General features: G+C 44.9%; 1 protein-coding gene and 1 non-coding gene across 2 annotated transcripts; both read left to right on the top strand.

The window, feature by feature from the left end:
• Positions 1–14940: 14940 nt before the first annotated feature.
• Positions 14941–15132, top strand: LOC116983602. Its single transcript, XR_004414757.1, has one exon. It is a non-coding gene; the product is annotated as a U2 spliceosomal RNA (small nuclear RNA).
• Positions 15133–74248: 59116 nt separating this feature from the next.
• Positions 74249–141253, top strand: LOC116983517 (NUAK family SNF1-like kinase 1). The gene is made up of 7 exons (XM_033037329.1): positions 74249–74912; positions 106787–106907; positions 114383–114534; positions 120804–120869; positions 132193–132312; positions 135291–135423; positions 139828–141253. Exons 1-7 carry the CDS (start codon positions 74532–74534, stop codon positions 140868–140870), a joined length of 2016 nt encoding a protein of 671 aa, XP_032893220.1. The 5' UTR covers positions 74249–74531; the 3' UTR covers positions 140871–141253.
• Positions 141254–144179: the final 2926 nt, after the last annotated feature.

Below are 144179 nucleotides of genomic sequence, written 5' to 3'. Positions count from 1 at the left end.
CGAGCAGAAGCTGCGGCAGAGGTATTAGAGTGCGGGATCGCCTCTGGCCACCGTGTGAAACAATTCACGATAGTAAGCAGGTGCATGGCACCACGGGATGTGGCAAGGGACCTACAAGGTCGACATGCATGTGCAGGAACCTACCCTCGGGGAGTACGAACTCCTGCTTTGGGAGCCGCACGTGTAGCTGGACCTTGGAGGTATGACAAGGGACACAGGCGCGGGGCCAGGCAGCCACCTGCTTATGGAGCCCGTGCAGGTGAACATGGTCGCTACCAGAGCGGATGTTGCCTGAATGGACGAGTGAGCCAGGCCATGAACGGCATCGAAGACCCGCCATCTCCAACTAACGGGGACGATTGGGCGGGCGCGACCAGTGGAGACGTCGCACAGGGCCATGGCGCCTGCCGCTCCGCAAGGCACTTCGCCCGGCCGAAGGCCAGAAACCGCGGTGCGGTAGGCTTCCATATCTGCGTCGGCCCGCTGCGCTGCTGCCAGCTCACTGTAGTCGACACCGTGGTCGAGGGCCCGAAACAGATGGGATCGCGGGGCAGGACAAGGCATCGGCAACGACGTTTTGGCTTCCCCGCGACGTGGCGAACATCGGTCGTAAATTCCGAAATATAGGCCAGGTGCCGCTGCTGGAGGGCGGGCCACAGGTCGGCGATCTTACCCAGAGTGAAAGTAAGGGGCTTGTGGTCCGTAAACGCGGTAAACGCCCGGCCCTCGAGGAAATACCTGAAATGCCTGATGGCCAGGTACAGCGCCAGAAGCACGCGGTTGAAAGCGCTGTAGTTGCATTCTGGAGGCCGCAGCTAACGACTGAAAAAGGCCAACGGCTGCCGGCGGCCGTCAACGTGCTGCTCCAGAACACCCCCTACAGCGGCATCCGAGGTGTTGACAGTGAGCGCGGTAGGGGCGGAAGCACGCTGGTACACCAACATGGTAGCGTTGCCCAGGGCTGCCTTGGCACCCTCGATAGCCGCGTCCGCCACCTCGGACCACACGAGGTCCCGCGGTTTACCCGCCAAGCACCGGAACAGGGGACGCATGATGGCAGCAGCTGCAGGCACAAAACGGTGATAAAAATTCACCATGCCGACAAACTCCTGTAGTCCCTTCACAGTGAGTGGACTTGGGAACTGCCGGATGACCTCGACCTTCGCAGGGAGCAGGGTAGCGCCTTGCGGGGTCACGCAGTGCCCCAGGAAGGAAATGGATTGGAGGCCAAACTTGCATTTTGCAGGGTTAATGACCAGGCCGTGTTCGCGGAGGGGCTGAAACAATGAACGGAGGTGGGTGACATGCTCCGCTTGCGAGGCGCTGGCGACTAGAATGTTGTCCAAATAAATGAAGATGAAAGGCAGACCCCGTCCGACGTGGTCCATCAGCCGCTCGAATGCCTGTGCAGCATTCTTTAATCCAAAAGGCACTCACAGCCCTTCGAAGAGCCCAAACGGGGTGATCGTAGCGGTTTTCGGGACATCGTCGGGGTGCACGGGGCTTTGATTGTAACCCCGGACGAGGTCAACCTTGGAAAAGAACGCGGCGCCTTCGAGGTGCACGGAGAAGTCCTGAATATGGGGCAACGGGTAGCGGTCCGCTATGGTTATTGCGTTCAGGCGCCGGTAATCCCTGCATGGCCTCCACCCCCCAGATGCTTTTGGGACCATGTGCAGTGGGGAGGCCCATGGGCTGTCGGACCGCCGGACAATCCCCATCAGTTGAAATTCATCCCGGGTGATGCATAATTTGTCCGGCGGGAGGCGGCGCGCGGGCATGCACCGGAGGGCCCTCGGTGGGGATATGCTGCACGGCCCCGTGCTTAGTAGTGCCCTGCTGAAACGGGGTGTAAGGAGTCCAGGGCGGCGAAAGAACCAACGACTTCGGCGATGGTGTTGAGCTGCTGGTCGGGTGGGGGCGGAGCCCATGGCGTGGATGAACTAATGACCGATCGCGGAGTCATGCAACCGCCCCGTAAATCCACCATGAGGGAGAAAGCACGGAAAAGGTCGGCTCACAAAAGTGGCTGAGCAACGTCCGCCACGATAAACGTCCACTTGTACGGGCGGGAGTCGAAGGTAAGTGCAAGGGTCCATGTACCGTATGTTCGAATGGTGCTCCCGTTAATGGCACTGAGCACAGGTCCCCTCTTACCAGCAGAAATGTCGCGCCCAGTCGGGGGGAGGATGCTGAAGGTTGCACCGGAGTCCACTAGGAAGCGGCGGCTGGATTGACGGTCGCAGACATAGAGGCTGTTGTTTGGGCCGATCGTGATCACCTCTACAAACAATTGGCTGAGGCATTTCCCTGAAATATACAGGGTGGACGGCAGCATCGAGCCTCCGCGCCGTAATGGAGGTGATAGTAATACCAACGGTGCCTACCGCGGTCCTGGGTCGCTGCTGTGGCTCACTGCTGGGGTTCATGGGCGGGACTTCATTGTTTTCCTGCTGAGGCGAAGGGCGTGCTGGTGCGGACACATGGTTAATGGCGCTGCCATCTTGATGTTTCATCAGCCCTTGTTCGTGGGCCCGTTTGGCGAGCTGTAGAGGATCGGCGAAATCCGCACCAGTGAGCATGAGGCGGCATCATCCGGCATTTGTTCAAAGAATGCCTGCTCGAATAGCAGGCATGGTCAGTGGCCGTCCATCAACGCGAGCATCTCGGCCATGGGGTCCGACGACTTGCGGTCTCCCAAACCGTCCATGTGTAGAATGCGAGCGGCGCGGTCCCGGCGGCTGAGTCCGAAAGTATGTAGTAGGAGGGGCTTGAGGCCGTCGTACTTGGCGGTCATGGGTTGGTTCTGCAGAAACGGCAGCAGACGGGAGGCTGACTCCTGCGTCAGGGCTCCCACCACATGAAAGTACTTTGTCTCATCCGTGACAATGCGGCGCAGGTAGAACTACACGTGCACCCCTTACACCCCGCTTCAGACCAAAACACCGGCAGCTTGAGGCTCTGATGGGTGTCGGGAACGGCGACGGGAGCTAAATCGTCCTGCATCTCGGCGTCCAATTTCCAATTGGGCGCGTCGGGGTCACCAATTTAGCGAGTCGAGATGTCAGTTGTTTTCACAAACGAGCTTTATTGTCAAAGCAGTGAACACGACAAGGATCAAACGACAGCTAATACAAAAACGATCTTACCACAACGGTGGTCGAAGTAATGAATGGGTCTAGCACCGAAAATGTGCGAAAACAAAACCCCTTCCACAGTCACATGACCAAGGTAATCGACCGCAGTGTTCGACTACCTACCGGCACCAGCAGGTGCCACTACTATCTATTCCTTTTCTCCAGAGATGCTATCTTCTTCATCTTCTGCTTCTTCCTCTTCTTGCGCATGCCGTGCACAGCCTAAAGTTATCGACACCAAAACACTACATCTATTTGTTTATGCACGTCGGGTTGATTGCATTAATTGAAACAGGGTGGACCACGTGAAGGTTGTAATCTCCCCAGGTTGCAATGCTGTCCGACCCACTGCTACTCTAGCTTTTTGTGTCAATCTTCGGTTTAAATCAGCATCTGCAGTTCCTTCCTACATAAAAGAGTTTATTCAGGCCAATTTCAGATGGATGGACTTTGATCAGAAAAAGTCCAGGCTTTAATCAATCCCAGTCCTGATGAAAGGCCATCATTTGGAAATAATAACTCCATCCTGTTTTACAGCAATTCCTTTCCTTTAATTATGTATCTTCTGCCCCGACCCGAGCATGAGTCATTTGGAAATGCTCATTAGTTTATTTACAAAATCATTGCCAAAGGCTCTCCCTATTAGTCATAGAAAAATTTGCTGGAGCATGTTAAATAGTACAATATCAGGCAATTACTGTCTCGAAAGAGTGGTTTAATTATCATGAACATTGTAAATGCACCATTTGTAATCCTTGGAACTCGGGGTTGACTCCAGCCAGATATTGGACAAAGTTTTGATTGTGTTAATATTGATTCAGGCTAATGTGGCTCTGTGCCTACCTTTACAGCTAATAGTGGGCACAGAAACTTGGACAAAATTGTCAAATATAGAGTCATACAGCATGGAAACATGCCCTTTGGCCCAACCCGTCCATGCTGACCAAGATGCCCCATCTAAGTTGCTCTTTTAAGTCACTGTCCCACATTTGGCCCATTACCATCTAAACCTTTCCTATCCACGTACCTGTCCAATTGTCTATTAAATGCTGTCTTTCTCTCTTTGAGAAAGGCAGAAGGGAAAATAATTTATAAAAATGGATATTCTAGGTATAACTCTGCCATAATGGGGCGGCGTGGTGGCACAGCATGGTGGCGCAGCGGTAGAGTTGCTGCCTTACAGCGCTTTCAGTGCCAGAGACGCGGGTTCGATCCCGACTACGGGTGCTTGTCTGTATGGAGTTTGTACGTTCTCCCCATGACCTGCGTGGGTTTTCTCTGAGATCTTCGGTTTTCCTCCCACACTCCAGACGTACAGGTTTGTAGGTTAATTGGCTTTGTATAAATGTAAATTATCCCTAGTGTGTGTAGGATAGAGTTAATGTGTGGGGTAGAGTTAATCGTTGGTCGGTGCGGACTCGGTGAGCCGAAGGGCCTGTTTCTGTGCTGTATCTCTAAACTAAAAACGGACGTAAAATGTCATTGCTGAGGTAGAGAAAAGGGAAACATGCTTTATGCCTGCACTTCTTCTGGGCATGTTTGCTGCAAATGGGTCGCTGCGTTATTCATTGAATAGCCACTGAATCCTGATGATAACAAACTACAAGAACCATTCAAATGAAATCTATCCATTATGATAATCTGCACAAATGCACACTTCTTTAATTACATATTTTGTTTGATCAATTTTATGTTCCGTTCGGATATTATTTCACACCAAGAACGTGCTTATCAAAGGTAAGCTATAATATTGGAACAGTTTCTCTCTTTTATATGATTGTATTTCATCATTAATACAACTGGTTACCATGGCTTCAGATTCCATATCTCACATACGGATTTTACTTCGGAGTCACGTGAGTGACTACGTGAAGAACCCGCTCAGTGCGCAGGCGCGGCATTACGCTAGCAGTGCAACAGCGGCCTGCAACAGGAGTTAGGCTCTCCCGCTACAGAATGAACCGGACCGTCAGGTGAGTACCCTGAGGTCGGGTTTTCTTTTACAGGTGAGCCTTTTTCTGCTTGTGTTTTTTACAGGCAGAGAAAAAGGCTCTGGAACAAAACTGTCCCCCGTTCAAGGAGGAACGTTTTCCCGTTTGGGAGGGGGGCAGCAACAGGCGGTAGGAGCGTTACCCGGTGTTCCGTAATTCCCCGACACCGTGCCGAGGCCAGCCCGCTAGTACCTGAGCAGCGGGCTGGATGCATAGCCACTCGAGAGGCATCCGGCAGGTGTTCCCGATGTCGGACGGGACGTCTCTCCACCCGCACGGGGGGAGAGAGAGCCGCCTGAGCCGCTGGAGCGGCTCACGGAGCAGGTGCCTGCGAGACGCGCTGCTTGAGGGGCGCTCTCGCTACTACAAGGCACAAAAGCTCCAGAAGAAGGCGGTAGGAACAATTACCGGGCGCTCCGCTATCCCCATCACCGCGCCGAGCCCAGTCCCGCTAGTGCCTGAGCTGCGGGCTGGATGTTCAGCCATCCGAAGAGGCATCCGGCCGGTGGCTTCCGACTTGTCGGAGGGGACGTCTCTCCACCCGCATTGGAGAGAGACAGCCGCCTGAGCCGCTGGAGCGGCTCCTGGAGCAGGAGCTCCTGCGAGACACGCTACGTGAGGGGCAGTCTCGCTGGAGGGTTCAGGCATACCCTCCACAGTGCCTAGGCACTGCCCATCGCTTCCTCCTTAGTGTGGTTAGCTTTGGGGTGACCAGTGGCTGGGCTGGTCATGAAGAGGGGTCACTGGCTGAACAATATCGGGAGTATGCTTGAGGTACAGGATCAGGAAGAGCTGCTGGGTGTGGCCGCTATGTGGCTCCACCACTAGCGAGATGGCTTTTCAGTCTCAACTGATGGCCAGCTTACTACCTGTCTTTTCCAAAAAACCTCTCCAAGACAGGTAAACATAGAAACATAGAAATTAGGTGCAGGAGTAGGCCATTCGGCCCTTCGAGCCTGCACCGCCATTCAATATGATCATGGCTGATCATCCAACTCAGTATCCCGTACCTGCCTTCTCTCCATACCCTCTGATCCCCTTAGCCACAAGGCCACATCTAACTCCCTCTTAAATATAGCCAATGAACTGGCCTCGACTACCCTCTGTGGCAGGGAGTTCCAGAGATTCACCACTCTCTGTGTGAAAAAAGTTCTTCTCATCTCTGTGGACGCAGTCGGGAGACCAGGATGGTGGTCTGCCTCCCTGGTGCCAAGGTCTCGGACGTGTCTCAACGCATCCAAGATATCCTGAAATCAGAGGGAGAGGAGCCTGAGGTCGTGGTACATATTGGTACAAATGACATAGGTAAAAAAAGTGAAGAGGTCTTGAAGGGAGGATTTAGGGTGTTGGGAGGAGAGTTAAGGAAAAGGACCAAAAAGGTAACAATCTCAGGATTGCTGCCTGTACCACGCGACAGTGAGAGTAAGAATGGAGCGAGGTGGAGGATAAATGCGTGGCTGAAAGACTGGTGCAGAGGGCAGGGATTCAAGTTTCTGGATCATTGGGACTTCTTTTGGGGAAGGTGGGACCTGTATAGAAAGGATGGGTTGCACTTGAACCCGAGGGGGACCAACATCCTGGCGGGGAAATTTGCAAAGGTCACTGGGGAGACTTTAAACTAGAATGGTTGGGGCGAGGGACTCAAATAGAGAAAGCTAGTAGACCGAATGGGAGGCAGGAAGCAGAAAAGGGAAGCACTCGGACACAAGAGGAGAAAGAAAAAAAAGGAAATAAACAGAGAAGAAGAGACGGGGGGTTTCTTAAATGTGCATATTTTAATGCTAGGAGCATTGTAAGAAAGGTGGATGAGCTTAGAGTCTGGATAGACACCTGGAAGTATGATGTTGTGGCGATCAGTGAAACATGGTTGCAGGAGGGCTGTGATTGGAAACTAAATATTCCAGGATTTCGTTGCTTCAGGTGTGATAGAATTGGAGGGGCAAGAGGTGGTGGTGTTGCATTGCTAGTCAGGGAAGATATTACAGCAGTGCTTTGGAAGGATAGATTGGAGGGCTCATCTAGGGAGGCTATTTGGGTGGAACTGAGAAGTGGGAAAGGTGTAGCAACACTTATAGGAGTGTATTATAGACCGCCAAATGGGGAACGAGAATTGGAAGAGCAAATATGTAAGGAGATAGCAGATATTAGTAGTAAGCACAAGGTAGTGATTGTGGGAGATTTCAACTTTCCACACATAGACTGGGAAACACATTCTGTAAATGGGCTGGATGGTTTGGAGTTTGTAAAATGTGTGCAGGATACTTTTTTGCAACAATACATAGAGGTACCTACTAGAGGAGGGGCAGTGCTGGACCTCCTGTTAGGAAATGAGACGGGACAGGTGGCAGAGGTATGCGTTGGGGAACACTTCGGGTCCAGTGATCACAATACCATTAGTTTCAATATAATTATGGAGAAGGTCAGAACTGGACATAGGGTTGAGATTTTTGATTGGAGAAAGGCTAACTTTGATGAGATGCGAGATGATTTAAAAGGAGTGGACTGGGACTTTTGTTTTATGGGAAAGATGTAGAAGAGAAATGGTGGACATTTAAAGGGGAAATTTTAAGAGTACAGAATCTTTATGTTCCTGTTCGGTTGAAAGGAAACAGTAAAAATTGGAAAGAGCCCTGGTTTTCAAGGGAAATTGGACATCTTGTTCGGAAAAAGAGGGAGATCTACAAGAGTTATAGGCAGCATGGAGTAAATGAGGTGCTTGAGGAGTATAAAGAATGTAAAAAGAATCTTAAGAAATAAATTAGAAAAGCTAAAAGAAGTTATGAGGTTGCTTTGGCAAGTAAGGTGAAAGTAAATCCAAAGGTTTCTACAGCTATATTAATAGAAAAAGGATAACGAGGGATAAAATTGGTCCATTGGAGAAACAGAGTGGGCAGCTATCTGCAGAGCCAAAAGAGATGGGGGAGATATTGAACAATTTCTTTTCTTCGGTATTCACCAAGGAGAAGGATATTGAATTATGTGAGGTAAGGGAAACTAGTAGAGTAGCTATGGATACTATGAGATTCAAAGAAAAAGAAGTACTGACACTTTTGAAAAATATAAAAGTGGATAAGTCTCCAGGTCCTGACAGGATATTCCCTAGGACATTGAGGGAAGTTAGTGTAGAAATAGCCGGGGCTATGACAGAAATATTTCAAATGTCATTAGAAACGGGAATAGTCCCCGAGGATTGGCGTACTGCGCATGTTGTTCCATTGTTTAAAAAGGGTTCTAAGAGTAAACGTAGCAATTATAGACCTGTTAGTTTGACTTCAGTGGTGGGCAAATTAATGGAAAAGATACTTAAAGATAATATATATAAGCATCTGGATAATCAGGGTCTGATTAGGAACAGTCAACATGGATTTGTGCCTGGAAGGTCATGTTTGACTAATCTTCTTGAATTTTTTGAAGAGGTTACTAGGGAAATTGATTAGGGTAAAGCAGTGGATGTTGTCTATATGGACTTTAGTAAGGCCTTTGACAAGGTTCCTCATGGAAGGTTGGTTAAGAAGGTTAAAGTGTTGGGTATAAGAGAGTAATGGTGGATGGCTGTTTGTCGGGTTGGAGGCCAGTGACGAGTGGGGTGCCTCAGGGATCTGTGTTGGGTCCTTTGTTGTTTGTCATGTACATCAATGATCTGGATGAAGGGGTGGTAAATTGGATTAGTAAGTATGCAGATGATACCAAGATAGGGGGTGTTGTGGATAATGAAGAGGATTTCCAAAGTCTACAGAGTGATTTAGGCCATTTGGAAAAATGGGCTGAAAGATGGCAGATGGAGTTTAATGCTGATAAGTGTGAGGTGTTACACCTTGGCAGAACAAATCAAAATAGGACGTACATGATAAATGGTAGGGAATTGAAGAATACAGTTGAACAGAGGGATCTGGGAATAACCGTGCATAGTTCCTTGAAGGTGGAATCTCATATAGATAGGGTGGTAAAGAAAGCTTTTGGTATGCTAGCCTTTATAAATCAGAGCATTGAGTATAGAAGCTGGGATGTAATGTTAAAATTGTACAAGGCATTGGTGAGACCTAATCTGGAGTATGGTGTACAATTTTGGTCGCCCAATTATAGGAAGGATGTCAACAAAATAGAGAGAGTACAGAGGAGATTTACTAGAATGTTGCCTGGGTTTCAACAACTAAGTTACAGAGATAGGTTGAATAAGTTAGGTCTTTATTCTCTGGAGCGCAGAAGGTTAAGGGGGGACTTGATAGAGGTCTTTAAAATGATGAGAGGGATAGACAGAGTTGATGTGATCAAGCTTTTCCCTTTGAGAATAGGGAAGATTCAAACCAGAGGACATGACTTCAGAATTAAGGGACAGAAGTTTAGGGGTAACATGAGGGGGAACTTCTTTACTCAGAGAGTGGTAGCGGTGTGGAATGAGCTTCCAGTGGAAGTGGTGGCGGCAGGTTCGTTGGTATCATTAAGAATAAATTGGATAGGCATATGGATGAGAAGGGAATGGAGGGTTATGGTATGAGTGCAGGCAGGTGGGACTAAGGGAAAAAAAAAATTGTTCGGCGCGGACTTGTAGGGCCGAGATGGCCTGTTTCCGTGCTGTAATTGTTATATGGTTATATGGTTATATCTCGGTTTTAAAGGATTTCCCCCTTATCCTTAAGCCGTGACCCCTTGTCCTGGACTTCCCCAACCATATAACCATATAACCATATAACAATTACAGCACGGAAACAGGCCATCTCGACCCCTCTAGTCCGTGCCAAACACATAATCTCCCCTAGTCCCATATACCTGCGCTCAGACCATAACCCTCCATTCCTTTCCCATCCATATAACTATCCAATTTATTTTTAAATGATAAAAACGAACCTGCCTCCACCACCTTCACTGGAAGCTCATTCCACACAGCTACCACTCTCTGAGTAAAGAAGTTCCCCCTCATGTTACCCCTAAACTTCAGTCCCTTAATTCTCAAGTCATGTCCCCTTGTTTGAATCTTCCCTACTCTCAGTGGGAAAAGCTTTTCCACGTCAACTCTGTCTATCCCTCTCATCATTTTAAAAACCTCTATCAAGTCCCCCCTTAACCTTCTGCGCTCCAAAGAATAAAGCCCTAACTTGTTCAACCTTTCTCTGTAACTTAGTTGCTGAAACCCAGGCAACATTCTAGTAAATCTCCTCTGTACTCTCTCTATTTTGTTGACATCCTTCCTATAATTAGGCGACCAAAATTGTACACCATACTCCAGAATTGGCCTCACCAATGCCTTGTACAATTTTAACATTACATCCCAACTTCTATACTCAATGCTCTGATTTATAAAGGCCAGCACACCAAAAGCTTTCTTTACCACCCTATCTACATGAGATTCCACTTTCATGGAACTGTGCACAGTTATTCCCAGATCCCTCTGTTCACCTACATTCTTCAATTCCCTACCATTTACCATGTACGTCCTATTTTGATTTGTCCTGCCAAGATGTAGCACCTCACACTTATCAGCATTAAACTCCATCTGCCATCTTTCAGCCCACTCTTCCAACTGGCATAAATCTCTCTGTAGACTTTGAAACTCTACTTCATTACCCGCAACCCCACCTATCTTAGTATCATCTGCATACTTACTAATCCAATTTACCACACCATCGTCCAGATCATTGATGTACATGACAAACAACAGTGGACCCAACACAGATCCCTGTGGCACCCCACTCGTCACTGGCCTCCAACCTGACAAACAACCATCCACCATTACTCTCTGGCATCTCCCATTCAGCCACTGTTGAATCCATCTTGCTACTCCACCATTAATACCCAACCATTGAACCTTCTTAACCAACCTTCCATGAGGAACCTTGTCAAAGGCCTTACTGAAGTCCATATACATAACATCCACTGCTTTACCCTCATCAATTTCCCGAGTAACATCTTCAAAAAATTCAAGAAGATTAGTTAAACATGACCTTCCAGGCACAAATCCATGTTGACTGTTCCTAATCAGACCCTGTTTATCCAGATGCTTATATATATTATCTCTAAGTATTCTTTCCATTAATTTGCCCACCACTGACGTCAAACTAACAGGTCTATAATTGCTAGGTTTACTCTTAGACCCCTTTTTAAACAATGGAACAACATGCGCAGTACGCCAATCCTCCGGCACTATTCCCGTTTCTAATGACATTTGAAATATTTCTGCCATAGCCCCTGCTATTTCTACACTAACTTCCCTCAATGTCCTAGGGAATATCCTGTCCGGACCTGGAGACTTATCCACTTTTATATTTCTCAAAAGTGTCAGTACTTCCTCTTCTTTGATCCTCATAGTTTCCATAGCTACTCTACTTGTTTCCCTTACCTCACATAATTCAATATCCTTCTCCTTGGTGAATACCGAAGAAAAGAAACTGTTCAATAGCTCCCCCATCTCTTTTGGCTCTGCAGATAGTTGGCCACTCTGACTCTCTAATGGACCAATTTTATCCCTCGTTATCCTTTTGCTATTAATATAGCGGTAGAAACCATTCGGATTTACTTTTACCTTACTTGCCAAAGCAACCTCATATCTTCTTTTAGCTTTTCTAATTTCTTTCTTAAGATTCTTTTTACATTCTTTATACTCCTCAAGGACCTCATTTACTCCATGCTGCCTATAACTCTTGTAGATCTCCCTCTTTTTCCGAACCAAGTGTCTAATTTCCCTTGAAAACCATGGCTCTTTACAATTTTTACGATTTCCTTTCAACCGAACAGGGACATAAAGATTCTGTACTCTTAAAACTTCACCTTTAAATGTACTCCATTTCTCTTCCACATCTTTGCCATAAAACAAACTGTCCCAATTTACTCCTTTTAAATCCTTTCGCATCTCCTCAAAGTTAGCCTTTCTCCAATCAAAAATCTCAACCCTAGGTCCAGTTTTGTCCCTCTCCATAATTATATTGAAACTAATGGTATTGTGATCACTGGACCCGAACTGTTCCCCAACGCATACCTCTGCCACCTGACCCATCTCATTTCCTAACAGGTCCAGTACCGCCCCTTCTCTAGTAGGTACTTCTATGTATTGTTGCAAAAAACTATCCTGCACACATTTTACAAACTCCAACCCATCCAGCCCATTTACAGAATGTGTTTCCCAGTCTATGTGTGGAAAATTGAAATCTCCCACAATCACTACCTTGTGCTTACTACTAATATCTGCAATCTCCTTACATATTTGCTCTTCCAATTCTCGCTCCCCATTTGGCGGTCTATAATACACCCCTATAAGTGTTGCTACCCCTTTCCCATTTCTCAGTTCCACCCAAATAGCCTCCCTAGACGAGCCCTCTAATCTATCCTGCCAAAGCACTGCTGTAATATCTTCCCTGATAAGCAATGCAACACCTCCACCTCTTGCCCCTCCAATTCTATCACACCTGAAGCAACGAAATCCTGGAATATTTAGTTTCCAATCACAGCCCTCCTGCAACCATGTTTCACTAATCGCCACAACATCATACTTCCAGGTGTCAATCCAGGCTCTAAGTTCATCCACTTTTCTTACAATGCTCCTAGCATTAAAATATACACATTTAAGAAACCCACCCTCTCTTATTCTCTGATTATTTTCTTTTTCTTCTCTCTCCCCTACATTTTGGGTCAGAGTGCTACCATTCTCTGCCCCCTGCTTCACACACTGACTGCTAGCTTTCCCAATTTGAGTCCCTCCCCCCAACCATACTAGTTTAAAGTCTCCCCAGTAGCCTTTGCAAATCTCCCGCCAGGATATTGGTCCCCCTTGAGTTCAAGTGCAACCCGTCCTTTCTGTACAGGTCGCACCTTCCCCAAAAGAGGTCCCAATTATCCAGAAACTTGAATCCATACCCACTGCACCAGTCCCTCATCCACTCATTTATCCTCCACCTCGCTCCATTCCTATTATCCTCCACCTCGCTCCATTCCTACATCGGGAGCAATCTTCCTGCATCTAGCCTGTCCAGCCCCTTAAGAATTTTGTAAGTTTCTATAAGATCCCCTCTCAATCTCCTAAATTCTAGAGAGTATAAACCAAGTCTATCCAGTCTTTCTTCATAAGACAGTCCTGACATCCCAGGAATCAGTCTGGTGAACCTTCTCTGCACTCCCTCTATGGCAATAATGTCCTTCCTCAGATTTGGAGACCAAAACTGTACGCAATACTCCAGGTGTGGTCTCACCAAGACCCTGTACAACTGCAGTAGAACCTCCCTGCTCCTATACTCAAATCCTTTTGCTATGAAAGCTAACATACCATTCGCTTTCTTCACTGCCTGCTGCACCTGCATGCCCACTTTCAATGACTGGTGTACCATGACACCCAGGTCTCGCTGCATCTCCCCTTTTCCTAGTCGGCCACCATTTAGATAATAGTCTGCTTTCCTGTTTTTACCACCAAAATGGAGAACCTCACATTTATCCACATTATACTGCATCTGCCAAACATTTGCCCACTCACCCAGCCTATCCAAGTCACCTTGCAGTCTCCTAGCATCCTCCTCACAGCTAACACTGCCCCCCAGCTTAGTGTCATCTGCAAACTTGGAGATATTGCCTTCAATTCCCTCATCCAGATTATTAATATATATTGTAAATAGCTGGGGTCCCAGCACTGAGCCTTGCGGTACCCCACTAGTCACTGCCTGCCATTGTGAAAAGGACCCGTTTACTCCTACTCTTTGCTTCCTGTTTGCCAGCCAGTTCTCTATCCACAGGTAGCCATGAGGCGTTGGTTTTATCACGCCTCCCCTAAATTGCATTTACTCATAGTGCCCGCCATTATTGGGGGATACATTGAGCAGCGCATTTAACCTAAATATTTTTAAAATGCATTTGGTACCCTGACGTCGGCTATCATGTCCACCTGCTCATTCCAGAAGGGCAGGGTAGTATGGCAAAACATCTGACCCTACTGTTCAACGGTATACCTCATAACTTCTCAAATGAACTCACAAACCTGCCCTCAATCTATGAAATTACAGGACTATGAGAACGCCGACCTCACAAGCACAGATCCTGCTACCTGGCACTTACCAAACCAGTCCTAAAAAACTGGACGAAGTGTTCAAACTATTCGGCACAAGAGGGCAGAGTCTGGAATGAGCACCACACTAAACCAGACAGCAGTACCTCTACGTGTCCACCAGGTGCGTCTACCTCATGGTACTGGTGAAAGCTCGGGGCCTGCATGCCAAACCCGTAGCATTTTAGGCCACGGCCCAGAGCAGGCCCCAGGGAAAATGCGCCACCCCCCCAACAAACATCGTCCCTACAAGAACAAGGAACCAGAAACCGAAGAAAACAACAATGAAGACAGATAAGTATGGTTCCTACCATCACATAAAGGTTAAGGGTTGTACTAACAAGGGGTGGGTGAATCACGCCTGGTTAGGAAGCTATCACTCTTGGTAGTTATATACCAAAAAATAAATACAAGGGGAATAGAATTAATATCTTGCCAGCAATTCAGCAAGCACCCCAGGGGGTCTACCCTCCCACGATGGTGAATGTCGCACCATCGTTGATAAACCACTTGAGTATTGCACCAGGTATACCCATTCATGGGATTTGTAACTACTACCATGGATCCAAGGATACTTTATGGTAGACATCGACCTTGAAGATGCACACTATTCAGTACCTTCTCATATAAGTTTCGGATATACCGCAATTACCTGGATGGTGTAACCATGATGAGCGTTGCGGCATTTAAGTCAAAGTTATCCAGAATCAACTAGCCCTGACACTTAGAAACATTCCGTCATGGCATGTCTATATATTAACGACAAACTATCCTTGGATACAGCTTTAGCTGCATCGCTTCTCGGCCTTTTGGCTAAGATCAAGTGTAGTATCTGTTCTTATCAGTTTAATAATCTGATACCTCCGTTATCTAGGGACCATATATTAAATTGAATTTTGGAACAGGGAGATGGAATAGGGGCTTGCTCCGTCCACTCCACGCATCGACCCAGTATTGCAGTGCCTCTGGGAACTGTGCACAAAATATATATCCAGATATTTACGTTGACCATCCACAACTTTGTTATCTGGTATTCATTAAGACTATCTGTCATGGTGCATTAACCACCAATCAACTACGTGGCAAAGTAATTGGGATATAGCAGCATTACCAGCTACTGAACTTTGTACCTTTCCTATGAGCTGAGATACTAGTGTTCAAAACTATCTCCATACCTGTAATATGGGGGCAAATGGATTAATCTGTAGTGTTATCATGGAATTTATCGGCAGGAAGGATTATGGTTGTACACTTCCACCTGTTTTGAGTAACATCTTATGTGTCCTGATGTGTTACTGAGCTTGTAATACATAATGCCAATATGAATTGACTTAAACATGTTATATATTAACTTACTTAATTCTAGTGAAGCATTTGCTCAGTAATCCACCAAATTTGCATGTTCGTTTATAAGATAACAACATCACAGTGGTGGCATATACCAAACCACTTGGGCGGAGAACATCGATATTAGGTGACAATTTATTAACAATTGGAAACCGTATGTCGTCAAACATGTTTGACCATCAGTAACTCACCTATCAGGTGAGCTAAATACTGTAAACATACATTTAAACCAAAAATATTTGCTGAAATTACTAAGCAATATGGACACCAGATATCGATTCCTTATATCCAATTAAATCACCACGTACTAACTTACGTCACATGAAACCAATCTCAAGGCAGCGGCAATGGAGACATTCCCGCGTATTGAGGGGTGGGGGGAACCTAATCTCTATGTTTCCTTTCCTTCTACCTCTTCAATAGGTACTACGGCTTCATCAGTCGGGTACTACGCAAATTACAGTGGACCAAGTCCACAAGCATGGTTCCCAGTGATCCTCGACATGGTCTTTAAAAGAATTGCAGAATTGGGAAGACCATTGCTGTGCTTGGATCAGCAGCACTATCAACCTGATGACAGCATTCCGTCGCATATCCTAGGGAACATACCTGAGGAGCATCAAGAAATGGTACACTGTTTTCCAAAACAGGAATTACACATTCAACTATAACAAAAAACTGTACTGGAGCTCCTGGCAGGTCTTCACCACAATGAAGGACATGTTCTGTTAGCCTACTCAACTTGGGTACCGCTCACTGGTGATCAGATACAGGAGAGATATATCAATCCATTCCCCAGAAATAGGTACACCCAAATTGGGATGTCAGTGAAATCCTGACATACCTTGGGGGATGATCACCAGCCAGGTCACTCACCCTGGAACAGCCTACCCTGAAGATGGACATGCTGGTGGCCTTACATCAACACAAAGAGCCAGCTCTCCCATCTACTGCGATGGGACAACATGGTTATAACACCAGATAGTGTCACATGCCCATTCAAGGGTTGGCCAAACAGAACAGACCAGGAACAGCAGGTCCAGTCATGAAATTCCGGGCATACCCACCTGAACCACGTTTTATGTGTCATGACCCACTTAGAGATCGACACAATAAGGAATACCGAGGGAGAGGAAAAAGCCTTATGGGTCAGCCACAGGAAACCTCATGGTCGGGTGATGAGCTAAACTATCTCTAGTGGCTCAAGCAGGTACTGGGAGTTGCTGGAGTAAATACTAACGTGTATAAAATCTTATTCCACCAGGACAGCTTCCACGTCAGTAACTAAGAGGATGGACGAGCCTATGGACCACATCCTGGCTACTGCAGGGTGGTCTAGGGAGTATACGTTCCAAACTTTTATAACAAACCACTGACAGAACCTGTATCGTTTGCAGAAAAAGAATCTGCAAAAAATATATAATTTAAGCCCGGGGGAGCAATTGGTCTTGTTGTTGTTAATAACACCATTATTGTTTTTACAAACAGATTCATGGTTGATTACGATAACATACTTCCTCCCTCGAATGACTTCGGCAGCGAGTGAAGTATGAACTGTTACACGGTTTGAAATCACAGAGCTTTGAAGTCTTCACGTAGTCACTCACGTGACTCCGAAGTAAAATAGTAAGATTAAACGAGAACTTACCAGTTTGAAGTTTGATCTGTATTTTATGAGGAGTTACGATGAGGGATTACGTGCTCTCCGCTCCCACCCTCATTATATGGGTCAAACTGATAAATTGATGTCTCCTTATCTTTACTATGTTTACTTCAAATAACTGTGTCTATCTGTGATTCCACACCGCTGCTTGGAAGTATGCCGCGCCTGCGCACTGAGCGGGTTCTTCACGTAATCCCTCATCATAACTCCTCATAAAATACAGATCAAACTTCAAACTGGTAAGTTCTCGTTTAATCTTACTATTAAATAGCATGTTACCAAATTCCATCCACTATATTAACATTCAAGAATAAATTTATGACTTGAAAATTATGGGAACACTCAGCAGGTCTGGAAGCTGAACCTGTGCAGACTTTCGAGAATTTTCCATTTTTATTTCAGATTTCCAGCTTCTGCACTTTTTTAATGTTGATGTTTAAAATAATCTACAGATGGTTTTGTGATTTGTAGCATTATTTTGCATTAATATCCAGTCAAAAAATCACCCTTCATGGATGTCACAATGGGTGCCAGTGACTTGATAGTGTTTATCCGATATCTACGAGAGGACAGTAAATAGAGTATTGAAGATAGACACAAAAAGCTGGAGTAACTCAGCGGGACAGGCAGCATCTCTGGAGAGAAGTAATAGGTGACGTTTCGTGTCGACACCCTTCTTCAGACGGGTTATTGAACATTGAATATACAGACAATATTGAATATACCAAACCGAGTGATCAAAAAGGTTGTCAAATTGAGGATCAAACAATTGCGAGAGCTGTTTACACCCAATACTACTCCACATTATGAATGGCAACAAACCAAATGTTGGTGGAATTTTCCAATTTGAATATGTGGCATAAATGCAATTTGGTGAAACGTACAACATAGAATATAGAATAATGCAGTGCAGGAACAATGTTTGTGCCGAACATGATGCCAAGTTAAATTGATCTCACCAGCCAGTAGATGATCCATATCCCTCTATTCCCTGCACTTCCATGTGCCCATCTAAAGGTCTTTCCAAAGCCACCATCATATCTGCCTCCTCCACCACCACCACCCCTGGTAATACGTTCCAAGCTCCTACCATTCTCTGTGTAAAATACTTGCCCCGCACATCTCCATTAAACTTTCTCCCTCTCAAATTAAATCTATGCTCTCCAGTGTTGGGCATTTACACCCTGGCAAAAAGGTTCTGTGACTAACCTATCTATGTCTTCAATGCATTTTTCAAAAATGTGTTCATGTTGTTATCAATTTGATGAGGATCAATTTAGAAATTGATGAATTATGAAGCATTGATTTTCAGATTACAGTCTGCCCACTGGTTAACAAATAAGTCATGTTTTCACAAAAAAGTTGTATTTGTCCATGTTAGAAAATCTACAAAAATCGATGAATTAACCATACCTTTGGTATACAAAACATAAGAATGAAAAACTTCCAAAAGTGGTGAGAGGGAGGAAACTAATTTTGCTATTTACTGGAATGAGTGCTTTATATACATTGGCTTTTGAAGCTAAAAATATTATTGGAGCTTGCTTGTATGTACAGATGGTGCATGGGTGTCGATAAGTCATAACATGGGCTTGTCTGCACCAAATTCAGTCAAAGAAACTGAGGTGAAACCAGATCAATGGGTGGTGTGATAAATGCTTTACATAATTTGACTGAAAAACTTTCTCCCATTCTGTAATTTGCAGTGGATAATGCTATGTGTTTATATTCCAGCAAAACTATTAAGCTTTCTAAAAGATACCACAATTTAATTCTTGAGAACACAATAATTTAAGCATGACAAACTGAAGCTATTTAAAGATTAGCAAGTAACAACCAGGCGATAATTATTAGGTTGAAAAATTATTAACCAATTGGAAATTAAACTGGAACAGTCGCGGTGGTTGGAAAGATGCAGTGAAATGCTGAGAATGGACCCTGTGGAAAAATGGTCCATTTATAAAAGTGTGCCCTTTCCTCATTACATTCTAGATATGTATAACCAAATGTTTAATCAAAGAGGATTGGTTCTTAAAATGGCTTAATAATACTTTTTAAACAAAAGTAAACCCAGTGATCTCTGCACTGAACCCTTCCTCTACCCCCCCCCCCCCCCCCCCCCCCACCACTCCCCCACTGATAGCACGTAACAGATTATCTTGTTTCAGCAACCACTCCACCAAAATGAGAAGGAGGAATCTGCAGATACTGGTTTACACCGAAGATAGGCACAAAATGCTGGAGGAACTCAGCAGACACTAGACAATAGGTGCAGGAATAGGCCCTTTGGCCCTTCAAGCCAGCACCGTTCAACGTGATCATGGCTGATCATCCACAATCAGTACCCCTTTCCTGCCCTCTTCCCATATTCCCTGACTCCACTATCTTCAAGAGCCCTATCTAGCTCTTCTTGAAAGTATCCAGAGAACCGGCCTCCACCACCTTACATCTTTCTGCGTGAAAAGGTGTTTCCTCATCTCCATTCTAAATGGCTTATCCCTTACTCTTAAACTGTGACCACTGGTTCTGGACTCCCCCAACATCGGGAACATGTTTCCTGCCTCTAGCGTGTCCAAATCCTTAATAATCTAAAGTTTCAATAAGATACCCTCTCATCCTTCTAAATTCCAGAATATACAAGCCGGGCAGGCGGTATCGCTGGATAGAAGGAATGGGTGATGTTTTGGGTCAAGACTGCAGTCTGAAGAAGGGTCTCAACCTGAAAAGTCAACCATTCCTTCTCTCCAGTGATGCTGCCTTTCCCGCTGAGTTACTCCAGCATTTTGTGTCTATCCACCAAAATGAGATGCAGACCATGAGCAAATGAGTTTTATTTTTCAATTGATGAGGACAGCATGGAAACAGGTCCTTCGGCCCGCCGAGGTCACAGCGACCATCGATCACTCGTTCACACTAGTTCTATGATATCCCACTTTCACATCCAGCCTCTACACACTAGGGGCAATTTACAAAAGCCAATTAACCTACAAACCTTCACATCTTTGGGATGTGGAAGGAAACTAGAGCACCTGAAGGCAACCAATGCAGTCACAGGGAGAAGGTGCAAACTCCACACAGACTGCACCTGGGGTTAGGATCAAACCCGGGTCTGTGGAGCTATGAAGCAGTGGTTCTACCAGCTGCCGCACTGTGCCATCCCATATAAATGGAAGATATATGAAGAAATTTCATACAGTCAGAATGCAGTTGAAATTGTATATTCCAGGCAGCATTTGGCGGGTCATAACAAACCTTGTTAAATCTTCCAAGTTGGAGAAAGTACAGCTCTTTTGGCAAGTGCTTTGTTAATAAAAAGGAGAAATAGCTTTCAGACTGAATCCCAGAGTGTAAAGTAACCATGTCTGGGTGTAAGGCAAAAACATCAATGGAATATTGTAACCAGAAACCACAACAAGCGTAGTGTAAAGTTATACAAATGTCACGGGACTCTTGAAGACAGAACATAGGTCGGCTCTTCAAACATGCAACTCAACAAAATAATGTACAACTCGGGATCCCCTTGCTTTGGAGACCATAAACAGCTGTAGTAAAGAGAGCAACAGCACTCTAGAGCAGAGCACACAAGTGCTTAGTAATCCTAGTGTATACAGCGTACTGTGGGGAAATTATTCTCCCAATCCCTGAACAAAAGGGTCATTACATGTATGTAATTCTGTAACATTAAGTATTTAGAGGAATTGAATTGCTTGTACAGGTAGTGATATAGGGAAACATACGTATGTTACTGAAAACAGGTCAATTCTATTTATTTTGAAATGTGTGGGAAGGAACTGCAGATGCTGGTTTACACTGAAGATAGACACAACATTCTGTAGTAAATCAGTGGGACAGGCAGCAGTTCTGGAGAGAAGGAATGGGTGATATTTCAGGTCGAGACCCTTCTCGCCCCGAGATGTCACCTATTCCTTCTCTCCAGAGATGTGGCCTGTGCCTCTGAGCATTTTGTATCTGTCTTCTATTTTGAAGTTTCGAACAGATTTTCAGCCATGTGTAATATAATTCAGAGCCAGCAGAGGGAGGGCCGAGTCATTGAAAGACAAAGAAAGTGTGTGTAATCCAATGCAGAGTGGTAATAATTGGAGCCTTTTTCATGATAATTGGAAATTAAATTGCAGCATAGAAATACGGCTATATTTTACAGGTGTCCTACTCCTGAATTATGTTTAAACAAATGTATAATATCATTTTAATGATGTATCAGAGCCATTGTATTTTTACTTCAACAATGAACTGCAGATGCCGGTTTACAAAAAAAGACAGTGCAGGGTCAGGCAGCATCACTGGAGAACATGGATAGGTGATGTTTCGGATCGGAACCCTAAATGCCGCCTAACCCCCATGTTCTCGAGGGATACTGCCTGACTTGCAGAGTTACTCCAGCACTTGGTGTCTATTTTTATTTGTGCTGTTAACCACCAAACTGCTTGGTGGTTAACAGCTCCCACTTTTGCTATCATTCTCCGGGACCTACTGTAGGGTTCAGAGTGGCTCCACTGTCCTGACCATGAGGTGCCCACCTCTCTACGATTAGGGCATGATCCAGTGAGAAGAAATGTTGGGATGTTGAGCTCTCAGGGGTACGAGCTTTGCTATGTCATAGTCCTCAGGTGCTGTTCTGTGACATTCCATTTACACATTCTGTATCTCCTGTTGGTTCCCCAACATGTTTTCATTCTGCACCTTAGGAGTAAGAATTAATGAATTCTTAGTTTAGTTTAGAGATACGTCGTGGAAACTGGCCCTTCGGTCCACCAAATCTGCACCGATCAGCGATCCCCTCACATCAACACTATCATACACACACTACGGACAATTTACATTTATGCCAAGTCAATTAACCTACAAACGTGTACGTCTTTGGAGTGCGGGACTCGGGACGAAGCCGGAGCTCCTGAGCTCCTGGAGAAAACACACGGAGGTCACGGGGAGTATTACAAACTCTGTACAGGCAGCACCTGTAGTCAGGTTGGAACCCGGGTCTCTAGCGCTGTAAGGCAGCAACATCTACCGCTGCGCCACTGTGCTGCCATTATGCCGCTTAGTTTAGTTTAGTTTATTATCGTCACGTGTACCGAGGTACAGTGAAAAGCTATTGTTTTTGTGCTCTCCGGTCAAAGAAAAGACTATACATGAATACACTCAAGCTATCCAGAGCACAAATAAATATTAAACGTCACAATATTTAGTGCAAGGTAAAATCTGACAAATTCCGAATAAAGAGATTTCGAATGGCTCTGATAAGTAGATGGGAGGTCAGGACCATACTCTAGCTGGTGAGAGGGCGATTCAGTTTCATTTTGGACATTTTACTTTGTAAACGGTGCCAAAATATGGCGACTGCATTTGTGGTTGTGCAAAAGAATTTAATTGTGCTGTGGGTACGTGACAATAAAGAACCGTTGAACTGTCTTTTAGATGAGAAAGGAAACTGGCGCAGCTGGGGGGAAACCCATGAGGTCACAGGGAGAATGTGCAAACTGCACACAGGTACCATCAGAGGTCAGGATCGAACCCGGGTAACTGGCGCTGTGAGGCAGCAGCTCTACCAGCTGCACCAGTGCACCGCCCCAATGTGCCCAGGAGTGCTTCCGATGCTGCTGCACCCGCTGAGTTTCTCCAGCAATTTTGTGTACCTTCTTGCTTCCATCTTACTGTTTTTGCATTGCAGGGAGATATGCGGATGTGAACTGTACAAACCTTCCTTTTTTTTTTTTAAAGAGTACTCTGTGGCTTCAACTAACATACCAAACAAACAAAAACATTCAATATTGGCAGCTGAAATAAAGAGAAAGGGGTGGCAATACCATTCCCGCCAGCAGGTGTCAGTGGTGTGTAAAGAGTATTGTGGTGTATCTACTGTCGCTGTTTTCTCCTCAGCTGAGTCCTCTGTTTTGATCTTTCTGCAGGATTATCCACTTTACTCCTGTAATCATTATTGCAAGCAATTTTAACCAGTTTTGTTCAAATAGCAAAATAGCTTTTAAAGTAGAACTGAAATATAATAATTGTCATAACAGGCCATTTTCTGTAAAAATGTTAGATTTACAAATGTGGGATTTACAATAGAAGCCTTGAATTCAAGTTATTGTTCTTATACGTACTGCAAAATTGCACAGGCAGCACAGATAATACAGTTACTTCTCCGACATTTGTTGCTTTGGCGATGGGAAGATTATCAGTCAGAAGTTGTCTTTTTTGTAAGCATTTAAATTAAGGCTTTTAACCCAGTTTGTTTAATATTTGGCTACCTCACTTTCACTAAGCACTGAAATAATTAATTTGGCTTGAGTTCAGTTTGAGTTCAAGCTGAGCTTAGTTTATTGTCATGTGTACTGAGGTACAGTGAAAAGCTTTTGTTGCACGCTAACCAGTCAGCAGAAACATGATTACAATCGAGCCATTGGCAGTGTACAGGTTGCATTATAAAGGGAATAACGTGAATTAAGTTTAGTGCAAGATAAAGCCAGTAAGCTCCGATCAAAGATAGTTTGATGGTCACCAATGAGATAGATAGATAGTAGTTCAGGACTGCTTAGAGAGATACAGCATGGAAACAGGCCCTTTGGCCCATCATGTCCACGATCCCCGCTCATTAACACCACCCGCCACACACTAGGGACAATTTACAAGCCAATACACCAAGCCAATTAATCTACATACCTGTCTTTGGAATGTGGGACGAAACCTAAGATCTCGGAGAAAACCTATGCGTTTAAGGGGAGAACGTTCAAATTCCGTACAGACTGCACCCGTAGTCGGGATCGAACCCAGATCACCGGCGCTGCCACCGGGCGGTAGAAGGCTTTCCGATGGCTGTGGACTGGGAACGTGGCTGGAGGCCTTTATCGAGGCGCTGCGGTCTCAATGCCTTCCGGATCGCCGCATAGAAGCCCGGGTCAGGGCCCGGCCAAGGCCTCGCTTGTTGGACGGAGGAGCCGGGCCTCGCGGGTCGGCAGAACAACTGACAGAGCCCGCGGCTGGAGCCCAGGTCGGCACTACGGAGGCGTGAAGTGGGGCGTGGACAGTGGTGAGGCCTCGCGACGATGGGGCCTCGGCAGCGGGTCGGCCGACGGTCGATGAGAGCATGGAGGACCACTGTGAGGGAGGGGGTGAACCTCTGTGCGGGGACGGGGGGAAGAACAAAAATAGGAGCCGGCGTACTTTGTAACTTTGTCTGTGCCGTGGATGGCCAGTATTTGTTTACATTGGGTATGCAGCACAGAATTTCACTGTGCCTAGTCACATGTGACAAGAAAGCATTCCATTCCAAGGCAGCAACTCTACCACTGCACCACCATGACAGACTGCTCTCTAATTGTTGGTAGAATGGTTCAGTTGCCTGATAACAACTGTCCCTGAATCTGGTTATCAGGTTTCAGGGTATCCAGTCAGATATGGAAGTCTAGGTGAGCTAACCCAGTAGCAGAGAGATCAGTGTTGTGGTATTACTAACTTGCATGTATCAGGCATAATCCCAATTTAACACGTGTGTGGTAAACATGAGAATGACTGTGATACATCTGAACAGAACGGACAAGTTGCAGAAAAGATTCTCAAATAAGTTGCCGAGACTGAAGAGCTTGAACTGTACAAAATTTTTAGGTAGACTGGCACTGTTTTCCTTGGAGCGAAGGAGGCTGAAGGGCATAAATTTAAAATGAGAAAAGAAAGATGTAAAGGGGATTTGAGGGGCAAGATCTCATCTAGAATGTGGTGGATATACAGTATGGAGCGAGGTGCCGGAGGAAATAATAGAGGTAGGTACAACTATAATATTTTAAATTGACACAAAATGCTGGAGTAACTCAGCGGGACAGGCAGCATCTCTGGAGAGAAGGAATGGATGAAGGGTTGTAAGTTGTTTTGAAAGCAGTGTTCAAAATCTGGAAGTGTCTAGGGAAAGAGAAACTGTTCTGATCAGTGGAAGGCCAGCAAACCCACAGGACGCAGATTTAGAAAGATATGCAGAAGAATTAAAGGTGACAAGAGAAAAAGACATCTTCACTTAGTGAGCGGTTGGTAATGACAGTTTATAGTGAGGAATCATGTAAGCATTGAAAGGGCAAAATTGTCGAGTGGCAATAGTCCGGGCAAGGGCCTAAATCGGTCATGGGGAGAACGTACAAACCCTGAAGAGTCAGCAACCATAGTCGGGATCGAACCCGGAACTCTGGCGCTGTAAGGCAGCAACTCTACCGCAGCGCCACCGTGCCAACCCAATCAATGTTTACATTTTCTCCATGTCCACCATAGATACTGCCTTACTGGCTGATATACTAGACTAAGTTGACTCGTTGGGTCCCAGTCACCACATGTGTGGTGGGGGGGGGGGGGGGGGGGGGGGGAAGTTTGTTTGTGGGCGGGAGTGGTTTGCGACGGAGGGGTGTGTGGGAGGCGGGTATGTGGGGGGGAGGGAGGGGGTGTGGGGGGAGAGGCGCGTGGGGGGAGGGGGGTATGTGTGGGCGGGGTGTGTGTGGACGGGATGTGGGGGGGAGGGAGGATGTGGCGGGGGTAGGGGTGTGTGTGGCCGGGTGGGGTGTGGGCAGAGGGGGGTAGTGGGCAGGGGGTCTAGTGGAGGAGGGGTTTGTGGGTGGGGGAGGGGGAGTTGTGGGGTGGAGGGGGGAGGTTGTGTGGGGAGAGGGGTATGTAGGGGTAGGGGTGTGTGGGCGGGGGAGGGTGTGGGGGGATGGGGCTGTGTGGAGAGGGGTGTGTGTGGGCAGGGAGTGGTTGTGGGGGGAGGGGTGTGTGGGAGGGAGGGGTGTATGGTAGGTGGGTATGTGTGGGCAGAGGGGTGAGCGGGGAGGGTAAGTGTGGGCGGGGAGGTTGTGGAGGAGAGGGGTGGGGGGGGGGTTTGGGGGAAAGGGGTGTGTGGGAGAGGGGTGTGTGTGGGCAGGGGGAAGGTTTTGAGGGGTGTGTGTAGGTATGTTACAAAACTTACCTTCAGCGGTGCTGCAGTTCTGCCACTGGCCGTGTGCGCGACATTGGCGCCTTTGAGAGGGGGGCGGGTTTAACATGCCGTTTTCTCCAGGCTGTTGAAATCGATCTTTGTCAGGCTGTTTAGCTGCTGCAGAGAAATCGCTCCGACATTCGTTTTATCACGTTTTTTAAAAACCGCTGGATAATAGCAGGAGTAAATTAAAAATAAAATAAAAATCGTCTTCTTAAGCCGTCAACACCGACAACGGGACAGGTCTCACGTACGGGACAAAACATAAGGTAGGCCGTTTATTTTTACATATAAACGTGCTTCTTAGGATGCCTTTAATCAAAATTTCACATTGCAAAAAGGTGACTTAGGCCCCATACAAACCGGCAATATTTTTCCTGCTGATATGAGGTTTAAATTCACCGCAAATGCAACGTTCCAATCGATCACGTTCCACAAAATCCCACTCGCAAGATGATTTAAATGGCCATTAATTTACGGGAATTAAACACTAAATTCCTTCCATTTGGCCTATAAATTCATGACAATGAGATTTAAAAATCATGTTATATTGAGAATTCTTGTGTGAATGTTATTTGGACACTTAGGGTATTTAAAAATGTTAACCTTTTCTTAAAAATGGATAGATGTTTAGATCTAGTAATTGAATTTTGTAATTAGCTATAATTAGGTAACTAACTAATTATATGCTTTAATTTCAGGTCATCCAAGTGAGATTGTTTCATATTTGTTTCAGAATGCTTCAATCTACAATAACGGAAAATTTCATTCAGTTCTCTTAATTTTTAAGAAAGGTATGGGCTTTTGACTGTCCTTGAACCCAGCTTTTGAGTTAAGTCAATGGAAAAGCAATATGGAACTAACTAGATGCTAATTTCCGAGTATGAAAATGGCCATAACGTTTTTAATACTGAAGATATGAAAGTGAATTAGGTGTCAAATTAAACTTATTTTTATGCTTTATCTGAAGGGATAAATTGCAGGCTTGATTTTTTTAATCTCAAAATGTTGTAACATTGCTAGTATGTGGAAGGGAAGGGTGTGTGGGGGGGGGGGTGGAGTTATGGGGGGAGGGGTGTTGGGGCAGGGGGGAGATTTCTCAGATAAAATACGGGGGAAGAGCCATGGGAGAGAGTGCGGTATCACGGGGGAGGGGGCAGGAGCCAGTGAGGGGGACCAGAGGGGAAAAGGCTGGCGGTGCGATGGGGACTCACAGCGGGCACTGGTCACTGGTCGCTGGTCGTTCTCCTCCACCGGGATCAGAGTCTCTGCTCTCCGTTTGGCGACATCGGCGCCATCTCCGACTCAGTGCTGGCTGGTTTGGGTCGGGCTGGGTTGGGCCGTTTCCGGCAGGCTATGTTCCAGGTCAGCAATCTTTAGTACAGTATAGTTTAGTTCATTGTTGTCAAGTGTACCAAGGTACAGTGAAAAGCTTTTTGTTGCGTGCTATCCAGTCAGCAAAAAGACTATATGTGATTACAACCAAGCCATCCACAATGTACAGATACAGGATAAAGGGCATAACCTTTAGTGCAAAATAACATCCTGTAAAGATTTGAATTTTTTGAAGAGGTTACTTGGGAAATTGATGAGGGTAAAGCAGTGGATGTTGTCAATATGGACTTCAGTAAGGCCTTTGACAAGGTTCCTCATGAAAGGTTGGTTAAGAAGGTTCAATTGTTGGGTATTAATGGTGGAGTAGCAAGATAGATTCAACAGTGGCTGAATGGGAGATGCCAGAGAGTAATGTGGGATGGCTGTTTGTCAGGTTGGAGGCCAGTGACTAGTGGGGTGCCACAGGGATCTGTGTTGGGTCCACTGTTGTTTGTCATATACATCAATGATCTGGATGATGGTGTGGTAAATTGGATTAGTATGTATGCAGATGATACGAAGATAGGTGGAGTTGTGGATATTGAAGTAGATTTTCAAATTCTACAGAGAGATTTAGGCCATTTGGAAGAGTGGGCTGAAAGATGGCAGATGGAGTTTAATGCTGATAAGTGTGAGGTGCTACAGCTTGGCAGGACAAATCAAAATAGGACGTACATGGTAACTGGTTGCGAATTGAGGAATGAAGTTGAACAGAGGGATCTAGGAATAACTGTGCATAGTTCCCTGAAAGTGGAATCTCATGTAGATACGGTGGTAAAGAAAGGTTTTGGTGTGCTGGCCTATATAAATCAGAGCATTGAGTATAGAAGTTTGGGATGGAATGTTAAAATTGTACAAGGCATTGGTGAAGCCAATTCTGGAGTATGGTGTACAATTTTGGTCGCCTAATTATAGGAAGGATGTTAACAAAATAGACAGAGTACAGAGGAGATTTACTAGAATGTTGCCTGGGTAACTAAGTTACAGAGAAAGGTTGAACAAGTTAGGCCTTTATTCTTTGGAGCGCAGAAGGTTAAGGGGGGACTTGATAGAGATCTTTAAAATGATGAGAGGGATAGACAGAGTTGATGTGGACAAGCTTTTCCCATTGAGAGTACGGAAGATTCAAACAAGAGGACATGACTTCAGAATTAAAGGACAGAAGTTTAGGGGTAACATGAGGGGGAACTTCTTTACTCAGAGAGTGGTAGCTGTGTGGAATAAGCTTCCAGTGGAAGTGGTGGAGGCAGGTTCGATTTTATCATTTAAAAATAAATTGGATAGGTATATGGATGGGAAAGGAATGGAGGGTTATGGTCTGAGTGCAGGTAGATGGGACTAGGGGAGAATAAGTGTTCGGCACGGACAGGAAGGGCCGAGATGGCCTGTTTCCGTGCTGTAATTGTTATATTGTTATATGGTTATATGGTAAAGTCCAATTAAAGATTAGTTTGAAGATCCACATTAAGCTAGATGGGAGGATTAGGACCACTCTCTAGTTGTTAAGAAGATACGGCAGTTGTAACAGCTGGTGATTTTTTCAGATCAGTATCCTTCTTCAGACTGAAGGGTCTCGACCCAAAACATCACCTATTCCTTTTCTCCAGAGATACTGACTGACCCGCTGAGTTATTGCAACTTTTTGTGTCTATCTTCGGTTTAAACCAACATCTGCAGTTTTGACCACTGATGCTGCCTGATCTGCTGAGTTTAGTTTAGAGATGCCGCGCGGAAACAGGTCCTTCAGCCCACCGAGTCCGTGCCAGCCAGAGATTGCCGCACACTTACACTATCCTACACACTAGGGACGATTCACAATTCTACCAAACCAATTGGCTTACAAACCTGTATGTCTTTTGTAGTGTGGGAGGAAACCCACACAGGTCATCGGGAGAGCGTATAAACTTTGTACAGACAGCACCCGTAGTCAGGAATGAACCCGGGACCCTGGCGCGGTAAGGCAGCAACTCTACCATTGCGTTACTCCAGCACGTGCTGCCTGCCCCGCTGAGTTACTCCAGCATTTTGTGTCTATCTTCAGTTTAGACCAGCATCTGGATAATGTGGATAAATGTGAGGTTATCCACTTTGGTGGCAAAAACAGAAAAGTAGACTATTATCTGAATATAACCATATAACCATATAACAATTACAGCACGGAAACAGGCCATCTCGACCCTTCTAGTCCGTGCCGAACACGTATTCTCCCCTAGTCCCATATACCTGCGCTCAGACCATAACCCTCCATTCCTTTCCCGTCCATATAACTATCCAATTTATTTTTAAATGATAAAAACTAACCTGCCTCCACCACTTCCACTGGAAGCTCATTCCACACAGCCACCACTCTCTGAGTAAAGAAGTTCCCCCTCATGTTACCCCTAAACTTCTGTCCTTTAATTCTCAAGTCATGTCCCCTTGTTTGAATCTTCCCTACTCTCAGTGGGAAAAGCTTATCCACGTCAACTCTGTCTACCCCTCTCATCATTTTAAAGACCTCTATCAAGTCCATGAATGGTGGCCGATTAGGAAAAGGGGAGATGCAATGAGACCTGGGTGTCATGGTACACCAGTCATTGAAAGTAGGAATGCAGGTGCAGCAGGCAGTGAAGAAAGCAAATGGTATGTTAGCATTCATAGCAAAAGGATTTGAGTATAAGAGCAGGGAGGTTCTACTGCAGTTGTACAGGGTCTTGGTGAGACCACACCTGGAGTATTGCGTACAGTTTTGGTCTCCTAATCTGAGGAAAGACATTCTTGCCATAGAGGGAGTACAGAGAAGGTTCACCAGACTGATTCCTGGGATGGCAGGACTTTCATATGAAGAAAGACTGGATAGACTCGGCTTGTACACGCTAGAATTCAGAAGATTGAGGGGGGATCTTATGGAAACTTACCAAATTATTAAGGGGTTGGACAGGCTAGATGCAGGAAGATTGTTCCCGATGTTGGGGAAGTCCAGAACTAGGGGTCACAGTTTAAGGATAAGAGGGAAGTCTTTTAAGACCGAGATGAGAAAATCATTTTTTACACAGAGTGGTGAATCTGTGGAATTCTCTGCCACAGAAGGTAGTTGAGGCCAGTTCATTGGCTATATTTAAGAGGGAGTTAGTGAACCGGATGTGGCGGCGCTGTGATACTGCTGCGGCTCGCCTGCAGTCTGTCTGTTTTTACTTTTTTGTGTTGTTTTTTTTGTCTAGTTTAGCAATTTTTTTGGTTATTAGGTGGTGTTATGTGTGTGTGGAGAGGGTGAAACAGGGCTTTCTGTCTCTCCCTTCGGGGGAATGCGACTTTTTTGTCGTATCCCCCTTCTCTTCCCCCGTCTGCGCTGAGGCCTAATGGCGGAGCTGGCGGCCTCCAACCTGCGACCGACCTCGAGGGTCCGGAGGTAGAGCCTGCCAGGACTCACCAACGCGAGGCTGGCCGTCTTCGAGCTGTGGCGACGTCCGGGTAGCGGCACGACTCGGCGCTCCAGTGAGGGCGGACGGCGCGGGGCTGAGACACTCCCGTGCGGGCGGCACGGCTACCGGCTGGAAGGCACTCCCGTGTGAGCAGCCCGGTGCGGGGCTGAGACGCTGCCGTGTGGGTGGCCTGGCTACCGGCTGGAAGGCGCTCCGGTGAGGGCGGACCGGCTCCCGGCTGGAAGGTGCTCCCGTGTGGGCAGCCCGGTGCGGGGCTGAGACGCTGCCGTGTGGGCGGCCCGGTGCGGGGCGGAGACGGTGCTCCGGCGGCTGAGGCGGCGTTCTCGCGGCGGCGACCTGGATCCGGGGCTTGGCCGCGGGCCAGTGGACGACATCGTCGGGAGCTCGCAGGTCACAGGCTGGTGCCTGTTTTCCCGAGCTCCCGTGGCAACAGCTGTGTCCGCTGGACTGGAGGGCGGCAGCTTCGACCACTCCTGGGCCGCGGAGCTTGAACCGCGGGACTGACTTACCATCGCCCGGTGGGGTATTGCCTCGGCGCAGAGGGAGAAGAGGAGGGAAGAGACAGTAACTCTAAGACCTTTGCCTCCATCACAGTGAGGAGGTGTTTGGTGAACTCACTGTGGTGGATGTTAATTTGTGTTTATTGTGTTTTGTTATTATTACATGTATGGCTGCAGGCAACGACATTTCGTTCAGACTGAAAGGTCTGAATGACAAATAAAGGATTAAATTCAATCAATAAAGGATTCAATGTGGCCCTTGTGGCTAAAGGGATCAGGGGGTATGGAGAGAAGGCAGGGATGGGATACTGAGTTGGATGATCAGCCATGATCATATTGAATGGCGGTGCAGGCTTGAAGGGCCGAATGGCCTACTCCTGCACCTATTTTCTATGTTTCTATCTGCAGTTCCTTCCTGCACATTGTGTTTTGAGTCGGTTTTACTGAGTCGTCTCAGAAACATGACCCTCCTGACAAGTTGCTGCAACGCGGAAACTTTGTGATAGCATTTAACAATTCCTTTAACCCATTTGACACATCCGAGTCACGCCTTCGAGTTTGATACCCTATTAAAGCAAGATGTCTTCTCTCACCACTGCCAATTACAGAAGTAACAAGCAGACCCAATGACACAGCGCACAAAAATGATGAGCAGATAAACTGACACAACACACAGGAATTATGAGCAGCCACAGACACATCTCACAAGTAGACACACTGACACAGAAGCTAAAAATAACATCCAAATGCACTGAAACAGAACATAGAAATAACAAGCTGACTCAGAAACACAGAACATAGCTACACCAAGTGTCTGCACTGTTACATATGTCCCTCATATCTGTTATCTACCTTTTCATACCTCTAGTTTCCCTCTCCCCTGACTCTCAGTCTCTCTGTGACCCAAAACGTCATCTATTCCTTATCTCCACAGATGCTGCCTGACCTGCTGAGTTACTCCAGCTGTTTGTGTCTATCTCCTCTCTGGGTTTTGTATCAATGAGTCCACCTGCATTGGAATCTTTAACTGTTTCAGCAGAGGAGAAAGAGAAGCCTTTATTTTAATATTGTTTCTTCAGAGTTTAACAAACAAGACTTTATAATTTGACTTTGAAGCACAAGAAGGTTAAACAATCATTCTGTTCGTATACATTGTTTACATGAACCAAACTCCCCCTGTTGACTCAATCCCCCTGTAGACTCACTCTGCCTTGGGAAAGCAGCCAACATAATCAAGGACCTTCTTCCCTGCCCCCTTCCACTGATACCCTCTGTTATCAGACTTCTGATGTGTCCACCCATTTACCAGGGTGTAGTCCCAACCTTCCACCCTAGCTCACTGCAGTCATTTTGAAGAATCAAGAGTGTTTTATTGTCATAAGTCCCAGAATAATTAAATTCTCACTTGCAGCAGCACCACAGAATGTGTAAACAATACAATAAACAAGGAGGCTCGCACACCTTCCTCCCGGTGGCAGGAGTGAAATGAGTGTGTGGCCAGGGTGGTGTGTGGCTCTGATGATGCTGGCTGCCTTTTTGAGGCAGCGACTCCTCTAAATCCCGTCAATGGTGGGGAGATCAGAACCTGTGATGGACTGGGCAGTGTTCACCACTTTTGCAATCTTCTCCGCTCCTGGGAGTTCAAGTTGTCGAACCAGGCCGTGATGCGACCAGTCAATATGCGCTCTACTGTACACCTGTAGAAGTTCAAGAGAGTATGATATACTGAACCTCCACAATCTTCTCAGGAAGTAGAGGCGTTGATGGGCTTTCTTAATAATTGCATCGGTGTTCCAGGTCCAGGAAAGATCTTCAGACATATGCATACCCAGGAATTTGAAGCTATAGACTCTCTCCACCATCATCCCATCTATATAGACAGGTCTCTGGCTCCTTTTCATTGTGTCATTGGACCTTTTCTCTGGAACTGTAACGTTACTATGTTGAAGAACTACTTTCAGCATTCTGATATTTTACATTTTGCTCTACCTGCTGTATTGATGTATAGCCTGATGTATTCATGTCTAGTATTATCTGATTTTATTGAAGAGCATGCAAACAAAATATTTTCATTGTATTGTGGCGGCCCCTGGTAGTTAGCCACTCATGTTGCGAACCCTCGGCTCTGGGGGTTGGGTCACATGACTTGGTTTGGCGGGAAGAGCAGGTCACGGCTTTCCCCTGGGGTATATATACTGCTGGTAACACCCTTGTCCCATTGTTATTCTGAGAGCTGTTCTGTGTTAATCTAATAAAGATCACTTGTTTGACAAGACGTGTCTCGCTATATTGGTGACCCCGACGGTCCAAAATAGTCATTTTGGATCTCAAATATGGACGCTGCCAACGCTCAACCCGCCGTTGCTGCTGATCCAGCCCAACAAAACATTGTCACACATAAGCTGCCGGTTTTCTGGACCTCGCAGCCCCAGGTGTGGTTCCAGCAGGCCGAGGCCCAGTTCCACTGCCGAAGACACCTGCTACTATTACGTGGTCGGTGCGCTCGATCAGGAGACGGCCAGTCGCTTGGATCCTTACTTACACTAGCCACCAGCTGCCGATAAGTATGAGGGCCTCAAGGCGCTGCTTCTCCGCACCTTTGGGCTCAGCCACCTGGATCGAGTGGTGCGGCTCCTCCACATGGGCACAGGGTCGGAAGTCAGCATTTTGTCCCCATTGTAGGTGGACACTCATTCTGGGAAGCGGGGGTCTTTTTTAACTGCCGCGTATAGCAGCACCTTGTGGGTTTACGGCATCCACACAATCCCGCTCATCTTTGGCACTTGCCATTTTACCTGGCCGTTCACCATTGCCGATGTGTCCCAGCCATTGCTGGGCGCCGATTTCCTGCGGGCTCGATCACTGTTAGTGGATGTGAGGGGGCAACGCCTCGTTCCTCTTCCCTTTTGGTTCCGTGCTTCTGATTCTGGGGGGTGGGGGGGGGTCCTGTGGCGGCCTCTAGTGGTTAACCACTCGTGGTGCGAACCCTCGGCTCTGGGGATTGGGTCATGTGACTTGGTTTGGCGGGTAGAGTGGGTCACGGGTCTCCCCTGGCGTATATATACTGCTGGTAACACCCTTGCCCCTTGTTGTGGTTCTGAGAGCTGTTCTGTGTTAATCTAATAAAGATCATTTTGTTTGACAACACGTGTCTCGCTGTTGTATGTCAATAGGCATGACAACAATAAACCAACAGCCAACACTAATATTGTCACAGTATATTAGGAATATTGTGTCAGTATATATTAGGGATATCGTTGAATTGGTTCTAAACCACAATCTTGTAATCCTGGTTTTAGGAATAATTTAATTATTCATGTGCTCCACAAAAGACGATGTTGGATTTCTCACCCTGGGTAATCTAGAACAGAAGACTGTGTAGGAAGGAACTGCAAATGTACATTACCCTTCCTTATCTCTGTGTCTCCCTCTCCCCTGTCTCTCAGTCTGAAAAAAGGTCTCAACCTGAAACATCACTCATGTCCCGCTGAGTTACTCCGGCATTTTGTGTCCATCTAGACAGAGGACGATGGATTTAATTTAGGAATTGTTTTTTTTCTGTTGTGCAGTGATAGGGCTGTGTCTTTTAATTTGCTTTTAAAGGCTTTGCTGTGTTGTTATTTTTCTGCTTCATTGCAGTGGGCTTCTGGCAGCTTACCTGTCAAGTTCTGACAATTGGATCTTCGTGTTGACGGTTGCTAGGAGACCCAGGTGGGACCAGCAGCTCGGATAATAGAGAAGGCTGTGGGAGAGTGGAAAAACAAAATGTCAAATTAACCAGTTATTATCTGAGAATGAAAGCTGAATTAAAAAAGGCGGAAGTAAACTTATCTCACTGGCAGGGGGTGGTGGGGAGGGGGGGGGGGGAATCAATGGAGCGGGGAATGAGTGGCAGAAAAATGGGGGGGGGGGGGGGGGAGGACTGAGGACTGGTGCACAACTGAGACTGAAGAAGAGTCTCAACCCGAAACGTCACCCGTTCCTTCTATCCAGAGATGCTGCCCGTCCCGCTGAGTTACTCCAGCATTTTGATCTATCTTTGATGTAATCCACCAGCTTCACAGCAGCAAGCAGGACAACTAGGGATATTATTCAAAGGAAACAACCCTGCCGCTTTTACAGCATTTTATTGTACACTGTCTCAATGTTGATTGTAGTTATTTAGGACCTTTATTACAGGTCATGGGGCCATACCTTAGTTTATTATTGTTACATGGAGCGCAGAAGGTTAAGGGGGGACTTGATAGAGGTCTTTAAAATGATGAGAGGGATAGACAGAGTTGATGTGATCAAGCTTTTCCCTTTGCGAATAGGGAAGATTCAAACAAGAGGACATGACTTCAGAATTAAGGGACAGAAGTTTAGGGGTAACATGAGGGGGAACTTCTTTACTCAGAGAGTGGTAGCGGTGTGGAATGAGCTTCCAGTGGAAGTGGTGGCGGCAGGTTCGTTGGTATCATTTAAGAATAAATTGGATAGGCATATGGATGAGAAGGGAATGGAGGGTTATGGTATGAGTGCAGGCAGGTGGGACTAAGGGAAAAAAATTGTTCGGCGCGGACTTGTAGGGCCGAGATGGCCTGTTTCCGTGCTGTAATTGTTATATGGTTATATGGTTATATGTACCGAGGTACAGTCAAAAGCCTTTGGTTGGGTGCTATCCAGTTTAAAAAAAAACTATAGATGATCACAATGAAGCCGTCCACAGTGTAGAGATAAAGAGTACTACATATAGTGCAAGATACAGTCCAATTAAAGATAGTTTAAAGTTTTCTAATGAGGTAGATGGGAGGTCAGGACTGCACTCTGACTGATGAGAGAACCATTCAGTTGCCTGATAACAGCTGAGAAGAAACTGTCCCTGAATCTGGGAGGGCCATACAGCACAGAAACAGGCCATTCGGTCTAACTCGCCCATGCCGACCAAGATGACCCATCTAAATTATTCCCATTTGCCTCAGTTTGTCTCATATCCCTCGATACCTATCCTATCCATGTACCTGTCCAAGTGTCAATGCTGTTACCTGTGTCATCTACCTCTTCCGGTAGTTTGTTCCACGTACCCACCACTCTCTGAGTGAAAAAGGTTGCCCCTCAGGTTCCTATTATTTCTTGCCCCTCTCACCTTAAATATATATCCCCCTGGTTCTTGATTCCCCTACCATGGGTAAAAGACTGAATTCACTCTATCTATTCCCCTCATGATTTTATACATCTCTATAAGATCACCTCTCAGCTTCCAGCACTCCAAGGAATAATGTTCTACTCTGCCCAACCTCTACCTATAGTTCAGGCCCTTGAGTCCTGGATACGTCCTTGTTGATCTCCCCTTCTCAAATTATTTCTCAGTATGTCCTGTGAAATATGATGCACTTTTCTTTCCATTCTTCTTACTTCTCCACCGAAGGATCTCGATCCGAAACATCACCTATCCATGTTCGCCAGAGATTATGCATAATCTGCTGAGTTTCTCCAGCAATTTGAGTTCTTATTTCTCCTCTGAGTTGTCTCTCAACGCTTTAATTTTTAGCACAGAAGATGTTCTTCATTTCCCTAATTCCTTAATTCCTGAGTACAGGGCCGCCACCAATTTTCCAGCCCTTCAATTTGGACAAAATTGGAGATCGCACTTGAAATCCCCCCTGGATGACCCTCTGAAAATGTGCCTAGGCTGGGTGAAGTAGCCAATCTCAACCTCATCAGGACTTCCGTGACGATCAGCAGGTCGGATTTGCCCCCTGCGGCTGGGGCTCTGGAACTCCGGCCAGGCTAGAGCCAGCAGATCCGTTCCCATAGCCGATTTCCCAGGGGTGACTTTGCGGGCTGCTATCTGGGCCCCTGGGTGGTTGAGGCGGACTGTTCTGGCACTGCTGGACTCCGCTTAGGCTGTGACCTCTATTAGTCCAACACAATGGATAATCCAGAAAGGCTCTGGAACCAAGGGTGCCGGAAAAATCGGTGGTGGACGATGTTTCAGATGACAATCAACCCAACTTTCTAACGAGTTCTGTGTAGGAAGGAACCACAGATGCTGGCTTAAACCAAAGATAGACACAAAATGCTGGAGTAACTCTGGAGAGAAGGAATGGGTGACGTTTCGGGTCGAGACCCTTCCTCAGGTCTCTTCTAATTCTCAACTAACTAGTTCCCATCTTTTGAAGCAGAGTACAGATCACCATACTAATAGTTACATTCCTTTTGCCCTAAATGTAGTTATGATTAGTGAGTGTTTGTGTAGAGAATAGATGAATAACCACATACCAGCATTACAGCTATGATCTAAGTTCAAACTACTTGAATAATTGTAAAGTAAAGGGGGGAAATTTGACATGAGAAATGGTGCAATATGAAAACAAGCATTTCCTTTTCCTTTTGCCTGAGACTGTGAAGGATGCAGTAACTCATCCATTTTATTATTGGTACATCCAGCTTAACATCCAAAATTGTGTCACATCCTTCTACAAGTAATGTTTTATAAACAGCTTTTTCCTGTTCAAACTATTCAAGATTTTTTGTGAATGAATGGTATGTTTAGTGAGGTAGGATCTGTGTCATTCTTTTAAAATTATACAGAACCATCCGCAACTTGTCTTGCAATAAGATGCTCATTGCGTTTCGCATTCACCTTCCAAAACATCTTCAGGCTTTTGAAATATAGCAAATTCCACATGCAAAACCTGAACTATGCTGACTAAAGCAATCAATCAAAATTATTTACACTTAAGCAATTTAGAGGAAGGAGTAATTTACAGCAATAGTTATTAGGAAAATGTTATACTGCATAAATGATCATTTAACACAAGTATAATTAATTTCCATTTGAAAAGCCAGTTAAGAAGGGAACATTTGATTCATTGCCTAGAAATGTCACTTTCCTTATTTTAAACCTTATCTACTTTAGACTTTAGAGATAAAGCGCAGAAACAGGCCCTTCAGCCCACGGAGTCCACGGAGACCAGTGGGCCCCATACACTAGCACTATCCCACACACTAGGAACAATTTACAATTTTATTAAAGATTGTGGGAGAAATCTGGAGCGCCTGGAGAAAATCCACACGGTCGCAGGGAAAACGTACAAACTCTGTACAGACAACACCCATAGTCAGGATCGAACCCGGGTCTCTGGCGCTGTAAGGCAGCAACTCTACTGCTGCGCCACCTGGCACTACTATTTTGATTCTGATTAATTTCCCTGTTACTATCGCAGGCAAAACTTTTGCTACCTCTGAACTAATATCAAGATCCTTATGCGAGATTGATTATATTGTGTATGAAACAACAATGTTGAGCAATGAAGCCTTTTAATCAAGGATTAAACAGAAACAAAATCCAATATTTTAGCAATGCCCATCCTTCCCAAAGTCAGTGGGCATTCTGAGAGATCACATGATTCATACTTACAACTACCAATTACAGTGAAGCTCTGAATATCTGGTGGATGCTTATGGGGCAAATTATTGCGAACATTGGATATTTCTCTGGAAAATATTTTTCTCTGAATCTTTGATGACATTTTTACTGCAAATTTCTTTTCTACAGAAACATGTCAGAGCTCATAAGAATGTGGTTACAAATTCACAAGGTGCTTGGTAATGTCCAGTTGACGACAGAAGGGACTGTGATTGTTCTATTGCATGATGCTATCATATAGTTAGAGGCTGGGTTAGTTAGTTAGTGTGCCACAAGGCAACACAGTGGTGCAGCGGTAAAGATGCTGGCTTACAGTGCCAGAGACCCGGATACGATCTTGACTACAGGTGCTGTGTGTATGGAGTTTGTACGTTGTCCTGCATGGGTTTCCTCTGGGTGCTCCTGTTTTCTCTCACATCTCAAAGACGTGTGGGTTTGTAGGTTAATTGGTCTCTGTAAATTGCCCCACGTGTGAAGGATAGAGCTAGTGCATAGCTACTTGTTGGTCGGCGCAGAGCCGGTGGGTCATAGGGCCTGTTTCCATTATGTATCACTAAACTAAACCAAACTCAGCAGGACAAGTAGCATTTTTAGTTTAGTTTAGTTTAGTTTAGTTTAGTTTAGAGACACAGCGAGGAACCAGGCCCTTCGGCCCACTGGGCCCGCAACAACCAGCAATGCCCGCGCATTAACACTATCCTGCACTAAGGACAATGTTTACAGTTAGCAAGTCAATTAACCTACAAACCTGTACATATTTCGTGTGGGAGGAAACCGAAGATCTCGGAGAAAACCCACACAGGTCACTGGGAGAATGTACAAACTCCGTAGAGACAGTACCCATAGTCAGGCTCAAACCCGGGTCTCCAGTACTGCATTCGCTGTAAGACAGCAACTCTACCGCTGCGCCACCATGCCTCCTGGGGAGAAGGAATGGGTGGGTGACTTCTGTCTTACAGTCTGGAAGTTGGGCCTAACATCGTGGAGCCAGCGGCCTCTAACTGGAATCGACCTGGGGCTCCAGTCGCGGAGCCTGCGGACTCACCATCACGGAGCTGGCCGACTTCCGAGTGCGGAGCGCTGTGGTGGCGTGCGGCTGCGACACGACTTCGGAGCTCGGAGGCTTCGGCTGCAGGCTCTGTGGACGGTAACATCGGGAGCTCGCAGGTCCCTGGTGGGAGACCGCTTTTCGGAGCTCCCGCAATGGTAAACTTCGCCCGCCCGAATCGAGGGGTCCAAATCGACCCAGAGCGGGGCCTTACATCGCCCGGCGTGGCTTCAACGGCTGCGGGACTTACCATCGCCCGCCAGGGCTTTCTTGACTCCATCTACATAATGCCCCTCCTCACCTGGGTCCACCTATAACTTGCTAACTCTTGGCCCACCCCTCGTCCTCACCTCTGTATACTGGCCACCTCCCCTCTACTCTTTCACTCTAGAAAAGGCATCCCGACCTAAAACGTCAAGACAGTCAAGAGTGTTTAATTGTCATCAGTACTGACAACAAAATAACAGGCCTGTAACACAATGCACATACATAATATATAATAAATAAAATAATAAATTAATAAGTCAAATATTATTGCAAATAAACCTTCAAGTCCTTAATGCAAGTCCGGGTGTCGCGGGGTGACACCAGGGGGCAGGTCGCCAGGGGGTCACCTGCATGGTCGTGAGAGGTCTCCTCAGTCACCCAAAGAGTCGTAGCGTCTTTCTGATCGCCGCTGAATTTTCAACAGGTTGAAATTTTTCGGCGATGGACTCCGGGTGCCGGCAGTCGCCGAAAAGGTTGCGTAAGTGGGACAGGCCCTTAAGACAATCCACAATTAATCAATCGGTGTTATGTACTGTTCAAGAGCCTGATGGTTGTTGGGAAGGAACAATTCTTGAACCAGGTGGTCAAGGTTTTCAGACATCAATACCTTCTTCCCAATGGTTGATGTGCAATGAGAACGTGGCGATGGTGGTGTGGGATATTGATGATGCTGCCTGCCTTTTTGAGGCAGCACCATTCCCTTCCACAGATGCTGCTGGACCTAGTGAGTTCCTCCATAAGAATGTTTGCTACTCTAAAAAAAAATGTTCATGCAGCATGCCTGACCTTCCAAGTGTTTCTTTTAGTTTAGTTTAGAGATACAGCGCGGAAACAGGCCCTTCAGCCCACCGAGTCTGCACCAACCAGCGATCCCCGCAAATTAACACTATCCTACACACGCTACGGATGATTTAGATTTATACCAAGCCAATTAACCTGAAAACCTGTACGTCTTTGGAGTGTGGGAGGAAACCAAAGATCCAGAGAAACCCCACTCAGTCACGGGGAGAAGGTACAAACTCCATACAGACGGCTTGTGTAGTTGGGATGGAACCCGGATCTCTGGGGCTGCGAGCACTGTAAGGCAGCAACTCTACTGCTGTGCCACCGTGCTGCCCCAATTTGTTTCTTGTGTGTGATTAATTTTTTCAGCTACTGCAATACTTTGCTTTTTGTCTTTTTTTCCCCCATCTTAAAGATCTGCGTCTAAACAGTGCATATTCATGAGTGCCTGAAGTCACGGGGCCGAGTGGAGGAAGGGGTGAGCACAAAGACATTATTACAGCAGATGAAGTAGGCTGCAAGAGGAAGGGTAGTGCCAACCACATTCTTCCTGTCAGGCCTTTCATAAGAACACTATAACACAGAACCGTACGTGCTTCAACCTTGCCATAAATCTAAAACAGAGAGCTTCTCAGCTGTCACTTGGCAGCTGTGTGACGTCAGCAGAAGATATTATTAGAAATAGCACGTAACCTTTGCTGTCATCACACATTTCAGTTCACAGGATTCTTCGAATGTTTAAAATGACTGGTTCATATTTTGTTCACACTATTTTGATGCATTTAGAATCGGGCCTCGTCCTTATATGTACAATAAAATCGAATGGATGGTAAAAAAAATCCAGATCCAGATAAAATTAGCAATATAAACGGATGACAGAGTGAGGGAAATAAGATTTGTGCAATAATTCAGGGTCCATTCAACTCAAACCCCTGTGGCAGAAATAAGTGAACAGTAGGTAAACCAGATTTAAAAGTAATGGTCCAAAAAGGCACTGCCATGGTTACTTGCAACATGCTTTGCTTGGGGAATGTTATGATTAGTTTCAGGTACATTTATATGTTACAGGCGTCTGAAATACCTGAGGCTCCTATCATATGGTACAGTGAACAGTGTGCAATCTACCAAGAGCACTGGCAACATTATCATGCCAAAGGGAGATATGTGCAATCAATAGTGAGAGACAAGAGTGCTTAATTGTCACATGCAGCGGGACCAGAACGATGAAATTCTTACTAGTTGCGGCTTTTCATGCACTTTAAACACAATGCACGACAAATAAACATATAATAAACAGCAATACTATAGATTATCAGTAATACTAGGTAAACAGACTATAATAGTGCAAGCCATTGTGCATGGTGCAACCTTATATACATCTATGGTATTTCTGTGCTGTGGTTGGGGTTGTGTTTCCAGAACCTGTGCAGGAAGGAACTGCAGATGCTGGTTTAAACCAAAGACTCCTGTAACGCCTTCTTCGTGACAATAGTAATGAGATGAGAGCATGGCCAGGTGGATTTAGCTGCCTTCTTGAGGCAGTGCTACCTGTAGATCCCTTCAATTACTTCACTTTAGACTTTAGAGATACAGTGCAGAAACAGGCCTTTGGCCCACCGAGTCCACGCTGACCAACGATCACCCCATGCACTAGCACTATCTTATGCACCAGGGACAAATTAAAATTTTTGTTAACCAAACCCAATTAACCTACAAACCTGTACATCTTTGGAGTGTGGGAGTAAACTGAAGCACCCAGAGAAAACGGGGTGAATGTACAAGCTCTGTACAGATAGCAATCATGGTCAGGATTGAGTCCAGATCTCTGGTGATGTAAGGCAGCAACTCTATCGCTGCGCCACCATGCCACCCAAGAGAGGTCTCGTCCTTCTTGTCACCAATATGAGGGAATTGCAAAGACTACGTTCCAAGCTACTGTGATGTCGACAACAATATAGCAGTCTTCATATTTTGTGGGAAGGGACTGCAGATGCTGGTACCGACGTCTGAAGAAGGGTCTCGACCTGAAATGTCACCCATTGCTTCTCTCTAGAGATGCTGCCAGTCCCGCTGAGTTACTCCAGCATTTTGTGTCTATCTTTAGCAGTCTTCATATAATGGAAGTCAAATGTTTCCTTTTAGTTTTCAAAAACAGCATGTATTCATAAACAAGCTTGTGCTACCAATCAAAAATCGTTAGAATTGTTAAGCGAGCACTTTTAAGGAGTTTCACCGGAGAAGAATTAGGATTGAACAATTTTTGGTGGTTCTATATTGAAATATATTACTCTTAAAAGGAAATCACATTTTGGAATAATTTTAATTTATCCATGTTGACCGGTGAATAACTGCCTCTGCCCAAAACAGATTTTTTTCTTTACTTGACCTATTATCCCTGGATTAAATGGTGCATTGTACCATTGTCTAATACATCAGGATAGGCTTAATTGTATAATCTTGCCCAATAAATTTTGAATTAGGCGATCTGTAATTATATTGTGTCTTTGAGCCATTCATAAATTATGAACCATAATGGTGCTTTGTGCCATTCATAAATCAATAGCAATAATAGGTACATTGTGAGTCAGTTACAAAGTAAGGCATAGTTTTGTGAGTAAACTGGTATATTGTGTTTCAATGCCCCTTTATAAGCTGTTTTTTTGTAATTCATTAAACTGGTATATTGTGCCTGGGTATCATGTGACAAGTGAATTGACGTTAGTCAGTGAATTTGCATCACAGTATGGTTTGGGAACAGATCTAACCAAGATCGTAAGAAATTGCAGAAAATTGTGGACGCAGCCCAGACGATCACATAAACCAACTTCCATTCCACTGACCATTGACACCTCACGCTGCCTCGGCAAGGCCAGCAGCATCATCAAGGATGAGTCGCACCCTGGCCACTCCCTCTTCTCCCCAATCCCATTGGGTAAAAGGTATAGGTATGAAAACGCACATCACCAGATTCAGGGATAGTTTCTTCCCAGCTGTTATCAGGCAACTAAGCCATCTTACCAACAACTAGAGAACAGTCCTGAGCTACTATCTATCTAATTTGAAACCCTCAGACTATCTTTGATTGGACTTTACTGGACTTTATTTTGCACAAAACATTATCCATGTTATTCCCTTTATCATGTATCTATACACTGTGGATGGCTCGATTGTAATCATGCATAGTCTTTCCACTGACTGGTTAGCACGCAACAAAAGCTTTCACTGTATGTCAGTGCATGTGACAACAAACTAAATTAAACTAACCAATGTTGGGGGAAGTCCAGAACCAGGGGCCACAGATTAAGAATAAGAACGGAGACGAGGAAACACTTTTTCTCACAGAGAGTGGGGGGTGAGTGTGGAATTCTCTGCCTCAGAGGGCGGTGGAGGCAGGTTCTCTGGATGCTTTCAAGAGATAGGGCTCTTAAAAATAGCGGAGTCAAGGGATATGGGGAGAAGGCAGGAACGGGGTACTGATTGGGGATTGGGGATGATCAGCCATGATCACATTGAATGGTGGTGCTGGCTCGAAGGGCCGAATGGCCCACTCCTGCATCTATTGTTTATTGTTTAGAAACTGAACTAAACTAAACTAAACTAAACTTAGCAAATTTACAACAGGGGAGGGGCTGTTTAGTATTCATGCAGGTTGAAGAGGAGTTCTTCAGCCTCATCCTATCATCCAGCACACTCCTGCAGATAGAAACTCTTATAGTAATTATCCGTGAGTTGTGGGCTTTGCCAGATTAAAGCCAATCCCATTGCAGTTTCTCATGTCACATATAACCAAGATTGGACAATGATGACCAATTATCTTCCCTTTACATTTTTTTTAGTTTAGTTACTGTGCGGAAATAGGCCGTTCGGCCCAACAAGTCCGTGCCGACCATCGATCCCCGTACACTAGCACTATCCTACACACGAGGAACAATCTACAATTTTTACCGAAGCCAATTAAACAACAAACCTGTACGTCTTTGGAGTGTGGGAGAAAACTGGTCACGGGGAGAATGTACAAACTCCATACAGACAGCACCCACAGTCAGGATGGAACCCGGGTCTCTGGCGCTGTAAAGCAGCAACTCTACCGCTGAGCCACGGTGCAACCCCAATTTGCTACCTGATTTTCTCCACAATCTAAATGATTGTTTGTTTGGGATTTAAACGCTATCCTCCAGCCCAGAAGTCTAGACTTCTGAACGAATAATGTAACCATTACCTTTTCAAGGAACTATTAGATTCATCTGTTTGCAGTTGTGCTGCAGTGCTGATCCATTGGGAACCCTTTGTTGAGTGACGCCTGTCAGGGTAAGACACAAAAATATTTCACAGCAAAAAAAGAGTAACTGCCGGAGTAACATGGATAGGGAAGTTTTGGCTCAGACTTAACCCAAAACGATGCCTGTCCACTTTCTCCAGAGATGCAGCCTGACCTGCTGGGTTACTCCAGCACACTGTGTTTTTCCCTACAAGATTCCAGCATCTGCAGTGCCTTGTGTCTAAAATATCTAACACCCCACCAGATGAACACATGATTAGGAAAGCAAATAGCCAACATTTACAGGAAGTGGAAGGAGGGAGGGGTACTGGAGCATTCAAGTCTGGAGGTGACAAGGGATTTGGCAAGATCCGGGATCAAGTAGGCAAATAATTTTTAACATTAAATGGACTATAGTCAGAGAAAGATTCAGCCAGAAAACAGGCCCTTTGGCCCACTGAGCCCATGCTGTCCATTAATCACTCATTTGCACTAATCTTTCATGAATCCCATTTTTTAATTATGGCAAGATGCTTAATGGCTGAAGCTCAAATGGGTTCTTGTCTTATTCCCATTGACTCTCCCCCCCCAGAATCTACAACTACCAGCACACTAGGCACAATTCACAGTTGCCAAAGAGGCCAACTAACCTAACAACCTGCATGTGTTTGGGGTGTGAGAGGAAACTAGCGCACCTGGAGGAAACCCACACAGTTACAGGGCGAATGCAGAAACTCCACACAGTAGTATCTGAGCTCAGGATTGAACCCGGGTCTGTGCCGCTGTGAGGCACTGGCTCTGCTGGCTGCACCATTGCACGGCACAATGGGTGGTATGGTGGCGCAGCAGTAGAGTTGCTGCCTTACAGCGCCAGAGTCCCGGCATCCAATCCCGACAACAGGTGCTGTGTGTATAGACTGTACATTCTCCCCCGTGACTGCGTGCGTTTTCTCCGGGTGCTCTGGTTTCCTCCCACACTTCAAAGACGTACAGGTTTGGAGGTTAATTGGCTTGTAAATTGTCCCTAGTGCATAGGATAGTACTAGTGCGTGGGGATCGCTGGTCGGCGCGGACTCGGTGGACCGAAGTGTCTGCTTCCACGCTGTATCTCCAAACTAAACCAAAATGTTTCAGACTCACAGAATAACTGTGTTTAAGAAGGAACTGCAGATGCTGGAAAATCGAAGGTACACAAAAAAGCTGGAGAAACTCAGCGGGTGCAGCAGCATCTATGGAGCGAAGGAAATAGGCAACGGTTCGGGCCGAAAGGTTGCCTATTTCCTTCGCACCATAGATGCTGCTGCACCCGCTGAGTTTCTCCAGCTTTTTTGTGTACATTCACAGAATAACTGAGCTCCTGCAGTAAAATGGAATTTATTGAGACTGAAGTTTGAGGAAATTGGTAAGTGATAGTAAGCAAAAGTAAATCCAAATTCCAAGTGCAAGTCTGCAGGAAAATAATTGGGCTACTTGGCATCTGCCCTGTATTTGTTGGCTGCTAACAACGTATGTGAGTGAAGGTGGGCAGGTATCTCTCAACAGCACAATCCCCAGGGGCCTACGTTGCAGCCCAGCCGCACACAGATGAATGAGATAGTTACTGTCAGTATGTGAGACAACCATAAGCTGCATGCAATGTTGCAGCAGATGGCATGGCTCTGTGACAGGCTTTTATTGTCTGTTTTCTCTGAGATACCAGCTTCTTCAGATACAGCTGGATGCTTCTTGTCGAGTGGAGTAACAGGCCGTGCACTGATGATTATGCTGCTGTAGCCATGAAAGTATGGCTAGTGGGAAGGAAGTAGGGTGACGCAGTGGTAGAGCTGCTGCCCCACAGCTCCAGAGGCCCGTGTTCGATCCTGACCTCGGGTGCTGCCTGTGTGGAGTTTGCACATTCTCCCTGTGACTGTGTGGGTTTCATCCGGGTGCTCTGGTTCTTCCCACAGATCAAAGACGTATGGGTTTGAATTTTAATCAGCAAATGTGCATTGCCCCTGGTGTGTAGTGTGCGGATGTGACAGTGGGATAACATAGAACTATTGTGAACTAGTGATCAATGGTCAGCATGGACTCGATGGGCCGAAGGGCCTGTTTTCATGCTCAACCTTTCAATTAGTTAATTTCCAAGGAAGTATTTAATGTCACAGAATTGTCAGGAATAGACAAATCAAAGTGCATCAGAAATGGTAAACCTTAAGACATACGTTCAAGATGGCGGAGGCAGCGGGCAGAAGAAAAGATGGATGCTGGTGAACGGGCTGTGGGCTCACCTCCCGTGCTATGTGAACAGACTCAGTGTGGTCCCTTATCATACACTCTTATACATAGTACGATTGTGCCTAAAGTATGGTAGGATTGTCACTGAACTGTATGTACAAAAATAATTTACGATACGATACTTTATTTATCCCAGGAGGTGAAATTGATCAAATTTCACTATACATAGGTACACCTGACAATAAAGTGCCATTGAACCATTGAAAACCTGAACGTGAGGAGCTCAGTGGAAGGGCACAGAAAATCTGCCATACTGCGCGGCCTGCCTGCCTTTAGTTAGCCAGAGGTCTATATCTTCCCCCAAACAGATGGAGGGATTCCCACTGGGAGATCTCTGGTAACAGATTTACACAGATAGTCATTTAAGGTACATGTCCTTAAATATCAGCAGAAGGAGAATAAAATCTAATTTGCCAAATTGCTAAAAAGTGACTTTAATTATTAAGGAAAATGAGGAACTGCAGGTGCTCATTTCCAGAAAAGGCACAAAGTGCTGGAGTAACTCAGTGTGTCAGGCCTCATCTCTGGAGAACTTGGATAGGTGACGTTTCAGGTCGGGTGCCTTCTGAAGAACTTGCAATGATTGAGATGATTACCATTGCTTTTTAATTAGTGTTGAGTCAATTCACGCTGGTATGGTTTGTGGTTCTGAAGGGGATTTTTGCCAATCAGGTAAGGAAATCCAGAGGTGTGGAGTTGTTCTAAGACTTGGATGTGCAAAGTGATAGATGATGTTGTACAGGATGGCTTCACTCCATCCATGGATTCCATGTGGAGTCCAATGTCACAGATGCTTGTCTTGCTGGGAGTCACCAGCATTAACCAGGCTGGTTGAGCCCAGAGTTTGCTGTGATTCCTTGATTGCAGATTAACTGAATAAAGTTAACCTATGTTATTTTTTGTAAAGTATTTTTGTTTTATTATAAATATAAATTAAAACAACACCCGTGAAAAGCAGATGCTATCTTGTAGTTCCGTAGAATGCAACCTGTGTCAAAGGTGAAGTTGATCACAGCCAAGTTGGTGAGAACATCCCTGATCCCCAGCTTGTCTGCACATGTGAGAGTTAGTAGATGATGAAGCAGAAATTCCTTAGGATATATTTCCCGTTCTTAACCAAGAAGTTCAAAAGTCTGTTGCAATGGACCAAAGGATTTTGCAATACTTAAAATTCCCAGGTTGCTGGGTGAATATTTGTGACTCATCAGACTTTATTTGTGTTGAATATTTGACTTGGTGAGCTTGGTACAATTCTGCACATAGACTGTGTTACAATGTTATCTCATTTGTCAGCTTACATGCGCGTTGTAATGTCTGATGAGAGTTTTAATGCTTTACAGTGTTGTACTTCTTAATAAACACAGACTTGCTCAGCCAGAATAATTTATTCGTCTCTCTCACACACAGTCTCCCGGGAATGAGACTGAACCTTGTTCATTATCACATTGAAAAGCTCAGAGTTCTGTTTGCTGTTCAAGACAATTATCCACTCGTAAAATCAACTGCACCCAACCAGCCATCGCTTACAGTATAACATAGACGTCTCCTCAAATAGGGTGGACTTCACTTTGCTCACAGCTATTTGTTTCTCAAGGATTAAAGGCTTTGCATAAAGTAAGGATGTATACAACATTTCTGTGATGCCTTTTACATCCACAAACACCACATGCCCCTTACAGCAAAGGACACAAAGTGCTGGAGTAACTAATTAACCAGTTTTGTAATTTACCCTGACTTAAACACAAAGTGCTGTGTCAAAATCCAGCTGGTCAGGCAGCAGCATCTCTGGAGAAAAAGGAGAGGTGACGTTTTGGGTCGGGACACTTCTCCAGTCTGAGGAAGGGCCTCTACCTCAAACAACACAATCCTTGTCCTTTAGTGATGCTGCCTGACCCAGTGAATTTCTCCAGCACTTTGTGTCTTTCTTTGGTATAAACCAGCATCTACACTTCCTTCCTATTACATTGAAGTATACCCTCTCTTTTCGCAAGATAAATAAATAATTTTATTCAGAGAATGGATTAATATATTAATACGTGGACGTGGTTTTTTAAATGAGATCCAGGTTGTCAATGCTTGTGTGGCATAAAATAGAGTGATGTTCACGTTTAAGAAGGTCAAAGAGCCTTACACTTGCTAACCTCTATATGGTCATAATTTACACAACAATAAGAAATCTATAAGTAATAATAGTATGGAGTTGCTTTGTCAGAAATATTGATCCATATTTTCAACACTCTGGACCTGAAGAATGTACAGAACATCCAGGCATGTTTACATAAAGGGAATACAGAAAGGATGTAAGGAGAGGCAGGGAACTGCAGATGCTGGAATCTTGTGTAGAACCCAAAGTGCAGGAGTAACTCAGTAGGTCAGACATGGAAGGCATGGGTTGGCGATGTTTCAGGTCGACACCCTTTTTCAGACATATTGTAGTAGGAGGAAGAATGCTGGAAAATAGGTGGGGGTGGGACAGAGTCAAGGAAGTGATAGGTGGATACAGGTGAGGGGGGGGGGGGGTTGTTTGGTAGAAGGATGAATAAAGGCTAGAGATGAAAAAGGGACAAAAGGTTATAAAAGGAGACAAAACGGTGACAAGGGAACAATAGGGTGTCAGATAAGGAGAGAGGAGGAGTGACATGTAAAGCCAGAGGGAGGGATATTGATGGAAAGGGATGGAGAGAGGGGTTAAAAAGAGGCAGGATAGTGGGAGAAATGAGTGAGCACCAGGGAAGGGGGAATAGAGGGGGGAGAAGGAGCATGTTTAGCTATTTTGTGGATGGGGGAGGGAGTCTTTTAATTATTTATGAAGCCATTTCTGTACAGTGCATAAAGACTCAACACTTCAGCTGGTCTGGATGCTAAATGCAGAACTCTTGATCTATTATAGAATGGAAATATCTACATTTCATTCATTGTAACTCAAGACCAAGCTGATCTTAGCTTGATATATTATTTTTCAGGTGTAATCAATCACTGCTATAAGGCAAAATCTGAAGTACATTTACACGTGGCAGGTATTGGACAAACAGCAGTAACACAATTAACTACTCATTAATATCAATGGTTAAAAGGGAGATGTTAAGCAGGTCTAGGACTTAACATTTTGGACTTCAGATGGTACTATAGGATGTTCTACACCCTTCGAAATAGGTAGCTGAGTTCACGACTAAATAATCTCTTTTGAAACTCTGCCATCCTGCCTCCACCCACAGTCTTGCTTTGCAGTATCCGCTTAGATTAGGTGTTCAATGACTCAAGGGAAGTTTTCATTCTCTTATTAGTTAGAGTCGTACAGAACAGGCCAAGCTTAAAACTATAACTATAAACATACTATTTAAACGTGGAAAGTGCAGAATTTCCCTTTTACACAGCAAATTATTTTTTTAATTACTCTTTATGCACAATGGACTGGCAACCTCTATGGTTTAATGGGGTGCTTCTAAACTTAATTTGTGCATTTGGTGCAGAGGGAGGTTGTGACAAAATACTACCAAAAAACAATATAAATTAGCACTGTTTCGTAGATTTCATTGAAAAAAAGACATATTGATGGTAAGTCTGAGAAGTAGAATAAAAAACAGACGTACTCTCTATTAAAGACTGTGTTGGGGTAGAAAAGGGCAACATTCCATCAAACGTATCATAACTTGTTTTGGAAGTTGCCAACATTGATATAGGACAACAAAGTTGAGAACATATTCATTTCAGAACCGTCATTTGAACAGTCTCCAAATAATTCCCTCTAACACTAAAGATGCTCCCACATGTTTCTTGGAAATGTCCCAGATGTGCGAGGAACAACGTGCTGCAGTGAAATACAGCCAATGGCACAAACAAAATACATATAGATGAAGCACAATCTTTCATTATCTGCAAAAACAAGGGCTCAGACTGGGAACCACATGGACAGTATACTGTACATTTTGCTTGAATAACCTTTAAAAGAGCAAATGCTCGTAGTCTGTGTTGCATCAAACACTGTCATGATACCGAAGGCATCTGTGAATAAAAAGTACATATCAGGTGTTTCTCAGACATATTATGTGCCAATGTAAAACCTGGCCCTCTTGGCAAACTGACACCTCTATTAAATGAAGAGAGACATTGTGCACAATATAAATTAAATTAAAACAGCACGTACTTAATGAACATGGAGCCCTGCATTCTCCCTGGTGTTACATACTAATTTTCTCGTACCTACTCACTTCAACTCAAAATAAATAAATATTAGCCCTGCTATCATTTTTTTTTTCATGGTTATCTATTGAAGCTATATGTAACATTTTACAAAGCGAGTGGGTGTTTGAAGTCAGCCCCAATAATAGTGATCTTTTGCATGAGAACAAAAAAAACACAAAAACTATCCCTATTGAGTTCCATAAATGTAGATAAGTTCTTCAAAAGACATGCAAAGTAATTTCACCATTTCTACCTGTTGCAGTCTCAGAATTGCACAGGCCTGTCCCACAGGCGATTTTTTAGGCAACTGCAGGCGACTAGTTTGTCGCCACATGGTCACCTGTGGTCACTGGGAGTAGTCTCCTCAGTCGAGCAAAAAGTCGTAGCGTCTTTCAGTGGATTTGACGCCAATGAACATAGCTTGACTTCTCCTGACGTAGGTGCTGTCGTAGGTTGTCGCCAGGAAGGCGTAGGTTGTCGCCAGGAAGGCGTAGGTTGTCGCCAGGAAGGCGTAGGTTGTCGCCGGTTTTTCGGCGACCTGCTACGTCTATGAGAGTCGCTGGCAGTTGCCTAAAAAATCGCCAAGTGGGACAAGCCCATAACCCTGTGGAGCTGACTTAGTTTTAATTTTTGAAACACAGCACGGACAAACGGGTCCGTGCCAACCGGCGATCCCCGCATATTAACACTATCCTACACACACTAGAGACAATTTTCACATACCAAGTCAATTAATCTACATACCTGTACGTCTTTGAAGTGTGGGAGGAAACTGAAGGTCTCGGAGAAAACCCACGCAACCCACGGGGAGAACGTACAAACTCCGTACAGACAGTACCCGTAGTCGGGATCAAACCCGGGTCTCTGGCACTGTAAGTGTTGTAAGGCAGCGACTCTACCGCTGTACCAGCGTGCATATGTACGATTCTTGTCTCAACATATGTTCCACCCAGATTCAAAGAACATGACAGGTTCATTCGATATGAATTACTCTGTCCCTGAGGCACTCAGGCAAAAATGGTCAGTTTACCGTCCCCTCAATTATCCAGTCATGTGATTTGATTGAACATTAAATAGGCCAAGACCTAAACTGGCCACACTTCTTCCAGAAATGAAACTCCCAATTTGCAATCACTCAGGACTGCCCAAGAAGTACTAATTCCTAAAACATCTTCTAAACGATTGACTAGCTGCAGAGTGATGGAAGATAATTATTTCCGAGCATATTAGTTTCTTTAGTGATTGTGTATCTGTTCCAAATCAACTATATCGTTTGTTTATACAATTCATTCAGGAACAAAAGAATGCCATCGTAGAGGTCAGAGTGACTTTACCATCTTACTTGAAAAACTCCTATTCTTTTGCTGAGAAATGAGCAAATGCATAAGCAATGAATGTTATTTTAGCAAAGACTGATGCAACCTATAAACATCATAAATGGAATTTCATCACACCATGTTGAAGTACATTAATGATAAAAATCACCGTGATCCAATCCTTTCATTCTGAGGTGTAGTGTAGTCAATGTAACATAAGTAAATATAAATGTTAAATAGTGTTATCCCATGTAATACATAATTTAGTTTAGTTTACTGTCACGTGTACAGCAAAACGCTTTTTGTTGCATGCTATCCAGTCAGCGGAAAAGCTATATACGATTACAATCAAGCCATCCACAGTGTACAGCTACAGGATAAAGGGAATAACAATTAGTGCAAGATAAACTCCAGTAACCAGATAACCAGCTCTGATAATGGTGGTTGAGGAAAACTTTGGGGAAAGCCCCTGCTCTTTGAGAATAAAATTAAGACCTGCTTAGATTTCGGCCATGGCGCAATAAGTAGCATTGGCCACTTTAAGTCAGAGATAACTGATCACAAAGGACCCCGACTGGCACATAGTGTGGTACTGAGAGTGAATTGCACAACTCAAGATATCACCTTTGAGATGAGACATCAAACTGAAGGCTTGTTTACTGTCTCACATGGATGTAACAAAATTCCCCGACAGTATTTCAAAGGACAGCAGGTGAGTTATCATCACATCCTGTTCAACCTTCATTCATCAGCTGAATCACAAAAACATGTTGTTTGCTCGCTGTATCATTGTAGATTATGGGAGCTTGTTCAGAACTAATTTGTTTTAAATTTACTAAACTACACAGTCTGTACTCTAAAAGTTGTCTGTTCAGACATTTGGGACATTCAAAGTCACAAAATAAGCTAAATAAATAATTTCTTTCCTCAGATTTAACACACCTTTACTCCCCAGAATGTATCTTTACATGATCAATATCTCCGTTACTGTAGTCAGGTTACCTAACCAATGTGAAGAAGTGTCTCGACCCGAAACGTCACCCATTTCTGCTCTCCAGAGATGCTGCCTGTCCTGCTGAGTTACTCCAGCCTTTTGTGTCTATCTTTGGAGATCAAGTAAAGTAAGTAAAGTATCCTTTATTGTCAATCAAACTTTTAGTTTGAACAAAATTACATACCTTGCAGTCATGACAGAGAACAAAATGACAGAACACACACTTAACACAGTTTAACATCCACCACAGTGAGTCTACCAGGCACCTCCTCACTGTGAGGGAAGGCAAAAGTCTTAAAGTCCTTGTCTCTTTCTTCCTTTTTCTCCCTCTGCATTGAGGCGATCCAGGCTTTTGATGTTGGGCCCCCCGCCGGGTGATGGTGAGTCCCGCGGCCGAATCCGAGCTCCACGTACTGGCCGATTCAAACTCCGCGGCCTGGAGCGGATGAAGCTGCCACCCTCCAGTCCAGCAGACGAAGATGTTGTTGCGGGAGCTCCGGAGAATCGGTCACCAACCTGGGACCTGCGAGCTCCCGATGTTGTCGTCCACTGGGCCCACGGCCGAAGCCTCCGAGGCTCCGAAGTCGGGCCGCCGCCGCAGCGCCACCACAGCCCCGGTCGGCCAGCTTCGTGATGATGAGTCCTGGCTCTGCCTCCGGAGCCTCGAGGTCGGCCCTAGTTGGAGGCCGCCAGCTCTGCGATTAGGCCTCAGCGCAGACGGAGACGACAAATAAAAGGTCGCATCCCCCTGAAGGAAGAGACTAAAACAAGTTTCCCCCGCCCCCCACACATGCACAACCAAAAATAAACCAAAACAGGACAAAAGAAAACAAAAAAAAAGAAAAAGACAGACGGACTGCAGGCGAGCCGCAGCTGCTTGGGAATCTTCCGGAATCAAGTAGAACTCAGTGATCCTCATAACCCATCGGGTTTACTATTGCCTTAAGGGCCTGTCCCAATTTCATGACCTAAGTCACAACCTTTTTTACTCGTGCTAGAAAAACGCCCCGACCTACTTGATGCCACAGTACCTACGACTAGCATAACGACCTACCTACGACCTCCTACGACCTCCAACGACCTTGTGACGGCCATGCTGCGAGTATGAGTCAAGGGCAAACTCGGCAGAGGTCGTGAAAGTGGGACAGGCCGTTTACGGGGAAGGACATCTGCTGTCCAAACCCAATCTGCCTCTATCTCTGACTCCAGATCAACCAATGTGCTTAATGTTTCTCTGAAATACCCACAAGCCTATCAGTTTCTATTTGATTAATTGAATTACACAGCATGGAAACAAGCCCTTCAAATCCAAGCGACCATTGATCACCCACTCAGACCCCATTTACATCCACTCCCTACACATTTGGAGCAATTGACAGAGACCAGTTAAATTACAAACCTACACATCTTTGGGATGAGGGAGGAAACTGGAGCACCAGGCAACAACCCATGTAGTCACAGGGAGAACGTGCGAACTCCATACCAAACAGCACCCAAGGTCAGGATTGAACACGGGTCTCCAACGATCACAAAGTTTCAATAGCCTTGAATCACAACACGTTAAAAAAAATTACAATCTTTCAGACACTCCATTGTTCATTAAAGAAAGATTTCCATGAGGGTTGCAAAACATTACCAACATGAGCTGAATGAGCCTTTCTTTTTGTTATCTATGTAATTATCTAGCTCCGTCTTTTCCTTATCTACCTTCCAAACAACTATAATATCTCACAAACAACACAGCAGTAATCCTGAAACCCCACGGCAGCACACGTTCACTACAAACATTTTAGCAACATTTAATGCTCTCTGTGTACAAAGCATTCCCTGGTGCTCATTCCAACCTGCGGTAAGCGTCACCGTATGATCAAACTGAATAGTTTGCCATTACATTTGCACTTTTTACTTTAGGATATGTTACCTGCCTTGGATTGTATACACAACCTGTTAATGAAAGGATCTCTGGCATCTATTATTTGTAGTTTCATAAATTTGAATTCTTGTTAGACATTTTTGCAATATCACCATGAAAAACCTTGTCCACTGGCTATGCATTTTTCCAATTGATAAATGGAATTTGACAGGCAATGGGTTTGTAGATTTTTGTCCTATATGCTACTGGGCAAGGTTCCGTGCTAATTAATGCATCTTTTTTTTCCTCTTACCAAAGTCAAATAGTACAATTAAAAACAGTTATTTAACCCTCGCAATCCCCTTCACCCCCACCCCCACCATTTCCCAAGTCTTAGGCTCTTAGCAATTGACCCATACCTTCCCGAGGTCTCACTATCCAGAGTTCTCCGACCCTAACCCCAACCTTAACGCCTTTTGGCAAATACATGTGCTGAAAAATCTCAGCAGAGCCTGGATCGTTGCCAGTAGAGGATACTGACTGGCACCAGGAGATCCCTCTCCCCTAGTGGCCCAGTGAAGGACTGGCACTAGTGATTAGTGGGCAGTTTGTTGGAATCTCAGTCGGCGTTGTAAACATCCTGGTCGACATGGATGAATTAGGCCGAAGATTAGGCCTGTTTCCATTTCCATTCCACTCTGTGACCATTACTAAAAGGAACGTAAGAAGTAGAAATAGGAATAGGCCAGTCAGCCCTACCAGTCTGAAGAAAGGGTCTCGACCCGAAACGTCTGCCATTCCTTCTCTCCAGAGACGCTACCTGTCCCGCTGAGTTACTCCAGCTTTTTGTGTCTATCTTCAGTTTAAATCAGCATCTGCAGTTCCTACTGACACACTGCATATTTGAACCACTGTTCAATGAGATCAAGATTCTAATCTTTTACCTCAGAACCATTTTCTTGCAACTAAATCCATATACCTCAATATCTAAAAAATGTACCTCCCTCCATCTTGAATATATTCAGTGATTGATCGTCCACAAGTCTTGGGTAGAAAATTGTATTTCAATTTCTGGGGCAACTCCAGATCTACCAGCTAAACCCCCTTAAGAACTATGTATGTTTCAATGAGATCACCTCTTCTTTTAAAAAATGCCTCCTCAGATAACAAATCTGCCTCCCCAGGAGCCAATCAATTAAAGGAGAGCAGCACTTCCTTCATCAAAGGTATAACCTTTATTTGATGTGGAGACGAGAACTGTACACAACGTTCCAGAAACAGTCTTACTATGGCTCTGTATAATTGAAGCAAGATCTCTCTATTCTTGTACTCAAATCCCCTTCAAATAATGGCCAAGAAATCGCTTGTTTTCCCAAATGCCTATGTGTTCACTTTCAGTATTCTGTGCACAAGTACTCCCAGGTTCCTGTGAATACCAACACCTTTCAATCATTCACTGTTTAAAATTCTATGCCAATCTGTTTTTCTACCAAAAGTGCACAATTAAAATGGACATGAGCACAACACACTACAACCTGGTCTCATTCTATGTTTGGTGTGAAAATCCTCCTTGCCCCGAACTATAATTTTACACAGTTTTACTGTAAATCCTACATAGGACATCCTGCCTCAATTTCTCTGTTAGCTTGACAGAGAAATACTTCATTTAAACACATTGTCGGACTTCCTCAGGATGTCACAGAAAATTCTCGGATTCCCAGATACAATCTCAAGGATGATGACATAGGAGAGGAATCAATTGAAATCCTTGGGCAAACAGATTGCTGGTAATGTCCACAAGCAAACCCCCACCACAAGCCAGGAATCTCCACAACCAACCTCACTGCAGATGCAACAAAGCAGTAAATCCACGTTGAAATTCCTTCTCTCCAGAGATGCTGCCTGTCCCGCTGAGTTACTCCAGCATTTTGTGTCTATCTCCGGTTTAAACCAGCATCTGCAGTCCATTCCTACACATTTTATTTATATATCTGTTCACAAGAAAGTGGACACTGACAAACTTTATTGTATATCCCCAAATGCCTCCACTATTATGGCTTTTTTTTTTAATGTATTGAACTTCCTTTAATGTGGTGTTTACAGAGTAGGATAATTACATATCTGTTGTGATGCTGCAAGTAAGGATTTCATTATTTCATTTCAGGACATATGACAATAACACATTATTGACTCTTAATTCTTGACTCTTGACGGCCATTTTAAAAGGAGGTCAAACGTCAGCCTCAATATTGAGTTTTATGTCACGTATACTCCAGAGAGAGTCTGAATAACAGACTGCTTCCCTGGAAGGCATTTGACAGGCACATTTTTTATCAAGATTTAATTTCTTCCAACATCAAGGCTGGATTCAAATGCATGCCCACAGATTAGAATGTAGAAACAAAGAACTCCAGGTGCTGGTTTATACCAAAGATAGACACAAAGTGCTCGAGTAACTCAGTGGGTCAGGCAGCATCTCTGGAGAACATGAATGGCATCTTTTTTTTTCCAGAGATGCTGCCTGACCTGTTGAGTTACTACAGCGCTTTTTGTCTATCCATAGATTAGTAGCCCAGTTACCAATCCAATAATGCAATCACCATGTTATAATAGCCTTGGCTTTAATGGAAAATATATCATAACATTACAAAAGGAAGACTTGTGTTTATATAGTGCTTTCAAACATCTCGGAGCGTCCAAAGCTCTTTACCGCCAGTGAAGTACTTTTTGACATTAAATCACAGAGCGATGTAGAAAATACAGCACCCACTTGACACAAAGGAAGCTCCCACAAACAATATTCCAGCATCTGTAGTTACTTACATCTCTGTACATAAGTCCCTGAGTTCTTTCCAAAATAGAGATCACTTAAAAAAACTTGGCACTTTGCTCCAGTAGTGTGAATAGTTTTAAGGCGTGAAGAGACCCGACTAGAATTACGAAGGCCCGGAGGTCAACAATATTAAATCCTTTTAACCCACTTTCTAAAGGTTTCTAGTGCATGGAGGATGAAATTAAACACTGAAAAGCAAACTATTGCAGTTGTTGGAAATCTGAGCAGGAGATGTTGTTACCAATCTGCATTGATTGAGGTTTGCCGATGAGAAATACATCACATCTTGATTTGACAACAGCTCTAGCAGGGACAACAGGAAATTAGAGTTGTGGATGTAGCCCAGCCCACCACGCAAATCAGCCTCCTCACCCTTCGTCTCACTATGCCTTGGGACGGCAGCCAACATAATCAAGGACCATTTACACTCTGGTCATTCCCCCTTCTCCCCTCTTCCATCGGGAACATTATACAAAAGCTTGAAAGCATTTGTCACCTGACGCAGGAACAGCTTCTTCCCTGGTGTCATCAGACTGCTGAATGGTCCTTGCATAAGCTAATGGTGTGGCCTGATCTCCCAACCTACCTCATTGCGGCCCATGGATTGTTTTATATCTGCACACAAGCTATAAAGCTATTGCACAATATTCTGTATTCTAGTATTTTTCCCTTGGCACTACCTTTTTTCACACAGAGAGTGGTGAATCTCTGGAACTCTCTGCCACAGAGGGTAGTCGAGGCCAGTTCATTGGCTATATTTAAGAGGGAGTTAGATGTGGCCCTTGTGGCTAAGGGGATCAGAGGGTATGGAGAGAAGGCAGGTACGGGATACTGAGTTGGATGATCAGCCATGATCATATTGAATGGCGGTGCAGGCTCGAAGGGCCGAATGGCCTACTCCTGCACCTAATTTCTATGTTTCTACCTGTAATACTTGTGTATGACCTGATGTGTTCATTTATAGTAGAGTTTGACTAGAAAATACGCAATGTTTTTCACTGTATCCCAATACTTGTGACAATAATAGACAAAAAACAGTATTCAGTGACATGCTGAATCTCTTTAAATTATAAAGAAATACAGACACTGGCGCACTTTCTTTGTACTTACATCCATGTGCTAAGCCCAGGGCAGGTCATTGTTAATACTCAGGAATTTGGAGCAGTAAATTCTCTCCATTGCTGACCAATTAATGAAAACAGGCACGTGATCTCCCAAATTCTTCTTTCTGCTGTCAACGGTTAGTTGACTCGGCGATTAGTTGGTTGGTCTTGTTGACGTTGAGCGAGAGGTTATTGTTGCGGCACCACTCAACCCTATCCCATCTCTGTCCCGTACACGGACTCAGCACCACCTGTGATTCAACCTGCATCACCAATGGCATTGGCAAATGTATAGACGGCGTTGGAGCTGCAATTAGTCACACAGCCATGGGCGTTAAAAAGGCAGAGCAGGGGCTAAGCAAACAGCCTTGAGGTGCACCTGTGTTGATGGTTAGTGAGGAGGATGTTGTTACCGATCTGCACTGATTGAGGTCTGCCGACGAGGAAGTCATGCAAAGGGGGGTTCAGAGACCCAGGTCTTGAGGCCTGGCAATGAGTTTTCATTGTATTGAATGCCAAGGTATAGTCGATGAACAGCACCATGATGTATGTGTTAGTATTATCCAGATAGTCCAGAGCAGAGCAGAGAGCCAGTGAGATGGTATCTACTGTTGACCTGTTGTGGAGATAGGCAGGTCACTTATAAGGCAGGAGTTAGTGCCATGACCAACCTCAGAAAGCACTTAATTAGGGTGGATGTAAGTGCTGCTGGGCAGCATTCAAGGAAGGAGGGGATCACTGTGCACTTAATGGGCACCATTACTTTTGAAGTACTTGGAACTTCAGACTGCAGAAGCAAGAGGGTGAAGATGTCCTTGAATAATCCAGCCAGTTGGTTCACAGGGATCTTTAGCACTTACAGTACATTGAACAGTACAGCACAAGAACCGTACTTCAGCCCACAATGTCTGTGCCGTACATAATGCTAAGAGCAACTCTTATCTGCCTGCACATAATCCATATCCCCCCATTCACTACATATCCGTATGCCTCTTAAAGCAACTATCATTTTTTGCCTCAACCACCTTTCCTGGCAGCACGTTCCAAGCACTCATCATCTGCAGTGTAAAAATCTCGGCCCGAACATCCATATCACCGCATCATATCTATCTATTTATATTTAAAACTCTGTGTGTGTGTGGGTGTGTGTGTGGGTGTATGGCATTTTGCCTTTGAAACGTATCTCCTCGAAAACCAGACGCAAAAACGCGGAGATTTTTATAATTTCGGTAGAGATTTAACATTAGTTCAGAAATCCACTCCTTGGTCAGTTATTTCCCCAGATTTTGAATAAAATTGTTCACAAAACTCAAACTTACAAAATTCTTAAGGGGTTGGACAGGCTAGATGCAGGAAGATTGCTCCCGATGTTGGGGAAGTCCAGGACAAGGGGTCACAGCTTAAGGATAAGGGGGAAATCCTTTAAAACCGAGATGAGAAGAACTTTTTTCACACAGAGAGTGGTGAATCTCTGGAACTCCCTGCCACAGAGGGTAGTCGAGGCCAGTTCATTGGCTATATTTAAGAGGGAGTTAGATGTGGCCCTTGTGGCTAAGGGGATCAGAGGGTATGGAGAGAAGGCAGGTACGGGATACTGAGTTGGATGATCAGCCATGAAGGCTCGAAGGGCCGAAGGGCCGAATGGCCTACTCCTGCACCTAATTTCTATGTTTCTATGTTTCTAAACACAAATTTTTAAAATATAAACGCCGTTCATCAGCTACTGACGTCACAATGCCCACCAATCCAGGCCCACCTGCGTCCTGGCCCCGCCCCCCCCCCCCCCCCACCGCTGTGGATTAAAGGCGCAGAAATATCGAGAAAGTTCTGCAGAACAAAGATTCTACAGCTGCGTTCTACAGATCCCGGGGCAGCGACACCTCACGCGCTGAACTTCTCCTCATAAGTTCCGCTGAACTTTCTCCTCACAGCCGGCGCAGCTCGTGAAGCCCCTCCCCTCCCCTGCGCGCCCCTTCCCTCCCCTGCGCGCTCATTCCAACTGTGGGTTTCCAGCGAGTCAGAAGCCGGTGCTTCTTTGCTGTGAACGCTCGCTCGCTCCTGGGCGAACGCGTCATGCCTTAGCGGCTTTAAAGGGCTGTTGTCAGCTGGCAGTTATCCACGGCTGCGGGCGTCGCGAGGCCGAGATACGTCACCGCCCCCGACGCGCGCTGACATTTGGCTCACTGACTCCTCCCTGTTCTGTGTTCCTCTCTGTGGACGAGCAAGTTCTGCAGATCCGGATGTCAGGCGAGATCCTGGGGAAGTGAAGTGGGGGGATTGAGGGAGAGTAGGGAGGGAGAGGGGGGAATGGGGGAGGTGAGGAGGGAGAATGTGGGAATAGAGGGAGAGGAGTGGGGGTGATAAGGAATGGGGAATAGATGGACTGCCCCCACCCCTCTCCCCCTCTCTTCCCCCTCTCTCCCCTACCCCATATCCCCCTCTCTCCCCACTCTTCCCCCTCTCTCCCCCCTACCCCATATCCCCCTCCCTCCCCACTCTTCCCCCTCTCTCCCCCCTACCCCTCTCCCCCTCCCTCCACACTCTTCCCCCTCTCTCCCACATACCCCCTCCCCCCCCTCCACACTCTTCCCCCTCTCTCCCCTACCCCATCTCCCTCCTACCCTCTCTCCTCCCCTCCACCCCTCCCCTACCCCCTTCCCTCCACCCCTCCCCTACCCCCTTCCCTCCACCCCATCCCCTCACCACCCTCCCTCCCCCTCCCCCACACTTCCCCCCCCACCTCTCCCCCTCCCTCCCTAAAAGTAATGATTACATTTTTACATATTCTGATTGACATATTTCCCCTTGAGGCCGAGACCACCTTCACTGAACATTTTATGCTTTATTTCTCGACTTAAGTCAAGTCAAGAGAGTTTATTGTCATGTGTCCCAGATAGGACAATGAAATTCTTGCTTGCTGCAGCACAACAGAATATTGTAGGCATAAATACAGAACAGATCAGTGTGTCCATATACCATAGAATATATATATACGCACATAAATAAACAGATAAAGTGCAATAGGCTGTTATAGTTCAGAGTTTCTTTGAAGTTGTGTTTAATACTGATGGCTGTGGGGAAGCAGCTGTTCCTGAACCTGGATGTTGCAGATTTCAGGCTCCCGTACCTTCTACCTGATGGCAGCGGAGAGATGAGTGTGTGGCCAGGATGGCGTGGGTCCTTGATGATGCTGCCAGCCTTTTTGAGGCAGCGACTGCGATAGATCCCCTCGATGGTAGGGAGGACAGAGCCGATGATGGACTGGGCAGTGTTTACTACTTTTTGTAGTCTTTTCCTCTCCAGGGCGCTCAAATTGCCGAACCAAGCCACGATGCAACCGGTCAGTATACTCTCGACTGTGCACCTGTAGAAGTTAGAGAGAGTTTTCCTTGACAATCCGACTCTCCGTAATCTTCTCAGGAAGTAGAGGCGCTGATGAGCTTTTTTGATAATTGCGTAAGTGTTCTTGGACCAGAAAAGATCTTCAGAGCTCCCATTCCCAATCCGACCTCTCTGTCCTGGGTCTCCTCCATTGCCAGAGTGAGCAACAGCGGAAATTGGAGGAACAGCACCTCATATTCCGTCTGGGGACCTTGCGTCCTTATGGCATTAACCTTGAATTCTCCTAATTTGGCTAGCCCTTGCTGTCTCCTCCCCTTCCTTAACCCTCTAGCTGTCTCCTCCCACCCTCCCATCCGCCCGCCCTCGGGCTCCTCCTCCTCCTCCCCTTTTCCTTCTTTCTTTCCCCACCCCCCATCAGTCTGAAGAAGGGTTTCGGCCCGAAACGTCGCCTATTTCCTTCGCTCCATAGATGCTGCTGCACCCGCTGAGTTTCCCCAGCAATTTTGTGTACCTTCGATATTCCAGCATCTGCAGTTCCCTTTTGAACACAAGATCTTCAAAGATGTGCACGCCCAGGAATTTGAAGTTCTTGACCCTTTCAACCATCGACCCGTTGATATAAATGGGGCTGTGGGTCCCCCTCCTACTCCTTCCAAAGTCCACAATCAGTTTCTTGGTTTTGCTGGTGCTGTAATCAATGAATAACAGCCTGACATATGAGTTTTTGTTGTCTAAGTGGTCCAGTGCGGAGTGGAGGGCCAGCGAGATCGCATCCACCGTTGATCTGTTGTGGCGGTACGCGAACTGCAGTGGGTCCAGGTTTTTGTCGAGGTAGGAGTTGATTTGCTCCATGATCAACCTCTAAAAGCACTTCATCACCACCGGCGTTAGTGCCACTGGTCGATAGTCATTGAGGCACGTCACCTTACTCTTCTTGGGCACTGTATAATTGATGCCCTTTTAAAGCAGGTGGGGACCTCAGACCTCAGAAGTGAGAGGTTGAAAATGTCCGTAAAAACTCCCGCCAGTTGGTCCGCACAGGTTTTTAGAACACGACCGGGTATACCATCAGGACCAGGTGCTTTTCGGGGGTTCACCCCTCTGAAGGATTTCCTGACATCGGCCTCTGTGACTGAGACTGAAATGCCATCACAGTGAATGGGGGATCGGGAAGGCACATCAGTATTCTCCCTGTCAAAGCGTGCGTAAAACGCATTGAGCTCGTCAGGGAGTGATGTTACACCGACATTCGAGCTGCCTCCTGGTTTCGCCTTGTAGGAGGTGATTGCATTCAGACCCTGCCACAGCTGCTGAACATCTGTCTCGTCCTCCAGTTTGGAGCAGAAGTCCCTTTTGGCCTTTTTGATGGCCTTACCAAGGTCGTATCTGGTCTTCATGTAGACCACTGTATCATTGGAGGTGAATGCCCTGTGTCTGGACTTCAGGAGAGTGTGGATTTCAAAGTTCATCCAAGGTTTCTGATTGGGAAACACTCTGGAAGGTTTTTGTAGGGATGCAGTCCTCCACACATTTCTTTATGAAGTCTGTAACGACTGTGGCGTATTCGTTCAAGTCCATTGGCGAGTCCTTGAACATTGCCCAGTCTACAGACTCCAAACAGTCCTGGAGTTGTTCTTCTGCCCCCCCTTGCTCTGTGCTCTCCTCACTTCTGGGGGTGCGCTCTTCAATTGCTGCCTGTAGGTCGGACTTACCGAAATGAGGGCGAGGGATAGAACGATAGGCATTCTTAATGGTGGTGTAGCAGTGGTCGAGGGTGTTAGGTCCTCTGGTGCAGCAGGAGACATGTTGGTGGAAGTTGGGGAGTGATTTCTTGAGGTTCGCCTTATTGAAGTCCCCAGCAATGGTGGTAAATGCCTCGGGGTAAGACGTCTGGTGTTTGTTGACCACGGCGTGCAGCTCCTCCAGTGCCAGACGGACATCTGCCTGGGGTGGGATGTAGACCGCGGTCAGGATAACGGAGGTGAATTCTCTCAGGAGGTAGAAGGGACGGCACTTCACCGCCAGGTGTTCGAGGTGTGGAGAGCAGGAGTTGGACAGGACTGCCACGTCTGAACACCACGCAGAGTTGACCATGAGGCAGACGCCCCCTCCTCCCTTTCCCAGATGCCAGGGTACGGTCCATGCGGTGGATGGAGAACCCTTCAGGCTGGACCGCTGAGTCTGGGGAGCTGGCGGTGAGCCATGTCTCTGAAACAGAACACAGAGCATTCCCTCAGCTCCCTTTGATAAAGCAGTCTTGCCCTTGTCCTCCACTTTGTTTTCAAGGGACTGTACATTAGCCAGTAGGATAGTAGGGAGAGGGGGCCGAAGGCCCCTGCGCTTCATTCTGACCTGAAGTCCTGCCCGACGGCCACGTTTCCGGACACAATGGAGGCTTCCCCTTTGTTTCCAGGTACTGTACTTGCTGTACCTGCTGTTTCTGCGGACCTGCGCTGGAACGGGGATTCCCTCACAGACGGCAGCTCCGTAACGAACAGGGGTTCCCTCAAATTCGGCAGCTCCAGCTCCGTTATTCCTTGAAGATCAAGCCCGTCGGCTCTGGGGGTCATCCCGGGGTTTCAAGGTACAGTACCTGTGATCCACAGTCGGGTCGGGAGTTCCACAGCCAGCGTGGGAAAGTTTAAAGTCCGGGGTTCCCGCAGCTGCGGGAGACCGCGAAATTGCGAGAGCCTTGAGGTGCTCCAGCAGCTTGTCCGAAACGGCACCGATTTCTGCCGTTTTTCTGATCCAGGTAAGTTGTTGGAAGTTGTAGTTGAGCCTTTTCTTTTCCGGAGCTCCGCAAAAGTAGCCGCAGGCAGGCGCCATCTTTCTATTTTCTTCCAAACGCTTGGCCACAGCCTTCCCATTTTCACACATTCTACTCACATTTTCCCCGTCGAGGCGATAAACATCTTCCCGTTGCATTCCCACCTATATTTCCGAACTATTGAATTGTTTAAAGTTTTAAAAACAGCCCGAAAACTCACCCAATTCGGAAAAAACCCCAGAGTGATGTCACAATGCACTCGCAAGACAGGACAGGACAGGACACTCCGGGAAGGAGGGGCACTCCAGCGCTCACGTGGCGGTGGCTGCCAGCGTCTGACGCCCGGTGGGGAGTGTGGTGCTGGAGCTGGAGTGAGGGCCGAGTCCGGGGCTTGGGAGGCGGCTGTGACCGGGAAAAGAATCGCTGCTCGAACCAAGGAAGAGCCTGGGTCTGGGGTCAGGGACGAACCCGGAGATAAAGTCGGGGTCGACACTGGAGCCCAGGCAGCGGGCGAGCTGACTGCTGGAGTCCTCAGCCAGGGCAGGGCCGAATACAAGAACCAGTCTGATTTCCAGGCCCTGGCGCTGCTCTACGACCTGGGTAGGTCCTGGGGCAAGTAATGGGAGTGAGGGGAGGAGGATGAGAGAAATGAGGAGGAGGGAGATGGGGTGGGGGGTGGGGTGGTAGAGGGAGATGGAGGTGGTGGAGGAGGGAGATGGGGAGGGGTGGAGGAGAGAGATGCCCCTTCCCTATCTATCCTCACTCCCACCATCTCTACCCCCTCTGGCTCTACCCCCCTCCCTCTTCCTCTACCCCATCTCTCTCTCTCTACCCCCTCCCTCTCTGCTCCTCTCCAACTCTACCCCCTACCCCTCCCTCTATATAACCATATAACAATTACAGCACGGAAACAGGCCATCTCGACCCTTCTAGTCCGTGCCGAACACGTATTCTCCCCTAGTCCCATATACCTGCGCTCAGACCATAACCCTCCATTCCTTTCCCGTCCATATAACTATCCAATTTAATTTTTAAATGATAAAAACGAACCTGCCTCCACCACCTTCACTGGAAGCTCATTCCACACAGCCACCACTCTCTGAGTAAAGAAGTTCCCCCTCATGTTACCCCTAAACTTCTGTCCCTTAATTCTCAAGTCATGTCCCCTTGTTTGAATCTTCCCTACTCTCAGTGGGAAAATCTTATCCACGTCAACTCTGTCTATCCCTCTCATCATTTTAAAGACCTCTATCAAGTCCCCCCTTAACCTTCTGCGCTCCAAAGAATAAAGCCCTAACTTGTTCAACCTTTCTCTGTAACTTAGTTGCTGAAACCCAGGCAACATTCTAGTAAATCTCCTCTGTACTCTCTCTATTTTGTTGACATCCTTCCTATAATTAGGCGACCAAAATTGTACACCATACTCCAGAATTGGCCTCACCAATGCCTTGTGCAATTTTAACATTACATCCCAACTTCTATACTCAATGCTCTGATTTATAAAGGCCAGAACACCAAAAGCTTTCTTTACCACCCTATCTACATGAGATTCCACTTTCAGGGAACTGTGCACAGTTACTCCCAGATCCCTCTGTTCACCTGCATTCTTCAATTCCCTACCATTTACCATGTACGTCCTATTTTGATTTGTCCTGCCAAGATGTAGCACCTCACACTTATCAGCATTAAACTCCATCTGCCATCTTTCAGTCCACTCTTCCAACTGGCATAAATCTCTCTGTAGACTTTGAAAATCTACTTCATTATCCACAACCCCACCTATCTTAGTATCATCTGCATACTTACTAATCCAATTTACCACACCATCATCCAGATCATTGATGTACATGACAAACAACAGTGGACCCAACACAGATCCCTGTGGCACCTCACTAGTCACTGGCGTCCAACCTGACAAACAACCATCCACCATTACTCTCTGGCATCTCCCATTCAGCCACTGTTGAATCCATCTTGCTACTCCACCATTAATACCCAACCATTGAACCTTCTTAACCAACCTTCCATGAGGAACCTTGTCAAAGGCCTTACTGAAGTCCATATATACAACATCCACTGCTTTACCCTCATCAATTTCCCGAGTAACCTCTTCAAAAAATTCAAGAAGATTAGTCAAACATGACCTTCCAGGCACAAATCCATGTTGACTGTTCCTAATCAGACCCTGTTTATCCAGATGCTTATATATATTATCTCTAAGTATCCTTTCCATTAATTTGCCCACCACTGACGTCAAACTAACAGGTCTATAATTGCTAGGTTTACTCTTAGGCCCCTTTTTAAACAATGGAACAACATGCGCAGTACGCCAATCCTCCGGTACTATTCCCGTTTCTAATGACATTTGAAATATTTCTGTCATAGCCCCTGCTATTTCTACACTAACTTCCCTCAATGTCCTAGGGAATATCCTGTCCGGACCTGGAGACTTATCCACTTTTATATTTCTCAAAAGTGTCAGTACTTCCTCTTCTTTGAATCTCATAGTTTCCATAGCTACTCTATTTGTTTCCCTTACCTCACATAATTCAATATCCTTCTCCTTGGTGAATACCGAAGAAAGGAATTGTTCAATATCTCCCCCATCTCTTTTGGCTCTGCAGATAGCTGTCTACTCTGACTCTCTAATGGACCAATTTTATCCCTCGTTATCGTTTTGCTATTAATATAGCTGTAGAAACCCTTTGGATTTACTTTCACCTTACTTGCCAAAGCAACCTCATATCTTCTTTTAGCTTTTCTAATTTCTTTCTTAAGATTCTTTTTACATTCTTTATACTCCTCAAGCACCTCATTTACTCCATGCTGCCTATAATTATTGTAGATCTCCCTCTTTTTCCGAACCAAGTGTCCAATTTCCCTTGAAAACCATGGCTCTTTCCAATTTTTACTATTTCCTTTCAACCGAACAGGGACATAAAGATTCTGTACTCTTAAAATGTCACCTTTAAATGTACTCCATTTCTCTTCCACATCTTTCCCATAAAACAAAATGTCCCAATTTACTCCTTTTAAATCCTTTCGCATCTCCTCAAAGTTAGACTTTCTCCAATCAAAAATCTCAACCCTAGGTCCGGTTCTGACCCTCTCCATAATTATATTGAAACTAATGGTATTGTGATCACTGGTCCCGAACTGTTCCCCAACGCATACCTCTGCCACCTGACCCGTCTCATTTCCTAACAGGAGGTCCAGCACCGCCCCTTCTCTAGTAGGTACTTCTATGTATTGCTGCAAAAAACTATCCTGCACCCATTTTACAAACTCCAACCCATCCAGCCCATTTACAGAATGTGTTTCCCAGTCTATGTGTGGAAAATTGAAATCTCCCACAATCACTACCTTGTGCTTACTACTAATATCTGCAATCTCCTTATATATTTGCTCTTCCATTTCTCGCTCCCCATTTGGCGGTCTATAATACACCCCTATAAGTGTTGCTACCCCTTTCCCATTTCTCAGTTCCACCCAAATAGCCTCCCTAGACGAGCCCTCTAATCTATCCTGCCAAAGCACTGCTGTAATATCTTCCCTGATAAGCAATGCAACACCTCCACATCTTGCCCCTCCAATTCTATCACACCTGAAGCAACGAAATCCTGGAATATTTAGTTTCCAATCACAGCCCTCCTGCAATCATGTTTCACTGATCGCCACAACATCATACTTCCAGGTGTCAATCCAGGCTCTGAGTTCATCCACCTTTCTTACAATGCTCCTAGCATTAAAATATACACATTTAAGAAACCCACCCTCTCTTATTCTCTGTTTATTGTCTTTTTCTTCTCTCTCCCCTACATTTTGGGTCAGAGTGCTACCATTCTCTGCCTCCTGCCTCACACACTGACTGCTAGCTTTCCCAATTTGAGTCCCTCCCCCCAACCATACTAGTTTAAAGTCTCCCCAGTAGCCTTTGCAAATCTCCCCGCCAGGATATTGGTCCCCCTCGAGTTCAAGTGCAACCCGTCCTTTCTGTACAGGTCACACCTTCCCCAAAAGAGGTCCCAATTATCTAGAAACATGAATCCATACCCACTGCACCAGTCCCTCATCCACTCATTTATCCTCCACCTCGCTCCATTCCTACTCTCACTGTCACGTGGCACAGGCAGTAATCCTGAGATTGTTACCTTTGCAGTCCTTCTCCTTAACTCTCTACCTAACTCCCTAAATTCTTCTTTCAGGACCTCTTCTCTTTTTTTACCTATGTCGTTGGTACCTATATGTACCACAACCTCAGGCTCCTCTCCCTCCCATTTCAGGATTTCTTGGACACGTTCAGACACATCCCTGACCCTGGCACCAGGGAGGCAAACTACCATCCGGGTCTCCTGTCTGCGTCCACCGAATCGCCTATCCGACCCCCTGACTATAGAGTCCCCTATTACAATAGCCCTCCTCTTCTTTTCCTTACCCTTCTGAGCAACAAGACCGGTCTTTATGCCAGAGGCCCGGCCGCTGTCGCTGCCCCCAGGTAGGCTGTCTCCCCCACCTTTACTCAAACATGAGTACTTATTTTCAAGGTGTACAGCCACCGGGGTACTCACCAGTCCCTGCCTCTGCCCGTTGCCCTTCCTAACTGTGACCCAGTTTTCTGTCTCCCGTAGTCTTGGAGTGACCACCTCCCTGTAACTCCTATCTATGACCTCCTCGCTCTCCCTGAGCAGACAGAGGTCATCAAGTTGCTGTTCCAGGTTCCTAACACGGTCCCTTAGGAGCCCCATCTCGACGCACCTGGCGCAGATGTGGACGTCTGGTGGGCACTCAGACTCCATGACCTCCCACATCTGACATCCAGAACAGTAAACTGCCCTGGCCCTCATTCTCCCCCTTATCCAAATACAATAAAGCCTTACCCGGGATACAAGCCAATCAGATGCTTCCTCTAGTGAGTTCGACCAATCAGAGGCTTCCACCAGACTCCTTCTCTGGAAGTGAGATCTGCGAATGGAACGTTGCAGATTTTGGTCGCTCCTCCCTCTGTAACGGCTCCTGGGCCTCTGTTGAGACAAGCCCCGCGATGGGTTTTTTAACTCACCACACGGAGGTCGCTCCTCCCTCTGTAACGGCTCCCGGGCCTCTGTTGAGACAAGCCCCGCGATGGGTTTTTTAACTCACCACACGAAGGTCGCTCCTCCCTCTGTAACGGCTCCTGGGCCTCTGTTGAGACAAGCCCCGCGATGGGTTTTTTAACTCACCACACGGAGGTCGCTCCTCCCTCTGTAACGGCTCTTGGGCCTCTGTTGAGACAAGCCCCGCGATGGGTTTTTTAACTCACCACACGGAGGTCGCTCCTCCCTCTGTAACGGCTCTTGGGCCTCTGTTGAGACAAGCCCCGCGATGGGTTATTTAACTCACCACACGAAGGTCGCTCCTCCCTCTGTAACAGCTCCTGGGCCTCTGTTCCCTCTACTCCCCTCCCTCTCTACCACCCTCCCTCTCTACCCCCTTCCCTCTCCCTCTCTACCCCAATCCCCTCTCCCTTCCCTCCCTCTCTACCCCCATTCCTCTCTACCCAACAGGGGGCGCTGACCTGTGCGCGGCTGCCCAGCCTGCAGCTGTCTGTCTTTTCATCTTTTTTTTTATTTTTAGTTAGTTAAAGTGTTTTTGTTTCTGGAGTTCTATACTTTTTTATGTGGGGGGTGGGGGGGGGGGGGAAGGGGGAAACTACCTTTCAGGGTCCCTACCTGGTCGGAGAGGCAGCTTTTCTCCGGGCTGCAGCTTCGACCCGTCCTCGCGGCCTACCAGCGGGCCTGGAGTGGCGTTTCCTGTCGGGCACTGCCCAGAACCACGGCTTTGGCAGCGGCACAGCGCTGGAGCGCTATCGTGGAGCGGGCGATGCCTTGCCCGGGTCGCCGCGCTGGAGCTCCGGTGAGCTGAAGACCGCCGAGTAAAACATCGCGGAGCTGCGGGTTTGAGGAGCGGCCAGCTGCGGGCGGCGGCGCCGAACTGTACACCGGGAGCCTGGGATCTCTAGATGAGATCGCCAGTTGTGGAGCTCCAACCGGCGCGGCCTTGTTGGCTTCGGAAGCCGCGGCCTCCAGTACGGAAGCGGCCGTTCCAGGGTTCCCAGGCCGCTGCGAGGATTCTCCCGACGCCGGAGCAACATCACCCGGCGAGAACGGCCAGGAACATCGGGCCTCCGTAGAGGCAACTGTGGAGGCCTCAGTGGGCCCGACTATGGGTGAACTGGGGTTGGGGACTGGACTTTGTGCCTTCCCTCATGGTGGGAGCCATTGTGGGGGGATGTTCTTTATGTTTAAACCTCTTATTAATGTTATGTCTGTATTCTTTCTTTATGTGCTGCACTGGCAAGAAGCATTTCACTACACCTAGGTGTATGTGACTAATAAATAACCTTTGACCTTTGACCTACCCCCCTCTTTCTCTAGGGATTGAAGTGGGAGGGTGAAGAGGAAGAGGAGGGAGTGCTGGGGGGTGAGGAGAAATGTGCCGCGCCTGCGCATTTGGGGGCTATGCGTGAGTGGTGCAATATTGTGTTGGGGGAACGGGTGAGTGGTGTAATCTTGCGCTGGGGAACAGACCCAACAGGTCTGCACTTGGTCTAGTCTCTTTCAAACTTTGTCCCTCTCATTCTCTGTGTCACTATTTTCAAAGAGTGGATGAAAGGCATTGAGCACTCCTGGAAGTGATGCATGGCAGCCACATAAGCTACCTGGTTTCATCATGAAGGAAGTGAACACATGCAAGCCCTACCGCAGGTTTTAGTTTTAGAGATACAGCATGGAAACAGATCCTTCGTCCCACCAAGTCTGCACTGACCAGCGATCCCCGTACTCTAGTTCTATGCTAGTTTAGGGTCAATTTACAAAAGTCACTTAACCTACAAACCTGCTTGTCTTTGGAGCGCGGGAGGAAACCACCTGGAGAAAAGCCATGCAGTCACGGGGAGCACATACAAACTCCCTACAGACAGCATCTGTAGTCGGAATCGAACCCGGGTAGCTGGCACTGTAAGGCAACAACTTTACCCTACGCCACTGTGCTGTCCTAAGGTGTGGAGGATTGATTTACAGTTTAGTCCCGATTGTCTCTTTGCACTCAGGCTGTCCTTCTGGGGGTTCCACCTGGATTTCTTGTATGACGGGACAGCGAGTCTTGAAAGTTGTAGCCTTCAGCAGAGTACCAATCTCCTGGTTCAGCGAAGTGTCGTGGATGGGGATGACTGGTGTCCTTGTACATCAGTCACTTAAAGCATGCAGGTACAGTAGGCAGTGAAGAAAGCTAATGGCATGTTGGCCTTCATAACAAGAGGAGTTGAGTATAGGAGTAAAGAGGTTCTTCTCCAGTTGTATAGGGTCATGGTGAGACCACACCTGGAGTATTGTGTGCAGTTTTGGTCTCCAAATTTGAGGAAGGACGTTCTTGCTATTGCGGGAGTGCAGCGTAGTTAATTAATGAGGTTAATTCCTGGGATGGTTGGACTGTCATATGTTGAAAGAATGGAGCGGCTGGGCTTGTATACACTGGAATTTAGAAGGATGAGAGGGCATCTTATTGAAACATAAGATTATTAAGGATTGGACACGCTAGATTCTCTGGATGCTTTCAAGAGAGAGTTATAGAGCTCTTAAAGATAGTGGAGTCAAGGGATATGGGGAGAAGGCAGGAACGGGGTACTGATTGTGGATGGTGCACAAAAATGCTGGAGAAACTCAGCGGGTGCAGCAGCATCTATGGAGCGAAGGAAATAGGTGACGTTTCGGGCCAAAACCCTTCTTCAGACTGAAAACCCTTCTTCAGACCTCTTTACTCCTATACTCAACTCCTCTTGTTATGAAGGCCAACATGCCATTAGCTTTCTTCACTGCCTACTGTACCTGCATGCTTTAAGTGACTGATGTACAAGGACACCATGACTCTTCGATGAACCAGGAGATTGGTACTCTGCTGAAGGCTACAACTCAGTCTGAAGAAGGGTTTCCGCCCGAAACGTCACCTATTTCCTTCGCTCCATAGATGCTGCTGCACCCGCTGAGTTTCTCCAGCATTTTTGTGTACCTTCGATTTTCCAGCATCTGCAGTTCCTTCTTGAACACTGATTGTGGATGATCAGCCATGATCACAGTGAATGGCCCTAAGAGCCGAATGGCCGACTCCTGCACCTATTGCCTCGTGTCTATTGACACTATTGTCCCTCTCACGCTTGGAAGTAGATATGAAGGAAGTAAAGCCAGTCATCTCATCAGTAGCGGGAGATAAACCGCCGCACCGGCAGATTCAAGCAGCAATGGCAACACTCAGCTGCAAACAGATAGAGGAGGCGGGGACAAGAGATCATGAGGCAGATGTGGGCGAGATAAAGGGGCAGAGAAAGAGAGAGGGGGGGAGTGAGAGAGACGGCAGCGTGTGGCTTTGTCTGGCTGCTGGGAGAGGGCAGCGGGCAGCTTGTGCGGCTGGGTAAGTGGAATGCAGCAAGTGTCTGAGGACTGATTCATTGAAGTGCTGGCAGCCGCGGACGTGTCTGGGTGCTGATTCCCTTGCCGCCCGGAGATAAAGGGAGAGGTTGAAGCTGCAAGCAGCTTTTATTTCACAGCTGTCTCCGGAGCAACAGCGGAAGAGACCCGGGCTTCAGATAAGCGCATTTCACCCAAGCAGAACCTGTATATTTCCAGTTGAGATCAGACTTGATTGTATGAGGAGCAGCCTGGCTGTTAGCGGACTGCTGCGCCCAGCTGCACACACAGCCTCCCAGGAGGTGCAGGCAGGAAGGCTCGTCTCCGCCAGCCCTTCATCTCCCTGGTCCGGAGACATCAGTGGGTACAGATGGAGAGCAGGCAAACTTGAAGAAAGGGGGAAGCGACAGGTACACACGATGGTAACCAGGGAGAGGGCCGAGTGCCCGGACGAGCAGGACTGGGAGGAGAGACCCGATGCAGGCAGCAAGTTCTTCCCCAATGTGAAGAAACACCATCACAAGCATAACCTGAAGCACAGATACCAGCTGCTGGAAACACTGGGCTGTGGAGCCTGTGGGAAAGTGAAGAAGGCGCAGGAGCGAGCCACTGGCAGGATTGTAAGTAGAGTTGGGTATAATCTCACCCATTTAACAAAACACCTTGCGCTACTTTGGAAATCAAATCTATTGTAAACTGATTGAGATGCATGATACAGAGCTAATTATTTTCTGTGCAGTACTACTGTTAACTGCTGTTGTAACACGCACTACCAGTCCCAGGAACAGCGTCTTCCTCTCTGTTATCAGGCGGGTGATTTACAGTCCTTCCACAAGTTAGTATACCAAGTACTGGGGTATCTCAGCAGGTCAGGGAGCATCTCTGGAGAACATGATTAGGTGGGGTCCGTTCATTTAGACTGAATGTGAATTGGCTTCTTGATCCACTGGGATGGTTCTTGCTTTGGATGGGAGAGGTCCTAGGATCGTGTCCCGACTTGGTCTAAACGTCACCTATCCGTGTTGTCCAAAGATGCAGCCTGACTCACTGAGTTACTCCAGCACTTTGTGTACTTTTCATCTGTTATTCATTATTTCCTCAACCTATGTACTGTCCGATTCACCTCTACTTCATTGAGGACTTTAGACTGTCTATGAAACAGGGATTATTGGACTTTGTCTACAGTGCTGAGAACTATATTCTGCACTCTGTATCTCCCCCTTTGCTCTGCCCCTCTTACTTGAGTTTGCCTTGATTATATTTATGCATAGTATTATCTAATCTAATTGTATGGCATACAAAACAATGCTTTTCATTCAACCTCAGTACATGTGACAATAATAAACCTAAATGACAATAAGTCACTATTCAGGTGCCTTGTTGTAACTTAATACAAACACATCTTTTAATGTAAGCATTTCTAAAACTAAACTAACCAAATTGAAATGTTTTGTGATGAATACAACTCAGTTTAGTCTAGTTTATTGTCACGTGTACAGTGTAAAGTGAAAAGCTTTTGTTGCATGCCAACCAGTCAGCGGAAAGACAATACATGATTGCAATCAAGCCATTTACAGTGTATATATAGATACATGATAGAGAATAACGTTTAGTGCAAGGTAAAGCCAGTAAAGTCCGATCAAAGATAGTCCGAGGGTCACCAATGAGGTAGATGGTAGTACAGGACTGCTCTCTAGTTGTGGTAGGTTGATTCAGTTGCCTGATAACTGCTGGGATCACATAGGAACCAATAAGGTATAGTTGAAACAGTAAAAATGCTTATAGTTTCCTATGGAGACAAAAACCGCAAATGCTGGGATCTTGAGCAACACACATAGTGTTGGATGAACTCAACTGTAATGAGAGATACAGCATGGAAACAGCTTCTTTGACATCAAGTCCACAACAACCAGCGATCACTCGTTCACACCAGTTCTTTGCTACTCTATTGTCATATTGACTCCCTACACATTCAGGGCAAATTACAGAGGCCAATTAGTAGCAATGTTACAAAATTTTGAGATTTAAAAAATCAAGTCTGTAATTTATCCCATCAGATAAAGCATAAAAATAAGTTTAATTTGACACCTAATTCACTTTCATATCTCAAGTATTTAAAAAGTTATGGCCATTTTCATACTCGGAAATGAGCATCTTGTTCCCTATTGATTTTCTATGGACATAACAAAAAAGCTGTGATCGTGGACAGGAAAAGCCCATAACTTTCTTAAAAATTAAGAGAACTGAATGAAATTTTCAGTTATCATAGATTGAAGCATTCTGAAACAAATATAAAATAATCTTACTTGGATGACCTGAAATTAAAGCATATAATTAGTTAGTTACCTAATTGTAGCTAATTTCAGACTTCAATTACTAGATCTAAACATCTATCCATTTCTTAATAAATGATTAACATTTTTAAATAGCCTAAATGTCCAAATAATATTCACAAATAATTCACAATAAAACATGATTTTTAAATCTCATTTACATTAATTTATAGACCAAATGGAAGGAATTTAGTGTTCAATTGCTGTAAATAAATGCCCATTTAAATCAGCTTTCCAGTGGGTCCCTGTGGAACGCGCTGGTTTAGAACGTTCACATTGCGGTAGATTTGTGCCCTCAAATGCCGAGAAAAATACTGCAGGATATAATGGGCCCAAAATGAGCTACTCGCAATATTAAACTTTGTATAAAGGGATCTTTAGAAGCCCTTTTTAATGTAAAAATATACAGCCCACCTTCTGCTATTTGCTTTATGAGACCCTGCGGTTGCTGGCGGTCGCGGGTTTAGAGATTGATTTTTAAACTACTATAACTATTATACGAGGCCTTTAAAACTAATAATAGCTTTTGCGACGGGGTCTTCCAGCGATTTTTCGTTAATAATTAACTAGGCTGAACATCTTCGATTTGAACAGCCTAGAGAAAATCGCGTTTTAAACCCGCCCCCTCTAAACGGCGCCAAAATCGCGCACACGGGCTGGGGCAGATTTTCAACGACGCTTCAGGTAGGCTTTGCAACATACCTACAATTAGCCTACAAACTCGCACGACTCTGGGATGTGGGAAGAAACCGGATCATGTGGGATCACAGGAATCATGTGCAAACACCACACAGACTGCACCCGAGGTCAGGATCGAACCTGGGTCCTTTGCACTGTGAGGCAGCAGCTCTACCAGCTGCACCACCATGCCACTTTAAAATAGTCCATCATTAATCAATATGAACAAATAACTGCTCAGTAAGATATTTATTTACAAATTAATTAGTCAAATTAATAATTAATAAATTCGACATATCTCATCACTTTAGGCAACAGGGAAAAAAGTTATTGGAAATGACACCGTGATTTGTATCAAAATGTTAAGTTAGACATGATGGTTAAGATTGCCTTATATATTTTTTAAAAACCCAGCTTCTTTGGTCATAAGATGGATTTTCAACCTCCTAATTGTTTTAGTCTCTCATTACATACACTTCAACAGATACAACCAATATTGTCAACCTTGTAATGCAAAGCCAAAGTTGAGAATAAGTGATATTTGAACATTGAAGTACTATAATAAAGTGTTTTAGTTCCAGCATTTCACAAAATGTAAATGCACTACTCTGCTTCCATTTCCCAGAACATGTTACTCCAAATTTGCATAACAAATCATAGTTGCTGATCCATTAGATACTTGTGACATTCATTCTTAGTGCATGAGAAAAGAAATGTTTTCCAAAATCCAAATCTGAGCCTTTTAACAGCTGTCATTCTTGTGCTGATAGTGTTTCCGTGAATGAGTTGGATAGTGAATTTCTAGTCGTTGATTTAACAATGATAAGAAATGTCTGTACATATATCTAAGTCATATTTTGCTCGGGCAGTTTACACCCCAGCGGTATGAATATTGACTTCTCTAACTTCAAGTAACTCTTGATTTCCCTCTCTCTCCATCCCTCCCCATCCCAGGTCTCTGACCAGTCTGATTGTCCCCGATTACATATTATCTTTGTTTGCTTTTTTTATCACCTTCTCTGAGTTAACAATGATCTATTTACATTTTCCCTGATCACATCTCTTTTGATGTCTCATTTTCACACAATACGCGTCCATAACAAGACCTTCATAAGTTGGCCTTCATAAACCAACATGTAGAGGAACCAACAAGAGAGCAGGCTATTCTAGACTGGCTATTGAGTAATGAGGAAGGGTTAGTTAGCAGTCTTGTTGTGCGTGGCCCCTTGGGCAAGAGTGACCATAATATGGTTGAGTTCTTCATTAGGATGGAGAGTGACATTGTTAATTCAGAAACAAGGGTCCTGAACTTAAAGAAAGGTAACTTTGAGAGTTTGAGACGTGAATTGGCCAAGATAGACTGGCAATTGATTCTTAAAGGGTTGGCGGTGGATATGCATTGGAAGGCATTTAAAGACTGCATGGATGAGCTACAACAATTGTTCATCCCAGTTTGGCAAAAGAATAAATCAGGGAAGGTAGTGCATCCTCGGATAACAAGGGAAATCAGGGATAGTATCAAAACAAAAGATGAAGTATACAAATTAGCCAGAAAAAGCAGCTTACCAGAGGACTGGGAGAAATTCAGTCCAGCAGAGGAGGACAAAGGGCTTAATTAGGAAAGGGAAAATAGATTTTTAATGGATGATTAATTTGTGTTTATTGTATGTTTTGTTTTTATTGGTTCTGTGTATGACTGCAGGCAACATAATTCCGTTCAGACCGAAAGGTCTGAATGACAATAAAGGAATCTAATTCTAATTCTAATTATGAAAGAAAACTGGCAGGGAACATAAAAACTGACTGCAAATGTTTTTATAGATATGTGAAGAGAAAAGGATTAGTTAAAACAAATGTAGGTCCCTTGCAGTCAGAAACAGGTGAATTGATCATGGGGAACGAGGACATGGCAGACCAATTGAATAATTACTTTGGTTCTGTCTTCACTAAGGAAGACATATATAATCTGTCGAAAATAGCAGGGGACCGGGGGTCAAATGAGATGGAGGAACTGAGTGAAATCCAGGTTAGCTGGGAAGTGGTGTTAGGTAAATTGAATGGATTAAAGGCCAATAAATCCCCAGGGCCAGATAGGCTTCATCCCAGAGTACTTAAGGAAGTAGCCCCAGAAATAGTGGATGCATTAGTGATAATATTTCAAAACTCTTTAGATTCTGGAGTAGTTCCTGAGGATTGGAGGATAGCTAATGTAACCCCACTTTTTAAAAAGGGAGGGAGAGAGAAAACGTGGAATTACAGACCAGTTAGTCTAACATCGGTAGTGGGGAAACTGCGAGAATCAGTTATTAAAGATGGGATAGCAGCACATTTGGAAAGTGGTGAAATCATTGGACAAAGTCAGCATGGATTTACGAAAGGAAAATCATGTCTGACTAATCTTATAGAACTTTTCAAGGATGTAACTAGTAGAGTGGATAAGGGAGAACCAGTGGATGTGTTATATCTGGACTTTCAGAAGGCTTTCGACAAGGTCCCACATAAGAGATTAGTATACAAACTTAAAGCACACGGTATTGGGGGTTCAGTATTTATGTGAATAGAGAACTGGCTGGCAGACAGGAAGCAAAGAGTAGGAGTAAACGGGTCCTTTTCACAATGGCAGGCAGTGACTAGTGGTTACCGCAAGGCTCAGTGCTGGGACCCCAGCTATTTACAATATATATTAATGATTTGGACGAGGGAATTGAATGCAACATCTCCAAGTTTGCAGATGACACGAAGCTGGGGGGCAGTGTTAGCTGTGAGGAGGATGCTAGGAGGCTGCAAGGTGATAGGATAGGCTGGGTGAGTGGGCAAATGCATGGCAGATGCAGTATAATGTGGATAAATGTGAGGTTATCCACTTTGGTGGCAAAAACTGGAAAGTAGACTATTATCTGAATGGTGGCCGATTAGGAAAGGGGGAGATGCAACGAGACCTGGGTGTCATGGTACACCAGTCATTGAAAGTAAGTAAGCATGCAGGTGCAGCAGGCAGTGAAGAAAGCAAATGGTATGTTAGCATTCATGGCAAAAGTATTTGAGTATAAGAGCAGGGAGGTTCTACTGCAGTTGTACAGGGCCTTGGTGAGACCACACCTGGAGTATTGCATACAGTTTTGGTCTCCTAATCTGAGGAAAGACATTATTGCCATAGAGGGAGTACAGGGAAGGTTCACCAGACTGATTTCTGGGATGTCAGGACTTTCATATGAAGAAAGACTGGATTAGACTCGGCTTGAAGATTGAGGGGGGATCTTATAGAAACTTACAAAATTCTTAAGGAGTTGGACAGGCTAGATGCAGGAAGATTGTTCCCGTTGTTGGGGAAGTCCAGAACAAGGGGTCAAAGTTTAAGGATAAGGGGGAAATCTTTTAGGACCGAGATGAGGAAAACATTTTTCACACAGAGAGTGGTGAATCTCTGGAATTCTCTGCCACAGAAGGTAGTTGAGGCCAGTTCAATGGCTATATTTAAGAGGGAGTTAGATGTGGCCCTTGTGGCTAAAGGGATCAGGGGGTATGGAGAGAAGGCAGGTACAGGATACTGAGTTGGATGATCATATTGAATGGCGGTGCAGGCTCGAAGGGCCGAATGGCCTACTCCTGCACCTATTTTCTATGTTTCTATAACAAGATGATCTCAGTATAGGAGTAGAGAGGTTCTTCTGCAGTTGTATAGGGCTCTGGTGAGACCACATATGGAGTATTGTGTGCAGTTTTGATCTCCTAATTTTAGGAAGGACATCCTTGTGATTGAGGCAGTGCAGCGTAGGTTCACAAGATTGATCCCTGGGATGGCGCGACTGTCATATGAGGAAGGATTGAAAAGACTCGGCTTGTATTCACTGGAGTTTAGAAGGATGAGGGGGAATCTTATAGAAACATATAAAATTATAAAAGGACTGGACAAGCTAGATGCAGGCGAGTCCAGAACCAGGGGCCACAGTCTTAGAATAAAGGGGAGATCATTTAAAACTGAGGTGAGAAAAAACTTTTTCACCCAGAGAGTTGTGAATTTATGGAATTCCCTGCCACAGAGGGCAGTGGAGTCCAAGTCACTGGATGGATTTGAGAGAGAGTTAGATAGAGCTTTAGGGGCTAGTGGAGTCGAGGGATATGGGGAGAAGGCAGGCATGGATTATTGATAGGGGACGATCAGCCATGATCACAATGAATGGCGGTGCTGGCTCGAAGGGCCGAATGGCCTCCTCCTGCACCTATTTTCTATGTCTATGTTTCTATGTCTATGTTTCTATGTCCTTATCTCTGTGTCTTCCTCTCCCCTGACTTTCAGTCTGAAGAAAGGTCATGGCCCAAAACATCACCCATTCCTTCTATCCAGAGATGCTGCCTGTCCCGCTGAGTTACTCCAGTATTTTGTGTCTATCTTCAGTACAAACCAGCATCTGCAGTTCCTTCCTACACGTGTGTCTATCTATCTAAGTCAGAGCACTGTTCAGTGAAAGGGTAGTTAGAGATTGTGATGGTCTCATCACGTGGCTGCTCTCAGTCTTTCTTGTGGTGAAGTTCACAACACTGAGTGAGAACTACACTACATAGATAATTTAACTTACAGTCACAGGTGAGATCTGTTGATGGGAATAGATATGGTCAAGAGTCAAGTGATATGAGTGTTTAATTGTCCCAAGGCTTGGGAGTAGAACAATGACATTTTTTCTTGCTTCAAAATTACTGGCACATTAACGTAACATAAAAAAAATTAAATATGCAATAATCAATAATACGACTAATTATCGGTAATACCAGGTAACCAGACCAGAATAGTGCAAACTGAAGTACGTGATGCAACCTAAACAAAGTCCATTGTAGAGTAAATGTGTAGGAAGGAAATGCAGGTGCTGGTTTACACCGACGATAGACGCAAAATGCTGGGGTAACTCAGCAGGACAACTCAGCGTGTCCATAATATAGCAATGTTACAAAATTTTGAGATTTTAAAAATCAAGTCTGTAACTTATCCCATCAGATAAAGCATAAAAATAAGTTTAATTTGACACCTAATTCACTTTCATATCTCAAGTATTTAAAAAGTTATGGCCATTTTCATACTGGGAAATGAGCATCTTGTTCCCTATTGACTTTCTATGGACATAACAAAAAAGCTGTGATCGTGAACAGTCAAAAGCCCATAACTTTCTTAAAAATTAAGAGAACTGAATGAAATTTTCAGTTATCATAGATTGAAGCATTCTGAAACAAATATAAAATAATCTTACTTGGATGACCTGAAATTAAAGCATATAATTAGTTAGTTACCTAATTGTAGCTAATTTCAGACTTCAATGACTAGATCTAAACACCTATCCATTTCTTAATAAATGATTAACATTTTTAAATAGCCTAAATGTCCAAATAATATTCACAAATAATTCACAATAAAACATGATTTTTAAATCTCATTTACATTAATTTATAGGCCAAATGGAAGGAATTTAGTGTTCAATTGCTGTAAATAAATGCCCATTTAAATCAGCTTTCCAGTGGGTCCCTGTGGAACGCGCTGGTTTAGAACGTTCACATTGCGGTAGATTTGTGCCTCAAATGCCGAGAAAAATACTGCGCGATATAATGGGCCCAAATTGAGCTACTCGCAATATTAAATTTTGTATAAAAGGATCTTTAGAAGCCCTTTTGAATGTAAAAATATACAACCTACCTTCTGCTATTTTCTTTATGAGACCCTGCGGTTGCTGACGGTCGCGGGTTTAAAGATTGATTTTTAAACTACTATAACTATTATTCAAGGCCTTTAAACCTAATAATAGCTTTTGCGACGGGGTCTATCAGCGATTTTTCGTTAATAATTAACTAGGCTGAACATTTTCGATTGGAACAGCTTAGAGAAAATCGCGTTTTAAACCCGCCCCCTCTAAACGGCGCCAAAATCGCGCACAACCTCAGCAGCAGATCTTCAACGACGCTTCAGGTAGGCTTTGCAACATACCTACATAATAGAGTTTTGCTGAGGTGGGGTTGTAGCTAGGGTTGTGCAGTGTGTTGCAAGCGCCTAATGGTTGATGGGAAGATGCTGTTCATGAATCAGAAGGTCACAGGTCTCGGGCTTCTGTCCGTTTTTCCTGATGGTAGATGAGTGTTACCTGAGTGGCGTGGGCTGTAGATGATATTGGCTGCCTTTCTGAGACAACGTTTCCTGTAAATCCCTTCATTGGTGGAGGGGTCAATAGTCGTGATGGACTGGGCAATGTCCGCCATTTTCTGCAGCCTCCTTCGTTCTTGGGCATTTAAGTTGACGAACCAGGCTGTGATGCAACCAGTCAATATTCCTCTACCTACCATCTAACTTCAAGTAACCACAGCATTCCCTCTCGCTCCATCCCTCCCCCACCCAAGTCACACCGGCTTCTCGTTTTCACCCAACAAACAGCTAACAATGGCCAGTTTCCTGTATCGTTGTTACTTTTTTGCTTATCTTTCATTCATTGTTCTTTATCTCTCTATATGATCGTCTTCCGAGATTTGTAAACCCTGGCACTTGAAGCTGTTGATTCTCTCCACCTCTGTCCATTCAATGATGGTGGATCCTTGGCTTTCTCTTTCTGAAATCACCAGTCAGCTCGTTAGTCTTGCTGATGTTGGGAGCAAGGTTGTTGGTCTGGCACCCTCCATCAGATTACCCACCTCCCTACAGTACTCATCTCATGGTTAGTCATTATTCAACTAACCTTGGTCGTATCAATGGCTCATTTAGAGAAGGCATTGGAGCTGTGACTGGCTACGCAGTCTTGGGTAGAGAGCCAGTTGATCAGGGGACACGGCCTTAAGATGCTCCTGTGCTGATGGACATTGAATACTGTGGCTGGGACCAATTGTCAAATATTTGACTAGATTTTGCAGTTGAATGCAGTCTGATGACTGATGAGCTTCCTAACACACCCCTACTTGAACACTAGGCAATGGAGAAGCATTGTCAGGTTAGGAAATGAGTCCATATGTTGCAGAGACCCCAAGCCTTCCCTGCTTTTGTAGCCATGTTGCTACAATGATGATCCCAGTTTAGCTTGCAATCAGAGGTGACCCTCCAGGATTTTGATGATGATGTGAGTGTCAGTAGAATTGACTGAGCCTTTTCTCGTTCATATGTTGCTGGGATTATCATTTCAACAATATAGCTGCAAAAGTAGGGAATGTTTGGGAACACTGCTACATATGATCTTATTTCCTAACCTGTTCTAAACATGGAGATTAACCAAGTCCTGGTGTAATCAAACAAAAAGTGCCTTGATGAATGTGATTCAAGTGCTATCCAGTGTATTTAGTTCTTAAGTCATAGGAGCAGAATTAGGCCATTCATCGAGTCTACTACACCGCTCAATCATGGCTGATCTATCTTTCCCTCTCAAACCCATTCTTCTGCATTCTCCCTGCCAACCTTTGACACCCGTACCAATCAAGCACCTATCAATGGTAGACAAAAGTGCTGAAGAAACTCAGCGGGTGCAGCAGCATCTATGGAGCGAAGGAAATAGGCAACGTTTCAGTCCGAAACCCTTCTTCAGACTGATGGGGGGGTGGGGGGGGGGGGGATGGGGAGAAGAAAGGAAAAAGGAAAAAGGAAAAAGGAAGAGGAGGAGCCCGAGGGCTGAGGGAGAGCTGAGAAGGGGCTTAAGTACCTATCAATCTCTGCTTTAAAAATACCCAATGACTTGGCCTCCACCATCTGTGGCAATTAATTCCACAGATTCACCACCCTCTGGCTAAAGAAAGTCCTCCTAATTATCCGTTCTAAAGGTACATCCTTTTATTCTGTGGCTATACCCTCTGGTCCTAGACTCTGCCACGAGTGGAAACATCCTCACTGCTTCCACTATATCCAGGCCTTTCACAATGCAGTAAATTTCCATGAGGTCTTCCTCTCATCCTAAACTCCAGCGAGTGCAGCCGCAGAGCTGTCAAAAGCTCATTATAGGTTAACTCAATGTTCCCTGGGTTCATTCCCATAAACCTCTTCTGAACCCTCTCCAACAACAGCACATCCCTCCTCAGACACGGGGCCCAAAACTGCTCATAATACTCCACAGTCACATCTATGGAGTCTATCAAGTTCCTTGGAAACATCATCTCCAAGGACCTGAAATGAGGGGCCACCATCGACTCCACTGTCAAAATGGCACAACAGAGGATATACTTCCTTCTGCAGCTGAGGAAACACAATCTGCACCAGGCAATGATGGTCCAATTCTATACAGCCATCATAGAGTCTGTCCTCGCCTTCTCCATCATGGTCTGGTTTGGCTCAGCCACCAAGCACGAGATCCGGAGGCTGCAACGAATCTTTCGATCAGCTGAGAAGGTTATTGGCTGCAACCTTCCCTCCATTGACGAACTGTATACTGCAAGGGCCAGGAAGCAAGCGGGTAAGATCATCTCTGACCCCTCTCACCCTGGCCACAAACTCTTTGAATCCACGAATAGTAGCTCTACTCAATAACCAAAAGTCTGTAGCCTCCTTTTGATCTGGTATTTCATTTCTTTCTCATGTTTAAACTATGTTTTATTATTAATATTTAATTAGATTAGATTAGATTAGATTCAATTTTATTGTCATTGCACTTTTCAGTGCAATGAAATGGTTTAGCCTGCAGTCATAACATAGAATAAATAACAAAACAAACACTCAACACAGTTTAAAGTCCCAAAGTCATTGTCTCTTCCCTACTTGCTCTCCCTCTGCACTGAGGTGATCCAGGCCTCCAATGTTGTGACCGCGCCGGGTGATGGTGAGCAAGTCCCACGGCTGAATCCGAGCTCCGCAAATGGGCTGGTTCAAACTCCGCGACCCGGGGCGGTCGAAGCTGCCGAAGTTGCCGCCCTCCAGTCAAGTGGACGAAGCTGTTGTTGCGGGAGTTCCGGAAAAACAGGTCACCAACCTGTGACCTGCGAGCTCCTGATGATGTCGTCCATTGGCCCGCGGCCGAGCTTCCGAGGCTCCAAAGTCAGGTCGGAAGTTGGGTCGCAACGCCACCGCAGCCCTGAAGTCGGCCAGCCTCGCGTTGGTAAGTCCTGGCTGGCTCTGCCTCTGGAGCCTCGAGGTCGGTCGCAGTTGGAGGCCGCCAGCTCCGCGATAGGCCTCAGCGCAGATGGACACGGAGACGGGGGATACGGCAAGAAAGGTCGCATCCCCCCCCCCCCCCCCCCGAAGGAAGAGTCAAAAAACATGTTCCTCCTACCCTCCCACACATACACAACTAAAATAAACCGAAATAAACTATAACAACGGGACAAAAGAAAACAAAAAAAGAAAAGACAAACGGACTGCAGGCGAGCTGCAGCTGCAGGACTGCGCCGCCACACAATGTTTTATATGTCATTCTTAATTGTTTACTGTATGTCGTGTTGTTACTTGCGAGCGGAGCACCAAGGCAAATTCCTTGTATGTGGTGCGGCAGAGGTTCACCTACACCTCCTCCAACCTCATCTATTGCATCCACTGCTCTAGATGTCAGCTGATCTACATCGGTGAGACCAAGCGTAGGCTTGGCGATCGCTTCGCCCAACACCTCCGCTCGGTTCGCAATAACCAACCTGATCTCCCGGTGGCGCAGTACTTCAACTCCCCCTCCCATTCCGAATCTGACTTTTCTGTCCTGGGCCTCCTCCCTGGCCAGAGTGAGGCTCCTGTAAATTGGAGGAGCAGCCCCTCATATTTTGCTTGGATAGTTTACACCCCAGCGGTATGAACATTGACTTCTCCAATATCAGGTGGTCCCTGCTTTCTCCTCCCTTTCCCCGCTCCCTCAGGCCACTGGCTCCGCCTCTTCCTTTCTTTTTCCTCCCTTCCCCCCCCCACCCTCACATCAGTCTGAAGAAGGGTCTTGACCCAAAACGTCGCCTATTTCCTTTGCTCCATAGATGCTGCCTCACCCGCTGAGTTTCTCCAGCATTTTTGTCTACCTGGCCAATAAACGTATTCATTCATTCATTCCATTCCAAATGCTGCCTAACTAGTGTCCTATAAGGCCTCAGCATTACATCCTTGCATCTAAACATGTTTATGTTGCTGGGATTATCATGTCAGCAATGTAGCTACAAAAGTAGTGAATGTTTGGGAACACTGTTACATATGGGCTCATTTCCTAACCTGTTTTAAACATGGACATCAACCAAGTCCTGTTGCAACCTAACAAAAAGTGTTTCATAATTGGAAACACTACATTTTGAGATTATGGGCTGTGGGATATGGGATTAAATATTTTGATAAAATTAAAATTGTTGAAAGTCTGGGCCAATAGCATCTCCCGCAGAACTCTCTGCATTAATTTAGTTCATGATACGATACGACAGAACTTTATTTATCCCAGGAGGGAAATTGATCTGCCAACAGTCATAAAAACACAACATCCATGAAACAAGTTGATTCGCTTGTGTACCGAAGCTTTTTTGTTGCCTGCTATCCAGTACGCGGAAAAACTATGCACGATTACAATCAAGTTGTCTACCATACACAGATAAAGGATAACAGAATAGTGTTTAGCACAAGATAAAGTCAGTAAAGTCTGATTAGCGATAGCCCGAGGGTCTCCAATGAGGTAGATGGTTGGCCAAGACTGCTCTCTGGTTAGTGAGAAGATGGTTTAGTTTCCGGATACAGCTGGGAAGAACCTGTCCCTGAATCTGGAGGCGTGCATTTTCATACATCTGTACCTCTTGCCTGAAATCATAAAGTCATAAGTGATAGGAGCAGAATTCGGCCCATCAAGTCTGCTCCGCCATTCAGTCATGGCTGATCTATTCCTCCCTCCTAACCCCATTCTCCTGCCTTCTCCCCATAACCGATGACACCCGTACTAATCAAGAATCTATCTGTCTCTGCCTTAAAAATATCTATTGACGCCCTCCACACCCCTCTGTGACAAAGAATTCCATAGATTCCCCACCCTCTCATAAAATCAGAGGGGAGAAGAGGGAGTGACCGAGGTGAGACTGGTCCTTGATTATGCTGGTGGCCTTGCCGAGGCAGCGTGAAGTGCAGATGGAATCAATGGAAGGGAGTTGGCGTGACTAGTTCCAGTGTCTATGTCCAGCTTCTTTGGCGATATTTAGTTCAATTTTGACGGGGTTTCTTGGTATGATACACATCCAGTTGCTGATTTTGTGGAAGGTCGTTTCAAATGGAATGGGGAAGATGAACTCAAATAGTAGCAAGGCTAGTTCATGTTATTTTAGCAGGCTGGAATGGAAAATGATGCATTCATTGTACATGCTGACCCTCCCGAGACCTAACTTGTTTAACTGTTGTTGAACATGTGCACTTTTAATTAACCTCAGCCACATTTGCTCTAAATTGCATGTGATCAGTAAATTAAGTCAAATTACGTTGAGGTACAACCATGTTGCTGCAAAATTTCACTCATTAATCTGAGATAGTCAAATAATTAAAAACTGATGTAATATTTACTCCGGTATGTAAGCATAATGTGTTTTTGTTGTCATGTTTACTATGCTGAACATGAATATTACTATAGACGCAAAATGCTGGAGTAACTCGGCGGGTGAGGCAGCATCTTTGGAGAAAAGGAATAGGTGATGATTCGTGTCTGAAGAAGGGTCCCAACCCAACTCGTTGGCTATTCCTTTTCTCCAGAGATGCTGCCTGACCCGCTGAGTTACTCCAGCATTTTGTGTCTATCTTCGGTATAAACCAGCGTCTGCAGTTCCTTCCTTCACATGAACATTACTGGGCTCTACAACACTTCAGATCTATTGTTACATTGGAGTTCAGCTATGATGTTGGGTCAGACCGTCTCAGTACAATGCTACTTTTAACAGGAATAACAACACTGGTTGGTACTTCTGTCAATTTCAATATTTCCTTTACAAGGTTAATCTGTACAGGAACCAAATTCCTTTCATTCTTTCAAAGAATATCGAGATATTTTTGGAAACTGCATTCCAGTAAAATTTGCTAAAAATGGATCAGAGATGGGAATATCTCCAGATTTGTGTTAATAGTTGTGGACTGAAGCCAATGCTTGCAAGCTGCCAGCCTGCCTGTCCAAGGGGGGTGATTATCTCCTGCAACTTCAATGCAGGGAGATTGGTACTTATTCCAGCTCTGTTTAATTCCCAGTCTGGCTTTATTGCATTCATTGCTTGCAGCTGGCATTATGTCCCTTACTTCCCAGAGACATGCGGAATTGTTGGTTAATTGCCCTCTTGTTTAAAAATAAAATCCACTACTGTGGAGAGAGGGGATGAGAAGATGGGAGTGTGAACGGGTGATCGATGGTTGACATGGACTTGGTGGGCAGAAGGGCCTGGGTTCATGCTGTGTCTTTCAATCAGAAAACGTTTCTGGCTGTCATCATTCTACAGGGCTAGAATCCTTGAATGCCTTCAGTCTTCAAGTTCATAGCATCATGTAATCATTGAGCATTGAGCCAGACCATTTAAAGGCAGGGAGAGAGAGATTCTTGATTAGTATAGGGTGTCAGAGGTTATGGGGAGAAGGCAGGAGAATGGGGTTAGGAGGGAGAGATAGATCAGCCATGATTGAATGGTAGAGTATACTTGATGGGCCCAATGGCCTAATTCTACTCCTATTCTTTATGACCATTCAATCCAACTCAAGCACAACCTGTGGTCATCCTTCCATATTAAAACAAGTGCTGGAGATACTCAGTGGGTCAGGCAGCATTGGTGGAGGACATGGATGGGTGACGTTTTGGCTGGTGACCCAATCTCTGGAGAGAAGGAATGGACGTTGTTTCGGGTCGAGACCCTTCTTCAGTCGAAACCCTTCTCCTGCAACAGTTAAAACCATGTCAGTCATTTTGACCACTTTACCAGCTCTTCTCCACAATTTGCCTACTTTAATTCTAATTTCCTATGAGCTCCCTCCCTCTATAAAGCCACTTCTGTGCAATTAACCTTTTAGTCATTTATATCTATAGTGAACAAATCAATGGATATTAAAAGGCCACAACACCTCGTGTCATTTTCTGAAACTTCTAGACATGGAAATTGAATGCCTGTGCATTAGTAGCAAACTATATTTGTCCACTTTCTCTGTAACTGTGGTAAAGTGGTAATTAAGTGCATAGGTCTGCATCTGACCCTTAGTAACATAAGAATAGAAGAATCAATCAATCATATGACACCTTAAGCCTGTACCTCGGGTACATAGAGCAGATAGAGTGATTTCTCAGGATGGAAATGTCAAAGACTAAAATGCAGAGCTTTAAGGTGAGAATGGCAAAATTTAAAGGAGATGTGCAGACAAGTTTTTTACACACAGAGCAGTGAGTACCTGCAACTCAATGCCAGAAGTGGTGGTGGAGCCAGATAAGATTGTGGTGTTTACGAGGCTTTTAGATAGGCACACGGATATGCAAGGAAGGAGGGATGGATCATGTGCAGGAAGATGGCATTAGTTTACTTTGGCACTAGACACTGTGGACACTGTGGGCAGAAAGACCTGTTCCTGTGCTGTATTTGAGCTGTAGTCTGAAGAAGGGTCTCAACCTGAAACATCACCCATTCCTTCTCTCCAGAGATGCTGCCTGGCCCGTTTAGTTACTCCAGCATTTTGTGTCTATCTTCGTGTGTAAATCAGCATCTGCAGTTCCTTCCTACACAGTATTTTTCAATGTTTTATGCTTTATCTACATAGAGGTGCTCAACATAAGATCCCCATATTTACTTGATGTTTAAAAATCTTTCGCTCAAGAATACAGTAAATGATCATGCAGCCAGCATAGCTGAGATGGAGAATTCATAATATTTATAGCTCTCCATGTGAAGAAGCTGCCCCTCACCACAGTTTTGAGAGACGACCTCTCATCTGAAGAAGGGTCTCGACCCAGTCACCCATTCCTTCTCTCCAGAGATGCTGCCTGTCCCGCTGAGTTACTCCAACTTTTTGTGCCTATCTTCAGTTTACGCCAGCATCTGCAGTTCCTTCCACCTCTTATCAATGTGCTGTATCCTCTATTTACAAACTCCAGCTGGTGATACAAACTCTCAGCGCCTGGACTGCCAATCTTTCTCATAATGCTTTATCTCATTGTGGGATATCTTGTATGTCTCAATGCCTCTTGCATTGTGTGTGATAAATATACATTTTATTACGGAGGGAACACCTTCAGTATTAGGTCCTGGAAAATGTGCCATCTATATATTACTAAAACTCTCATCTTGACCACTTCCTGTTAGTGTTGTAATTAAATTTGTGCAAAAATGATCCCCCATCGTGCTACGATTTTTTGCCACCTTACTCACCATTCTCCTCTGCTCCAAGTCACTTAAGTTTTGTTCCAATCGGTGAAATAGTACAAAAGTTATGAAGGTTTTGAAGGTTCCCCCTCCCCCAAAGCACCCCTCCCCCACAATACAGACCGTATGGGGATGCTTTGAACTTTTAATAGTAATTTATTGGTTTTTTAAAAGTATTTATTGCTTTTATGTATTTCTATCCTATCTATCTATCTATCTATCTATCTATCTATCTATCTATCTATCTATCTATTCCCCCCTCCCCCCACAAATCCCCCTCCCCCACACCCCCCTCCCCCACAGCCCCCCTCCTGCTGGAAGGTGCAATGTGGCTCAACAAAAGCTGCACGCTGCTTTTTGAGTCCTCATCGAACTATCTGAGAAGCTAAATTAAGATGGAGAGGAATAGAAAATGTGCAGAAATGCCAATGTGCCCGCTTTGCCAGGGTACATGTGCAAGTCCTTGAAGTAATATTTTGCACAGTTTTTTGTTTCTTGTTACTTGCTTGCAGAATTTAGATGTAATGTTTGAGTAGTTTATGGTTTTGTAGCGTTGTCTGTGTCTGCACCTGTGATGTTACTGCAAGGCAGATTTTCATTGTAGGTGCACCCACTGTTGTGGTGTGCAGTAGGCTCGACTTGCCTCGTCGTAATGGAGCAATTCGTGAGCATGTTCCCCTAACCTCCATCATAATGTTTTTAGATGAATGTTGAACGGCCCATGCCCTAACTTGCCACAACCACCAACCCTCAGTTCGATAGAAGCAGGTCAGAGAATTAAAATGTGTAGGAAGGAACTGCAGGTGCTGGTTTAAACTGACGATAGACACAAAATACTGGAGTAACTCAGTGGGACAGGCGGCATCTCTGGCGAGAAGGAATGGGTGACGTTTCAGAGTCTGAAGAAGGGTCTCGACCCCAAATGTCACCCATTTATTCCTTTTCTCCAGAGATGCTGCCTGTCACGCTGAGTTACTCCAGCATTTTGTGTCTATCTTCAGAGAATTAAAATAACAGGTGACTCGAAACTCAGGCTCATGCTAACGGGATTTGGGCTGCAATGCTATAATCTAATCTGCCCTTAGACTTGCGGCTGCAGAGGGGATAGTATCATCGGCAGGAAATATAATACGCTCACAGTTAATGGGTAGGGAAGAAATAAATTAGAACATCGACCAAGTTAGCAAATGAATCATTTACCTACTGAATTTCATTTTGTGGAAAAATAGTCCCAGCATCTGCAAATGTCGAGAATGAACCATGTCAATAGTGATCAGCCCCATGAGCAACAGCTGTATGTCCAGATCCCAAAGGGAGTTTGCTGGATTCCATCTGTCTCTGGGTAGAACGCAGCAGCATTATTTGGTGCCAGAGCTTTTACATTCACCCACGTCAGCATCCCATCCTTTACACAGTAGTTGTCCTCCAGCTGACCGCTTCATTTCATCTCCATTTTATTGCTGCATTGACAGCAAATACACACTTCTCTCATAAAAGTGGAGAAACCGGTTTTACTGGGAGCCTGCTAGTGCAAGTGGTAAATGCAGGGGTAAAAGGCTAACTATGCTGTGGTGCCTTCCTGCAGAGGTATGGAATGCACTGACATCCCAGTCTCTCTCAATGGATCTGGTCCAGTAACCAAAACACAACTTCAAATAGTGACCTGCAGAGAGTGGTTGATTTTTGATCTATACTTTACATTCAGACTTTAGAGATACAGCGTGGAAACAAGACCTTCGGCCCACCAAACCCACGCCGACCAGCGATCACCCCGTACACTAGCACTATCCTACACTCAAGGGACAATTTACAATTTCCAGGAGCCAATTAATGTACAAACCTGTACGTCTTTGGAATGTGGGAGGAAACCAGAGCACCCGGGGAAAACCCATGTGGTGACAGGGAGAACGTACAAACTCCGTACAGACAGCAGCCCAGGGTCGAACCCGGGTCTCTGGCGCTGTAAGCCAGCAACTATCCCACTGCGCCACTGTGCCATCCTGATGTCACTAAAAATAATTGACTTATAGTGCTTTTAACCCTCTCCTCTCACCCCACCCTCCCGACGGCCAAATCAGGTAGATTTGTGTCAGGCGAGGGATTAAAATATTAAACATCTGAGTCTGCAATTTACTTCACTTTACCCACAGGAGCATGATGAGCAGAAGAGTTTAATCCATTTCCATTCTTGGATGAGAAATTACAGCACCTCATATTCCGCTTGGGGAGTCTGCATACTGCGGGCATGAACATTGAATTCTCTCAATTTTGTTGGTCCTTGCTGTCTCCTCCCATCCCTCAGCCCTCGAGCTGTCTCCTCCCATCCCTCAGCCCTCGAGCTCCTCCTCCTCCTTTTTCATTTCTTCTCCCCGCCACCCCCCATCAGTCTGAAGAAGGGTTTCGGCCCGAAACGTTACCTATTTCCTTCGCTCCATAGATGCTGCTGCACCCGCTGAGTTTCTCCAGCATTTTTGTGTACCTTCCATTCTTGGATGAGTTGGAAACCAAAAGTTATTGGCTCAAATTTTACTGAGAGTTTCTTACTTCGTCCATAATCTAAAGGTAATCTTGTTGGCGGATATAGAACTTCGAATAATAATTCAAATTTTGGGCACCACAGTGGTAGAGTTGCTGCCTTACAGCTCCAGAGACCCAGGTTCAATCCTGACTATAGGCGCTATCTGTATGGAGTTTATACATTCTCCCCGTGGGTTTTCTCCGGGTGCTCCGGTTTCCTCACACATTCCAAAGACGTACAGGTTTGTAGGTTAATTGGCCGGTAAAAATTGTAATTTGTCCCTGGTTGTGCAGGATAGTGCTAGTGTACGGATTATTCGCTGGTCAGCGCGGACCCGGTGAGCCAAAGGGCCTGTTTCTGCGTTATATCTCTTTAAACTTTTCCCTTCTCACCTTAAAGTCATGTCCTCTAGTACCTGATATTTTTTCACTGGGGAAAAACTATCAAATCAATTGTTGAAATCTTTTAAGTAAGGTATGTTATCGTATTTTTGTGTTTCTGTTTTCATCCATGTTGCCTTAGTTTTTGAGTTTCAGAAAGCTTCGCGGGTGAAAGGATGGAGGAAGGGCAGGGTCCAAAAGATAGCTTGTGGTTCAGCAGTTTACCTCCACCATCCACAAGCTTACTGGCAAACCTGCCTCAATCCACCATGGTCCCATAGGATCCCATGCCTGTGATCATCAACCAACCCTCTCTCCAATATCCCTACACAGTAACAGTGAATTTATCTATTTATTGGGTGCTGGACATCACCATCTATTACAATTATTGTCCGTCCCTAATTGCCCTTGGAGAAACATGTGGTGTGCTTCCTTCATTGAACTGCTGCAGTCCAAAGGTACCAGCATTGCCAGTGAAAGAGAGTTACCTGTAAACTACAAAAAAGATACAAAATGCTGGAGTTACTCAACGGGCCAGGTAGCATCTCTTGAGAACATGGATAGGTGACGTTTCAGGTTGAGACTCTTCTTCAGGCTGATTTCCCCCCCCCCCCCCCCCCACTACCACAATTAGTCTGAAGAAGGGTCCCAACCCAACATGTCGCCTATCCATGTTCTTCAGAGATGCTGCTTAATCCACTAAGTTACTCCAGCACTTCATGTCTTTTTTTTGTGTAAACCAGCATCTGCAGTTCCTTGTGTCTATATTTTACCTATAAATTAAATTTTTGTAACTCTCCAATTTCCAAAACTCCTGTCACTTTCCACCAAACTACCTCCATGATTTCCTGAAACGGCTCCGTCCACAAATCCCCATCGTCAACCTGACCAACCTCTGGGTGGGAAGCAATGCAGAAAGTACACTCCCGTTAGGAGAAACTCGCCCTTTAAGCATTGTCGGCCTTAAGTTTCACCCACCCAGCCCAGGTAAATATTGGAGTCCACACGTAATTAGACAGAATAATGAGAAAATTTGCACTGAATCCAATGGAGGAACCAAGTGGACAGGTATGTATGCCAAATGATTAAATTTGAAAATTATGCATTGTACCTGTAAAGTGGGTGCACAGCAAACTGTGTCTAGCTGACAGGAGTAAAGCTGCATCAATAGTCACAGCTTATCTTGGTACTAATATCAGTATGATGAAGTGTCTCACAACACAGAGGAGGTGATAAGATCCATCTGTCAAAGATAAAAGTATGTGATAGAACACAGCAAGTATTATTATACAGGAACCAAAAGCTCACCATCAGAGCACCCTGATCTTAAATCTTGTACCTGATTAAACTCCGATGAAGCATTTTCCCCCTGAAATGTTATCTCTGCTTCTTTTCCCACAGATGCTGCCTGGTCTGGGTGTTTCCAGTATTTTCTGCTTTTATTTCAGATTTACACTTAAATTTAGAAGGATCTTATAGAAACATATACAATTATTAAGGGATTGGACATGCTAGATGCAGGAAACATATTCCTGATGTTGGGGTAGTCCAGAACCAGGAGCCATAGTTTAAGAATAAGGGGTGGGCCATTTAGAACTGAGATGAGGAAAAGCTGTTTCACATAGAGAGTTGTGAATTTGTGGAATTCTCTGCATCAGAAGGCAGTGGGGGCCGATTCACTGGATGCATTCAAAAGAGAGTTATAGAAACATAGAAAATAGGTGCAGGAGTAGGCCATTCGGCCCTTCGAGCCTGCACTGCCATTCAATATGATCATGGCTGATCATCCAACTCAGTATCCTGTACCTGCCCTCTCCATACCCCCTAATCCCTTTTGCCACAAGGGCCACATCTAACTTCCTCTTAAATATAGCCAATGAACTGGCCTCAACTACCTTCAGTGGCAGAGAATTCCAGAGATTTACCACTCTCTGTGTGAAAAATGTTTTTCTCATCTCGGTCATAAAAGATTTCCCCCTTATCCTTAAACTGTGACCCCTTGTTCTGGACTTCCCCAACACCGGGAACAATCTTCCTGCATCTAGCCTGTCCAACCCCTTAAGAATTTTGTAAGTTTCTATAAGATCCCCCCTCAATCTTCTCAATTCTAGCGAGTAAAAGCCGAGTCCATCCAGTCTTTTTTCATATGAAAGTCCTGACATCCCAGGAATCAGTCTGATGAACCTTCTCTGTACTCCCTCTATGGCAAGAATATCTTTCCTCAGATTAGGAGACCAAAACTGCACGCAATACTCCAGGTGTGGTCTCACCAAGACCCTGTACATCTGCACTAGAACCTCCCTGCTCCTATACTCAAATCCTTTTGCTATGAATGCTAACATACCATTCGCTTTCTTCACTGCCTGCTGCACCCAGGTCTCGTTGCATCTCCCCTTTTCCTAATTGGCCACCATTCAGATAATAGACTACTTTCCTGTTTTTGCCACCAAAATGCATAACCTCACATTTATCCACATTATACTGTATCTGCCATGCATTTGCCCACTCACCCAGCCTATCCAAGTCACCTTGTAGCCTCCTAGTATCCTCCTCACAGCTAACACTGCCCCCGCAGCTTCGTGTCATCCGCAAACCTGGAGATGTTGCATTCAATTCCCTCGTCTAAATAATTAATATATATTGTAAATAGCTGGGGTCCCAGCGCTGAGCCTTGCGGTACCCCACTAGTCACTGCCTGCCATTGTGAAAAGGACCCGTTTACTCCTACTCTTTGCTTCCTGTCTGCCAGCCAGTTCTCTATCCACATCAATACTGAACCCCCAATACAGTATGCTTTAAGTTTGTATACTAATCTCTTATGTGGGACCTTGTCGAAAGCCTTCTGAAAGTCCAGATATAACACATTCACTGGTTCTCCCTTATCCACTCTACTAGTTACATCCTCGAAAAATTCGTCAGACATCATTTACCTTTCATAAATCCATGCTGACTTTGTCCAATGATTTCACCACTTTCCAAATGTGCTGCTATCCCATCTTTAATAACTGACTAGCAGTTTACCCATTACCGATGTTAGACTAACTGGTCTGCAATTCCCTGTTTTCTCTCTCCCTCCCTTTTTAAAAAGTGGGGTTACATTAGCTACCCTCCAATCCTCAGGAACTACTCCAGAATCTAAAGAGTTTTGAAAAATTATCACTAATGCATCCACTATTTCTGGGGCTACTTCCTTAAGTACTCTGGGATGCAGCCTATCTGGCCCTGGGGATTTATCGGCCTTTAATCCATTCAATTTACCTAACACCACTTCCCGGCTAACCTCCGGTCCCCTGCTATTACCGGTAGATTATTTATGTCTTCCTTAGTGAAGACAGAACCAAAGTAGTTATTCAATTGGTCTGCCATGTCTTTGTTCCCCATGATCAATTCACCTGTTTCTGACTGCAATGGACCTACATTTGTTTTAACTAATCATTTTCTCTTCACATATCTATAAAAACTTTTGCAGTCGGTTTTTATGTTCCCTGCCAGTTTTCTTTCATAATCTATTTTCCCTTTCCTAATTAAGCCCTTTGTCCTCCTCTGCTGGACTCTGAATTTCTCCCAGTCCTCTGGTGGGCTGCTTTTTCTGGCTAATTTGTATACTTCATCTTTTGTTTTGATACTATCCCTGATTTCCCTTGTTATCCACAGATGCACTACCTTCCCTGATTTATTATTTTGCCAAACTGGGATGAACAATTGTTGTAATTCATCCATGCAGTCTTTAAATGCCTTCCATTGCATATCCACCGTCAACCCTTTAAGAATCAATTGCCAGTCTATCTTGGCCAATTCACATCTCATACCCTCAAAGTTACCTTTCTTTAATTTCAGGACCCTTGTTTCTGAATTAACAATGTCACTCTCCATCCTAGTGAAGAGCTCAACCATATTATGGTCACAGTTGCCCAATGGGCCACGCACAACAAGTCTGCTAACTAACCATTCCTCATTACTCAATACCCAGTCTAGAATAGCCTGCTCTCTCGTTGGTTCCTCTACATGTTGGTTTAGAAAACTATCCCGCATACATTCCAAGAAATCCTCTTCCTCAGCACCCCTGCCAATTTGATTCAACCAATCTATATGTAGATTGAAGTCACCCATTATAGCTGTTTTACCTTTGTTGCACGCATTTCTAATTTCCTGTTTGATGCCATCCCCAACTCCACTACTACTGTTAGGTGGCCTGTACACAAATCCCACTAGCGTTTTCTGCCCCTGTCCCACTTAGGAAACCTGAACGGAAACCTCTGGAGACTTTGCGTCCCACCCAAGGTTTCCGTGCGGTTCCCGGAGGTTTCAGGTGGTTGCCGGAGGTTGCAAGTAGTGGCAGCAGGTAGGGAAACTGACAAAAACCTCCGGGAACCGCTTGGAAACCTTGGTTGGGGCGCAAAGTCTCCAGATGTTTCCATTCAGGTTTCCTAAGTGGGACAGGGGCATTAGATAGAACTCTTAGGACTAGCGGAATCAAGGGATATAAAGGGAGAAGACAGGAATGGGGTACTGATTGTGGATAATCAGCCATGATCACTTTAAATGGCAGTGGTGGCTTGAAGGGTCAAATGGCCTACTCTTGCACCTATTGTCTATGTATCTAAGTATCTATGTACAACATCTGCTTCTTACAGATTTTCATATTTAAAATTTTCCATTTCTAATCTTGATTATCTTAATGGGCTGTGTTACCTAATTTTCAGAGAGAGAGAGAGTCAGGAGTGTTTTATTGCCACATGTCCCAGATGGAACAATTCAAGTTTTTGGAGCCTTCCCTCACAGTGGGAAACTTTGATCCCGCTGTGTGGGGATGTCTGTGTTAAATACTATCGTGTTCTGTGCTCTTTATTATTCTTATGGCTGGATGGTGACCACACATTTAACTGTACCAATTGGTACATGTGACAAATAAATGTCTCTTGTATCTTGTAAATTCTTACTTGCAGTAGCACAACAGAATATGTTTAGCTGTTTAGTTCAGTGCAAATGCAGTGATACATCTTTTGCATTACTGGGCGATGAGGCAACAATTGAAATAATGCTGAACCTGTTGCCTAAAGCAGGCACAACATGCTGGAGTAACTCAGCGGGTCAGACAGCCTCACTGAAGAAAAGGAATAGGTGACATTTTGGGTCGAGACCCTTCTTCAGACACTTGACCTGAAACATTACAAATTCCTTCACTCCAGAGATGCTGCCTGACCTGCTGAGTTACTTCAGTATTTTGTGTTTCTCTTTGGGTGTAAACCAGAGCTGCAGTTCCTTCCTACACACAGTTTATAAGGCATTCTAACATGCAGTTCTGGTTATTGTATTTATTTCTCATTGCCCATTAGAAACATAGAAAATAGGTGCAGGAGGAGGCCATTCAGCCTTTCGAGTAAGCACCGCCATTCATGGCTGATCGTCCCCTATCAATAACCCGTGCCTGCCTTCTCCCCATATCCCTTGACTCCACTAGCCCCTAGAGCTCTATCTATAGTGATGTACGTACTATTAGCCATTGGCAATCTAAGACCATTAGTGATGTACCGACCATTTTTAGTTTTGGTTTAGAGTTACAGCATGGAAATAGAGCCTTTGGCCCACTGAGTCCACGCCGACTACCGATCACCCGTTCACACTAGTTCCATGTTATTCCAACATTCCCATCCACTCCCTACACACAAAGGGACATTTACAAACCCGCACATATTTGGGATGTGGGAGGAAACTGGAGCACCAGAGGAAACCCACAGGAAGAAGTGCAAACTCCACACAGGCAGTGGCTGAGGTCAGGATTGAACCCGGGTCCCCAGCACGGTGAGGCAGCAGCTCTACCAGCCGTGCCGCTATGCTGACTGTATGCTCTTGTCAGTATTTGAGAATGAGAAGATATAGTAATAGTCAGGATTCGCTCTCAATCTGTCTCTTGACATTAATCTTACATCGCTTTAAAACACATGGCTTGTGTTAGTAGTTAGCACAAGAACGCACTGTGGCAATGAAGTGAGAAACTACTGAAATTGTTAAGCAGTTTCTTGTGTATACTATGGAGGAGTTTGTGAGTGATGTGGAACTTGTGATAAAGAAACTGATTAAATTATCTAAACACGATGTCAAACAGAAGGTTTCCATTGGATTAGGCACGTGTAGCTTTTAATGCTTCACACGTTCTGTGCAGTCAAGTGCTGCCAAATTAAATTAAGCTACAGATTCCCTGGAACACAATGCTGTCATGCAGACTGTCTCTGGGCTAATCTAAGGCCAAAAAAAGAATAGGCATGACTTTGCAGCCAGAACAGAGCATATGTTTAAAAAAAAGCAAATGGAGCTGTGAACCAGGTATGTCTTTGTTCCATGATGCTTGCAACTTCCACCCCCACCCCCTGTCCTCTATGGGTCAGCCAGTTGTAAATCCAATCTAACAAGTCACCATAGATCTTGTGCATCTTAATCTTCTGGATCAGTCTAGCATGAGGTCCTTGTCAAATGCATTGCTAAAATCCAGGTAGACAACATCTACTGCCCTACCCTCATTGATCACCTTCATCACCTCCTCAGACCAATGAATGAAGTATGTGAGGCATGGCCTGACCTGCACTAGGCTATGATGTTTCCACTGGTGGGAGAGTCTAGGACTAGACCTGATTCTGCTGTGTGGGGATGTTTTATGTCAAACCCTATAGTGTGTTGTGTCCCTTTTTTTTTTATTGTATGGCTGTATGGGAATTTCATTTCACTGTGCCATCTGGCACATGTGATGAATAAATCTATCTTGTATCTTCTCTTGTAGAGGTCATAGCCTCAGAATTAAAGGATGTTCTTTCAATCAATCAATAACCAATCAATATTTATTACATGTCATTTGAACCTCAGTGAGGCTCAAACGAAATTCCGTTTCCACAGCCATACAAACAAAGACAATTTCCTACAGACATACACACAATTCAATTTACAAAAACATCCATCACAGTGAACCCACTGTGATGGAAGGCAAAGTATTTTCTCTCCCCTGTTCTCCATTTCTCTTCCGATGTCGAAGCCCCAGGCGGGCGATGGTGAGTCCCACGGCCATTTTAGGCCGCGCTGGGCGATGTACGGCCCCGCTCCCGGTCTGAATGTCACAAAGTTGGAGCCCCCGGCAGGCGCTGGAATGTCCCACGGCCATGAAGCCGCGCCGGGCGATGTACGGCCCCACTCCGGGTCGTTCCAACCCCGCGACACGGGCTAGAGAAGTCGCGTTGCGGGAGCTCCGGAAAGCGGTCTCTCCACCCGGACCCGCGAGCTCCCGATGTCCCAGTCCACCGGACCTGCGGCTGCAGCTGGAGCCTCCGAGCTACGTGGTCGGCCCGCAGCAGCGAGTCACCACCGCTCCCCACGCTCCGATGCCGGCCAGCCCCACGATGGTAAGTCCGCAGCTCCGCAGGCTCCGTGACTGGAACCCCCAGGTCGTCCAGGCTGGAGGCCGCTCCACGGTGCTAGGCCCCAACGACATCGGAGACCCGACAAGGAAAAGGCTGGGTCTCCCGTACAGGGAAGAGATTTTAAAAAGTTTCCCCCTTCCCTCCCCCCGCCCCCCACATATACACAGTTTAAAACACTATTAAAAAACACAAACAACTACATTTAACTAGACAAAAAATAAAAAATAGACAGACAGGCTGTAGGGGCCGCTGCAACAGTAAGTCGTGCTGCCACCAACAGGAAGGAGATGAGGAGGAATTTATTTAGTCAGAGGGTGGTGAATCTGTAGAATTCTTTGCCATAGAAGGCTGTCGAGGCCAAGTCAATGGATATATTGAAGGCAGAGATGGATGGATTTGTGATTAGTAGGGGTGTCAGGGGTTAGAGGGAGAAGGTAGGAGAATGGGGTTTGGAGGAAGAGATGGATCAACCATGATTGAATGGCGGAGTAGACTTGATGGGTCTATCACATGGGGCTAATTCTGTTCCTATTACCGATGATTTTATGATCTAAGGCCACTGTTGTGAATTAGCTCATTCTATGCCAATTGCAAGTAAATCCTATCACTGAGAGTGCCTCCAATATTTTTCCTATTGCTGATGGGAGGCTTGCTGGCATATAATTTCCTGGATTATCTTTTTATCCCTTTTGAACATCATCTTGAGGCAGGACAAAATGCCGGAATCACTCAGCGGGACAGGCAGCATCTCTTGATAGAAGGACTGTGTGACGTTTCGTGCGGAGACCATTCTTCAGGCTGGAGTCAGGGGAAAGGGAAATGAGAGATATAGATGGTGATGTAGAGAGATATTGAACAAATGAATGAAAGATATGCCAAAAAAGTAATGATGATAAAGGAAACAGGCAAATGTTAGCTGTTTGCTAGGTGAGAATGAGAAGCTGATACGACTTAGATGGGGGAGGGATGAAGAGTTTAGCCTCACTCTGACAATGGAGGAGGCCTAGGACAGAAAGGTGGTCAGGTGAGGCAACCAGGAGATCAGGTGAGGCTGACAGGCAACATCCTAAGTGTGACAGAGCCGTGCACAATATAACGGATGCGCTGGAGTGTGCCAGGACACGTCCTGCACAACGATCTCTTCTGAAGAACAAAGGCAGGCTGGGAAATTAGCCAAAGCTGACCCTGAAGTCAGCAACATTTAAAACTATTACTAATACGAATATTGTAAACAGTAAAATCACCCAAAACACATGTAAGTGATTAAACACACTACAATTATATAAGAAATGTCATTCCTTTAATATTACCAATGTTATTTTTTGAGTTGGTATTTCAATCATGTACTTTATTTGCCAGAGGTTATGTACAAGGAGTAAGAACACTGAAATGAAAAAAATAAGAAAAGACAAAGGATGAAAGGAAAGATGAAGTGAGATAAGGAAATGGCCTGAATGAAACAAGCAGAATTAGGCCATTTGGCCCATCAAGGCTACTGTAATTCAATCATGGCTGATGCATCTCTCCCTCCTAATCCCATTCTCCTACCTTCCCCCCATAACCTCTGATACCTGTACTAATCAAGAATCTATCTATCTCTGCCTTAAAAATATCCACTGACTTGGCCTCCACAGCCTTCTGTGGCAAAGAATTCCACAGATTCACCACCCTCTGACTATAGAAATTTCTCCTCATTTCCTTCCTAAAAGAACGTCCTTTTTCTGAGGCTATGACTTCTAGTGCTAGACTCTCCCACTAGTGGAAACATTCTCTCCACCTCCACTCTTTCCAAGCCTTTCACTATTCTGAACGTTTCAATGAGGTCCCCACTTCATTCTTCTAAACTCGAGCGAGTGCAGGCCCAGTGCTGTCAAACGCTCATAGGATAGGTGGATGGAATTAGGAGGTGCAAGGTGACGTTAGAAAAGCCAAGTTATAGAGCTATACAACAAGGGAAAAGGCCCAATTTGTCCATGCTGTCTAAGTTGTTTAAACGAGCGTCCACTTGCTGTGCCTGGGAAATATCTTTTCAAACCTTTCTGATCAATGCACCTGTCCAAGTGTCTGTTAAATGCCATAATTGTACCTACCTCTACCACTTCATTTAGCAGCTTTTTTTCAGAAACACGCTATCTTCCCTGTAAAAAAGTTGCCGCTCAGGTCCCTTTTTAATCTTTCCCCACTCAGCTTAAACCCATGCATGCCTTGTGTTTTTTGACTCCTCCACCGTGGCTGTGACTAGTCACCTTATCTGTGCTCCAGGTGATTTATAAGATCATGAGGAAGTGAGCTGAGTAATTAAGGTTAAAAACGAGAAGTTGAGCCCCTATTTCCCATCGCTCGGTTATTCATTGCCAAGATCTATTTGCTCTAACCGAAGTTGGTGGAGAAAATGTACTTTGAAGAGTTGCCTTTGGATTTTACAGAGGAATCTGAGTGGGACGGCAAAACTGATTTTAATTTAAGGATACTTTATTGCCACGTGCACCTGGGTACAGTGAAATTCTTCGTTTTTGCATACATTCCGGTAAAACCCTACAACCGACTTCACCGAGGCAGAACGCAAAGAGTCGCCACATTTCTGGCGCCAACAATGTTTCAACAGTCTTATCTTCTCGCAGCGACGAACCAGGCCTGCCTCCGCACGTGGCCGCAGACACTAGTTGGTCCCTCTTCACTCTCGGCGACCCCTCTTTGCTTTCAGCAGCGTGGACCGCCGGGCCCCTCTTCGCTCTCCGTAGCCCTTCTCTGGGTCCCTCTTTGCTCTCGATGTCACGACCCGCTGGGTCGTTCAGCTCCGTAGTGCATCCCGGGAGACTTCTGCCACCTCTGCGGCACATCCTGAGAGCCTTTAGAACAACATATTGCTGAAGGTTGGCTGAGGGGGACTCTAGCAATTGTAATTCTAGAGACATTCCTCAAGTGATTGCCAAGCGGAATAATTATAGAAACCTTCATTAAGTCAACAGCAAGTCTAATATTTACTGTCAGCTTTCACTGGTTTTCATCAGTTAGTGAGGATTTATGTTAGTTTTCTTAAGTCTTAGTGTTGAACACACATTGTTCACAACCGCAATCAGTCTCTAAATATGAACTGAAATTGGGGAATGGAATTTGCAAACATTCCTAGACTGAGGTATTCTTGAAATAATCTGTACGTGTTTCTGGAATTCTGAAGCAACGTACTTTTCTCGTTACACAGTAGATAACTATAAAAATAAACTGGAACGGTCTAACAGCATGAAGTCGCTGATAAAACTGTTATCAAAACGTATGTGCAGTCTGACTGAAAAAAATGTTATCTGACTTTAGGACTTGAGTTATGTCTGATAACGATGATTGTCTAGGTCTCCTTCATTGAAGCCTGATTGGCTAGAGTGACATTAGACTTTAGAGATACAGCATGGAAACATGCCATTAGTCCGCGCTAACCAATGCCACCCCGTACACCAGCACTATCCAACACACTAGGGACAATTTACAGAAGCCAATTAATCTACAAACCTGTACGTCTTTGGAGTGTGGGAGAAAAAGGGAGCATCAGGAGAAAACCCATGTGGTCACAGGGACAACGTACAAACTCTGCGCAGACGAACCCAGGTCCCTGGCGCTGTAAGGCAGCCACTCTACCACTGCTCCACTGTGCCTTAGAGCAATTCTAGATGATGACACCAGATTTGAATGTGGTCTTCATGTAGATAAGGACAAGGTGACATTTTTAAATGAACAGCATCCACTGCCGACTGCTGCTTAACAAAGGTAATGACAGAGAACAAAACAGAAACACGTGTTGGATATAAATAGGACGCACACATCAATGATATTGATTTCTTCTCTGTGCATATTTGGATTGGCAGTTTAAAAAAATGAGTAGGATTTCTTTAGACTTTAGAGATACAGCGTGAAAACAGGCCTTTCTAGCCCACTGATTCCGCACCGACCAGCGATCACACTGAACACTAGCACTACCCTACACACACTAGGGGCAATTTACAATGTTACTGAAGCCAATTAACCTACAAACCTGTATGTCTTTGGAATGTGGGAGGAAACTGGAGCACCTGGAGTACGCTGTCAGGGAGTACTTACAAACTCCCTACAGAGCACTCGTAGTCAGGATGGAATCTGGGTCGCTGGTGCTGTAAGGCAGCAATTCTACCACTGTGCCGCCCAGGGCATTCCCTTTGAGTACATTTTAAAAATTGTTTTATTTCACTACACAAACCAAAGCAGAGGATATGTTTAATAATTCAGCTCATATGCCACCAAAGACAGAGTCCCAAAGGGATATGTAAGTGTTTTTACCTAGTCTACCTGGGCCTCAGATATATTAACACACCATTTGTGTACTGTGGAACAATGCACTTTAAATGGCGATTCTAGGATCTTAACTCAGATCTACTAAATCAATGTGACCACTGAATGACCTCTAACAGGTAGGCACAGTGTAAGTAATTCTAAACCAAGTTTCTCCTTTTTTGTGTGCTAACTTTGTTGATGGTCTAAAATGAAAGTTCATATTATTGATGTGACTTTAATTTCCGTGTGGTGATTTTAAGGTGTGGTGTCTATCATTGACTGGTCTGGGTTCCTACTGGGTTTATTGGTAGCGTTCTGGATATTTAGCGAATCGTGGGCTAAGGGTAGGCAGGAACTGCAGATGTTGGTTTCAAACCGAAGATAGACACAAAAAGCTGGAGTAATGCAGAGGGACTGGCAGCATCTCTGGAGAGAAGGAATGGGTGATGTTTCTGGTCGAGACCCTTCAGACTGGCTACCTGGCCCGCTGAGTCACTCCAACTTTTTGTATCTATCGTGGGATAAGGTCAGCTCTGAACTGAGTGAATGGCAGATCGGGCTGAATGGCCTCCTCTTGTTCCTCTCTCATTCCCCCTTAAGTTCACCTCAAATTCTCATTCACAGGTGGCCATTAAATCTGTCCGCAAGGAGAAGGTTGAAAAGGAACTGGATCGGATCCACATTCAGCGGGAAATGGAGATTATGTCATCTCTTAACCACCCCAATATCATAAACATTTATGAAGGTGAGCATCATTATGGTTACATGTCCAGAAACAGAGACTTTAACAAATAATTGGCCATGTTCAATCCACGGCCTGCCATTTTATCTCCCAATTTATCAAAGTGTAAATTACGCTTAAAGTATGTGGGCTTGAGACGAAAGAAATTGTAGAAAAGGTGTGGCAGCTGAATAGCTTCCTGTAATGTATTCTGGTAGAAATACGGGGCCAAGCTGAAGATGATGGTTGATCTGCCCATTTTCAGCCTCTCCAAAGTGACCACCCACCTTATGGCCATCATCTGCAATGGCAATGAACCAGCAATTTCACAGGTATTCTGGCAGTACCGTTCAAAGTGATTACCCATGTTAGTGCAACGATGTTTCCCCATGTTAGTGCCAACAGGTTTTTCAATCTATCATTATGCACAGGTGAACATGAAGGTCTTGAACTTGCTGATTGCTGGTGTGTTTGGAACAACGAGGTTCCATAATTTGACAGGAGCGGAGCACTGATCTGTGTCAATTCTGCACCACTAAAGGGCCTGTCCCACTTTCACGACCTAATTCACAACCTTTTTTATTCGTGGACATTTTTCATCAGGCTAGAAACCCCCCCGACCTACTTGATGCCACGAGTACCTACGACTAGCATCACAACCTACCTACCACCTCCTACGACCTTGTGACGACCATGCTGCGAGTATGAGTCAAGGGCAAACTCAGCAGAGGTTGTGAATTAGGTCATGAAAGTGGCACAGGCACTTAACACTGTCCAAGAAAACCTGAATAACCCTGTGCCAGGTGAGGCATGAAGCTGGAAGTGCTATAAGAGTCATAGAGTCATCCAGCATGGCCCTTCAGCCAAACTCATCCATGCCAACCAAGATGCCCTATCTAAGCTAGTCCCATTTGCCTGCGTTTGGCCCATATCCTTCTAAATCTTTCCTATCCATGTACTGTCCAAGAATATTTAACCACCTCCTCTGGCATCTCGTTTCATATACCCACCATCCTTTGAGTGAAAAAGTTCCTCCTCATGTTCCAATTAAATCTTTCCCCTCTCACCTTAAACCAATGTCCTCTAGTTCTTGATTCCTCTACTTGGGTAAAACAACTCGGTGCATTCACTCTACCAATTCTCCTCATGATTTTACACGCTCATAAAAGAGCACCCCTATTCTTTCAAAACAGTTGCTATGTAAATGGTTGGTACTTTTTGTGAATTAATGGAGTTTAGTTAAATAATAGTAAGATTAAACGAGAACTTACCAGTTTGAAGTTTGATCTGTATTTTATGAGGAGTTACGATGAGGGATTACGTGAAGACCCCGCCAGCACGCGTGCGCGACATTCTTCAAAGCAGCGGTGTGGAATCACAGTAATAGTAATTGAAATAAACATAGTAAGATAAGAAGAACTAATATACCAGTTGACCTTTATAATAGAGGGCGGGAGCGGAGGGCACGTAATCCCTCATCGTAACTCCTCATAAAATAAAGATCAAACCTCAAACTGGTAAGTTCTCGTTTAATCTTACTATTTTACTTTGGAGTCACGTGAGTGACTACGTGAAGATTTTAAAGATCTGTGATTTCAAGCCGTGGAACAGTCCATGCTTCACTCACTGCCAAAGTCATTCAAGGGATGAAGTATGTTATTGTATTCAGACATGTATCCAATTCAGACAATAACAATTTATTTTAACAAAATAATCCTTCCTAGGGCTAAATATATTACAGAATTCAAACTTGATTCTGCAACACCGCAGGTTTGGTAATTGGCTTATTATAAAGAATTGGAAGGTCTTTCTCTGGACCATCCTGCTGTTGCCAGGATATGGTCCATAGGCACTTCCTTGTCTCTAGCTGCTGGTGTTGCTGTTGCCCTTGTGGATAGAGATTTAAGATGTCAGTATCCACCCCAGCAGCTCCCAAACCTGTCTGAGCCATCTAGCGATGATTTGTGCTGATACCCAGCCATTAGGCTGTTTATGGCTGCCCATAGTGCCAATTTACTTCCTCTTAAGTTTTAGTAGTCTTAAGGTATAGGAGAAGGTGTGTCATTACACACAGTCGGGTGTCAGATGGGTATACCTGGAATTCCAAATTTTGTCCTGATGTTCCTGGTCTATCTTGTTTAACAAGCTCTAATATGCGAAGTTATCTTTTCTGGAGATGCCATCATTTATCCCAGTCTCAGTTTATGTAGAAACTGGACCCCTAGTGCTGAGACCAGTACTATCAGCATACTGTTTTTTAATGTCACATTTCCCCCAGGGACAGGGACATTGCTGGTGCCCCTAGCAATGTTAGAACAACACTGACGTCCCAGATCTGGGAGTACCTCACTCTAGGAGGGTTAGTGTTGTAAATAATCCTCATAAGTTTGGCAACTAGAGGGTGAGATCCCATGGAGAGTTGTCATGGCGCCTGCCACCAGCAAGCTGACAGATCACTCCTGCGTAATTGTAGTGCTGCAGCTCAGTCCTTCGTCTACATGAAGGCTGGACAGGAATTCCCAGGACATTGGTGATTGTAGCTGTATTATACGCTACACCAGTCCTTGTTGATTCTTGATAGGCTGCCGTGATCAAGCTCATGGTCCTGTCCGCCAGCCCGGATCTAGCATGGTGGACTATGGTTCAGAGACTATGTCAAAGACCACAGGGATCCATGGCTGTGTAGGCCAATCAGCTACTTCCAAGACACCTGATGCTGAGTCCATAAGTATTTTGCTTAGGATCCGACTGATGAGGCAGGAGGGAAAAACATTGTAAACAATTATTCCCCATTCAGTGAGTAACGTCCATTGCTGCTGCCCCAAGTGTGGTTCCCAAGCGACATATGTTGGTAACTGGTGATTGGGTCTAGATGCAAATGGATCGATATCTGGTGTCCCTCTTTTGGTAATATCAGCAACTTTTTTGTGGTCCAACAGCCATTCGGTGCTGTCATTTAATTTTCATGATCTGGTGTGTGCCACTGTATTGAGCTTACCTGGTAGGTAAGTTTGCTGATAGCCAAATATGTATGTTGACACACCATAGCCAAATTATATTGACCAGATTGACACATGATGGCAGATTGACACATCATCCGGTAGGCGGCGCGACTCTCGTCAGCAGCGGCCTCTACAGTCCGTCTGCGTTTTTATTATTTTATGTCTATGTTTCTATGTAGTTTTTGTTATTTTTTGTTGGGGTATGTGTGTGGGGGGGTGGGGGTGGTGTGGGGGGGAGGGGGTAACTTTTAAATCTCTCCCTGCACGGGAGACCCGACCTTTTCTTTGTCGGGTCTCCGTTGTCGTTGGGGCTGCAACGAGGAGCGGCCTCCAACAGGAAGACCGGGTGCTGTGGTGCCGACTACTCACCTCACCGTCGCGGAGCTGGCCGAGTCCAGAGCGGGTGGAGCTGTGGTGGACGCTGCTGCGACCCGACCCCCGGAGATTCGGTGGCTGCAACTGCGGGTTTGGCGGGCGGCACCGGGAGCCCGCGGGTCCCTGGAGGGAGACCGCTTTTCCGGGCTCCCGCAACGGCGACTTCTCCCGCCCGAGTTGCGGGGTTGAAGAGCTCCTGGAGCGGGGCCTTACAGCACCGCCCCGCGCGGCTTGGAATGGCTGCGGGACTCTGCGAGCGCGCGCCGGGGGCTCTAACACCAAGACCCGGTGTGCGACCTTGCATCACCCGGCGTGGCTTTAATGGCCACGGGACAATTCGCCATCGCCCGCCGGGGGCTTTGACTTTGACTCTGACATCGGGGGGGGGGGGAGTGCAGTGGAGAGAAAAGTTTTTTGACCTTCCATCACAGCAATGTGATGGATGTTTATGTAAATTATGTTGTGTCTTGGGTCTATTTGTTTGTAATGTATGGCTGCAGAAACGGCATTTCGTTTGGACCTCAAGGGGTCCAAATGACAATAAATTGAATTGTATTGTATTGTATTGTATTGTATGATATCGATCTTATTCCACCCATATGATTAATATATGCCACCACTGTGGTGTTATCAATTTGTATGCGGACATGCAGATGGTGCATTATGAGCAGTAGGCTTTTAGCCCATGAAACGCACCCAACATCTCTAAATACCCAGTGTTTTTAGTAATGATGATTACTAATAATGATGGGCTGGAACTATGCCAAGTATTCCCTTTCGTCATTATAACTCCGAATTGCTTTGGCTGGTAACTGCATAGGTCGATCAAAGTGACCTGCAAGGTGTTTTTGCTCTTGCACTTTTGCCCTTTTTGAGCTTTAATGATGCAAGGCCCAAACTGAGTAGCTGGAAATGCTGCTACTAGTTTTCAAATTACCCTTTTCTCCCGTCTAATAGATGGTTTATTTTGTAATAATTAATTTTGTTGTAGGCTTCCACCAAGTCTGCTTAACTCTTTGGCAATGTTACAGACATATGGATAACGTTAATTGTAAATGCCAGAAAGTCCATAGTTGTGGATGCCGTCAACTTAGATTTATCTGGATGGAGATGACCCCAGAGTTTCACCCAATGTTTAGTAGCTAAAACTGCTGATTTAGCTAGTTCAAGGGTTTTTCCGCACAATTGATATATCATCAAGATATGCCATGACAATATGTTTTTGTTTCTAATACTGCCAAGGCCAGTTTTAATATCTTGGGGAACAGTCTTGGGGCTGAAGTTAGACCATTAGGCAACGCTGTACTCTGCCATTATTGCCCCATCCAGTTAAATTTTAGGTATCGACAATGATCCCTCCATGTCTCCCAAAACAAGTGTAACATTCCCCGTTAGTACAGGTCGTACACCTTTGTGTTCTGGAAGGAACCAGATCCACCTACCTCCCTGGTTGCCGGTGTTACGTCCCTTTCTTCAATTTCTGCCTCTTCTGCGGAAGAGGCGCCGGTGTGCGGGATTGGCACGTTTTCCATGAGGGTCGCTCTGGGCCTTGGCCTAAAAAGGACCTTCGTGCTTTCACCAGCGTACTGGTGTTGATACCTGCTGGTGGATGCATAGGGGTGCTGTCGTTGCTGATGACGCTGTTATGAGCCTGACGGCTTTAAACTCTTCTTCGAGCTTTTTTACTTGTTTAAACAAGTTTCCCCCCTGGTTGCGTTGCAGCTGTTTCGCACAACCTTGCAAATTTGGGGTTTAGTGCAGGTTTACTGTGCTCTCGCAAGTAATTGATTTCATAGTGGGTATTGCGGAGCAATGTCAATCCTGCCGTCATCTCTGTACCATCGTCTGGGCGAGCAACCAATGATATGCCCGGTGTCAGAAGTTTTAAAATCTTCTGTAGTTTGACCTGGGTTTTTGTGCCAGTCCCACTGTACCCCCAGATCACATTGTTTGCTGCAGGCATTTTTAACGAAGTAAAGTTCACAGGAGGCCTATACTTCTCCATAATTTTCTTACCTGTTCTTGCAGAGGATGGAAGTATAGGTAGTCGATGCTGGCCGCCAGCTTGGTCTGCAATGGTACTTTTCGTTGATCCGTAATTTTGGTGATCACTCCCAGTAGCTCCTTTGGATTCTGCACCCCCTGCACACTGCCGTTTTCTTCAGCCACGTCCCCTTCTTCAGGACCAGCCCAGCCCTGGTGCACAATGCTCTCCTCTGTCGAGGGAGGCATTATTTTACAGCCCTCGATAAGGTGCTGTTGTGGGAGTGCGAAGACTCCCATAGTGAGCTTGCTCCATCTCCCGGAGCAAGTCACGGGCGTACCTCTGCTGCACTCGGGCAGCGCGTCCTCTCGGCCGGACTCAGATGAGTATGATTGGCCGGGCTGAATCCTGCTGGGCTTTGCCTCCAGCCTGCTGCGCTGATTTGAGCTGTATGGCTCATGGCGCTGGATTCAGCTTAGCAGAGTTGGAGTCGGTAAGTGGACGTTAGTAACCACTCCAATGGTCACTTCCACTGCCCTTGGGCAGCGCGTCCTCCTGGCCGGTCTCCCCGAGTCTATCGGCCGGACCGACTCCTGTTCTGCTTGCCTCCAGCCCGCTGCGCTGTTTCCGGGTATACAGCTCGCGGTGCTGGGCTCAGCCTGCGCCGGTCGCCCCCGGCTGTCGGAACCTTCCTTGTTCCTCACAGCCTACGGTCCTGGAGCCGCTAGTCACTCATGGCTGTCGGCTGTCGGAACTTTCCCAGTTCCCCGCAGCCTGCGGTCCTGGAGCCGCTGGTCACCCATGGCTGTTGGCTGCCAGAACCTTCCTGGTTCCCCGCAGCCTGTGGTCCAGGTGCCGCTGGTCACCCATGGCTGTTGGCTGTTGGAACCTTCCTGGTTCCCCGCAGCCTGTAGTCCTGGAGCCACTGGTCACCCATGGCTGTTGGCTGCCGGAACCTTCCTGGTTCCCCGCAGCCTGCGGTCCAGGTGCCGCTGGTCACCCATGGCTGTTGGCTGCCAGAACCTTCCTTGTTCCCCGCAGCCTGCGGTCCTGGAAACGCTGGTCGCCCATGGCTGTTGGCTGCCGGAACCTTCCTGGTTCCCCGCAGCCTGCGGTCCTGGAGCTGCTGGGCGTCCATGGTTGTCGGCTGCTGGGAACTACCTGGTTCCCCGCAGCAGCCTGCGGTCCAGGTGCCGTTTTTTCTTCCCCTTGTCCAACGTGCTGCAACATAAAGCACAGCAAGGGGAAGAATACGACTTCAATATGATTTTTCTTCTTGCCTTGTAGGCCCGTTTCAATTTTGCCGCGGGAGCGCTCCATCCCCGCCCGTCGCTGTTGCACTGTGTGAGACGCTATGTCGCGCACGCGTGCTGGCGGGGTCTTCACGTAGTCACTCACGTGAATCCGAAGTAAAATTGTAATTATAGATGTGTTCTGAAATGTTTTAATAATATTTAATAATGTGATTAATATTTGATTACATTTAAGAACACACATAGAATTACATATATGTATTCCAATTATTTGAATTATTTTGTCTATCAGTGATATGTGCAGAGGCTGTGGGGTATGGATTTGGTACCGCGGAGAGTGTAAGAACAGGTAGGTTGGAAACCCATAGGGAACCTAAGCAACCATATTCCCAGTGCTGGGAAAGTTACATAAAATCAGGCTTCAGAGCCACTGTGAAAGCAAGCCCAACAAGAACAAGGATCCTGGAAATGACATCGAGGAGTGTAGTGCATGTTCCTAAGCCCTAATGTCTGACATGGCAGACTGACTATAGAGAAGCCCAGAACAAAAGTTGGAAGCATCGTGAATTATACTGTAAAACTGATTTTCATTCATGTTTTATTTTTCATGGGAATTAGATTGCCTATGTTTGATTGCCCAGTTATGTTTATCGGAGGTAGGAAGCAGCAGGATAGAAATCAAGATTCACTGACTAGAATATGGTGCGACTTTCGGTTTCAATAATTGCTGTGCCATAGTTATAAGCTGAACTCTTAGTTGCACATGCATTTTAAAATGAACACGGTTCATGTTCAAGAATCAGAGCATGTTCTACTTCACATAACGAACAATACTCGTGATTAATATAAAAATGATCCAGATTCAGTGTGTGTCCTTTTCTGCAGTGTTTGAAAATAAGGATAAGATTATCATTGTTATGGACTACTGCAGTAACGGCGAGCTGTATGATTATGTCAACGACCACCACAAACTCTCTGAGAGTGAAGCACGCAAAGCTTTCAGACAAATCGTCTCTGCAATTCACTACTGCCACAAGGTAAAAATACACATTTTAACCAGTATTATTCTCATATGCTTTCTGTGTCATAGTATCGTTATTCAGAATATATGAAGGGAGAGGGTTCTAGATGTGGGGACCACAGTTTAGGATATGGGATAAGTCATTTAAGACTTGGATGAGGAAAAATGTCTTCACTCAGCGAGTGAACCTTTGCAGTTCTCCTCCTCAGAAGGCAGTGGAGGTCAAATTTCTGAAAATATTTAGGCAGTAGATAGGTATAGGTAGACTCTAGACAAATAATTTATTAAGGGATATGGGAAGCAGGCAGGACTAAGGCCACCTTCTTCCTGTGCCATTAATGCCATATTTGTCTAGCAATCGAGGATCAGCATGTTTTTGATCGAGAGCATAGGAACTCAGGAGGCTGAATGGCCTACTCCTGCTCCTCTGAAGTAGGGTCTCGGCGTGAAACATCACCCATTCCTTCTCTCCAGAGATGCTGCCTGACCCGCTGAGTTACTCCAGCTTTTTGTGTCTATCTTCGGTTTAAACCAACATCTGCAGTTCCTTCCTACACATATATTTATAATGTTCTATGTTCATACACACAGCAAATTCTATTGTCTCGTATACATGCACACAGCCTTAAATCAAACAATGTAAGTACATCTATAACGCAACACAGAGCAATATCTTCCTGTAGCAGTATAATCATAAAAGTACTCAGCAATAAATATGTCACAATGTGCACAATGATAAACACAAACCTGCATGGCTGTAGTCAATACACAGTAATATATATAGTCATAAATGTACCTATAACTAAAATATAACCAAAGTATAATCAAAAATACCCAATAATACATGCACTCATATGCATGCAAGACTTGTAAATGCACACTCCATATGGGGAAATACAAAATTATTTAGCAATATGTACAATAGATTACCCTGATGTATACAGTCATAAAAATAGCAACAAGAATACACTAGAGTTCCATCTAAAATCTGAAATATAGAACATAGAACAGTACAGCACAGGAGCAGGCCCTTTGGCCCACATTGTTTGCACCAAACATGATGCCAAGTTAATTTAGTTAATTTCCCTGTACATGATCCATATCCCCTTATTCCCTGTACTTCCATGTCCCCATCTAAGCCTCTTAAACGCCACTATCATATCTGCCTCCAATACCATCGCTGGCAATGTGTTCCAGGTCCCCACCACTCTCCTTGTTAAAAAACTTGCCCCGCACATCTCCATTAAACTCCCCCCCCTCACTGTATAGCTTTGCCCTCTCTAGTTTGGGATATTTCCACGCTGGGAAAAATACTTTTACTTTACTTTAGACTTTAGAGATACAGTGCGGGAACAGGCCCTTCAGCCCACGAGTCCACACCGACCAGCGATCACCCACACAGTAACACCATCACACATAGTGGAGATAATTTACAATTTTACCGAAGCCAATTAACGTACAAATCTCCATGTCTTTGGAGTGTGGGAGGAGACCAGAGCACCCGGACGAAACCCACGAGGTCACAGGGAGAACTTTCAAGCTCCGTACAGACAGCAGCCATAGTCAGGATCAAACCGGGTCTCTGGCGCTGTAAGGCAGCAACTCTGCCACTGCACCACCGTGCCGCCCTGTGTGACTGTCCAACCTATATATGCTTTATATTTATATACTTCTATCAACCTCTGACATTCCAGTGAAAACAATCCAATTGATCTAACTCCCTTTAGTTGAAACACTCTAATCCAGGTAGTGTTCTGGTAAACCTCCTCTGCACCCTCTCCAAACCCTCCCCATCTTCCCTGTAATGGGGCAACCAGAATTGCACGCAATACTCCACATGAGGCCTAACCAAAGTCCTATAAAGCTGCAAAATGACTTCCTGACTCCTCTATTCAATGCACGTAGCAATGAAGGCAAGCATACCATACTTACCCACTCAGTCTACTGTGCTACCCCCTTCAGTGAGCTAGGAGCTTGGACTCCAAGAGCCCCCTGCACAATTAAGGGTCTTGCCATTAACTGTATACTCCCTTCTTACATTCACCCACCCCCCCCTAACCCCGTTCCTCCAAAGAGCAAAATCCCACACTTGCTTGGGTTAAACTCCATCTGCCATTTCTCTGCCCATTTCTACAGCTGGTCTATACCCTGCTGTATCTCCTGACAGCATTTCTGTCTGCAACAATACTTTCCCTTTGGCCTGTATTCCCGATTGAAATGAATGGGGCCACCGATCTGGGCCATTTAACACTAGGCACGGGATCAGAGAGGCAGATTCCCTCGTTTAATGCTGGAGATCTTCATCAAGACTGGGGTGTGTTATTGGACGAGACAGAAAATCAGGGACAGTAGGTCAGCTTCATCAGGTTGGACTAAACTATAAATGGAGCAGTACTGTAATGAGAAAAGGAACTCCACGGCACACTCAGCTACGATCATCTGACAGATTTAAACATTTTATAATGCTCCAAGTTTTTAAAAAAGAGACGTTTAATTTCAAAAGGTAGACAAATGTGCTGGAGAAACTCAGCGGGTGACTCAACATCTATGGAGCGAAGGAAATAGGCAAAGTTTCGGGCCGAAACCCTTCTTCAGACTGATGTAGCGGGGGGGGGGGGGGGGGGGGGGGGCAAGGAGAAGAAAGGAGAAAGGAAGAGGAAGAGCCAGATGGCTGAGGGAGGGCTGAGAAGGGGAGGAGACAGCAAGGGCTGCCGGACATTGGAGAAGTCAATGTTTATGCCGTAAGGGTGCAGACTGCCCAAGTGGAATATGAGGTGCTGCTCCTCCAATTTCTGGTGGTGCTCACTCTGGCCATGGAGGAGGCCCAGGACAGAAAGGTCAGATTCGGAATGGGAGTGGGAGTTGAAGTGCTGAGCCACCGGGAGATCAGGTTGGTTAATGCAAACCGAGCGGAGGTGTTCGCGAAACGATCACCAAGCCCACGCTTGGTCTCACCGATGTAGATCAGCTGACATCTAGAGCAGCGGATGCAACAGATGAGGTTGGAGGAGGTGCAGGTGAACCTCTGTCGCACCTAGAACGACTGCTTGTGTACTTGAATGGAGTCGAGGGGGGTGGTAAAGGGACAAGTGTAGCATCTCTTGCGGTTGCAAGGGAAAGTGCCCGGGGAGGTGGTGGTACGGGAGGGAAGGGAAGAATTGACCAGGGAGTTACGGAGGGAGCGGTCTCTGCGGAAAGCAGACAGGGGGGAAGATGGGAAGATGTGGCGAGTGGTGGGGTCATGTTAGAGGTGGCGAAAATGACGGAGGATTATTTGTTGTATGTGACGTCTAGTGGGGTGAAAGGTGAGGACTCGGGGGACTCTGCCTTTGTGACAAGTGGGGTGATGAGGAGAGAGAGCAGTGTTACGGGGTATTGAAGAGACCCTGGTGAGAGCCTCATCTATAGTGGGGGAGGGGAACCCCCGTTCCCTGAAGAATGAGGACAGTTCCAAAATCAAAATATCTATGCTACACACTAGGGACAATTTACAGAAGTCAATTATCCGAAAAACCTGCATGTGTTTTGGAATGTGGGAAGAAAGCGGAGCATCCGGAGAATACCCATGCGATCACCGGGAAAACGTACAAACTCCATACATACAGCAACCATGGTCAGGATTGAACCTGGGTCTCTGGTGCTGTAAGGCAGTGACTCTACCGTTGTCCCACGGTGCCCACGGACAATCCAGCAGCAGAGCTGGGCCTCCAAATCCATTTGCAAATCGGGGACGTCTGCATTTGCATGGGCAGTTATTCTCGTTAGACATGAAACCCAGCCCATCACAACCCTTATGATTATATAAATATATATAATATATATACAAATACTGGATTAAGTGGGACCCTTTGGGCCCCAGCTTCACACGGGAGGGCTGGTCCCCCAATGCAATATTCCACCTCTCCACCAATTTCAATATTGCTTGCCAGTGGGTGGGTGGGGGAGGGGGCTTTCTAGAGCGCTAGCATGGTGTTGTGGGCCGAAGGGACTGGTTTCCAGAGGGCTAGTATGTACATTGTGGGCCGAATATTATCTTGGTCTTGCAGCTCAGTCACTGAGACCACACACAAACACACACACACACACACACACCCCCACTCACACACCCACTCCCACACACACACACACACACACACACACACACACACACACACACACACACACACACACACACACACACACACACACACACACACACCCACTCCCACACACACACACACACACCCCCACTCACACACCCACACACACACACGCACACCCCCACTCACACACACACTCACACACACACACACACACACACACACACTCACTCCCTCCCACTCACACACTCAGACACACGCTCAAACACTCACAAACACACACACACACACACACACAAACACACACACACACACACACACACACACTCACACACACTCACACACGCTCAAACACACACATACACTCACAAACACATTCACACACTCACACTCACGCACACACATACTCACACACACACACATACACGCACACAGTCACATACACGCACACTCACGCACACACACATATACACACACACACACACACACACACACACACACACACACACACACACACACACACACACACACACACACACACACACACACACACACACACTGACTCACACACCATATATATGGTAGTAAACTTTCTTGAATACTCACACAGCTGAGCGCAGCCTCTCCACTTTGGGGCTTCCGCAGTCAGCGGCACTTCCACAATCAGCGTGACCTCTGAACTTACCGGAAATTACGCAATCAGCGCGACATGTCCACTAAGCTGAAGTCACGAAATGAGCGGGACTTTTGAACCAAACACAGTCGGACCTAATAAAGCATTGCAGTTTCAAGCACAGGCAGGGCAGCAGGCCAAACAACTCATGGCATTGTCATTAAGTGCTAACAATTCATTATTGCAAGTACACAGTTCAGTTGATTCACAGCTTAGAATGAGAGTCGTGGCCTCTCCCTCACGATCTTGCAGAGTGACTGAGTCACGTCTGGGAATCCAGGGTTTTATAGTCCTGCCCCACCCCCCTCCCGGAAGGGGCGTTACCTCCATTGCGGTGATTGACAAGCGAGAGGATCTCAAGGTTTTATAAACACTCATAACTTTTTTATTTTTCATCGATGGGGAAAATCCTCGGGGCCTGCTCAGCGGAGGAGGACTGTGAGTAAGATGGCCAAATATCATAGTGATATATGGTAGCGTTTTTTCTAAAATCAATATACAGCGCAGGCAGGAAGTGGTGAAGATGAGACTTTTAATTATATAGATATACTAGACCAAGTGCAGACCCGTTGTGTCTGCTCCCCCAACGCAGCCGTTCCCTACCCGTAGCCCCCACGGGAGACGTGGTCCTCCAACTCAGGCGGCTCAGGAATCAGCAGTGCGGCTGTTTTTAAATGGCGTCTTTGAAGCGAGATGCGGGCGCCAGCAGCCGTTATGGTCGCTGGCCAGTAGGAGGCGACAAAATGAGTGAGTGGGGGGGGGGGGGGAGAAGGATTTTATTAAAAATGTGTACATAAACACGACCAAATTTAATGAGGAGTGGATACTTGGAATGAAAAGTGAAATCTCTACCGAAATGGAAATAAACTCGGCGTTTCTGGGTCTTACGTTGGCGTAGCAACAAATCAAAGGCTGGCAGCCACAAGTCAGAAACACACACAGCCAGCCAGCCAGCCAGCCACAGATTTTTAATATTATATAGATATATTGGCTTGCAAACAAGCCTTCAACCATGCTGCTCTTCTCAGCTCTCTTTAGCGATTGACTTTCATATAGTCTAGGCGAGCCAAGATTAATTAATTAATTCTAAAGTGAAATCTCATTATACTGTTTAACATACATACCTCCATCTCTTGGGTGTATGGAGATGGATTAACAACTCACCTCATCACTGGACTAAATTTGGTTTAGGATTTCATATTTTAACTTTTTTTTCACTCAAGGCTGAAACCGGCAAATCTTTTAGTATTAAAACTCCCATTGACATCAGTACTGAACCACCTCTTGCTTGTTTTCCTTACAGTATCTAATTGTCTTCGGCACTAAAGTTTTGTTTCCTCGCACAATCTTTTATTTAGAAATGTTACATTTATGTATAATTTATGTTTTTGTGTGTTTGTCTATCAGCGTGTGATGCTGTAAACAGTATGTTTCTCAGTGTACATGCACCATACCCTACTTGTACATATGACATTATACTCGGCTTGACTTGAGAATTCATTGATCCTGAAGCTTATATTTGTGCCCACACAGAAAGGAATTGTGCACCGTGATTTGAAGCTGGAGAACATTCTCCTCGATGAAAACCTTAACGTGAAGGTTGGTTTATTTTTGTCACTGTTTTCCTGCCTCTGTATTGTTGATGCCAAACCTGGCCTAACAACTTTGTACATGGAAGATAGGCGCAAAGTGTTGGAGTAACTCAGCGGGCCCGGCAGTGTCTTTGGAGGAAAAGGATGGGTGATGTTTCGTGTCGGGACCCTTCTTCAGATATATTCATAGTAATAAATATAGCAATAAATATAGCAGTCCCGACCCATGCTGCCTGACCCACTCCAGCACTCTGTGTTTTTCTTTGTTATAAACCAGCATCTGCAGTTCCTTTCTACAAACTTTGTACATTGACTGGATTGAGATTCCTGTCTGAACTGGTTTTGATTTCTCGCTGTGGTGGAGTATATAAATCAGTGAAGGCAGAGAATCATGGAGTTATACAGCATGGAAGCAGGCCCTTCAGCCCATATCATTCAGACTGATCAAATTGTCTATTTAAACTAGTCCCATTTCCCAGTGTTTAGCCCATATCCTGCTGAACCATTCCTATCTCTGCACCTGTCCAAATGTATTTTAAATGTTGTAGTTGTTACCTCTTCTACCACTTTCTCTGGCAACACACTCATTAACGCACAACCCTCTCTGTGGAAAAAGTTGCCCCTCGGGTCTCCTTAAAACCTTTTCCATCGCTCTGCCTAGATCTCACAATTCCTTCTTAGGGCTTGGCTGTTTCTGAAGTCAGGTTGCTAAGCAGAACAGCCAATATCATTGGACATAGGGGAAAGAGCAAAAGGAAGATGGATTAATTTATTTTTGCTCAAAGTAATTTGAAATACAATGTTCTGAAAGTGTGTCCTGTTCAGGGTTCCTCGTATTTTCCCTCCAATCTTTCAGTCCAAGGATTCAGGGTGGTGAATCTGTGGTATTCATTGCCATAGAAGGCAGTGGACACCAAGTCAATGGATTTTGTGGGAAGGAACTGCAGATGCTGGTTTAAACCGAAGATAGACACAAAAATCTGGAGTAACTCAGCGGGACAGGCAGCATCTCTGGAAAGAAGGAATGGGTGCCAAGTCAATGGATATTTTTAAGGCAGAGATGGATAGATGCTTGATTAGTACGGATATCAGGAGTTATAGGGAGATGGTAGGAGAATGGGAGGGAGAGATATATCAGCCATGATTGAATGGTGGAGTAGACTTGATGGTCCGAATGGCCTAATTCTGCTCCTACCACTTATGAACATGAGCCCAGATGAAGGATGTCATCTCGAAATGTCAACTGTTTATTTCCCTCTGCAGATGCTGCCTGGCTGGTGAGTTCCTACAGCAGTTTGTTTCTTGATTCCAGTAAATCATGTCAACCATCTACCCTGAACTAACCCAGCAGATTCTCTCCAACTATCCAAGAAAATGCTCAGAATTTCTAGCATGTGATTAAGGTTTACTATTCCTCTAGACATCTCCTATCCATGTACTTGTCCAAATGTATTTTAATTTTTTTTAAAGTACTTGCCTCAACTACTTTGTCTGGCAGCTCATTCCATATACCCATCACCTTCCTAGTGAAAAAGTTACCCCTCAGGTATCTTTCCCTTCTCGTCTTAAATCCAAGTCCTCTGGTTCTTAAATTCCTTTACCCTGGGTAAAGATGTGCATTCACCTTGAATATTCATCTCATGAATTTTTAGACTGTATTCTCAAACCCAGAAAGGTCAACAGCAAAACAAATCCAATGGCTTGAAGGAAAAAGATCACTTACTCATCCTGCAAGATTAATCATGTAGAAAGGAACTGCAGATGCTGGTTTAAACTTAAGATAGACACAAAAAGCTGGAGTAACTCAGTGTCTGACCACAGCATCTCTGGAGAAAATGGATTTATGAAGGGGAAATCTTGCTTGACTAATCTTCTAGAATTTTTTGAGGAATTGACAAGTAAAATGGATGAAGTTGTACGGGGCCCTGATGAGACCACATCTGGAGTATTGTGTTCAGTTTTGGTCTCCTAATTTGAGGAAGGACATTCTTACTATTGAGGCAGTGCAGTGTAGGTTCACGAGGTTAATCCCTGGGATGGAGGGACTGTCATATCAGGAAAGCTTGGAAATACTGGGCTTGTATTCACAGGAATTTAGAAGGATGAGAGGTTATCTTATAGAAAATTATGAAAGGACTGGACAAGCTAGATGCAGGACAAATATTCTCAACATTGGGAGAGTCCAGAACCAGGGGCCACAGTCTAAGAATAAAGGGCAGGCCAATTAAAACTGAGATAAGAAAAAAACGTTTTCAGCCAGAGTTGTGAATTTGTGGAATTCTCTGGCACAGAAGGCAGAGAATCCCACAATTTAAAAGGGAGTTAGATAGAGCTCTGGGGGCTAGCGGAAACAAGGGGTATGGGGAGTAGGCAGGCACGGGTTACTGATTGTGGATGATCAGCCATGATCACAATGAATGGTGGTGCTGGCTCAAAGGGCCTAATGGCCTCCTGCACCTATTTTCTATGTTTCTATGAGTGGGTGATGTTTCGAGTTGAGAGCCTTCTTAATCTGTGCGTTAATCAGTAATACAGTCGCTAAATCGGAGAAAATAATAAATCTAATCACACTGAGCTCCTAGTTGATAGGAGGAGTTCTTTGGTGTTCTCAGTGGTATCAAGGGCATGATTAGATCAAGTTTGGGGAAAAGTGGTTGGCAAAGTAATCTTCCCAAAAATATAAATGTTAAATCTGAAAATGTATGATGCAGTATTTTCACATATTGTCTTTCACAGTTCATGTCAGAGCGTTACATTAATACAATATAATTTACATTGTATTGGCATCACGGTTTTACTTCTGGATAGTTTGCATCACCAAACAGCCCTTCAGTATGCGATGGTTTGTAGTGAGAGAGCCTCCTCCACTATCAGAGTGAGGTCACATGCACATTGGAGGAGCAGAAGCTCATATTCCGCTTGTGCAGCTTACAACCCAGTGGCATGAATAATGGTGTCTTAGTTTAGTTTAGTGTAGAGGTACAGCACGTAAACAGGCCCTTCAGCCCACCGAGTCCGTGCCGACCCGTGATCCCCGCACATTAACACTATCCCTCACACACTTGGGACAATTTACATTTATACCAAGCCAATCACCCCTACAAACCTGTACGTTTTTCGAGTGTGGGAGGAAACCACACGCAGGTCACGGGGAGAACGTACAAACTCCGTACAGACAGCACCCCAAGTCATGATCGATCCCGGGTCTCTGGCGCTGTAAGGCCGTAGTTCTACCACTATGCCACCATGCTGCCCTTCTCTAATTTCTCTCATTTCAAGTAGCACTTGCTTCCCCTCTCTCTCCGTCTCCCCCCCCTCCCGCCCCACCCTAGTCATCCTGCTAGTTTCACTGTTTGTATCACTTCATTATCACCTCGTCCACAGCCAACAATGGACCATTGTGGGCTCCATCTTTCTTGACTCATCGGTGCTGGCTGTGATTTGTTCTGTACCTCTTCATACCTCTAGTTTCCCTCTCCCCTGACCTTCAGTCTGAAGAAGGGTCTCGGGTAAAACATTACCTGTCCCTTTTCTCCAGAGATGCTGCCAGAGCCTTTGTTACTCCAGCTTTTTGTGTCTATCTTTGTTTGAAACCAGCATCTGCAGTTCCCTCTTACACATTTTGCCTGCTTTAAACAGGGGTGTTTCTCCATGTAGCCTGTGCTGTGGCTGCATCTTAGCACGTAGTCCTGGACCTTGGAATGTAACTCCCTGCAACTTTAAGTTGTGGAAGGCTCCTTACTCAGGAGACCAGTGATTTTCTGGCAGACCAAATTGCTTCTCTCGCTGAGTTAATGACCCTCTGGCAGCAGTTAATGCTCGTCTCAGTATGTGTCCCTGGGAACATCCTGTCGAACACAGAATCCTGTGTAGCAGTTGTATGGGATGAACCCTGACAAGGACCACGGCATTTCTTTACAAAATTCCTTGACAAATATGCATTCACAGCCACCGTGAGGCCGGCATGTGATGGAGTTTAGTCTCTGACCAAGCATGAAGGAGCTGACAGGGACAGCCCATCTCGCCATCAAGCATGCAAACCCTCAATATTTGTACATATGTTTTTGTGAACGGATATTCTTCTAAATGACTGCCATTCTGCTCGGGGAACTATCCAACATGATTCACTACCTTCTTTCCTCATAGGCCCCCCCAGGACCTTCCTTGTAGAAGACTATCTGATCTGTGGGCAAACGTTTTCTTTTGCACAAATTAGACCATAAGATATTAGGTCATTCGGCCCATCGAGTCTGGTCTGCTATTCAATCATGGCTGATCTATTTTCCCCTCTCAACCCCATTCTCCTGCCTTCTCATAATAACTTTTGATGCCCTTACTAATCAGGAACCTATCAATCTCTGCTTTAAAAATATCTATTGACGGCTTTCTGGCGCAATGAATTCCACAGATTCACCACCCGCTGGCTAAAGAAATTCATCCTCATCTCCATTCTAAAGGTATGTCCTTTTATTCTGAGGCTTTGCCCACAGGTCCTAGTATATACCACTATTCTCCACATCCACTCTACCTATTCGATAGGTTTCAATGAGATCCCGCCTCAAATTGTTGTACGGGGGGGGGAGGATAGTAGAGACCAGCTGGAAGGAATATTCCGTAACTGTGGCTTATGTGGGGTCCACACCCAATGGTAGCTATCTATCATGATGAGGATCATCTTTGATTCACTTTTCTGGATATTAGTATATTTTGCCTTCATGGACATGTTCCATTTTTGATCTCTGATGAAATGGACAATGAATTGGGATGAGCAGGAACAGCAAACAGCAAGAGCTGTTTACATATTTCTTTACATATTTAATATTCCCAAACCTGGAATGGGAATAAAAGATACTGCAGATTATGGAATCTAGGGCAAATACAAAGGTTTGGAGTAACTCAACAGGCCAGGCAGCATATGTAGAGGGAAATGAGCAGTCATTGTATCCTAAAACAATTGTCTCTCCATTTCCCTTCACAGATGCTGCCTGGCCTGCTGAGTTCCCCCAGGACTTGGTTTTTCCCTAAAACTCGAACGATTGATGCATTAAAGAATATAGTTGTCAGCATTGTAACTCATCTGTCTATGCAATCAATGCACTAAAATGCTGACCACTATATATATTCTGCACTCTGTAACTTCCCCATTGCTCTCTCTGCTATATCTGTGTTTGACATGATTATGCTGTATTTATGTATAGTACATCTGATCTGCGTGGATAGCATGCAAAACAAAGCTTTTCACTGTACTTCACGGTACACCTGACAATAATAACCCTAAACCTAAATCCAAATAGAATAATTTTGGTTTGGAGACACAAGAGACTGCAGATGTTGTACTCTGGAGCACAGAACAAACTTCTGGAGGAATTTAGTGAATTACGCAGCTTCTATAGAGGTAGAGGGATGGCCAACATGAGATTGAGACCCCGCATCAGGATATTTGGGCTTTTTTCTTTGTTGTATAAATTTTAAGTACATCAAGTGTTTAAGAAGGAACTGCAGATGCTGGAAAATCGAAGGTACACAAAAATGCTGGAGAAACTCAGCGGGTGCAGCAGCATCTATGGAGCGAAGGAGATAAGCAACGTTTCGGGCCAAAACTCTTCTTCAGACTGATAGGGGGTGGAAGGTAAGCAGGGGAGGAGACAGCAAGGGTTAACAGAATTGTGAGAAATCAATGTTCAGGCCACCAGGATGCAGGCTCTCCAAGCGGAATATGAGGTGCTGTTCCTCCAATTTCCGGTGTTGCTCCCTCTGGCCATGGAGGAGGCCCAGGACAGAGAGGTCGGATACGGAATGGGAGGGGGAGTTGAAGTGCTGAGCCACCGGGAGGTCAGGTTGGTTATTGCGAACCGAGCGGAGGTGTTGGGCGAACGATCGCCAAGCCCACGCTTGGTCTCACCGATATAGATCAGCTGACATCTAGAGCATCTAGACATCTGGATGCAATAGATGAGGTTGGAGGAGATACAGGTGAACCTCTGTTGCACCTGGAACGACTGCTTGGGTCCTTGAATGGAGTCGAGGGGGGAGGTAAAGCGACAAGTGTAGCATCTCTTGCGGTTGCAAGGGAAAGTGTCTGGGGAAGGGGTGGAGCGGGAGGGAAGGGAAGAATTGACAAGGGAGTTGCGGAGCGAGCGGTCTTTGCGGAAGGCAGACAGGGGGGTAGATGGGAAGATGTGGCGAGTGGTGGGGTCACATTGGAGGTGGCAAAATTGACGGAGGACTATTTTGTTGTATGTGCCAGCTAGTGGGGTGAAAGGTGAGGACCAGGGGGACTCTGCCCTAGTTGTGAGTGGGGGGGATGGGGAGAGAGAGCAGTGTTACGGGGTTTGGAGGAGACCCTGGTGCGAGCCTCATCTATAGTGGGGGAGGGGAACCCCCATTCCCTGAAGAATGAGGACATTTCCGATGCCCTGGTGTGGAACACCTCATCCTGGGAGCAGATGCGGTGTAGACAGAGGAATTGGGAGTAGGGGATGGAGTCCTTACATGAAGCAGGGTGGGAGGAAGAGTAGTCTAGATAGCCATGGGAGTCAGTGGGTTTATAGCGGATGTCGGTCAGAAGTCTATCACCTGCGATGGAGATAGTGCGGTCAAGGAATGGTAGGGAAGTGTTGGAAATGGTCCAGGTGTATTTGAGTGCCGGATGGAAGTTAGTGGTGAAGCGGATGAAGTCAGTCAGTTGTGTGTTGGTGCAGGAGGTGGCCCCAAAGCAGTCGTCGATGTAACGGAGATAGAGGTCGGGGATGGGGCCATGGTAATAATAATAATAATGGATGGGATTTATATAGCGCCTTTCTAATACTCAAGGCGCTTTACATCGCATTATTCATTCACTCCTCAGTCACACTCGGTGGTGGTAAGCTACTTCTGTAGCCACAGCTGCCCTGGGGCAGACTGACGGAAGCGTGGCTGCCAATCTGCGCCTACGGCCCCTCCGACCACCACCAATCACTCACACACATTCACACACATTCACACACAGGCAAAGGTGGGTGAAGTGTCTTGCCCAAGGACACAACGACAGTATGCACTCCAAGCGGGATTCGAACCGGCTACCTTACGGTTGCCAGCCGAACACTTAGCCCATTGTGCCATCTGTCGTCCCAGTTACGCCTCGAACAAGGATTGCTCGACGTAACCGACAAAGAGGCAGGCATAGCTGGGGCCCATGCGTGTGCCTATAGCTACGCCTTGAATTTGGAGGAAATGGGAGGAATCAAACGTGAAGTTATTGAGGGTAAGGACCAGCTCCGCTAGGTGGAGGAGAGTGTCAGTGGACGGGTATAGGTTGCTTCTCTGGTCGAGGAAGAACCAGAGGGCTTTGAGACCATCCTGGTGGGGGATGGAGGTGTAGAGTGACTGGACATCCATGATGAAGATGAGAAGGTGGGGGCCTAGAGAATGGAATGCGCGGAGACGACGGAGAGTGTATGAGGTGTCTTGAACATAGGTGGGAAGGGATTTAACCAAGGGGGATAGGATGGAGTCAAGGTAGGTGGAGATGAGTTTGGTGGGGCACGAACAGGCACAGACAATGGGTCTACCGGGACAGTCAGGTTTGTGCATTTTGGGGAGAAGGTAAAACGGGCCGTGCGGGGCTGGGGAATGATGAGGTTGGAGGCTCAGTCGGGCAGGGCATGGGAGTTGATGAAGTCGGTGATGGTGCTAGAGATGGTGGCCTGGTGCTCGTCAGTGGGGTCATGGTCCAGGGGTACGTAGGAGGAGGTGTCCGAGAGTTGGCGCGTGGCCTCAGCTTTGTAGAAATCGACGCTCCAGACTACCACGGCACCTCCCTTGTCGACGGGTTTGATAACCCAATCTGGGTTGTTGCGGAGTGAGTTGCTGGCAGTACGTTCGGGGGGGGGGAGGGGGTGGGGTGGGGGGAGAGATTGGAGTGAGACAGGGGAGTGGAGAAGTTGAGGCAGTTGATGTCGCGACGGCAGTTTTGGATAAAAAGTTCTAAAGCCGGGAGGTTACGAGGGGGGTTCCACGAGAAGGGGGTTCGTTGGAGACGGGAAAAGGGGTCATCAAGGGGAAAAGGACTCCTTCCCATGGAAGAACGCTGTGAGGCGGAGGCGACTGGAGAAGAGCTCCAAGTCATGGTGGGCGCGGAACTCATTGAGGTGGGGACGGAGAGGGACAAAGGTAACGCCTCTGCTGAGGACCGACCGTTCGGTGTCGGAGAGGGGGAGGTCGGGGGGGATGGTGAACACACGGCAGGGATAGGGGTTGTGCCGGGGGAAGGCTGGTGAGTGGACTGAGGATGAGGCGATGTGTGGTGGGGGGGGTAGGGGGTGGTCTGGGGGTGAGGGGGTATGAGGGCTGTAGTGTGGGTAGGGAAGACCAGGGGTCAAATAGTTTGAGGGGGATGGGGAAGACCCAGGGGAACAGCCACTGAGGTTACCAGGGTTGGGTAGACTAGCTCTAGGACCCAGTGCAGTCAAACCCAGAGGAGTGGGAATCAGCAGCTTGGAGGCTTCACTTTAGTACATTAATACATTTTCGGAAGATCAAAAGCAAATGATAATTATTGGAAAATATTAATACGCCACACATGACATAATTCCCACAATGAACATAGCTTTAATGAAAAATAAAAGGTAGCTGAATATTTAGCATTTCTCCGTAAAATTGGATTTCAAAGATGATTCGGATTAAATATGACTAATCTCTAATCCTTTTCAATGAATTTAACTGAATCATGTACAAAAAATAGCACCCAGACTGTACAAAATCATTCAAAAATAGCTAAGAACACAATCCCTTATTTGGCAAGAACTCCAAGACTAAAATAAGTAAGTGGAATTTAAAGAATGCCAATCATGCAAATATTCTTTCTTATTAAAATGCACAACGTGCACCTCACCATTAAGAAATCTTCAGACTTCACTCACACAACATTCTTACTCACTCTGGAACATTTAAATGTCAGTCCGAAACAGATGGGATGAATGTTTTACAAATTGGCTCCAGTATTTCCAGCCATTTCAAATGTTCCTTAGATGTCATGCAACTACTAACTCACTGATATAAACAAAGTACACTGCTATATAAATAGGGTATAGTGTTCATATATTATAAAACATAGGTAGGTTAGGATTTTTGGAGAACATGGACAGGTGACCTTTTGTCTCAGGACCCTTCTTCAGACTGAATGCGGGGGGGGGGAGGGAGGAGCAGGAAAGAAAGCTGGTAGAGAGGACCAGACAAACATGGCCAACAAAAGATGACCTCAGGTGAGGGGGTTCCCTGATAGGCAGATTGTTGGACAAAGGCTGGAGATTGAACCAGGTGTGAGCCCAAAAGGGATACATAGTGAACTGTGAAGCTTGTTGAAAGACTTTTGGGGAGGGGGTGGGAGGGGGGGTGGGGTGTCAGAAACCAGTGCAAGGACAGGCGGGGTTCGGGAGAAGGGACTGAGAGGAATAAGTAAGGGTTGAAGTGTTCAGGGGAGAGAACGGGGAGGAGAAAGGGAGGTGTTTATAGAAGGTACCTAAAATTGGAGAAATTAATGTTCATATCACTGGGCTATAAGCTGCCCAAGCGGATTATGAGGCACTGTTCCTCCAGTTTGCGTGTGGCTTCACTCTGGCAATGGAGGTGGCCCAGAACAGTTGGAATGGGAATGGGGAGGGGAGTTTAAATTATTAACAACCGGGACACCCCATAGGTATTGGCAGACCGAGCGTAAGTGAAGAACAGTCCCAAACCGAAACATTACTTATTCATGTTCTCCAAAGATGCTGCCTGAACTGTTGAGTTACTATTTTGTGTCTTTCCTTGATAAACTGGCACCAACAATTCCTTGTTATTACAGGTTAGGATTTTGTAGTTACAATGATGACAATGTTGGCAGACTGTGGCCAACACTGGTGTCATAGAGTGGACACTAGTGTCTGTATATAAACAGTGAAACATCAAATCCCATTGCATGGTATCATGCTCCTCCATTTGTGCTCCGTTAAAATCTACACATGGAAATATTATTGAAGGCAATGAATCAACAAGTTTGAATGTCTGCTCTCTATTCTAACCATAAGCTCCTTGAAAAATAGTCTTTGCTGAAGCATGTGTAATTGAATGTTATTGACATATTGTACTGTGATTCCTGCTGATTACTGCACTGAATCAGAAAACGTTGTTATTTATGGACTCCAATTTCTGCAGAAATATCTTCAAAACTACATAATTCCTTTCCCCTCCAATGTATGGCATCACACATGCCATCTTAATTTGAAGTGCATGATATTAATGTGCTATATGCAAAATATTTATAGTTTGAGCTATTTACTTCCTAGTTTGCAGTCATGAGACTTTTTCACTGTTTGGATTATTGTATGCCAGAATTCTTCTAATCCAGATGCCAAAATGAAATTAAGATGGATAAAGGGGAAACTCATGCTGCAATAACTAGATACATGTGTGAAGCTTTCTTCAAGTGCAGCAGAAACATGTTTTACTTATCACAGAAGTTGGCCGGAGTGGTGTTGGAAACATTATACCATCTTGTACTTTAGTTCAGTGTTATTCAACTCATTTACAATATAGGTATGGAAAAACCTGACACTGCTTGCTCAATATAACATTTGGCCTTTGAACATAATAACAAAAGAATATAGGAGCAGGATAGGCAACCAGACGTTGAAGCTTTCTTTGTTATTCAGTTTAGTTTAATTTAGAGATACAGAATAGAAGCAGGCCTTCATTCCACTGAGTCCACGCCGACCATCGATCATCCATCCATTCACACTAGTTCAATGTTATCCCATTTTCTCATCCAATCTCATCCACATTAGGGGCGATTTTATCAGGGGGGGGGGGTGGGGGGTGGATCCCATGCAGTCAAAGAGAGAACATGCAAATGCCAGACAAACAGCACCCAAGGTCAGGATTTAACTTGGGTCTCGGAACTGTGAGGCAGCAGCTACACTACTGTGCTTGCTATGTGCCACTGTGCTGCCCTCGATATGATAATGGCTGATCTCTGCTGGTCTAAACGCCACTTCTGTGCCAGTTCCCCACAACCCTCAATTGACTGACCTTTCAAATAGTATCTATCTCCACCTTCAATATATCTAATGATCTGACCTGCAGGGATAGAGGATTCCAGGGACCTATTATCCTCTGAGAGAGGAAAGAAATTCCAAGTTACACGCTCCAAAATGTGATACAAACATCTGACCAAGTATAGAACTTTTCTTTTGCCCAGCTAATAGAAAATTAAATAATCCCTTCTCTGTGAATTTCAAATGTCAATGAGCAGCTGAATTTATACAGACCATCAATAATCTTATTTCTTTCTTATTTTATGGATATCTGCTTAGCTCGCTGACTTTGGCTTGTCGAACTTGTATCACAAGGATCGCCTTTTGGAGACATACTGTGGAAGCCCCCTTTATGCTTCACCAGAAATAGTGAATGGACTCCCATATCAAGGCCCTGAGGTAAGTGAGGGGAATAGACTATTAACCAAATCAGCTTTTTAAAAGCATTTATCTCAGTCCAAGGTTTCTGCTGAACAAAATCATATGGTTAGCTTCAGATAAATTACATTTCCAAATATAGGGAAAGGTTAAGTAAGCTGTGATTTTATTCCTTGGAGTGCAGGAGGATGAGGGGAGATCTTATAGAGATGTATAAAACAATGAGAGCAATAATAATAATAATGATAAACTTTATTACGGACTCAAGGTCCAGACAAGGGGCAACATTACATTAAAAATGCATTGCATATCAAATATCATAAATATAAATAAAATCATGGTATATCACATAAAAACATCATAACTTATATATTTTTAAAACCCACAATACTTAAGTTAAAAATCCAGATTAAAAGATGATCAATGTCCTGCAACGAGGCAACGATACCAGTGTCTCCACAGCTGGGATTTGTAGCGTGTAGTGCTAACCCTTATGTTTGTCAAGGCCACAATAAGCACATTTTTAGAGTCATTTATCCTGCAAATGAATTTATACATGTGATGTCTTAGGATAGCTTCTAAAGTACTGACTCCTGCAGCCACAAACATATTACTGGCACTACACCATCTAGGTTGCCTTAGCAGTGTTCTCATGGCATCGTTATATGCCACCTTTAGTCTCTGCATACTTGTCTTTAAATAGTTCGACCACAGGTGCGCAGTGTAGAGTGGTGTGCAGTATGCTCTAAATAGCGACATCTTCACCACATCTGCACACGCACCAAATTTACACAAGAGGATATTCGCCTGTACATACAGCATGCGTCGTTGCCTATAAATATCCTCACCATCTGTCATTTGTTCTGTAATAATATGCCCTAGATATTTTATCTTATTACAGACACTAAGATTGTTGTCAGACAATTTTAAAACAGGATATTTTAGGCATTTATCCTCTTTGGTTCTACAGACCATAACAGCACTCTTACTAGCATTATATTTAATGTCATGTTCCACACCATACACGGAACATATAGTAAGGAGCTGCTGGAGTCCAGCGCTAGATGGACTAAAGACCACAAGATCATCTGCATACATAATATGGTACACTAAAATATTACCAATCACGCACCCAGTGTTACAGGCTTTCAATTGTTTAGACAGATCATCAATATATAGATTAAAAAGGACTGGGGACAAAATTCCCCCTTGTCTAACACCATTGTTAACCCCAAATGGGGCTGAGACCCTATTGCCCCATTTTATTGCAATAGATTGGGTGGATGCACAGATTCTCTTGACCAGAGTAGGTGAAATGAGGATCAGAGTACATAGGTTTAAGGTGAAGGGGAAAAGATTTAAAAAGATTCTGAAGGGTAACTTTTTCACACAAAGGGTGGTGGATGTATGGAACAAGCTGCCAGAGGAGGTAGTTGAGGCAAAGACTACCCCAACATTTAAGAAACAGTTAGACAGATACATGGATAGGACAGGTTTGGAGGGATATGGACCAAACCCAGGCAGGTGGGACTAGTGTAGCTGGGACATGTTGGCAGGTTGGGCCAACGGGCCAGTTTCCACACTGTATGACTATGATTCTGTGACTCTATATCGATTGATCGCTACCAAAGAGTCTGAAGAAGGGTCCCGACCCGAAATATTTCCTACCCATTCCCTCCACAGTATTTTAGTTTTGTTTAGAAATACAGGGTGGAAATAGGCCCTTCAGCCCACTGAGTCCATGCCGACCAGCGATCCCTATACACAAGCACTATCTGACAGACTAGGAACAATTTATAATTTTTACCGAAACCAATTAACCTGCAAACCTGTATGTCTTTGGAATGTGGGAAGAAACCGGAGCACCCGGAGAAAACACAAACGGTCACTGGGAGAAAGTGTAAACTCCGTATAGACAGCAGTCATCATCAGGATCAAACCCAGGTCTCTGATGCTGTAAGGCAGCAACTCTACTGCTGCTCCACCGTGCCACCCAGATGTTCCATGACCTGCTAAGCTACTCCAGCACTTTGTGTTTTGCGCAAGATATGGGAATCTTCTTCAAGGTTAATGTTGAACAGATTCATTGATCACAGAATGTGGCCTAATAACTGCTGGAAATACTGCAAACACCTTGCCCCTTGCTGTGCGTCAGCTCAGAGTTATTCAGCTCATTTACATTATCGACCAAGAGAAAATCAATACCACTTAGTCAGTGCAACCTGTGGACCTTATTTTCCGAATTTGGTTGCATGTTGACTCAATTAATAAAATAGATGTCCAAATGTTTCCATTAGCCCCGCTTTGCGGTTAAAATGTCTGCAAATCCATGGTTTGTACCTCTGCCCCCACCACAGTTGCCAAGATTAGAGGATATTTAAATATTTTGCTTGGTGCTAATATCTACCACTATTCAAAAAACACCAGTCCTCGAATGGATATAGATAGCCCCACATTGCTAATCAGTCCTGAGTTTAAAAAAAAAATAATAATAAAATAAAGGAAACTGGTAATTGAGAGACTTTTGTAGGGTGGCGCAGGTGGTAGAGCTGCTACCTCACAACAACAGAGACCCGGGTTCAATCATGACCTCGGATGCTGTCTGTGTGAAGTTCACATGTTCTCCCTGTGACCGTGTGGGTTTCCTCCACTTGCTCTGGTTTACTCCCACATTCTAAATATCTGAAGGTTTGTAGGTTAACTGGCCTCTGTAAATTGACCCTAGTGTGTTTGTGATAAAATGTTGATAACATAGATCTAGGATGATCGCCGGCTGGCATGGATGCGGTGGATCGAAGGCATGTTTCTATGATGTATCTCCAAACTGTACTAAAACTAAACTTTAACACTATTTACTTTTAAATTAAGTCCATTACCTTTGTTTAGCAAACACAAGCGCACAAAATACTTCCTGATTTAGATATAACATGTCAACTAAGCCAACGTTTGTATTTTCATATTCATACCGATTAATCATCATGCATTTCATTCTGTTTTAGGTTGATTGCTGGGCCTTAGGAGTCCTGTTGTACACGCTGGTGTATGGAACAATGCCATTTGATAGTCAGAGTTACAAAACTTTAACACAGCAGATCAGTCGTGGAGAATACAAGAAACCTCCACAGATGTCTGGTATGGAATTAGAAATTTGAGCAGCAAATGTGAGCTCTCAATGCAAATGCAAATGTCTACTCTGATAAAGACGGCAATATCAATGTTTTTCTTCTGCCTGTGAGACAGCAGTGCTTCTGACAAGTACAGCATTCATTGCCTAATCCTAGTTGCCCGTGATTGTGGTGGAGAGGTGTTGTCTTGGACCACTACATTCCTTCTGGTGAATGTACTTCCACAGCATGGTTGGCAGAGAATTCCCAGACTTAGACCCAGAATTGATCATGGACTGGATATATAGTTCCCCATCAGAATGAAGTATGATGGAGGGTAACCTGCAGATGAAGATGTTTGCGAGGAGCTGCCTAGCAGCTTTGAAGAGAAATTGCTGTGCATTTTGTGGATGGTTCAGACTGGAACCACAATACACAGATGCAGAGGGAATACAAATTCAAGGTGGGGGTTGGTATTAAGCTTGATGAGCTTTGTTGAAAGTTGTATGCATTCAGGTAGCAGCATTGACATATAGAGGGATCTTGGAGTCCAAGCCCACAGCTCCCTTAAAGTGGCAACACAAATAGATGGAGTGGTAATGAAGGCATATGGTATGCTTGCCTTCATCAATCAGGGCATTGAGTGTAAGTATCAGTAAGTCATGTTGCAGCTACATAGGACTTCGGTTAGAGCACAATTGAAGTAATGTGTGCAGTTCAGGTTGCCCTTTTACAGGAAGGATGTGGAGATTTTGGGGACTGTGCAGAAGAGGTTTAACAGAATGCTACCTGGGTAAGAAGGTATTAATTATAAGGAGAGATTGGACACATTTGAATTATTTATTTCTGGAGCTTCGGAGGCTGAGGGGAGAGCTGATAGAACTTTACAAAATTAAGAGAGGCATAGATAGGGTAGACAGGCAAAAGCTGTTTCCCAGGTTGGAAATATCAAAGACGGGGTATAGTCAAGGGGAGAGGGGAAGAGTTTAAAGGAGATGTGTGAGGCAAATTATTTTCACAGAAACTTGTGGATGCCTGGAACACACCACCGAGGGTGATGGTGGAGGCAGATATGATTGTGGGGTTTGGATAGACATGGATATGGAGGAAATGGAGGGGTATGGATCACGTGCAGAGAGAGGAGACTGGTTTAACTTGGCATCATGTTCAGTGACGTCTTTGTGGGCCAAAGGGCCCATTTAGGTATTGTACAATTCTATGTTAAATGGTTCTATGTTTAAGGGTGACACAGTGACACGGCAGGTAGAATTGCAGCCTCACAGCGCCAGAGACCTGGGTTCGATCCAAGGGTGCTGTCTGTGTGGAGTTTACTTATTCTCCCTGTGACCGTGTGGGTTCCCTCCGGGTGCTCTGGTTTCTTCCCACATCCCAAATTGGCTCCTGTAAATTGCCCTTGGGTGTAGGGAGCAGATAAAAAACTGGGATAACATAGAACTATTGCAAACAGGTGATCGATGGGCTGAAGGACCTGTTTCCATGCTGTATCTATAACCAAAGTAAACTTAAATGATGAGTATTCATTGTAAGCATTCAAAGCATTGTAACTTTGGGAGGTAAATTATTTGTTACAGTTTTCAGATGGTCAGTGTGTTATTACTGATGGTGAACCCAGGTATTTAGCGAGAAACCCAGTGATGGTAATTCTGCCGAATGCCAAGCAAAGATTGTTAGACTCATTTTTGTTGAAGATAGCTATTGCCTGGCACTTCTCTTCAGCAAATGTCACTTGCCAATTGTCAATCCATGTCTTATGCTGCATACGAACATGGACTAATTAATTTATGAGGATGATACCCTGGGTTATTATATTCTAAATTTGAAACCTTAAGTTTAATCTTACAGAAGAAATTACAAATTTGAATTTAAGGAATCTGGGAGTCGGAACATGACAATGAATGTGACCAGATTGTAATAAATACTTGATTAATTAATGTCCTCTGTAAAGAAGTTTACCACTCCTACATGGTATGACCTACATATTATTTCAGTTACACAAGACATGGTTGAGTGATAATGGCCTCAGAGCAACAATAGAACAATTTACTCAGTGGAAAAGAATATGAACAATTATATCTGAGCTCTGGAATGATAAAGTACTTGGATTATATTTCATACATTATGAAATTCCAGGGATTTCTCAAGCAGTACATTACTTTTAATCTTTCATTGCTCATTATGTAATCAAAACAGCAAGTAATTTGAAAACAACGTCTCATAAACTGAACAATATAATGATCCAGCCTACCTGTTAAAGATGTTCACTGAGACCATTAGTGTCATAGAGTTACAGTATATAGCGCTTCAACAGGCCCTTCGGCCCAACTTGTTTCTGCCGACCAATTTGTCTAAATGAGCTAGGCGCATTTGCCTGCTGTGGCTGGCCTATATCCCTCCAAACGTTTTCTATCCATGTACATCCCAAGTGTCTTTTAAATGTTGTAAATGTGCCGCTTCTACCATTTCCGTTAAAAATTGAACAATGAATTCTCCAATTTCAGGTAACTAACGTACAACCCCCCCCCCCCCCTTTTTAAATGTATTTATATATTTATATATTCCAATCCCCCTCTCTTCCCATCATTTTATAAACCTCTATAAGGCCACTCCTCACCATCTTATGCTCAAGGGGAAAAAAGGCCAAACTATCTAGCCTCTCTTTTTGCTTCAAACCTTCCAGACCCAGCAAAATCTTTCTAAATCTCCTCTGCACCCTTTCTAGTTTAATGACATCCTTCCTATAGCAGGTGACTCGAGCTGTGCACAGTAATCACAATGTGACCTTACCAACATCCTCCAACATCCTATACAGCTGTAACATGACATCCCAACTCCTGTACTTGATATATTGACCAATTGACAAAAATAACAAGGATCTCATTGTTTGAAAAAAAAGCACGGATATCATGAATTAGTTGTTGTGACCTGGTTTCACAGTTTTATATGCATTTAACAGCCCGGATTATTTTGCACAAGGTTTGAATTGAGGCTTGAACTCATAATCATATTACTCAGAGGTCTACCCTGATCTAATTTAATATTTAATTGTTTCATACAAGACAAATGTAAAAGTCCTGGAGAGCTGTTGTTTTAATCACAACAGCAGAATTGATGTTGCTATTCTTCAATTGAGCTAAGCCATATTTACTTAGGGAACATGCAGTAATTATGTGCGTTGGTTTTACTGGCACTTATTGGGATTCTTATCTATAGTTTGTGAATTTTACAGTGGTACGTGACAATTGAATGGAAAAAGAGAAGAGATTTAAAGAGAAAGAGATTTAAAGCATGACAAAGCAATTTTCAAAAATATGCATTCTGTTTGGTTTCCCTTAAAACTCACACCTGCAGTAAATTCACAATATTCAAGTCACTCACCTGAGGTTTTCTTACTTGGATAATGGATAGGTAGGAAAAATGGTGCTTAACTTTGACATAATGGTATTTCCATCAAACAATATGAATAATATGGGAGTTTCCGTAAATACAGCACACAGTAGTGAAACTGAAGGTCTCCAAACCTCCAGGTTATTTTCCGATTTTAATGCAATATTTCCATTGTTTCATATCCTGTATTTTACGTAGTATAGATCATGGCGTATAGCCAAAATAATGAAATGAAGCAAAAATAAATAACATTACAAAGAAAAATATCAGATATGTCCCTGTGTTTTCTTGTCTTTTTTTGTGACATTTTTCAAGCAGGATATCATCAAATCCTTAGGCTAATTTATACCAGAAAGATTACATTAATTTTTGCAATTAAATAACTATATAAGCCAAATTCTGATTACGATTTATCACCCGATTAGATGGTTTTCCGATGCCCCAAGTTTTTAAGCAGAATGTGAGCAGCGGTATAGCAGAGTAACTGTTTTTATATTAATTGTTTCTTTTTTATTGTTTATATTTTGTGTTTAAGCTATCCATTGAAATAATGAATAGAACTTAAAATCATGAAATAAAAATCGCTTGCTCACCTATTTTATGGATGTCTCATTCTGTAGTCCTTCCCATTGTCTATAACGTGGTCAGTGCTATAACTTTTTTTTGCACTCATCGCGGTTTAAAAAAAAATCAAACAGAGCGATTATAATGACCCTGGCGTGAACTACGGGCCTCGTGGTGGGTTACGTGCCAACATTTTGTAAGGGAGCTTAGAAATCAGTTTTTAAAATTTTTATTTTTTTTCCCATATTTTGAACGTATTACATTTTGGTCAAATTTTGGTCGATTTGATCAAAATTAGTTCTGTAGGTAGGCCTATTTTTAATACTGTGGTATTTCATTATGATTTAATAACTTTCAAATTTGGTCACCCTTATTTACGGAAATACCCATATCCTTGTTAAAAATATCAGAACGAGAAAGTCTTTTGTTGGATTATTATATGTTGGTATATTTTCATCACTAGGTGCACATGGCCTAATTGATTGGATGCTGTCAGTGAATCCAAGGAAGCGTGCAACGATTGACGATATTGCAACCCATTGGTGGGTTAATTGGGGTTGTGGCGCACCAGTTTGTGACTATGTTTCTGAAAATGACTCGCACTCACCTTTACTGGTGCGTTATATTGACTGGAAAAACAGTGCTGGATATTGTAATCAAGGGAAGAATGAAACGGAGGATGCCCAGTGGTTGGTGAGTTCTGTACATAAAGCTCCTACAGGAGAAATCAGGGGAGAGGCTTGTTTAAAGAAGTCAAAGAAAGAAAATGATATCACGCACCCACAAAGTGATGCAAAACTGCAAAAAATAACTTACAAAGATACAAAGAAAAAGCCAAAGGGAATTTTAAAAACCAGGACCAGTGTCGACAGTGATATTTCAACTACAGTCATAGACATGCAATCACAATGGATTGAAACTAAAACTACCATAGCAGAATCTACAACCATCTGCTTTAATGTATACACAGTGCCAAACAAAGTCTGCGGTAACATGCCAGTGAAAGGGATCCTAAAGAACTCATGCCAAAGAGAATCTGGCTATTCTTCTTCTCCAGAACGCAGTGAATCTGTGGACAGGGATACAGCTGCCATTCCTTCAAAACCAAGTCAAAAGCAGTCAGAAATGTTGACATCAGGACAGGTTGTATACAGGAAAAAGGGAATTCTGAAACGAAATGGAAAATTTTCCATTAGCCTAGATCTGCCTGATGATTGTTCAACGTTCAGGCTTTCTGATTCTTTCAAGGACCTGATCTTAGCAAGTGGCAGGGAAAGCACGAGTCGCCCATCCAGTGTAATCAGTGATGACTCCATACTGTCCAGCGACTCATTTGATCTCCTGGATTCCACAGCTGAAGGCAAAAGAAGATTGTTTTCACAAAGTAAACATGGCAGTATCCACAGTTTAATTTCAGAAGATGATTTATTGGAGCTGGGTAAGACAGAAGTGGAACCACAAACTGCACAGAATGTAGGCTCTGGAAATGTTAACATGGGAAAATAAATTCCCATAATGGAACACAAAGGTGCATGTTCATGATGAAGCTGAAGAAACCTGCAATCATTTAAAGGAAAGGAGAATGAATTATGGATATTCTTCTGCGTAAATTGTACCCTAATATTATTTCAACTGAACTAACTTGAAGAAAATGGTATTCATTAGACCTATCATGAAGAATATGTATAGACAAAATAAATTATTGTAATTTTTATTTAAATATCGCATGAGGACATTCACTAGCAAAATGTACTTATCCTAGTGACAAGGCTGACATGCTAAATAACTCTTATTTTATTTAAATACTGGAACTGCATATGCTGGTTTACACAAAAAGACACAAAGTGCTGGAGTAACTCAGCAGATCAGGCAACATCTCTGGAGAACCGGGCAGCATAGTGGTGCAGCAGTAGAGTTACCAATTACAGCACCAGAGACCCGGGTACGAACCTGACCACGGGTCTGTACGGAGTGTGCACGTTCTCCTTGTGACCGCTTGTTTCTTCTCCAGGTGCTCTGGTTTCCTTACACATTCCTAAGACGTGCAGGTGTGTTGGTTAATTGGCTTCAGTAAATTGCCCCTAGTGTGTAGAATAGAATTAGTATACAGGTGATTGCTGGTCGACGTGGACTCGGTGGGCCGAAGAGCCTGTTTCCACACTGTATCTCTAAACTAAACTTAACTTAACATGGGCAGGTGACATTTCAGGTCAGAACCCTTCTGCAGTCTGAAGAAGGGTCTTGACCATAAACGCTGCCAATCCATGTTTTCCAGAGATACTGTCTGACACCTTGAGTTACTCCAATACTTTAGGTCATTATTTATTTTACTTGCATGCATGCTTTGTTGAGATAAGATTCATAATGCTAATGATTACAATGAAGGTAAGGGAGGGAATTTTAATTCGTTTTGTGAATTATTTCAGATCAGCTTTTTTCCAAAACCATCATACAAAATACTGAATATATCACACAATTGCATTATTCAAGCTGAATCTGTTTACAAATGTATGTTTTTTTGTCAGTGTTAAAGGTGGAGAATTGAGAACTTGGTTATGTATGCTTACATATAAAACATTGGCATATTTCAAAGAGGGATATGAAAATGAGGTCATTTGTTTCTGTCTTTGTTATTATGCCTAGATCCATTCGAACAAAAGGGCATGATGACTAGCAGTGCTCTGGTAACTGGCTTGAGATTGCCCTGAATTTAGAAACATAGAAAATAGGTGCAGGAGGAGGCCATTCGGTCCTTCGAGCCAGCACCTCCATTCATTGTGATCATGGCTGATCGTCCCCAATCAATAACTCGTGCCTGCCTGCTCCCCAGATCTCTTGACTCCATTAGCCCCTAGAGCTCTATCTAACTCTCTCTTAAATCCATCCAGTGATTTGGCCTCTGCTGCCCTCTTTCATTTGAATTCTGGATCAAACAATGAATTAATTTTTAGGAGTGAAATTTAGAATTGCCTGCACAATAATAACCTGGTTATCAAGAACAAATATAGGTTCATAAGGGTTTAAATCCTTTTGATCTTTTTTCAAATACATTGTGGAAGAGGCATGAAAATCCAGGAGCCCAACCAGGAATTGATAAAATTGCTCTTGAAACATTGATGCTTGAAGGAAATGAAGCCCAGGAATAAAATTGGGAATCGATTCACAAGTAGTTGAAGGGCAGACATTCCAAGGTATTTGTTTGAGGAGATATGTGCGAGTGGGTGTGGAGATCATGACCGCACATAGATCAGTGGTGGGCCACCTGGTTCTCATAGTCAGATGGCATTAGGGTCGATAACGTTTCTGAATTAGGTCATGAGAGCACAAAATGGACTGAACAAAATACATATGTGGTTAAGCATAACGGCAAAATAAATTAACCTTGCATTACACATTTGGAGAAAAAGTAGGTGGCATAATTAGGTATGAATATTGCTGTATATAGTTTAAAAATATCAGTAGAACTGACTGTCAACATAGCCGATTGTTGTGGAACAATGAAAAAAACAGGATTTAAAAATGTCGAATACAAATGAGATGGTGCTCTGGTCAAACCAGACTTTGTCTCTAGTTAGCACCACTAATGCTGAAAAACAGACTGGCAATCTGCACTTTTCCAGGTTGGCTACTTTCCACACCATAATATTGTCAATTTCTCAACTTTTGCACTTAGTTTGAAAAATATGTTTAAATGTCTGTTGATAAAATTAAATCACTTGGAGATATGCATTTTCCTATATTTGTAAAACAGTTCAAAACGATCATGTAAAAAGTGATGGTCTTACCACTTCTTCAGTTTCTCACTTGACTCAATGCAAGACAAAAATGCAAGACATCGCATTTTCACCAGTGCTTACTACCAATGATTGTGGAACTTTACATTTCAAATGTTCCTGTAAAAAGTTATTAAAATAGAATATTTTGGAGATTGTGTTTGACAGTTTTCTGAACTGTCATTGTGCGCAAGATTTTCCATGTGGCGGTCAAAGCTTCGAATAAGTGAGAGAAATCGATGAACAGAGCAGTACAACTTTTACTAATTGATTGTAGTCTCCTTTACATTATATTCAAAATAATGAAAAGAAGTTCTCTCTGAAACGATTTTGACACTGCAATTCAGTGTCGACCCTCAGCGCATTGTGCAAAGAGCACATCATTTTCACATGCCAAGGTGTTAATTTATCTTAGACACAAAATGCTGGAGTAACTCAGCGGGACAGGCAGCATCTCTGGAGAGAAGGAATGGGGGACGTTTCGGCTCGAGACCAATCTCGTCATCAATTAATCAATCTTAACCAGTCTTTTAATCTCTTTATCAATCTCTTTCAATTACCGGCAAAATTTATTTATTTTATTTTATTTTATTTTATTTAACCTTTATTTAACCAGGATAAGTCTCATTGAGATTAAAAATCTCTTTTACAAGAGTCCTGGCCAAGACAGGCAGCAGCACAGTTCCACAGTTACAGACAATAATTTAAAAAAAACAACAGAGAACATATAAATAGAGTCACAGTCAGAACATCATCAAACAAAGCATGTACAGACAGAAGAGCCCGCTTCAACATCATTAAGAAGGGATTTAAATCTGTTTATAGAAACCAGCTCCTTAAGTTTCAGTTCATTCTGCAGCTGGTTCCATGCGAAGGAAGCAGCATAACTAAATGCCCTTTTCCCCAGTTCAGTACGGACTTTAGGTACAGTTAGTAAGAACAAGTCCTCAGAGCGGAGCTGATAAGTTCCTGTGCTTTTTCGAATTACATACTTCTGCAGGTATGAAGGAAGAACACCGAGGATAGTCTTATAAATAAGGAT

Source organism: Amblyraja radiata, chromosome 18, assembly GCF_010909765.2.
Source record: "Amblyraja radiata isolate CabotCenter1 chromosome 18, sAmbRad1.1.pri, whole genome shotgun sequence".
Taxonomy (NCBI): Eukaryota; Metazoa; Chordata; class Chondrichthyes; order Rajiformes; family Rajidae; genus Amblyraja; species Amblyraja radiata.
Note: the sequence above shows the minus strand (reverse complement) of the source record. Positions and strands in the feature narration are given on the sequence as shown.

Excerpts from the sequence above, each read along its gene's own strand:
- LOC116983517 (XM_033037329.1), top strand. The coding sequence starts at position 74,532 with ATGAGGAGCAGCCTGGCTGTTAGCGGACTGCTGCGCCCAGCTGCACAC. Across the intron at positions 114,535-120,803 it reads CAATTCACTACTGCCACAAG|AAAGGAATTGTGCACCGTGA; the intron begins GTAAAAATACAC and ends GTGCCCACACAG. Across the intron at positions 120,870-132,192 it reads ATGAAAACCTTAACGTGAAG|CTCGCTGACTTTGGCTTGTC; the intron begins GTTGGTTTATTT and ends ATATCTGCTTAG.